The sequence below is a fragment of the Acinonyx jubatus genome, chromosome B2 (assembly GCF_027475565.1).
Source record: "Acinonyx jubatus isolate Ajub_Pintada_27869175 chromosome B2, VMU_Ajub_asm_v1.0, whole genome shotgun sequence".
NCBI classification, from domain to species: domain Eukaryota; kingdom Metazoa; phylum Chordata; class Mammalia; order Carnivora; family Felidae; genus Acinonyx; species Acinonyx jubatus.
In genome coordinates this window covers 115,074,198-115,193,698 of record NC_069385.1, presented here as the reverse complement: position 1 = coordinate 115,193,698, position 119,501 = coordinate 115,074,198, and the positions used below count along the sequence as shown (strand labels likewise).

The 119,501-nt window shown below is 41.0% G+C and overlaps 2 protein-coding genes and 1 pseudogene across 5 annotated transcripts; 2 read left to right on the top strand and 1 right to left on the bottom strand.

Moving 5' to 3' along the window:
- Positions 1-20,464: 20,464 nt before the first annotated feature.
- KCTD20 (potassium channel tetramerization domain containing 20) lies at positions 20,465-57,779 on the top strand. Of its 2 annotated transcripts, XM_027057878.2 has the most exons (8): positions 20,465-20,618; positions 42,509-42,714; positions 45,330-45,603; positions 48,407-48,509; positions 48,868-48,988; positions 50,492-50,689; positions 52,490-52,600; positions 53,899-57,779. In XM_027057878.2, exons 2-8 carry the CDS (start codon positions 42,555-42,557, stop codon positions 54,189-54,191), a joined length of 1,260 nt encoding a protein of 419 aa, XP_026913679.2. In that variant the 5' UTR covers positions 20,465-20,618; positions 42,509-42,554; the 3' UTR covers positions 54,192-57,779. The 2 variants fall into 2 exon arrangements, with proteins under 2 accessions (XP_026913679.2, XP_014925296.3); XM_015069810.3 differs by lacking the exon at positions 20,465-20,618 and having other exon boundaries at positions 42,574-42,714; positions 45,356-45,603; positions 53,899-55,389.
- Positions 57,780-61,412: 3,633 nt separating this feature from the next.
- STK38 (serine/threonine kinase 38) lies at positions 61,413-113,291 on the bottom strand. 3 transcript variants are annotated; one of them, XM_053222891.1, is made up of 14 exons: positions 113,045-113,291; positions 97,813-97,945; positions 87,268-87,319; positions 86,244-86,366; positions 84,353-84,436; positions 80,261-80,384; positions 77,912-78,066; positions 72,806-72,908; positions 71,934-71,995; positions 66,566-66,683; positions 65,153-65,276; positions 64,869-64,964; positions 63,710-63,804; positions 61,413-63,233 (listed from the first exon to the last, which is right to left on the bottom strand). In XM_053222891.1, the coding sequence occupies exons 2-14, from the start codon at positions 97,941-97,943 to the stop codon at positions 63,103-63,105; spliced, it is 1,398 nt and encodes a 465-aa protein (XP_053078866.1). In that variant the 5' UTR covers positions 97,944-97,945; positions 113,045-113,291; the 3' UTR covers positions 61,413-63,102. The 3 variants fall into 3 exon arrangements, with proteins under 3 accessions (XP_053078866.1, XP_026913678.1, XP_014925294.1); XM_027057877.2 differs by lacking the exon at positions 113,045-113,291 and adding an exon at positions 102,829-103,120 and having other exon boundaries at positions 97,813-97,948; XM_015069808.3 differs by lacking the exon at positions 113,045-113,291 and adding an exon at positions 102,829-103,120.
- On the top strand, positions 88,337-93,577 carry LOC128315680 (60S ribosomal protein L38-like; annotated as a pseudogene).
- Positions 113,292-119,501: the final 6,210 nt, after the last annotated feature.

Sequence of the window (119,501 nt, the reverse complement as noted above, 5' to 3'; positions counted from 1 at the left end):
AGATTAAAAACCTAGAGATGGGGAGGATTGGAGATGAAATACATTTTGTCCTACTACCTTGTATGTGTGTGATTTTGTATTCTCTTTAATTCTCCATATACATGTAGTCCATCCCTACAGACACTAATGAAGACCATTCTCCACCCCCGCCCCCTTTTTTCCAGTATTGTAGCACCAATACAATATATTGAAGAATTGAACTGAGATTTTCATTGTTTACCAGTACACTTAATTCTCTTGACTTAAAGGTTGGCCACAGAGTTTCACTTTCTAGTTTTTTTATTTTACCTTCCAAATCTAAGCAGTTACGGGAAAGGGAAGGAATGGTTAAGAGAAGCCAGACAATAAAGAACAACCAAAGAAAGTAACAGGAGAGGCCTTCAAGAGGCTTAGATCAGTGCTATCCAGTAAAAGATGTGAACCACATATGTAATTTTCTAGCAGCGACACTAAAGTAAAAAGAAACATGTGAAATTGATTTTAATGATATATTTTTTAACCAAATATATCCCCCAATAAATCCAAATGTTATCATTCCAACAGGTGATCAATGCACAAAATTATTTATTTTATTTTTTTTTTAATTTTTAAATTTTTTTTTCAACGTTTATTTATTTTTGGGACAGAGAGAGACAGAGCATGAACGGGGGAAGGACACAGAGAGAGGGAGACACAGAATCGGAAACAGGCTCCAGGCTCTGAGCCATCAGCCCAGAGCCTGACGCGGGGCTCGAACTCATGGACCGCGAGATCGTGACCTGGCTGAAGTCAGACGCTTAACCGACTGCGCCACCCAGGCGCCCCAAATACACAAAATTATTAAAGAAATATCTTACATTCTTGTTAATATACGTCTCCAAAATCCAGTATATATTTGACACTTACAATACATCTCAACTCAGACTAGCCACATTTCCGGTGCTCAGGAGCTACATGTGGCTAGTGGCTGCATTGCAGCTTTAGGCAAAAAATCAAGAACTAAAAAGAAATGACTGAAAGTAAAGCAATAGGCAGCTTTCTGAGCTATGCAAACCAAGAGCGGGTGGGAATCATCAAGAAGAATTCTGACTCAGTTTTCAAATGTACTACATTTTCCAGTGCAGAATGCTGCTTGAATATTTTGATTTTTGTAATTTGGGCCAGGTTACGGAAGAGGGAGCTATGGGTTGAAGGGTTGTAAGTGCCTGGGCATTTTTTGGTATCTTGGGCAGTTGGACAGTATTTTTTAAATCTCTGTGACTTATTTATTTTATAACTGAAAGTTTGTACGTCTTCATCCCCTTCACCTATTTGAACAGCTTGACATTTTAACTATATTCATCAGGCAAACTTCTGATCCTAATTTGACTTCTCAAGTAAACTTTACATTGGAAAAAGGACATGCTCTCCAGGTAATGCATCACGGCCAAATCAGCCCTGAATAAAATTATTAAATTAGTAATTAGTCGAAGTTGACAGTCAAGATACAGAGTGCGGTTCTTATCTGAAAAGATAGCCTTACCCATCAGTCCATTGCGACATTGTCATTTTGTACTATGTATTCGTATGACATTGCTAGAGAACTCAGAATAAAATATGTAATCGTGACCTTTTAAAATAAACAATCAGGGGCGCCTGGGTGGCTCAGTCGGTTAAGCGGCCGACTTCGGCTCAGGTCATGATCTCACGGTCTGTGAGTTCAAGCCCCGCGTCGGGCTCTGTGCTGACAGCTCAGAGCCTGGAGCCTGTTTCAGATTCTGTGTCTCCCTCTCTCTCTGCCCCTCCCCTGTTCAAGCTCTGTCTCTCTCTGTCTCAAAAATAAATAAATGTTAAAAAAAAAAATTCAAAAAAAAAATTCAAATAAAATAAACAATCAAAATAAAATAAAGTAAACAATCAAGAGTGTTGGAATTGAGGGGCGCCTGGGTGGTTCAGTCAGTTAAGCATCTGACTTCGGCTCAGGTCATGATCTCACAATCCACAGTCTGTGGGTTCGAGCCCTGCATCAGGCTCTGTGCTGACAGCTCAGAGCCTGGAGCCTACTTCAGATTCTGTGACTCCTACTTTCTGCCTCTCCCCTGCTTGTGCGCGTGCTCTCTCTCTCTCTCTCTCTCTCTCTCAAAAATAAACATTTAAAAAAAAAAGAATGTTGGAATTGATTTTCCCCAAATAGGTTTTCATTATCATTTTTCCCAAACAATTCTGCAGGATGTTGGGAGGTTACTTATTGAAAAATAATCCACAGTAATTATATTTTTCATCCAAAATATACTTTTAAATATATATAAAAAAAAGCACTATGCTCTTTTATAATTAGATAATTAGATAATTGCCTTTAGGAAATAGTGTACCTACCTGAAAACACCAGCAAATCCCATGACTCATGAAAGCATGAAAATGGATTTGCACATGGAAGCGAAGCAGCTACTGATCTGATGTATGTTGTCTATTTAATAATCATTGGTTTATGCTTGTCTTATTATTTCAATATGCATTTATGATATTTTTCACTCAATAAATTATTTTATCTACTTTGGAAATTGTTCTGACTTGAAGTTTAAAGTACATATGAGACTAGAATTTAAATTAAAAAATGGGGGTGCCTGGGTGGCTCAGTCAGTTAAGTGTCTGACTTCAGCTCAGGTCATGATCTCATGGTTCATGAGTTTGAGCCCCGCGCTCTGTGCTGACAGCTCAGAGCCTGGAGCCTGCCTTGGATTCTGTGTCTCCCTCTCTCTCTGCTTCTCCCCTGCTCACGCTGTCTCTCTCTCTCCTTCAAAAAGAAATAAACTTTTAAAAAATTAAAAATAAATGGGGGCGCCTGGGTGGCTTAGTCGGTTGAGCATCTATCTGACTTCGGCTCAGGTCACAATCTCGCGGTTCGTGGGTCTGTGCTGACAGCTCAGAGCCCGGAGCCTGCTTCTGATTCTGTGTCTCCCTCTCTCTCTGCCCTTCCCTTGCTTGTGTTCTCTCTCTCTCTCTGAAAAATAAGTAAACATTTTTTAAAAAATTAAAAATAAATACATAAATAAACATTTTAAAATTTTAATAAAAAATGAAAATAAATAAAATCCTAAAAAATAGGTATGAGTGAAGTTTTTATCATTTCTTACAGCAAGTAATTCATGTATGGATTTACTCATTTTTATTTTATTTTAGAGAGAGAGAGAGAGAGCATGAGCAGGGGAGAGGGGCAGAGGGGGAGAGAGAGAATCTTAAGCCCAAAGTGGGACTCTATCCCACGAGATCATGGGATCATGACCAGCCTGAGATCATGAACTGAGCTGAAATCAAGAGTCAGATGCTCCACCCAGCTGCCCCAGGATTTACATTTTGCTGCCTATGTATGGTAAGCTGAATAATGGTCTCCCAAAGATGTTCACATCATAATCCCCAGAACCTGTAGATATTTCACCTTATACAGCAAAATAGATTTTGCTGATGTGGTTAAATTAAAGCTGTTGAGAAATACCCAATTATCATGGATTATCTGGGTAAAACCTAATCCTATGGGTCCTTATAAGAGGGAATCAGAAAGGTCAGAGTCAGAGAAGGAGGTACGACGATGGAAGCAGAGGTCAGAATGATATGAGAAAGATTCTATGAACCTACGAATAGAGGAAGCCTCTGGAAACTAAAAAAGGCAAGAAAAATGATTCTCCCCTAGAGCCTCCAGAAGGAATGCAGCCTTGCCAACCCATTTTAGATTTCTGACCTCCAGCACTATAAGATAATAATAAATTTGTGTTTTGGTCACTCAGTCTCTGGTCATTTATAACAGCAGAAACTCATACACTATGCTGATCTGAGTGCACATTACTATCAGTACATTTTAATTTTACTTTTTTTATTGTTGTAATGTTTATTTATTTTCGAGAGAGAGAGGAATGGGCAGAGAGAGAGGGAGACAGAAGATTCTAAGCGGGCTCTTCGCTGACAACAGAGGGCCAAATGCGGGGCTCGAACTCACCAACCATGAGCTGAAGTCGGATGCTCAGCCAACTGAGCCACTCAGGCACCCCTAGTACATTATAATTTTAAAAGTGTTCATTGTAAAATAAGTTTGGAGATGGACAAGAGTCCATATTATAGTATTTCTGTAACAATAATTGAACAATCATAAAAACTAAGATCGTTAAACTCTAACTACTTCTTGGTTGGTAGTAACTGTGAATCCAGCTACAAATCTTTTTTTTTTTTTTTTTTTTAAGTAATCTCTACACCCAACTTGGGGCTTGAACTCACAACCTCAAGATCAAGAGTTGCATGCTCTACTGACTGAGCCAGCCACGTGCCCCTAGCCACAAATTTTTATAATGAGTAATGTATGTTGATTAACAATGAAAAATATATATATTAATCCCCTACTAAATGCTAAGTATTGCACTAGACACAGGGGATATAGCAGTCAGCAAGACAGAAGTGGTCCCTTCCCTTGTGGAGGTAACAATCTAGCAGGGGAGGCAGACATATATACTTAATTAGAATCAAGGTAGGTATTGTGAGAATATACTATAGGGAGTGGACCTAACCTAGTCTGGGGGGTCAGACAGGACTCATCTAAGAATGACGTTTAAGCCGGGATCTAAAAGATGACCTGGGGCGGGGGTGGGGCGCCTGGGTGGCTCAGTCAGTTGGGTGTCCGACTTCAGCTCAGGTCATGACCTTCCAACTTGTGGATTGGAGCCCCGTGTTGGGCTCTGTGCTCACAGCTCAGAGCCTAGAGCCTGCTTTGGATTCTGTCTCCCTCTCTCTCTGCCCCTCCCCTGTTCACACTCTGTCTCTCTCTCTCTCTCTCTCTCTCTCTCTCTCTCTCTCTCTCTCCTCTCACAAATAAATAATAAAACATTAAAAATAAATAAATACAAAATTACTTGGAATTGGCCAAGAGGGAAGAGGAGGGAGGGAAAAGGAATGTGTCAGAGAACCAGTACACCACATGCAAAAGCCCAAAGGCAGTCAAGAATTCAAGGCACTTGAAGAACTAAAAAACAGTGAAGGCTTTTCAATTCAAGATAGCAGAGATCTTCCCCTAACACTTCTCTCAAAAATAACAAGGAAGAAAAGGAAAAGACAGATTGCATTTTGATTGAACTGGTAGTCACCCCAAACTGCAATGCGTGAAAATAGAAAATGGAGGATTTAGCAGACGCAAAGAAGGTCAAGCCAAAGTGGATGGAGAAGGAGAAACCAAGGAGAAGCAAGGCAGGTCACCCTGAGAAACCCTGGGAAGACTCAAGAAGTTAGAGAAATGGAGATGGGAGGAATGTAGTGCTGAAAAGGGAGATTTGTTTGAAAATTTGTTTAATAAGTGGGCAGATCCCCACATCCCCACTCCACCTGATATCATCAGGCTACTCCTTTTACCTCCACAGGAAACAGGAAATGTCACCTCTGGAGAAAGTAAACCAAAGGAGTTCTAGATGTGGCAACACAAGACGTAGATCAGAGTAAGAGGGAGATATCGAGAGGAATGAAGTCTGAAACTGAAAATGAGACACCCAGTCTGTTTCTTCTGCTCAGACACGGACGTTTGCAGCCAAGTTCTACTGTCTAGCAAAGAATAAAGGATACATCTCAGCAAAAAATGAACCATGGCAGAAAAAAAGAGCCACAGATACTGACATTTGAGGGTTCCTAAAGAAACAGCCTTTAACTGACAAGACTCAAACACACACTTGGGGCCTCCAATCAGCTTTCAGGACTTCACTCTTAATATATGAATGGACAAAAATCAACAGATTTTCTCAACAGAGAAAAACCTTCAACACGAGAAAGTAAAAAAACCTCCAATATGTAAGAATCAGGAAAAGGAATCACAAAAAACAGAGACAACAGGGAGCATAAAAATACTTCCAAGAAATTATAGTATCATCAGAAAAATATTGTATCCAGGAAACAAGACCAGGATCCTAAAAGAGGAAATAGTCTAAGGGGAGGAAAGAACAACTGAAAATTACAAATATGAAAACAAATGAATATTCAGTAAAAATCATATATTGAAAGATAAAGACAAAGAAATCCTCTGAAATAGAATAATCTTGGAAATTGTTACAAGTCAGAAAAAGTCATGCGAACATTCTAAGAAATAACTGACTAATCTTTTTAAAAAATTAGTATTATAGACAGATAAAATGGTAGGCAGATGGGGAACATTGCTCTAGATTTAAAAAGGCTAAAGAAATAAAACAACCAAGCGCAATGTGTGAACTTTGGATTCTGGCTTTTTTTTAAAAAAAAGAAAGACTGCTATAAAAAAAAAAATGGTATTGAGGAACTAATGTTACTTTTCCTGGACACAATAAAGCTATTACAGGAATACAGAGATTGCCCTTATTTTTATTTATTTAATTTTTGCCCTTAATTTTATTTATTTAATTTTTGCCCTTATTTTTAGGAGTTACATTTTAAAATATTTGGGGGGTAAAATGTCAGGTTGTCTGCCACTTACTTTCAAATGAGTCAGTAAAATAGTTAAGTGAATAAAGCAAATATGAGGAAACGTTGACAATTTTTAATGTAAATAGTAGCTATACGCGTGTGAAATATACTACACCCTTAATTTTTCTTTATGTTTTAAATTTTTCAGAATAAAAACTTAGAGATAAAGTCATGAACAGATCTAAAATTTAGTAGACCTTTGTGTTAATTCACAAGAGTTGTGGCCTCTTTGGAAAAGAGTTCAAAATGGAATGAAACAGTAAATAAATTGGCTGAATCTAATCAAGTGAGGTAGCTATTATAAGTTCTAATCAGATTAGAAAATTAGTTCATGATATAACTGAAATCCTCCTTAGTTTTGGTAGAACAGTTTGGGTGTATAAAGGCCAAGTGAAACCAAACATATATTTGCGATATCCAAGAGAAACTGGCATACGAGAGAACTAACAATCACTCATATTTCTGAAGGAGTAGAACTGATTGATTAGAAAACAGGATGATAGGGAGATGCCCAGGTTTTTGTTGAAGCAGATAAGTCGATTATGGTGGCAGTTACTAAACCAGAGAACTCCAGCACAGAATTAGTAGTTGGCCTTGTTTAGTGGTAGATTTTATTTTGGGAGAGGGGTGTTGGTGACAGGAAATGGTAAATTGAATATATTCAATGCTGTCCCTGAATGAAAGTCATTCAAGTGAAGATATTAAGTGAGCATTTGCCAAAACAAATTTGGAGCTCAGAAGAGAGATCAGGGCTGGAAATTTAAATTTGTGAGTCATTATCCTAGCGAAGATGAAAAATGCTACATAAGTAAAAAGAACACCCTTGTGTTCAATCACTTAAGAGAATATTCCTTGAATTCCTACTATGTGCCAGGTTCTGTGCTAGATGCTAGGTTACAACAGTGACCAAAAACTTTATGGTACAGAATATATAGGTGGACTTCACTGTGGGCAGTACCAGTCCCCACGAGGTGTTGTTGAAAATGTTGTTGTGTATTTGTATAGTGATATTAGTAGAGGTTTATATTCAGATTTAACAGGGCCAATCAGGTACCCTAGACCTACTCCAATGCCTGTCAAGATTCTGCCCGCCCCCCCAAAATTGTACTGCAACCTGTATACTATATTTACGCTGTTCCTCTGGCTATTGACAAAAAGTAGGCAAAAAGTCCATGTATAATTATCTGAGTTTAGAACTTAAATCCGTTTCACACATAAACCCCAAAATTATTTGTGTGGGTTTTACATACACCGGATTTTCTAAGAATTCATCTACAGCATAAATACAGAGAAATCAAGAGAAACATACTTTCACTGTTATTGTTTTTCTGAACTTTACCAAAATGTGTTTGCTATATCCGAAAATCAGATCATAGACTACAGCGCCACACATGGTAATTGAGCTCCTAGTTTAACATACCTTTCCAGACTGTATTTGTGGCTGTCACATTCCCAGTGATTCTATATATAAGTGCAACCAAATGACTACTTAATTGAGTCTTCTCTTGTATTAAGCCTGAGTATTAGCATACTGAAATATGTACCATTTTATGATAACTGCTATTGTAAATTACTTTCCTCTCATTCTCCTCTATGAGAAGGGCGTTATATAGATTTTTTAAATTGGATTTGTACATAGTTCCTATGAACCATGCATGTCATTCCAGGAGAGAAGAGGAGGTGTGACAACATAGTTGTTTTAAAAAGTGACTTTCAAAGTGTTCTACGGTCCTTGCATTGTCCCAGAAGAGGTAAAAGTACAAACATAAATTTATGTTATATCTAGGAAGCTATACTTTTTATATGATATAAAGTTAGATAGACCCATACGATTATTGGCCCCATGTTGCTTCAATGGCTCCATGAGATGGGGCAGTAATGACAGTGTGCTAGTTCCAACCCGGGCCTGAAGGGGCCTAGTGTGCCTCTGCTTACACACTTGCCATCTCCAGGAGAAGAGTGTGCCCTGGGGAGCTGCTGCCCTTCAAACCGAGCACCAGAAAGAACATAAAACAAAGACAGTAACATATCAATAGGCTAGAGTTAGGGGTTCTTTTTCCCTCTTTTTCCCAGAGGAAGAGAATTAGAGACTCTTTATTCCACTCTCTATTTTCCAAATTTTCTAAATGAGCATAGATTACTTTTCATTCTCAGAAAAAGAAAAGGTGCTTAAAGAAATGAAATCATTAACTCTCTTCCAGTAGAGTGATACATAATTGGTTTCTCCCAGGACATGAATTTATCAGAGTGCACACAGTAGGCAATAAACGTTTGTTGACGAAAAAAGGAACACTCCTAACTCTTCTCTCCTGGCCTCCACTGCGAATCTTCTTTGTTCTTAGTCTTTCTCTCCTTTCTAAGACCGGATTCCTCCTTTCCTCCACTTCCAGTTTCTCTCTCCCTCTGACTCCTCCTCCTTTGCTAACTCTTTGTCATTCTTCTTTCTTTGCCTTCTCTCCACCTCTAACTTTTTCTTCCCATGTTTCTCTCCCTTTTTTCTCTTCTTCCTTTTTTCTTTTAATGTAGTATTGTCTCCCCCCTTCTTTCTTCTCCTTCCATCAGAATTCTACCTCTCAGCCATAATAATAATTACTTATAATGTTTATTGAAAGTTTATTATTTACAGAAATTTATCCTGTTTTCAGTGTTTGGATAATTTTTTTAAAATGTTTATTTTTCACACACACACACACACACACACACACACACACACACACAGTGTGAGTGGGGGAGGGGCAGGGAGAGAGGGAGACACAGAATCCAAAGCAGGCTCCAGGCTCTGAGCTGGCAGCAGAGTCCCAGTGAGATCATGACCTGAGCTGAAGTCGGAGGCTTAACCAACTGAGCCTCCCAGGCGCCCCTAGTGTTTGGATAATTTTAAAATGTAAAAATATCTCTATATTTGTGCTTACTTTTTAAGAATTATTTTAATGACACATTAAGATTAATTATTTTAATGACACATTAAATTGCTTTTTAATTATGTGTGACTCTTTCTTGACTTTTCAGTGGTCGGTGATTCTAGGCAAAAGTTTCACTACATCAATTTATACCTCTCCAAAGAAAAGGACCATCCTCCAGTGACCTTCAAGTCTTGGAAATTCTGCTTATTTGGACAGACAATATTTACACACATACCAAGGTCATTTTTAAGAAGCTTTTGGAGCCCAGGCCAAATTCCACTTTCTGAGATGCCTGGATGGTTCAGTCAGTCGGGCATCTGACTCTTAACTTTGGCTCAGGTCATGATCTCGTGATTCATGAGACAGAGCCCCGTGTTGGGCTCTCCCCTGATAGCACAGAGCCTGCTTGGGACTCTCTTTTTCTCTCTCTGCTTCTCCCATTCTCTCTCTCTTCCTCTCAAAATAAACATTTAAAAATTACTGAATTTCATATTAAAAAATAAAAACTCCATTTCCTGACACACCTTCCTATACATATTTCCACCCAGGTAGAATCAGGTTACAATGAGCATTACAGGTAAACTTGAAAGAGGAAATAAATCACAACCATGGGCTGGTCACTCATCCTCTTTGGACCTTAGATTCCTTCTTAACAATCGAAAACCCGACATTAATGATTTCTAAGGCCCTTTCCTTAGAACGAAAGGCATTTTGTGACTGAATCCCAAACAATGAAATTTCTAAAAGGGAAACATGAAACCAAAGGGATAGATTTTCTCAGTAAGCCTAGAATTTCTTTTCTTCCTTTCTTTCTTTCTTTCTTTTTTTTAAGTAGCTCCACGCCCAGTGTGGAGCTCAACAAGGGGCTTGAACTCGTGATCCTGAGATTAAGACCAGAGCAGAAATCAAGAGCCGGACGCCCAACCAGCTAAGCCACCCAAGTGCCCCAGTAATCCTAGAGTTTCAAAGCTAAAATGGCTCCATGGAGTTCACCTAATGCAACCTGAAATAACTTCATCTCTTTGAGCCTTGATTTCTATATCTTTATTGTGGGACTATGTCCTGCCAGGCTGCTAGGAGAATTAGAGTTAACATCTGCTTACTGTTAAAAAACAAGACAACAGACCCAAAATGGAATTGCTTATGCTATGCTCCACATCACCAAATGGAAACTTAATTACAGGTTTGGCTCTCTCAGAAATGGAATCTTAAACCAGTCAATCAGGAATCACTGATCAGCACCCATTAGGGAATTTGTCTAATAGACCCCCTGTGATCCCCTAAAGGAAGGTAACTTTGCAATAACCAACCTGCTTTTTTGCCTAGCAATAACTTCTTTGTTCCCACTCACTTCTGCCTATAAGTCTTTCCTTTTTACAACTCCTCAGAGCTCCTCTCTATCTACTGGATTGGATGATGCCTGGTTCCAATCAGTTTCTGCTCAAATAAGCTCTTAATGTTTTTAGTTTTATTTATATTTATTGAAGAATAATTGACATACAATATTGCTTTTCCAGTGTACAACACAGTGATTCAATATTTATAGATTTATGAAATGGTTACCACAGTAACTCTAGTTACCATCTGTCACCATACAAAGTTGTTATAATATTATTGACTACATTCCCTACCTTGTACATTACATCCCGGTGTCTTCTTTATTTTGTAACTGGAAGATTGTACCTCTTAATCCCTTTCACCTATTTCATGCATCCCCTCCTCCCCTGTGGCAAAAACCTTCAGTCTGTTCTCTGTATCTACGAGTATGTCTCTGTTTTATTTTGTTTGTCTGTTTCTTAGTTTCCACATATGAGTGAAATCATACAGTATTTCGCTTTCTCTCTCTGACTTGCTTCACTGAGCATAATACTCTCCAGGTCCATCCACGTTGTTGCAAATGGCAAGATTTCACTCTTTTTTATGACTATAAACTCTTAAAATTTTTAATATCTTTTATCAATTTAATATCTTTTAATATCAGTTTATCTCTTAACACTACCATATGGAAGGTAGTCAATAAATGGCAGCTATCATTTGATCTAAAACTTCTAACTTTTGGATAAAAAGAAAAAAAAAATCAGACATAGAGGTGATGATTGACCTACAAGTGACCAGGCTGATGCCAGATGCCTGATCTCGTTAATCCCTGTTCAGCCTTTTCTCATTTTACTCCTCCTCAAAGTCAATTTCTTTATTTTTTTTCTTATGTTTATTTATTATTGAGAGAGAGCGAGAGACAGAGCATAAGCAGAGGAGGGGCAGACAGAGAGGGAGACACAGAATCCAAAGCAGGCTCCAGGCTCTGAGCTGTCAGTACAGAGCCCAAGGCGGGGCTCAAACTCACAAACTGTAAGATCATGACCTGAGCTGAAGTGTGACGCTTAACCAACTAAGCTACCCAGGCACCTCTCTCAAAGTCAATTTCTAAGCACAGGTATCCCCCACTACCCGAAAGTAGAGCGTTCTTATGAAATAAAGATAAGAAGAAGAAATCTCCAGTAATTATATGGAAAAAATGTTGAGCATTCCCAGACCCAAGAAAATAACCTCTCTTAAGCCTCTCTGACACCTTAAGGATACATCTTGCTAATAAATACATGACATAAATGGAGATAAAGCCAGATGCTCTTAGACACAGTTCGAAGCTATGGCAGCTTGATGCTGAGATGCTGAGTGTGGTTCCGGAGGAAGAAACTTGTGCTGAGTGTATACACTGCCTCTATAACAGTTTGCTGCGAAACAAATGCTGAACGCGATTTCTGTTTTTTGCCTTTTTAAAAATAAAAACAAAATTCCTCTTTGGAGTTCTTTCAATTGGTGAAAACAGGTACTAATACAGGTTTTTTGCAAAAGCAGAGTAGTATCACTCAACCTTTCAAAAACCAAGGGATACTTGTATCTGATCTCGACCCCCAAGCCTGAACATCTAATTTTCAGCATCTTAGGGCCTACCTGCATTTACAATAAAGAACAAGAGGGAATAACCCAAATTGCTATTTAAAGTGCTTCAGAGACTCAGAGCAAGAAGAGAAACATTCTGAAATTGCTCTTTTCAACCTTGTTTTCATGTTGCTATCATGTTATTAAAATTCAGAGTGGTTGATGGGAATGCAAGCTGGTGCAGCCACTCTGGAAGTATGGAGGTTCCTCAAAAAACTATTTTAGTATATGTGCTGCCAAAACGATCACAATTCCTCAAAAAACTAAAAACAGAACTACCCTACGACCCAGCAATTGCACTACTAGGCATTTATCCAAGGGATACGGGTGTGCTGTTTCGAAAGGACACATGCACCCCAATGTTTATAGCAGCACTATCAACAATAGCCCAAGTATGGAAAGAGCCCAAATGTCCATCGATGGATGAATGGATAAAGAAGATGTGGTGTATACATATATATATATATAATTTTTTTTTTAACGTTTATTTTTGAGACAGAGAGAGACAGAGCATGAACGGGGGAGGGGCAGAGAGAGAGGGAGACACAGAATCGGAAGCAGGCTCCAGGCTCTGAGCCATCAGCACAGAGCCTGATGCGGGGCTCGAACTCACGGACCGCGAGATCGTGACCTGAGCTGAAGTCAGATGCTTAACCGACTGAGCCACCCAGGCGCCCCTATATACACACACACACACACACACACACACACACACACACACAATGGAGTATTACTCGGCAATCAAAAAGAATGAAATCTTGCCATTTGCAACTACGTGGATGGAACTGGAGAGTATTATGTTAAGTGAAATTAGTCAGTCAGAGAAAGACACAAATCATATGACTTCACTCATATGAAGACTTCAAGAGAAAAACAGATGAACATAAGGGAAGGGAAACAAAAATAATATAAAAACAGGGAGGGGGACAAATAGAGACTCATACATATGGAGAACAAACTGAGGGTTGCTGGAGGGGTGGTGGGAGGGGGGATGGGCTAAATGGGTAAGGGGCATTAAGGAATCTACTCCTGAAATCATTGTTTCACTATATGCTAACTAATTTGGATGTAAATTTAAAAAAATAAAAAATTTAATTAAAAAAAATTCAGAGTGCTTGGGGCACCTGCCTGGCTCAGTCTGTACATACAGCAAGCAACCCTTGATCTCAGGGTTGTGAGTTCAAGCCCCACTTTGGGCATAGAGCTAACATTAAAACAAAACAACACAACACAAAACAAAAGAACAAAGAGTGGCTAAGGAAGGACTGAGTTAGTAGTTTCCCATAATTTCTTCAGCCAGGTGTGTATGTGTATGTGTGTATTTGGCAACCCTTTAAAAATAAGAATATATGAGGACACTTACTGTACCATTAAAAAACTGCACTAAAGACACATCAGGTAGAGAACCAAATGCCCTCTTAAGAAAAGAACAAAAGAGGGGCGCCTGGGTGGCTCAGTCGGTTAAGCGTCCGACTAGGCTCGGGTCATGATCTCGCGGTTCGTGAGTTCAAGCCCCGCATCAGGCTCTGTGCTGATGGCTCAGAGCCTGGAGCCTGTTTCGGATTCTGTGTCTCCCTCTCTCTCTGACCCTCCCCCGTTCATGCTCTGTCTCTCTCTGTCTCAAAAATAAATAAAGGTTAAAAAAAAAATTTTTAAAAAAAAAAAAAAGAAGAAAAGAGGCACTTGGGTGGTTCAGTCAGTTAAGCAACCAAGTCCTGATTTTGGCTCAGGTCATGATCTCACAGTTCATGGGATCGAACCCTGCATGGGGCTGCATGCTGGCAGCAAGGAGCCTGCTTGGGATTCTCTTTCTTCCTCTCTCTCTGTCTCTAGTCCTCACGCATGCACACATGTGCATGCCCTCTCTCTCAAATTAAACTTTTTAAAAACTACAAAAATAAAAGTAAAATAAAATAGCAACTCGATTGTTACCAATGATTATGGATAAAAGGAGAAAATACTGAAACTATTTTGTCACTATAACATAGTTTTATTTTATTTTATTTTTGTTATTTTTAATTAAAAAAATTTTTATTTATCGCTAGGTAACATATAGTGCAATATTGGTTTCAGGAGTAGGATTCAGTGATTCATCACTTACATACAACACCCAGTGCTCATCACAAACATGGCTTTATTTTCATTCAAACTGCACAATGTTGAGGAAAGCAGTATATTTTGATATATAAACAACCTATGGTTGACATTAAGGAGGACAACTTTATCTCATTGGGTGTTCCTTTTAAAGATAATATTTATTTGGGGCGCCTGGGTGGCTCAGCCAGTTAAGCGTCTGACTTCGGCTTAGGTCACGATCTCCCGGGTCTGTGAGCTTGAGCCCCTCATCGGACTCTGTGCTGACAGCTCAGAGCCTGGAGCCTGCTTTGGATTCTGTGTCTCCCTCTCTCTCTGTCCCTCCCCGGTTCACACTCTGTCTGGCTCTCTCTCTCTCTCTCAAAAATAAATAAACATTAAAAAAAAGTATTTTAAAAAAAGATAATATTAGTTTGGATGGAACATGTGCATATGACATTAATAGTCAACTATACTTCAATAAAAAATTGTTTTAAATAAAAAAATAACAAATACTAAGAGTACCTCAAACTTCTCTAGTGCTTTCGATTATATACTCTTGCATATATTTTGATTATGTTTTCTTCCTTATAAAAACCTCAAGGAAAACATGTTATCATGTTACAAATTAGGAAACTGCAAGCTTGTGTGTGACTTCCTCAGCCAATAAGTGTTGGAAGAGCCTTAACCTGAGGTCATCTGGCTCTTTTTCCAATGTCTTTTTCACCATATCACACTGCCTTAGGAATCGGATACCACTTCATGTGTTTGTACTTCCTTTTTCATGGAGTTTGTACTGTCACAAGCATGGTGACGTACTTCCAAGTGGGCATTGCTACTCCGAATAAACAAGAACACTCTGTTTGGGCTCCTGGTTAACAAGCAGAAGAAACCTTCCTGAATTTCCCTACTTCCCATCATTTATCTTACTGTTCATCTGTTTTGTTTTTGTTTTTATTTTATTTTTTAATTTTATTTATTTTTGAGACAGAGAGAGACAGAGCATGAACGGGGGAGGGTCAGAGAGAGAGAGGCACAGAATCTGAAGCAGGCTCCAGGCTCTGAGCTGTCAGCACAGAGCCCAACGCGGGGCTCGAACTCACAGACTGTGAGATCATGACCTGAGCCAAAGTCGGTCGCTTAACCGACTGAGCCACCCAGGCGCCCCTGTTCATCTGTTTTTCATGATAAAGTTTCCTAAAGAGTGAAGGTAAGGGGCCAGGACACATACTTCAGTAAACAGATTCTGCCTTATCTCAGTTACTGAAATTTTGAGGGAAAGAGCAGGTATGGTTTGAGCAAGGTAAAAGAATCTCTTGGTTTTCTGTGGTGGGTCAGTGGGTAACTGGAGTCTCTTTTGCAAGCCTAAAGTTTACTGGTTCAAACCCTAGTTTGAAGAATATATATTTAAGGGCCTATTTGTTTTCTTTTTCAGATGCAGTTCATTTAAAACTCTTACAAAGTTGGGGCGTCTGGGTGGCTCAGTCGGTTGAGCGTCCGACTTCAGCTCAGGTCACGATCTCGTCGTCCGTGAGTTCGAGCCCCGCGTCAGGCTCTGGGCTGATGGCTCAGAGCCTGGAGCCTGCTTCCGATTCTGTCTCCCTCTCTCTCTGCCCCTCCCCCGTTCATGCTCTGTCTCTCTCTGTCTCAAAAATAAATAAATGTTAAAAAAAATAATAATAAATAAAAAAACTCTTACAAAGTTAAAAAAAAAAATTCCCAGCATTCTCAGTATTGGGTTCAAGTGAGACTTCTGTGTTCATAAACAGAGACAATGTGTGCTATCAGAGCTGGTGCATGGGATTTGGAAGGTCAGAGTCTATAAACTGTAACACAAGTAATGAGAGATAAACATATTATCAGTTTACACCCAGCGTCTGCCGTAGCCCCAGGCTAACGTATTTCTACATTTTCTGACTCTCCTATTCTGGCTCCCCATAGGACTTCTATTTACAGAGGTTTATTTGATTCTTGAGTCTCAAGCTAAGCATTCTATGCCCTTTTAAAAAGTTCAAGAATTCTGAGATGAATTGTCCTCACATGTGAGAGAGCGAGGGAGGGAGCTCTTGCCCCTATCAAAATCTCCATGGGAAATGTTATAGATTACTCTCCTGACCATTATAGGAATCTAACCATTAAGTTTCAGGGAACTGTTCCTTATCTTTCATCATTCCATTTACCTTTTCTCTAACACTCAAAATATACTCTACTACCTACTTATCCCTTACCTTCTAAAAAAAGACAATAACTCAAAACTGTATTACAATATAGACTGTCTTCCCAAGGATTTGGGTTGTTTTTTTTTTTAAGCATTTTTCTTCTTTAAATAATTTAGCCTTAATAGTGTTCCAGGAAACCAAATGGATACATTGGAAAATAGCTAGGTATGGAGAAAATACATTTCAGCTCTTGGGTAGGACTGGCCTGTCTCTCCAACCTTTTTTTCCTTTTAATCTTTTTATCATAAAATAAAACACAGAGGGGCGCCTGGGTGGCTCAGTCCATTAAATGTCCAATTCTGGATCTCAGCTCAGGTTATGATCTCATGTTTCGTGAGATCAAGCCCCACACTGGTCTCTGCGATGAGCGTGGAGCCTACTTGGGATTTTCTCACAATCTCTATGCTACTCCCCCCTCAAAATAAATACATTAAAATAGAATAAAATAAAATAAGATAAAATAAAATAAAATAAAATAAAATAAAATAAAATAAAATAAAGTAAAATAAAATAAAACACAGAAACAGAAGACACTATAAAGGAAATATTTACCTTAAGAAATTATTCTAAGGCAAACACCATCCCCAGGTGAAGAAACTTTGCTACCTACCCTTAGAAGCTCCTTCCAAGGGTCCCTTCTCAATCATTTGCTACCACCAGCGCCTTGTAAGTAACCATTATCCTAACTTTTATAGCATCACTTTTATTTCCTTTTTTCTTTAATGATTTTTCCACCCAAATGTTCACTCCTAGATAGTATAGTCTCTCCCTTAACACACAAAACACAGTTAAAAATTTTTTTTGATATATCTTTTAAGTCATTTTTTTTTTAACTTTATAATCTTGAAGAACGGAGGCTCTTTGACTTGTAGTTTCCCATAGTGAGGACTTTGCAGATTGCATGATCATGATACAGTTCAACATATTCTTGGGTTTCCCACAAACTGGCAGCTGGATCTCAAGTCTATATCAGATTCAGGTTTGATCTCTTTAGCAGCATTTTAAGTGGTGGTGTGGTCTTTCCTCAGGAGGTACATAATGTCTAATTCTCTTTTTACGATCCTAGCTGTTAAGGCCTAATGCCTATATTAATTCACAGGGAGTTACGAAACTGGGATATTCTATCATTTCTCTTTTACTTAATAGTGGAATACTCTTACCCGGATTCACTTTCCCTTATCTCTTACTTGGTTACCCAAATAACCAAATTTAACTTTTTAAAGTTGAAAGCCTGCTATCATCGGCTACATAATTCTCTTGAGATCCTACCTTTGAGTTGTGGCTACATGTTTTGTTGGATTTGTAGATGAGACATTGTAAGTGAGACTAAAAGGCTTACCAAAGTTGTATGTAAAGCAGATATATACTAATAAAGATCCAGTAGCAAATTCCAGCCACTAAAAACTTAAAATTCATGATTCTTTGGTTGATTATGTTTTCAAGGTCCACTCTTCGTTTCCTTTGTGACTTTCATGAAGAGATTGTTAACAAAGGTGAACGGATAGAAGTGAAGGAAAAACGATTCTTGTGAATATATTTTGGGTTAACTGCAGGGTTCCGGCCCCCCTCCAGAAAGTCAGAAATTAAATAGCTATTTACATCTACATTTGAGCACAATTTTGGACTTACAAATGAAAGTGATTAGTCTTTTAAAAAGTCTCCTTTTTTTTTGTACGTCCGCAGTGATCTAGAAATCATACAACCTAAATCATTTAGTTTTTAAAAATGCAAATATAATTACTTTGAGAGTGCAAAAATCTTGGGATTTTTGCATTGTTTTTACATTTACTACATATGATGTACTATGTAAAAAGGATAATTAGTTTCTTATACAATAACTGATAATAGTTATTGCTTTGAAAATATTTTCATTCTGAGATACAATCAACCTTAAACGGTTCGGTGTTAACAGCTGAAGGCATTTAAGGTGCTTCCTAGAGGCACTGAGGAGTTCAACTGGAGGCAATTATTAGAACTGGCATATGTTCAGTGGATGCTGAGCAAGAATTTGGGGGGCAAATGATCTAGATTCTCAGCCCACCAGCACCACTTCATAGTTTAATGACCTTAGATTCTTGTTTATGTCTTGTTTTCCTCATTTGTAATCTGAGTAGTAAAATCCATCTCCCAGAGTTGGTTGAGAATTTTAAGCAATGTAAAATAGTGGAAAAGGTGCTTTGTAAAATTTACTGGTAGTAGATATCATATTTAAGGAGACTCATCACAGTTGATCAGATAAACTGTATCACCTTCTGAATTAGCCATTACGGAAATGGAAAATTCCAGGTCTGCCAATGTGACATTAGAAAGGGTTTTCAGCTTCAGATATGAATGCTTCTGAGAGATTCATGTTTGGAGATACATTAACTTATAAATAAATGATAAAAATCAGCATAAACCAGTGCTTTCTGTGAATATACGTTTCTCATTTTTCATCTCCTTGGTGTCTACCCCAAAAAAGTGCTAGATCTGATATTCTATTCATTATATGAAATTATAGGCAAAAAGAGAACAATTTAGTCTTAACTATTAATTAAAAGATGCAGTCATTAGCCTGTAATGACTTGTCTAACTTTTGTGCCAGATTTTTGTATATTACAAGTCTGCAGAAAAAGTTTTCCAGAAAGGAAGCATAACATTGTACTTTATAGAAATGGAAATAAAGGCATTAGTTTGAACAATCCTCTATGTTACTTTGGTTGTAAAGTTTGGATCCTAAGATTGTCTAAGACCTCTAAGATCCAATTATAATGAAAAATGTATAGCTTCGGTTTTCAAAATTAAAGTTATTGACCCTGACAATGCAATTTTGCTATACAAGTATCCAGCAACCATTTGCAACCTATTGGAATGAGAATCAAAACAGTTTCCTCATATTCCTTCCACTTCAATTCTAATCCTAATCTTTAGCCCCAAATTAGTTTCCAGAGACTTTTGTAACAAAAAAAGTTGACTCAGAATTTAAGAAATCATGCTATTAACGTATATGGTTTTCAACAATTTTAAAATAAAGCAGTTTGCATAATCAATATAACTTTATAACTTTTAAAAACACAAAAGCCACTAGAAATGAGGACAATAGGGGCACCTTGGTGACTCGGTTGAGCATCGGACTCTTGGTTTCTGGAGGGGTCGTGATCCCAAGGTGCTGGGGCTCTACACTGAACATGGAGCCTGCTTGGGATTCTCTCTCCTCCTCTGGCCCTCTCCCCTGCTCTCTCTCCCTCTAAAAAAAAAAAGAAAAAAATTAAAGTCAAGACAATAAGGATTGATGCTATTTCTTTCCTTTATGTTTTCAGCACCCGTTTTATAGAACACGGACCATACATTGCTTTTCAGGTGTTGAAATATTTTACTAGCACAACCGGTTTTCCAATAATCTGCTTCTGTTGATTTAATGTTTATTTATTTTTGAGAGAGACAAGAGTGTAAACGGGGGAGGGCAGAGAGAGAGGGAGCCACAGAATCTGAAGCAGGCTCCCCACCCCCCCCCCTTCCTTTGGCCAGAACGTATATCCAGGATAGTTTTCAAGCAAAACGTGTTTAAGGACCTCCGTTACTCTTGCTACGTACCCCCTTCCCCCAAACGCTTGGAGAGATCGGGGCTCCACAATTCTCTTTAAGTATTGCTGTTCTGGGGCTTTGCGAAGATTATTTAACAACCCAGGTAACTAGTAACTTTCCGTTTTATACCTTTAATAATTGAGAGGGGGCATCCGCAGCTCAGAAATCGAATCCACCCCAGCTGCGCTGGAGTGAGAGCGTCCTCCCACGGACGGGGCGGGGGGGGGGGGGGGGGCGTGTCGGGAAAGAAAGAGGACACCTCTCCGCGGCCGCCCCGGCGGCGGGCCGGGAGCCCGGCCTTCCCGGCGTGCCCCGCGCGCCGTGGGGACTCTTAATGTGAAGCGCCGGGTGACTCAGCCGCGTGGCCGCGCCGGCCAGGGCGGGGGGCGCGCGCCGCTGCGGCACGGCCGGTCCCCGCGGCGGCTCCTCGCGGCGCGGTGTGCGCGCGCCTCCCGGGCGGGTTCGGGCCCCGAGCGCGAGAGCGCGGCGGGAGCGTCAGGTAAGTGGCGGCGCGGGCACCCGGTAGGACGAGTGTGGCGGCGGGCAGGGCCCGGACTCTGCCTTTGTGGCGGGGGGACGGGGGCATCTCCTCGGGCCGCCGCTCGGGCGGACGCCCGCCGAGTCGAACCCCAATTGAAAGGCCGCGGGGGACTGAAATCCCCGCGACGAAAAATGTCCGCAAGTGGGTTTCGGGCGCCGGTTTTCGTGCGGAGGATAAAGCCTTACAGTCCGCGGAAGGGGGTGGCACCTTCTCAGGAAATCGCGAGCGCAGCCGTGGCGACAGCTGAAGTGTAACTTGACTGTTTTCTGCAGGCCTGTGGTGCTTTCGTCCCGCCGGCAGAGAAATGACGATAAAGCCCCGAGTGTTTAGTGATAACGCGTTTGCAGACGCGTTTTTGTTGGTTGGTGGGTTGGTTTCTGGCAGTGAGTCGAACTCTTTACAAATCAGGTAGTTGGTCGCACTTATCAAACTCTGCCTGAAGCGGAGAGTGCGTTTTGCTCGCACTCCACCCCTGCTTCGGAGTCTTCTCTGCCGCTGGCTTTTCGTTAGTAGCTCTGAGTGCAGAAGCGCCGGGCAGAGCATCTGGGTGATCTTTTCTTTCAAGTGAAACCATGCTCTTTATAGCAGCGACTTCAGGTTTACAAGCCTCGTTCTGCACTAGCAACAAACCTCTTCGATTTTGGACTGTGTGATTCTTAATTGAAAAATTCCTGCGTTGAGCCGGTTTGTTTTTAAACACGAAGCCAGTGAACAAACAAAATGGGATAAACAAGGCCGTGGAGGAACTGGTTAACCAGTTCGTGAAAATGCATTTTCCAGGTCCTTACGTTGTGCCCCCGTTAGCTGTTGAGCAACTAGCTGCAGCTGCGTTAGTTAACCTGCGAAACGGAGGGGTTTTTTTTAATGGTCCCCCAAAACAAAGTGGTGTAGTCGAACGTAGAGAATCCGGAGTCCAAAGAACCTCACCCCAATCCCTCTCACCCCCTCATCCCCCAATTCTGGGGCAATAGTTCACTAGTGTAAGTTTGCTGATAAAAATGCCAGTACCACTCCCAGAATTTGGGTTCTAGAGATCTGTGATGGGTCCCTGAAACTGCACTTTAAGCAGGCACCCCCTTCCTTGGTCTGTTATACCACACTTTAAGAAACACCACCTTGGGGCTGCCCTGAGAATTTTTAGAACTGCCCAACTCCCTTACCCCTTTGTTGATTTACTCTCCCTTCCCCTCCCACCAGTCCTAAGCCAAGAAGCCGGCTTCTCCAGAGGGAAACTTAAGAAAAGGTAGTGCTTTCTTGGACTCTGACACCAGGGTAGGAAATGACTTCCATACATATTCTGATACTGCCTTGGTGGGTTAGAGATAGCCAGCGCCTATTAATCTGTGCTTTTTCCTTCTGGGGCTGCTTCGAGTATCATCAGAATTTAAGCAACACCATTAGGCCACATCTTCTCATCCCAGTCTGACCATTGGAACCAGGGCAGCCAGTGCCATGTAACTCCTGTGGCCTTGAGTCCTCAGAGGTCATGGTACCTAGCAGTACTGGTAGCATTTATGAGGGCTTTCAGGTCAGCTGACCTCTAATTAAGTCATCAGATACCCAGGTAATGCCTGTTTTGTGCAAAGCCCTGGAGGAGGCCACTTGAGCAACAACATTGCAAAGATGGCACACAGTTGCATTGCTCCCTGGAGACGAAAATGAGGACTGAGTAACCTGTGCTCCTGAAAGCTTCTTCTGTTTCTTAGATCCTCCTGAGATAGATACGAAGGGGTGAGGTTAGAGTTAGGTGGTTTGACATTTTTCTGGTTTTGGTGTCTTTTTTTTGGTCTCCTCTCATTAATCTCTTTCTGTTGGCTTACAGAATGTCAGTGTCTTTCCTTCTATAGCCCTGGGCTTCCTGATTACCATGCCTTCCCTCTGCCCCAGAATCTGACCGTGCCTGTCCCTACTTGGCTAACTGGAGTAAAAAGTCTAGGGAAGTTGTTGGAATGCTGAATGACCTCTTTCGGGAAGACCCAGAATCATGGAAATCAGAGGCTTTGAGATCTAAGGAAACCTATTACAAACTTACATAGTGGAGTCCTCTCATCTTTCAGGTAAATAATCTGAGCGATGAGGTGGCAGAGGAAGGGACTCCTGGCTCTTAGCTGAGTGTTCTTCCACTAAATCATCTCAAGACAAATGCTTCAAAAATGGAAAAGGTTGAGAGAAATTCAGTTATAAGTAGATGAAGAAAATGGAAAGACTTCCACATGACTACAAAAGTAGTGTTTTCTGGAAAAATGGAGATTGAACGAGAATGTGATCTAAACATACAAATCATGAAGAGTGGGAGTACTAAAATAAGGACTCTGAAGCTGGAAATAAGTAGTAAAAGTTCAAATAAAAGCAAAAAGTTACCTTGTACTCCCCAAAGACATTACAAACTTAGTATTTTTTTAAAAAATTCAGTTAAGCTTAAGATATTGGTGAATTTTTATTAAATAGTAGATGTTTGAGCAATGTCCAGAATGTTTTGAAGTTGTCACATAACTGTACTGTTGTCCTTATCAAAGTTACTAAGTATTCTGTGGGAGACAGAATATAAAACTGATATAATCTGGTTAAATATATTTTCATGAGGGAAATGAGGTTATTGGGGTAGTATATGCATTTCTGGAAGGTAGAAGGAAAGAGGTATGTATGCAAAAAGAGAACCTTTTGATATTTTTGCTTGCAGTCCCCAAGTTAAATATTATTGGATTGTTCTTGTATATTCATGAAAGAATTAGAAGAGTCATTGCTTAATAATTAGACATTATTATGTGCCAGACACTGTACTAAATGCTTTTACATCCGTTCTTGTATTATCTCCATTTTATAGTCAAGGAATCTAAGATATAAACAGCTTAAGTTTGCCCAGAGTCTGTTCAGACTTAAATCTGCCTGCCTCCAAAGGCATTAAGATTTATGCTCACTTCATTGGGTAGTAGTTAAGAATGTGGTAATTGAAGCCAGGCTTTCCTGGGTTCAAATCCTGGCGCCTTTATTTACTAACTTGTATAAAATACTCCTCAGTTTCTATGTCCCTGAAATAGAGATTGTCATAGGTACCTACCTCAGAGGGTTATTAGGGATGAATTAATTTATGTAAAGAGCTTAGAACTGTGCCTGACACATAGTAAATTCTCAGGAAATAAATGTTGGCTTTGGTTTTGTTTGTTTGTTTGTTTGTTTAATTTTATTTCAAGGTATTCTTTAGATTCAGATTGTGCTTTCTACTCAGGCTTTATGATAAGTATAGATGTAAACTTTATCTCTGTTCTTACTAAAACCGGGGGAACCTTGCTAAAATTTTGGAAAATACTGGGTACAAATAGTGCAAAGATCTGTGACTGGGACCAGAGGGTTTGGTTTCTATTTGTTTCATAGAGAAGGTTGTAAGGATCAGATGAAGTAACAAATACAAATAAAATTTAAATTGTATATGCTATGCAAATGAGAAATACTGTTATTAAAATTAGAGAGCAAAGTTGCAGTATATTATTGAGATTATTAAAAGAACATTTAATTAACTTCCTTAAAACAGGTAGTGATCTATAGCTCTATATGAAGATCACAGTCTGTACCATAAAAGCATCTAAGATTCCTTCCATGTGTTTGTTCTAAATCTCTTTTTTGGTGGTAGAGCATGAAATAGAATTTTTGCAGTTGTTTCTGTATATAAGTTTGCTAGGACTACCTAAAAAGTACCACAGACTAACTTAACCAACAGAAATTTTTTTCCTACAATTCTGGAGGCTGGAAGTCTGAGATCAAGATGTCTGCAGGATTGGTTTCTTCTGAGGCCTCCCTCCCTCCTTGGCTTATAAATGGTTGTTTCTTACTGTGTCTCCTGTGGGCTTCCCTCTGTGTATGTCTCTTCATGTCCTCTTCTTAAAAGTCATACTGAACTAATGACTTCATCCTAATGACTTCATTACCTCTTTAAAATCTTACTTTCCAAACACTCACATTCTGAGGATTTAGGAGTTGGGACTTCAACATCAGAATTTTGAGGGGAACACATTTTTTAGCTCATAACAGTCTGTTTAGAGAATTATATGCCAGGTAATCACAGTGCTCCATTGCCCTCATTGTTGAGCACCCAGTGCCCCGGGGCTGAAGCAACATCCTTTATCCTGTGCCTGCCTACCTATCCTACCTTCCACCCGTTACTTAGAACCATGCTTGCAGTTGAGTACCCTAAGAAACACATGCCTCTGCATGAAATCATTGCATTTGGATTTAAAGCAAATTGTCATCCTGTCAAATAATCTGCTTAAGAAACTATTCCACATATTTTAACCTAATAAATTCCTTATTTGTTTCGTAAGCATATTTGTTCTTTCATCTAAATTGAAAAATTTCAAAATCTCTTATGTAGTAATATTTTCTTTCTCTTGAACTGTCTTAAGCTTAAAAAAAAAAAGTTCTGGGGCACCTGGGTGGCTCAGTCAGTTAAGCGTCCGACTTCAACTCAGGTCACGATCTCGCGGTCCGTGAGTTCGAGCCCTGCGTTGGGCTCTGGGCTGATGGCTCAGAATCTGGAGCCTGCTTCTGATTCTGTGTCTCCCTCTCTCTCTGCCCCTCCCCCATTCATGCTCTGTCTCAAAAATAAATAAACGTTAAAAAAAAACATTTTCTTGAAGAGTTCCCTGTTTTTACAGAGAATGTTTTCCTTTTTTCCCATTTTAAAAGTAATAACACTTATCTTAGAGACTCAGGAGTATTCAATAAAATACAATTTAAAAACACATATGATGAGCCTACAATTAAGGGAGAATAATTAATATGTTCAGTCTTTTTTCCATGAATATATTTATTCTAACCTGCCTTTTTTAAACCTAATAAATCATACTGTTTACTGCTGTTTTAGTTATTAATCTAAAACATTTCTTATTAGTCTTTAATGTGGTAAATTATATTTTTATATTAATTTTAGAATGTTAAGCCAACCTTATAATGTATTATCCCTTTTTATGTATCTGGATTTGATTTTTTTTAATAATGTTCAGGATTTTTGTGCTTATGTTTATAAGAGAAAATAACCTCAGAAGATGAATTGGAAAATATTCTTCCTTTTTCTATTTTCAGGAAGAGTTTGTAGAAGATTAATGTAGTTTCTTCCTTAAAGATGTGGAAGAATTAGTCAGGCCATTTGGTCCTAGAGTTTTCTTTATGGAAAGGTTCTAGTTATGGATTATGGTTCTCTGTGTGTATACGTGACAATAATATATGTCATCTATATATAAATACATATATATGTTAAGATAGTTATCATGGAGTTGGCCTATAGGATTGTGGCCATCAGGAAGGGCAGGTTGGAATTCTGAACTGTTGAGGCTGCAATCCACAGTTGAATTTCTTCTTTCTCAGAGAACCTTAGTTCTGCTCTTACAGCCTTGCAATTGACTGGATCAGGCCCTCTCAGATTATCTAGGATAATCTTCCTTAATTGAAGTGATTATAGACTTTAATCCCATCTGCCACATACTTTCACAGTAATACCTAGATTAGTGTCTCATTGACCTAGGACTGTAGGCTAAGCAAGTTTACATATGAAACTGACCATCACAGCTTCTCTCCGGTCTAGTCTTGGCTCCCTTACTAGTTGTTTGATGCCTTCAAGCAGTTGTTTTTTCTGCTTTACCCATTTTTCTGAAGGGTGTATTATTCCAGGGGATAGGACTAAAACTAAGCATGGAAGACATGGTGGGTGTGGGGAGGAAAGCAGACTTTGGCTCAACCCAAGAAGAAGAAAAATGTTTCCCCAAGGATTGCTTTCCAGCTTTTGAGTGAGCAAACCAAGAGACTTTTTATTTTTGGGTATTTTTAGTTAGGTTACACTGAACTGATAGAAGTGTTTTTTAGTCCTAGGTGATTGGGATCCAGATTTTTTGAGATTCATGATTGGTAAAATTATGGGGGAAGAGATTGGAAGCCCATTTAAAAAGAAATCTGGCCATGATTTTCTGTCACCATTCTTTCATAAAAGAAAAAGCATTTAATATCAAAAAAGAATTACAGGTGTAACTTAGGTACAAAGGATAGTCCTTCTCAAGAAAACATAACACTAACATATACTGTAATCCTTCACATTTCAATATTTTTGAAATCCTGATGTATATTAAAATCACATATGTATCTAATATGCTAGTGTTTGTTTTTCCTAAAAAGCTATTAGCAGATTGATGATGTCTCGGTCAGTGTCAGGTGTCTTTGAACTGGAGTAATGTGTGTGTGTGTGTGTGTGTGTGTGTGTGTGTGTGTGTGCGCGCTGCACTGTTATAATTTCTGCTAAGTATTCAGTGAAAACTTTGACACTAATTGGTACTGGGCCTTGAACCATCTTCTCACACAATGATTTTGGATTGTCTCCAGAGTTTTCAACATGATCTATAGCTACAGTACTGATCCATGGGTCTGTCCCCAAGACCTTCATATACACACTTTCTTGCCATACACACACTTAGCTTTTTCCTGTAAAATGGCCTACTCTGTTGACTAATACATCTTTAAATTTTTTAATTGCACTGGCTTGTACTGTTCTTTTCAAGACCTTATTGCTAATAGCATATTGCTTTGCTATTTCCTGGAAGTTTGTATAAGTAATCTTTAACAGCTTGTGTATCTCTTCCTTTATAGGATTTTAGGTTTTTAGCAAGCAGAAGAGTGTCCTGGACATTAGGGAACTCACCCCAGAGATTCTATAATATGTTGACTGGCTTTTTCTTAGTAGTCATAGACTTTGCCTGATCTGTTATGTGCCATGGATTGTTCTTAGCATAAAGGTGTCACTAGCATGACCATAACTTGTTGAATCCAATCAAAAGATGGAAACACCGTGTGTAGAAATGACAGAATTTCATTTATCCAGTTTTTAGGTAATATAGAAGTCCTCTCCTAGCAACTATTTAAACAGAAAAGGTGCTAGATATGCCCATTATTGGCACAGAAAGGTTGTATGCGAAAGCCGTAGATCTTGGGCTTGGAATTACATTTCTAAACCTATACAGTTTACATAGAAATCGTGAAGTAAATCAGCCCTATAAGGAGAGGTAACATAACATGATGGTAACAGTAGACTGTGAAGCCAGAAGCCTGGGTTTGAAGCCTGGCTCCACTGTTTATTAGCTGTGTGACTGTGAGAACTTTCCTTAGCCTCTTTCTTCCTCAGTTTCCTCACCTATAAAATGAGGGTAATAATGGCACCTACTTCATAAAGTTCTGTGACTATTAAATAACATTTATAAAGGACTTAGAACCATATGTGATACGAGATATGTGTGAATAAAGTTTATGGCCATCTGTACTTAAGATGTAGGGCTTGTAGTAATTTGACATATTGAACAACCTCAGCTGATTAATTTGTGATCCTAATGTAAAATGTGTTCTTGAGTAATTAGGTTTTAGATTCAATTATTAATTTAAGAATGTAAGAAAACTTTGCTGTTTGAAAAGAGTGTTGAAATATTTAAGAACTTCTTGAGATACACTAGAATTCATCAGTTTCACTTTTTAGATTTACCAGTTTTTTCATTACTTGAAGATTTGCTTGGTAAGCAATCAAAGTGCTAGAACAAAAAAAGAAAATACGTTAAGATTGTAGGTATAGTTTGAAATCTTTGATGGAAACACAAAACTTAGGATAGTGGTTATAGGGGATTCAACTGTACTGTCATATTTTGTATTTTAAACTGGGTGGTAAGTATAGATTTTTTATTATATTGTTTAAATCTTTTTGTTTCCAGTATAGTAGTTTTTTTAACTTGATAAATTTGTAACAGAAAGTAAGGGCAGTGTTAGTTACAAGTTGAACACAAGGTCTTAAGTCTTAATTTAAATCCAAGTAACTATAATATAGCCTCTTTGTGCATAAAACCTGTTCTTGGACGTAAGGTATATTGACAAAAAGGTACTGAGGGCAGTAAATTGGGGGTGTCAAGTAGAAAAGACAGGAAAATCTGTCCAAGCAATTATGATCTTGTCACTACCGTCGTTGTGCTTTTATCTGCCTGCCTGTTAGCCTGGCCTCAGCAGTTCATAGGAGAGAAGGAAAGAAAAGGGAAGGAATCAGCTCCAGCCTTTCCATGGAATTGGCATGTCCTCTTCTCTCCTGCATCTCTTCTCTCATTGTGGCTTTCTTCCAAGATAGAAGAAATGAGGAACAGAAGTGGTTCTGCCAATAGACGTCTTTGAATTTTACGTCTTCTCCAACTTGTGCGGTTTTTTGCCTTAAATTCTATTTTGTAGGCTATTAATACAGCTTCACCAGCTCTCTTTTGGGTATGTCTCTCTTTCCATCCTTTGCCCATTTTTCTGTTGGGTTAGTTTCATGCATTTTTATAACCGCTCATTGAATATTGTGATAACTCTGTGTAGTATGTTGCAAATACAATTTTTCAAATCAATTTTTTATAGGATCTCTTGCCATACAAAAGTTTTTAGTTTTTGTTTTTGGGAGGGGGTTTGTAATCACATGTGTCTTTCTCTTCTTTTTTAGCTTTGGGGTTTTTGGTCCTGATTATAAAGGCCTCTCTACCCCAAGATTGTAAGTCTCCTAGAATATTCTTCAAAAAGAATATTGTTGTGCTTCAGTCTCTCGTCCATGAAATGACAGATTATACTAAATCATTTGCTCCCAAACATAGCTAGTCTACAGGATCACCTGAGGAGCTTGTTAAAAATTCATTCTCAGATCCTACCCTAGACTTACTGAATCAGAATCTCTGGGGAATGGGGCCCAAGAATATGTTTTTAACAGTTTCTTCTGTGTAACTCTGATTATCAGTTAGACCTGAGAACCACTGGACAATATAATCACTTAGGTCTCTTATTCCAAAAATGCCACTTTTCTGTATTGTATAACTCTCGTGTTTTGATTTTTCTCAACTAGATTGTAAGCTCTTTGTATGAAGGGAGGACTATGTCTTAAGTACTACCCTTCTTGACCATAACCTATTGAGATCCTGTTATTTCACACTTAGACAATTCCAATAGCCTCTTCTTTTAACTATTCCAGTCCATCTGTGGCTGTATTTATCTTGAAGCATTTATCTTCAAACATATTGAACATGAGCCTTCCATAAGTAAAAACTTTGGCTACAAGACAAAATTCTATTTTACTGTATAATTCAAGGCCCCCATAAGTTGGCTCCATCTTGTTTTTGAACTTCCCCAGGGCCAGTATGTATAGTCATCTAAGTTGTGCATTGTATAGCTTCTTAGATGATGGTATACATGGGGTTCCCTGGAGTTGTATGATATGATGGTGAACCTGATTTCCCCACCCTTTCACATTAACCCTTCACTCTAGCCTGATTAGTCTCCCACCCACCCCATTTTATGTAGTAATAAAGCCTTGTTCACTTTTACTTTCCTGCCTGTTCTGTGCCATCTGCACTATCTGGCCTGCCCTTTCCTCTTTTCTCTACCAAAGTTCTACATATTAACATCTGCAGAGTGGAGTGTTACATAGTAATAAAAAGAATGAGGATGGTTTGTAATCACTCCTTTAGAGTGAATTCCAGGATATATTGTTACGTAAAAATAGCAAAGGACAGGATTGGATATGGTGTTCCATCTTTTGTATAAGAAAAAGAGGAATTAAGAATTTATATGTATATACACATTTTATCCTAATTTCTTCAAAGAGAAACATGAAGGATAAACAGAAATTAATAAAACTGGTTATCTGTAGGGAATAGATGGGGAAAGATTGGAGGGAAAAGGGAAGGGAAAAACACTTCTCTCAGCATTCCTTTCTTGTAACACTGTAACTTAAACCATGTAAATGTTTTACATAGTAAGTGTAGAGAGAAATAAACCTAACCTATAGGACATACAGAGAAAAAATAACTTGAACATATCATACTGATAATACATCAGGCAAGAATCATCGGTAGATTGCCAAAAGGACAAAAAGAACTGCCCCCCCAGTAGACTTAAAACTTAGTATGTTTATCGTGAGTAATAATATTGATATTATAATTTTGAAACTAGTTTATGAACCAAGATTTTCATTGTAAGGGAAAAGATGCTAATATAAAGAAAAACTATAGTGTTGAATTTGAGTTGAAAGTATCAGTGTAAATTCTTGCTTGTTTAAAAAAAACAAAAAAGTCCCCAGCTTTATCTACTGAAATGGCCTAGAAGCAGTGACAACCCAGTAGCTGTGAGGACAGTTAGTGCTCAGATCCTGATTTATAAATGCCAGTGCCCACTAAAAGGAACAAAGGCTCCTGGCAGGGTGGCTGATTCCAGGTCTGGGGCAGAGACGGTAAAAGGTGCGCTTGGAGAAATCTTATGCCAGAAGTAGCCTCAAAAGCAAATAGAATTGTGTTAAAATGACAGACAGTGGCTTGAAGAGAACCGCATTAGCCATATTTGGGACACTTTAAACCAAAAATTGGGGACAATTTTAAAAAAATCATGGTAATGGATTATTATACTAGTTTAAAACAAATCTTTGAGTTCATAATGATACTTAAAAGGGAGAACTAAAGGAAAAGTGTAGAAATAGTTGTACTTCATGGAAGGCTGCTATACAGTAGATGTAGGAGGAACAACACAGTTAGCCCTCATTTTGTAGTCCCAAATATAATAACTGACTCAGGCAAGAATCATCAGTAGATTGCCAAAACCACTGGGTGAAAGGTTATTGGGAGATAGAGTATTACATCTCTCTTTACAGCGGGGAGAGATCTATAGTCACCATTTAACCAAGTGGCCAAGCTTTTCCCCATAGTAGGGTATGGTGGCATTATGTCTCTAATGTGATGGCATTTGGAAGGATACAGCTGCCATCTATGTAGTATTCTTGTTTAGACACATAGAAAATTTTTTACTTGTGTGGAAACAGTGAGATCCAGGATGTTGGAACTGACCTAGTCTCTTTTAAAATGTAAATTTCATTTTAAAAAAAGATGGAGGGAGGGACTATACGAGATTAAAAATTTTGGAACAACTAGGGGCACATGGGTGGCTCAGTTGGTTAAGCTTCTGCACGGCTCAGGTCATGATCTCACAGTCCATGGGTTTGAGCCCCGTGTTGGGCTCTGTGCTGACAGCTCAGAGCCTGGGGCCTGCTTAGGATTCTTGCTCTCTCTCTCTCTCTCTCTCCTCTCTCCTCCCTCCCTCCTTCCCTCCCCTCCTCCCCCCTCCCTCCCCCCTCCCCCACTCGTACTCTGTCTCTCTCTCTCTCTCTCTCTCAAAAATAAATAAAACATTTAAAAAAAATGCAAGAAACAAGCCTTAATTATGGATCCCCAGAAAAGTCTATAAAAGAAAATTTGAAACCAAATTAGTAAATTTGATTATGGATTATGTGTTGAGATTATGGAATTGTCCATTTTCTTAGATGTGAAAATGGTACTGTTGTGTTTTGTAGGGGAATGTTGTAATTCTTAGACTGTGCATACTGAAGTATTAGGGATGAAGTGTGATATCTGTAATTCTCAGGTGATTTGGAAAATCTGTGGAGGGGGAAGGAATGCAAAGTGCACCCCAATGAGGCAGGATGATCATTGGTAAATCTGAGGGGTATATACCTGTGTACTGATTGTAATGATTTTTCTATTTTCCTGAAGATTTGAAGTGTCCAAAAACTGGGGAAAAAATCTCTTCAGAGCCCTGTGTAGATTTTGTCGGATGAAGACTTCCTTTCCCCAAGCACACCAGCTAGAGGTGATTTTCTCATATGAATTTTTATGACTTTTATGTTTCTTCTATGATCCCCAAACCTAAATGCATATGAGAGCTGCCTAAGTTGACTTTTTAGAAAAAATTACAAACTGCTGGACCCCACAATGAGCCTATGTTAATATACTCTGGGAAGATAGGCCTGACAATCAAACCAAGGGTTAGAACCGCTTATTCTGTATGTATTAGTTAAATTTATTTATCTTTTTCACATATGCCCACCTAACCAGCATGGGAGCTTAGGATCAGCCCTGAAGGTGTCCCACAGTCCTTTGCCCCTTTTTGCTGGCACAGTGTTATGTGTGTTCCACACAGTAGATGTTTGGTAAATACATGCTGACTATATATGTTCGCTAATTTGTTGACAGTCTGAAGAGGTTACCAGAAACTTCTCTAAATTCTGAGAGATTAAAATAACCTAGCTTGGGGCACCTGGGTGGCGCAGTCGGTTAAGCGTCCGACTTCAGCCAGGTCACGATCTCGCGGTCCGTGAGTTCGAGCCCCGCGTCAGGCTCTGGGCTGATGGCTCGGAGCCTGGAGCCTGTTTCCGATTCTGTGTCTCCTCTCTCTCTGCCCCTCCCCCGTTCATGCTCTGTCTCTCTCTGTCCCAAAAATAAATAAACGTTGAAAAATAAATAAATAAATAAAATAAAATAAAATAGCCTAGCTGATGAAAGTGCTTAGTCAATTCAAAAGATTCATTTGAAAGCTGTCTAGGTTTTAGTTATAAAATTACAGGTTTGGTTTACAAAAATAACATGTCTGTTATCGGTAAATATTTGAAATTAAGAGTTACCAGTGGAATCATAAATGAATTTCATTACCTCTGCAAACAGACATATTCAGAATCCAGTACTTAACAAAAAAATACAGATACACAGATAAATAAAGGGGTTGTTAGTATTGGAATTGAGATGAGGGATAATGTGGTAGCTAGGTAATAATGCAAGAAAGGAGAAACAAGCAGAGATTAAAACTTTTATGAGTATGATTTTTATAAACTTGAAGCTAGGTTTGAATATATGAATAATAGTAACAGCTAACAATTTTTCAGTGTTTACCATATGCCACAGATCGTACTTGATCTGAAGTATTTGTGATCCCTAAACTAGCTCTTCCAAATAGATGGTATTATTAATTTACAGATGAGAAAATGGAATCTCAGAGAAGTTAGTCATGTGCCCAGATTCACGTAGCTAATAAGTGGTGGAATCACGAACCAAACTATTTAGTCTAGCTTCAAAGCACTTGCTGGCAAATACAGGAGAGGCAGGATAGGGTATGGTTAAATATAGCTTCCCTTAATTTGAGACTTTGTGAAGAAATGGTATGGTAAATGGGAAAACATTTTATAGCATCAGTTCTTTGAAAAGAAATCTAAACAAGGGGCGCCTGGGTGGCTCAGTCAGCTGAGCGTCTGACTTCGGCTCAGGTCATGATCTCGCAATCTGTGAGTTCGAGCCCCATGTCGGGCTCTGTGCTGACAGCTCAGAGCCTGGAGCCTGCTTCAGATTCTGTGTCTCCCTCCCCCTTTGCCCCTCCCCTGCTCATGCTCGCTCTCTCTCTGTCAAAAATAAACAAACATTAAAAAAAAAAAAAAATTAAAAAAAAAAAAGAAATCTAAACAAGATAAAGCAGTTAGGGGAGAAGGGTTGATGTTTACTAGGGGTTAAACAGTTGCATAGGCTCATAGGGAGAGTGTATAAGAAGGGCATGTACTGACCAGTATTCAAGAAGTACAGTATCTTAAGTTCTTTTTCTGCACAGAAGCAGTCTTCTGGTGTAGCTGCAATATTAACCTAGACTGCATAATCTATCTTTAATCCATATAATGTATTTGTATGTGTTAAAATAGCTGAAGTAAACTTAGGTTTTACTTTTAAATTAAAAATTTGATTAAACATTGTCTCAACAATAAACAAAAAAATTAGTATTAATAGTTTCAGTTACCCGTACATTTTTAATATTTCATTGGAATGAGTTATGGCAGTTATCTTTTTAGGTAAAGCAAATTTTTACTTCCTATAAAAAAAGAACAAACAGGGGCACCTGGCTGGCTCAGTTGGTGGAGCATGCAACTCGATCTCAGGGTTGTGGGTTCGAGTCCCACGTTGGGTGTAGAGATTGCTTAAAAAATGAAATCTTTAGGGGCACCTGGGTGGTTCAGTTGGCTAAGCATCTGACTCTTGATTTAGGCTCAGGTCATGATTTCATAGTTCGTGGGTTCGAGCCCCATTTCAGACTCTGCCCTGACAGTGCAGAACCTGCTTGGGATTCTCTCTCCCTCTCTGTCTGCCCCTCCCCTGCTTGCTCTTTCTCTCTCAAAAATAAATAAATAAACGTTTAAAAAATACTAAAATAAAATCTTTTAAAAAAAGGAACAAAGCTACATTCTGGGTAACAAACTAGTACAGAGAATCTGTGTACAACCTCTGTCCGTTAAATGTAATGTTCTAGGACTCTTATCACAGTAATTCTAAATTAATAAAATATATTACTCATTGAAGAAAAAACATAAATAGTTAAGACATAATTTTAAAAGTCAGAAGAAAACATTTCCCTGTTGACAACAGAAATATCATTTTAGAACTTCCAGATAAGTGACATAGAAAAATGATGGCAAGATTGTTAAACTGAAATTATACATGACATTGGCACAGAAATAGATGAATCAGTGGAACAGAGTGTAAAAACCAGGTCAAGCATTTATCATATGTCAGTATTTGATGAAGGTGACACCTCAAATCAGTATGGAAAAAATGGACTCTTCAGAATACATTAACGCAGTTAATTGGTTAACCATTTGAATTTCGGTAGATCCCTATCCCATGCTATATACAAAACAGATTCTATATGGGTTAAAGATTATAAAAAAAAAGAAACAATAAAACAAAATCAGTTGAGTGAAATTTGGTATAACCATGTAACAGAATAGTATGTACCATTGAAAATGATGTAAGAGTGTGATTATTGACCTACAGCCAAAATCATGTTATGTTGAGAAATGCAGCATAGTATTTACAGAATTTCAAATTGTGAAAAATAAAAAAATATTTATGTGTTTATGCTTAGGAAAGTCTGGAAGAAGAATTATGGGTGATTTTTGTCTTTTCGGTATTTTCTGCCAGGAACAATAAACCTGTACTACCTGCGTGCAGGATTATTCTTTGTTTTTTAAAATTCTGCAGGACTAAAAAAGCTAAAGAAAAGACAGTTTGACTATAGAAGAGGAGGATGTGGTATCTTCCTGAGGAGAAAAATGGAAAGACACAGAAGGTCAAGTGCAAATGAAGTTAGGCAACTGAGGCAAAAAATAGTTTGTAGAATTCCAGAAACAGTACACGGTGTGATTTCACTGAATCAAAATGACAAAGGTAACTGAAATCAGTAGAATCATACAATAAAACATAGTAAGTATATTCAAAAGTGGAGGATGAGCATGATGAGCTTAGAGAGCTAAATAAATGCTAACTAAGCAGTTGTTCAAGGGAGATTTACACCAATCTCCCGCGTTTATCACTTGTCTTTTGTATAGTGCTTCGTGATTTTTGAGAGCTTTTCCATGCATCCTATTTGAGAAAGGTTTGTCTAGCTTCGTAATGGCAGATAACATCCTCTGTTTTTATGGATGAAAACAGTGAAGCTTATAGAATGTTTTGGTGACATGGCTAGTTAATAATGAAGCCAAAGTCAGAACCTGCTTTGCTTATCTTGTGGGTGGTCTTGTACGATTATACCTTATTCTCTCACAGACGTCCAGGGAAATGAGAGCAAGTCATGGGAAATATCCAGCGATTCTAGTCAAGCCTGAAAAACTGGATGTGAATAGATCATGGCTATTACCTAATACCTACCCAGCAGGGTTGTCTTTCCCCACCCACTCAAAACTTTTAAGGCTTTCAAAGGTGAAATTTTAGAAGTATCGATGAAAGTTTTAAGTGAACTATGATAGCTCATTTTAATGTAATTTTATCAGATTAGCAAAGATGAAGAAAACTGAAACGCTGTTAGCAAGGGTTCTAGAGAATGGATGCTCCATGCTGCTGGAAAGAGTTTAAACTGGTATATTTATAGAGGACAGTCTGGCAGTACCTATCAAAACTTAAAAATTATTTACCTTTTTCCATATCTGTTTTACTTCTAGGAGTTTATTCCAAGAATATAGTGGGGAGATGCCCAGAGTTAACATGTGCAAAGAGTTCACAGCTTTGTTGATTTTTAAAGTATTGCTGTCTTTCTATATTGGCTGAAATTTTTTCAGTGAGTACTTAATGGCCTTTATAAGTAGTGAAGTACTAACAATGCTATTTCATGGAAGAATATAACCATTCTATTACAGGATTCTTACATTACTACCATAACTCCTACACGTTAAGAACAGCATCTATGACCCTGGATATTACTGACTTTCTCTTTCATTTGTGACAAACAATAGTTCTATAATCAGTAATGGATGAAAGGCAAGATGGTTTGGTTTGGGAAGCAGTGTGATTGGATGGAAAGAATATGGGAATCCAACAACCTAAGTTTAGAATCTACCTTTACCCCTTAGCTAGAGTTAGGATTTGGGGCAAATTGGCTAACCTCTCTAAAACTTGATTCCCATCCCCACCCCCAGTTTGAGTGAGGATAATTAAAGCATCTCTCCTGGGGTTGTTTCTGTACCAAATAAGATTAGGTTTGTAAAATTTCTTTGTAGACTCCCTGATTTGGGAATAAAACAATAATCAACATTTATTGAATGTTACGTGCCAGGCATTGTACTAAGTGCTGATTTACTCCTTATATCAACCCGGTGTGGTTAACAGTTACTTCCTTTTTGTCAAGTGAGGAAATTGAGACTCAGATTTAGGAACCTGCACAGGGCCACAGTTATAAAAAGTAGAGCATAATGGAAGATCACACTTGGAGAGAAATGTACCAAGAGATCTCTAAGAAGTTATTCATTCCTCACCAGTCTGCCAGAGTTCAAGGAGGTACATACATGTGAAGGGAGGACCCAGTGGAAATAATTTACTAACAGGGGTCTCTTTCTTTGCTCATGTAAACAGCTAAATTCTTATGGGTTGAGAAACAATGTAGGAAACTCTGATATTTAGAATGTTAAGAATAGAGTTTATATGGGCTTGAGACTGGAATGGTCTTATTCAGTATTCTTAGAAATAATCTGGAAAAAGGGAAACCAGAATTCCTTAAATAGAAGACTGAATTTCTTCTGAGATTGGAACATTAGGGTCATACTTGCAAAGGGGGTGAATAGAACATGACAGAAAAGCTTCAGTAGAAGTTGTTTAAAATATATATATACCCAGAGGGGCATCTGGGTGGCCCAGTCGGTTAAGCGTCCGACTCGTGATTTCAGCTCAGGTCATGATCTCGCAGTTTATGAGTTCAGGCCCGCATCCAGCTCGGCACTGACAGTGCAGAGCCTTCTTGGGATTCTCTCTCTCTCTTCCTCTCCTCTGTGCCCTTCTCCGTGTGCGTGCGCGCTCTCTCTCTCTCAAAATAAATACAAACTTTGGGGGAAAAAAACATACACCCAGAGTACATTCCGAAAATGGTAACCTCTTTGCTACCAGTTAATGATATCTTGGAAGGTGATCATGTAGATATTTCAGATTATCTTCTACCTCTCTTGTCTCCCACTGCCCTCACTGTTACCCTTCTGGCTATCACCCGAGAATATATGTGAAGCAAAATGGAAAATCTGTTCACCTTTAATAGAAAACATTAGCAGGGTTATTACTATGTGTAAGTAGAAAAACATAATGTAACTAGGCCAAAGTCAATGATAGGTGATTAAAATAGTTAAAGGAACATAGTGGTTTTTACATAAGAATGGACAGGGGGCCTCAGTCGGGTTAAGCCTCCAACTTCCACTTCGGCTCAGGTCATAATCACACGGTTTGTGAGTTCGAGCCCTGTGTCGGGCTCTGTGCTGACAGCTTGGAGCCTGGAGCCTGCTTCGGATTCTGTGTCTCCCCCTCTCTCTGCCCCTCCCATGCTCATGCTCTGTCTCTCAATGATAAATAAACATTAAAAAAAATTTTTTTTAAAGAACAGATGGAAAAGACTGGGATTTGTTTGAAATGAAGGTTTGGCACAAATGTGATTACTTTCTAAATCTGATTTCTAGAGTACAGATGAAGGGTAGATTGGTTTATGTAGCAAATTCTGTGGCATCCTACCTTATCACCACCCAGATTACTCTGAAGTTATTAAAAAAAAAAAAAAAAAGGATACTACCTTTTAAAAGATCATACCCTTGTGGGATGCCTGAGTGGCTCACTCAGTTAAGTGTCTCTTGATTTCAGCTCAGGTCGTGATCTCCTGGTTTATGACATTGAACCCCTGTTGGGCTTTGCACTGAAGGTGCAGAGCCTGCTTGGGATTCTCTCTCTCTCCTTCTCTCTTTGCCCCTGTCCTGCTTTGCACACGCGTGCTTGGATGCTCTCAAATTAAAAAAAAAAAAAAAAAAAAATCATACCTTTGTACCATTAACCGTCTGAAAGCATTATGCTTTTGAGATAGATCCATGTTAGGGTTGTTTGCCCCTGACCACTTTACAACTAGATTTTAAAATCTATTCAAAAAATGTTGAATAGTTCAGTGGCAAGATATTGAACTTAATGGCATAGTGATCCATGTAATTATCTTACATTCTTTAGAAATAATTGGTTAGAGGAAATTGCAAGTAAGAAAAAAATACATAGACATTATCTAGAGGTTATTTTGGATTAATACTCGAGATGATTATGTTCTAAGGAGAAACTGTGGTGTGTCCATTTTAAGGTGTAAGGAATATGTGGAGATAGTTCCACCATCAAAGATTGTATGTAAATTTTCCAAGATGGGAGATTATGATGCTGTTCCAGGTCAGCAAAATGAAGACTTAACAAAGAATGGGCCTTCATGCAAGATCTATGATATAAATAATAAATATATTTGCGTAGTTCTTTACAGTGTATAAAAATGCTCTCCCATACTGTGTAGAAGTGAAGCTTCAGCCAGCTTGTTGGATGTTAAGTTTTCTCTGCTTAATGGCTATATAGTCTGAATTCTGTTATTAATATATTTGACTCCTAGTTCTTTTCTGAAGCAGTCTCTTCATTTACTGTTAAGTGTGCCAGGGGGTGTCATGATCCTTTAGTTTTCGTAATTGTATGTTGCTGTGACTTTTAGGACTGTGTTTTGACCAAAGATAGTTTTGTAGCAATAGAGACTATATTATTGAAGTGCTTTGCTTATTTATTTTTTCCTTTTTCCTAGATCTGTTTTAAGGACCAAGATTCATTTGGGGGATGGTTACAGAATTGAACCATGATAGGCATTGAAAATATAAATTCAAAGTTGAATGAAACACCAATCCTGGAAGGGGAGTAGTAGTATGTTTAAAGTGGTTGCTCTGGTATATGTTGAAAACTTGGTGTTAGTTAACTTTTCAGGTTTCAAAGTTTTGTTCTGTCATTCTAGAATTACAGAGGAATTACTTCATAGGAGACTTTGGGTAAATGTTGCATTAAGTAATTTCTTAGTGTGTGCCACTAAGCTTTAATCCTGAGATGATTTCTTGCAAAAAGGAGTTCTGACGCCAAATACATTTGGGAGAAGTCTGTAATCTGGGTCCTTACTTGGAGTTTCATAGTATACTCTAATCTTGTTCGTTGAAGCATTGTTTGTAATAGTTAAGAAACAGCTTAAATATTCATGGATAGAAGAGTGGAATCAGACTATTTTACAGCAGTTAAGAAGGAATTGGGGCACCTGGGTGGCTTAGTCGGCTGAGCATCCGACTCTTGATTTCAGCTCAGGTCATGATCCCAGGGTTGTGGGATCGAGCCCTGCATCAGGCTCCATGGTCGATATTTTCTCTCTCTCTCTCTCTCTCTCTCTCTCTCTCTCTCTCTCTCTGTCTCTCTGTGCCTCTGCCCCTCCCCCCTCCCTCCCCCTCTCCTTCCCCTCTTTCCACTTCTCCATCTCCCCCTTTCTCCCCCCTCCCCCCTCCCCCTTCCTCCCTGCCTGTCCCTCTGCCCCTCACCCTCACTGGCTCTCTCCCTCTCTCTTTAAAAAAAAAAAAGAAGAAGACCAGATCTTGATCTTTCAACATGGATGCATCTCAAGAACAGTAATTTAGAAAAACATTACAGAATGAGAATGATGGATGTATAGTATATAGTTTGTGTGTTCTTTTGAAACCATATGCTTTTACCAGCATATCTGTAGAGTATGAATTCATTTTTGTAAAGTCAAAAGGATTCAAACCAGCAAGCTGTGATACGGAGAAGTGATTGGGATTGGGGATGATGATCAAAGCATCCTTTTTTTTTTTTTTTTAATTTTTTTTTAACGTTTATTTATTTTTGAGACAGAGAGACAGAGCATGAATGGGGGAGGGGCAGAGAGAGAGAGAGACACACACAGAATCGGAAGCAGGCTCCAGGCTCTGAGCCGTCAGCCCAGAGCCCGACGCGGGGCTCGAACTCACGGATGGCGAGATCGTGATCTGAGCTGAAGTCGGACGCTTAACTGACTGAGCCACCCAGGTGCCCCAAAGCATCCTTTTTAAGAAGGGAAATAGTCATGTATTATTTGCAATAAAAATTAAATGCAAGTAAAATGCCTGTTAAGTGCTCAGAGGGCTACTTTCTTTTACCTCATTGGAGATGCCTAACTTGCTAAGTTTCAATTCCATCCTGCTGTGTATTAATTCAGTTCATTATATACAAGTTAAACTTCATTTTGAGCCCCGATTCCACTAGGAATAAACTGTTTTCAAACTATTCCATTGTAATGTGACTGTTCTTCACACATTTTCAGGAATAAATGAAGTAATTGATACAGTGTAGTCTGTGCAGATTCTCAAGAGATGGATTTATTCAGGCTTACCATCTTTGGTCCAGGAGGTCTTTAGGAGAGCACCAAAGAGAAGTTTGAACTTGGTTCTTGAGCCGCTAGTGGAAGAGCTGAGAAGCAGTATCTGTACTGCTGAGTGGAAACATTGCCATTCAAAACCTGTTAAGCTTAAAGAAGCAAACCCCCCTTTTGGTCTTTCCATTGTTGGCAATAATGCTCTTCCCAGTTCCATATCCTTTTCTTATCCTGTTCAGTAGACCTGATTTTGACCTTTCTGAATGAAACTTGAGAGCAGTGGTGGTTTTATTTGAGTTTACCAGTCCCTGGGGATCTGTTTTAACCTCTACATGTTACTGCCTTTAGTGACCTAACTTCTTCCTGAACTGGTGTTAGCATGCAGTTCATTTGCATAAAAATTGGTAGTGATGTAAGAGGATTCTTCCACCAGAACACCAAGTGGAAATCAGTACAGTATAAACTAAAAATGCTAATAAGTAGGGTGAACTTCAGAAATGTTTCAAGTAGCTGGGCATCCCCCAAGGATGGAAGGGCTGCAGGGCTTGATTATCTGGAAGAAAGGTATGAAGCCTCCTGAACTGCCCTCCCCCCCCCCCCCTTCTGCCTGATCAGCAAATGCCTTGCACGTGGCCGTAGCTCATTATGTGTTCTTGGTCACGACTGTGCACTGCTTGGGAGAGAGTTAGCCTTATCGCCAGTGACCTCTTCATGTAATTTTGAGGTGGGGGCTAGGGTTGAAGATAAGGTGCAGAAAGAGAGAACTTACAAAGAAGAACTTGAGCACGATAAGTCAAATTTTGCTTGAGTACTCCCATAATACTCCATGAGTATTATGGTTGTTTTTGTTTACTAGTGCTTAATTGTTGCAGGAACATCTGTGTCTCAATTGTTTTTGAATAGAGGCAGGTTTTCTTTAATTGACCAGTTGGATTCTTCCCCTCTTTTGTGTCTGTGATATAAACATCATCAAATTATTGCACTACAATTTACTTTGTAGTATTGATCAAGATTGTGGCCAAAACTGTGGATTTGATACCTGTTTTCGGATACAGCTTAAAATTACTCCCAAGTAACAAGTTTATCAACAGGCTTATATTCTTAGTGATTTGATAAAGACCATTTAAATAAGCTCAATTCCTGTAAGTATAAAATTACAGAAATGTTTAAGATGTCATTTCTTCTCAGAACAAGACTGAGAGCTTTTGGTGAGTTCTCTAGTTTGGCTTTCTTGCCTTGGAAGTCCTTGGAAATCTGTTTTGAGAGCGTTCTAAATCCTGCATATTCCTGTCTTCTAGGATTTTTTTCTGGTCAAGCAGACAGTTCAGGATACAGAATCCAAGGATGAATGTTCACCGTGGCAGTGAGAGCGACAGGTTATTGCGGCAGGAGGCTGGCTGCCTAACGGATGAAAGCCCAGCTGCGGCACAAGAGAAAGAAACAAATAGCCCGGCTTCTTCTGGTCTTCAGAACCTTACTTATCCTCTAGGCCCCAGGAGCGATGGTATGACGCTTAGATCTTGACTTCATTTGGTGGGCTTTCCAACATCTGAGCATCCACTCTACCCAGAAGGCATGCATATTCTTTACCCAAATAAAATATCCAGCCAATTGGCTTAGCTTACATATCACAGCTCTATACAGCTGACCATCACAAAAAATCTCCACTTAATCAGCCCAGCATATCTAATGTGGCAATGATAGTATAAGAAAAATTGTCTTGGATTCCGAGTCAGAAGACACATTCAAATTCTAGCTCTGCTACTATCATCTGTAACCTTGGATGAGCTGCTCAATCTTTCTGAGCCCTGCTTTCTTAATCTGGAAGACAGGGATATTAATAATCTTCTTACTTCATGAGACCAAAAGACTTTTTAGTTATTGGACGTGCCGGCTCTTGATAAACTGTTAGGTTCTTCTTAATTTTTAATAAAGACAGTGGCAACGCTAATAATATCAGTTACGGTTTATTGAGCATTCACTGTGCTAGGAACTTTACATACATTTTTTTTTTTAATACAGGGTGGCAAATCTAGACCACTGCCTGTTTTTGCAAATAAAAATTTTAAATAACAGCCATCATGTTTATATGATGCCTATTTGTTCACATATGGTCTTTGGCTCCTTTCCTGCTACAGTGACAGAGACCATGACCCACAAAACCCAAAATATTTACCTTCTGGCCTTTACAGAAAGCTTGCTGATCTCTGCTTAATCCTTGTACAGATGAGAAAAGTGAGGCTTCAGAAGCTTAGAAAACTTGTTCCGGTTCACGCTGCTGGGAGTTAGGGGACTGGGATTTGAACTTGTGTCTTTCTGACCGGGGCCGTGCTCTTCTACATATTTTAGCTGCCAGAGGAGCAGAGTGTACCTGCCATCCTAGAGTGTACCGTCAGGGAGAATTTGTGCAGTGAGTTTCTTTTCCTACTCACCCGTTTATGCTGGGTGCAACTTGAGGTGTCCTTCAGGAATCAGCCCAAGTTAAATTGCTTCATTGCTGGGAGGGGGTGCAGGGGAGAGGGCAGCGGGCGGGGAGGGAATCAAGCATTCTAAAATCTGAATTTGTGGTGTAGGTACCTACTTTCAGTTTTTAGAACAGCGCTGTGAATGTGAAAGCCTGTCTTGGTGATTAAAGTGTTCCCTTGTTGTAAGCTTGCCTATGGATTTTGTGGAAGCTTGGCTCTTGGTATGCAAACACAGGGCCACATTGAAAATTTGTCAAAAGCTGTAGGACGTGAATCCTCAATAGGTTTTTGGTCTAGATTTTGGTTTCCTTTTCTCTAGAAGCAAATGGAGTGGGGGTGGGGGGAGTGAGTGTTCTCTAGGTCACAATTTATTTGGTTATCTAAGTGCCCAAAGTCAGACTCATTTCCCAGAGGTCATGGGCAGTAATCATGTTCATGAATTATTGTGTACAAACTTAAAGTACATGAGGAATGGGAGATTTGGGGGGAAAAAAAAGATTTGAAGAAAATGTAGAAAAGTGTTAATTAAGTTTGTCAAATCTAGGTGTCAGGATATGCATATTGTTAACTCTGTGCTTTGGTATGTTTGAATTTTTTCCTTAAAAAACTTTTTTTTAACTTAAAATATATTAGAACTGCCAATTTAAAAGAATCCTATGGTAATCCTTTATAAATACTTTCCCCTGATTGTCTTCTGTGTACATCCAGATTTCAGCTATAGCATTTAGTTTTAAGCCTTTTTTGCATGATACAGTATTAACACACTTTGAAGTGCTCTCACATACTTTATTTCAGTTGATAAAATAATCCTGTGAGGGAGGTGGCGTGAACATTATTTTCATTTTACAGAAATGAACAAGGTTTGGAAAATTAAATAAATTACTTAAAATGACTCTTTGGTGATACTAGGATAGAAAACTGAGGTTCTGCGAATGAATCCTAACCCAAGGCCACTTGCAGTGGAACCTTTCTGCTGAGGGCAAGACTTGCCTTTACAAAAAATGGTGTTGGCAGTGTTAGGATTCTTCTGTGCATAGTGAAAATGCATTTTTATGTGAATTTCTAGCAAAAGTAATGCATTAGACAATTAGAGACTATCATCCTTTCTGGGAAGTAAAATTTAGAAACATTTAGAAATTTTTGAATGTGGAAAATGAAATAGTTCCTGTACACAGAGGCAGCAGTTTCCTTAAAAAAAAAAGAAAAGAAAAAACAGGAAATATAAGAGTATTATTTAGAACTAGAAGTGGAAACGGAAGTAAAAAGTGATTGCCTCTGTGAAACAAGACAGGGGAGGGCACGGAGTGTGGTAGGGCCTTGCTGGTTGTCCACAGAAATTCTTGAGTGTTTAAATTTTTTAAAGCCATGCACATAGTTTACTTTAAAAATTTTTAACCATTTTATTATAAAATGGGCATTATTGCCTCATTCTCTCCTCCCCAACATACAAACCTGGAGAAAAGCTCAGGGTGATCCAATATGAGTTTCTAGTTTATTTTTCTTTGATTTGTTCGAGGCAAGAATTTTTTGCTTGTGAACACCTAAAAATGGGGGGTGGGGGGTAAATTGGTTTTTTAAAGAAGAGCAGTTTTATCCCCCCCCCCCAAGCCTTTTTGCTGTCATGTTATTTTGGTTTGTTTGTATGATCTTTTAGACCTTTCACTTGACTATGCCTCTCAGCCAGCAAATCTCCAGTTCCCTCACATAATGCCACTTCCCGAAGACATCAAAGGCTCCTGCTTCCAAAATGGGAATAAACGGAACCATGAACCCTTTATGGCTCCAGAACGATTTGGAAACAGCACTGTGGGCTTTGGCAGTAACGTTCATTCCCAGGCGCCAGAGAAAGTGACACTTCTTGTAGATGGCACACGTTTTGTTGTGAATCCACAAATTTTCACTGCTCATCCGGATACCATGTTGGGAAGGTAATTGATGATAATTTCCTTCCAAATCCACTCTGTTCTCTATGAATAGAAATACCTGCTGTTTATCTTGCACTAGAAAGAGGAAAAGAAGCACTGATTGCTTATTTTTCTACCTTCATACTTTTATGAGACAGGGAGGGCAAGCTTGTAAAACACCTTATATCTGTTGATGATTTGGGGGATGTACTTAATTTCCTTACAAAGCCAGTATAGTAAAATGAGCCCCCACAACTACCTGAGCAGTCAGAACTGTGGAAAATAATCTGCTGAGTAGCATTCCTTAGTCCTCAGTAAACTCACTCTAAAGCAGAAGTCAGAGACCTGATTTCTGTTACCCCATAGTTTGTATACCTCACAAAAGTAATAATCTTCTCTGAGTTCCACGTCAAAGATCTAGAGTTAAGGTGAGATCTAAGTTGTTGTTTTTTTTTTCTTTTGCCTTTTAATAAAAGATAGAATTAGACATGGGTTCCACATGACATAAGAACAAAGGCATTTTACTAAAGAGCATTTCACCTGCCATCCATTGCCCATTATGCTTGGCAGGAGGATTATGCTGTCATTTTCTAATGTCTCCATCACTATTCAAGTTTTCCAAAGCCAAATCTTTATATCTGGCTCTTTCGTTGTTTCGTGATTGAGCTCTCTTTTCTTCATGTTCCACCCTCTGTGCTACTTTTAGACTGTAGTCTTACCATCTCCTGCCTCCAGCATTTTAGGGTTAGAGTTTAGGAAATGGAAAGAGCCTGCCAAGGAGGAGCACTGTCCAGAAAGTATTCTTGGAGCCTGGGCTGGGAGTGAGGAGATTCTCTTTCTGGCCAACCACAGACCTTAACATGAGGAAGAGCAGATTGGGATAGGAGTAAAAACAATAACTTGTATGTGTACACACAAACACTTGGCTTTTGAGGGTTTTTATCTACTTCAAAGTAGATCTTATTTAAAGATCTAACCTCACTCAGGACTTTGATTTAGAAATCAAAATGGACCATACTCATTTGTTGAGTTTTAGGCTAAATGGAATCCAGCTATTCAAATATATTTATATTTGAACATATACATAGAGATTCATGATGAACCATTTTTAACCAGAATCAAACTTGTATATTTCTCAGACATCTGAATTAAGACTAAACTAGGACATTAAAACATTTTCCAAATTGGCCCTATAGTTTATCAGACTTGACTTCCTGTCCTCGGTCTTGGTATCACTACACTATTGCACCCCCCTCCCCCGCTTCAAAGTCAGCATTAGCCTCAACACAGGCTGCTCTTTGAGGTAGAGTGCCTCTGAAAACAGTGATCAAGAGAAGCAAGCAAGCATTTTCTGGGTAATAGATTAATGGACTCTTGGGTGACGCCCTTTGAATCTAGGAATGCGTTGTTCCATGACAAGAGAGTCTGATTCTTTATCTGGGTGGTTCATCAGCTGAGTCAGCTGAAGTTATCTGTTCTGAGAGTTACTTGGGTTTGCTCTGTCCTGAGGTTATATACAGTGTGCATAAGCCTAGGCAGTGAGCTTACAGGTGTGGGCCAGTAGTCACAAGGGGGACAAGCTGAGAGATTGCGAATGGATTAACATTAATCCATGTCACTACCAGATAGAGAACTCTGAGCTTAGGTTCCGCTGATGATACTTGGGGGGCGGGGAGGGGGGGGGTGGATTACATGGCATGTTGACTATTTTGATTCATAGCTGTCTTGGCTAAACTTCAGCCAGAATGTTCCAGAAAAATATCAGCATTCTTTGAAGACACTTATCAAGATGGATTTCTTCTGTATGGTATAGTGGTTTGAAAAGCATGTTATTTGGAGTCTTTTTCAGACCTTTGAAAAGCAGCCAATTTAGGGTGGCGGATAACAGTTTTGAACGTTGAACATAGGGGTTCCCAGCAGATTCAGGAAGGAAGTGGCAGTGAGGCCCAATTGGAAACTTAAATCGGGCTGGCTGAAGATCCTGACTGCCTGCCTTGTCCCTCACTCTGGTTTCCCATTCCATAACTCAGATGTACAGTGGGAGTGGTGGAAGTCATGAGTTCAGTTTTACTGGAGGGAGGAAGGATGGGAAAAGAATAAGAAAAAGGAAGATCCCCCTGTGCCCTCATGACTTCTGAGTTCATGCGCAGAGCAGACCCCTCTGAACTATGTCAAACCACTGATGGGCCTAGTATCTACCATCCCTGCCCAGTTGACCTGAAGTTCCCATCTTTAGAGCTACTCCTCGGATTGAAGAGGGGCATTTCCCCCAGAACTCCAGCATTAAAAAAATGTATCAGGAAAGGGAGAACGTTAACATCTACACCTAGTGCTCTGGATTCATCTATCACATTAGATGTCTGAACAGCAAAACTCAGAAATACTGAGGACTGGCATACTAGATAATGCTAATTGAGAGAGGAAAAGAACAGGAAGGGTCAGGAGCGTGAGACCCCCTGTCTTCTTGAGCTGCCAGTTTATAGGTGGGTTCCTCGGTGGTGGGGAGGGCTTGAGAGGCAACCCTCACACACTCCAGAGATTTTCCAACTTGATTTGCTGTCCCAGAAGCACCACAGGTGAACCTGGAGGACTTGCTGCTTCATTTCTCCTTTGCTCAAATGCTGAAAGCAATTGCTGCCACCTTTTCTGTCTGGAGGGAGCTTCTTAATAGGGGTTGGATCCCACCACTGTGTTTTTAATTTATGAGTTCTTAAACTATGGGAACATGGAATGGAGTCTTACTGAATGAGGTGTCAAGGGGTCAGCCTCATCTGTGAAGAATCCAGCTGGACTGCAGAAGGTAACATTGTTGCCTGGTATCTTTCAGAATGTTTGGACCAGGAAGAGAGTACAACTTCACTCGGCCCAATGAGAAGGGAGAGTATGAGATTGCTGAAGGAATCAGTGCAACCGTATTTCGAACCGTGCTGGTGTGTAGGAGCCTTTCTGTTACCTCCTCTTCCCCAGGGGCAGGCACAGACTCAAGTCAGAAGACTTGAGGTCTCCATCAGATTGTTAACTGACTTTCGGTCTGTAGTTCCGTTACTGCCCTTCCCTCTTTATTTTCTATTGTGGTAACGTTTAAGTACTTCTTGCCTGTCAGGTACCAAGTTGGGATTAAACATGCCAGGAGAGCCAGGAGCCACTTGGCCATCTGATAAGTCATCCAGCTTGGTGGTAGTTCTAGTATCCTATCCGTTTAACAGAACCAGGAATGAATAGGGGGTTGAGGAAGTAAGTTTTCGTCTTGTTCTTCGCCTTCATTTCTTATTTTTAATCTGTTTACAGGATTATTACAAAACTGGTATCATTAATTGTCCGGATGGCATCTCTATTCCAGACCTTAGAGATACATGTGATTATCTCTGCATAAACTTTGACTTCAACACTATCCGATGTCAAGATCTGAGTGAGTACAGGAGCACTCCCAGCTGCATTTGAGCCACTGAACTTTGAGTTTGCTTGAAATTGACTGGTAACTTTTTGTTACTAGAGTTTCAAGCCTAAATTGAAAATCATCTGGGGAGGCAGGTACTGTGATACTAACCCATTCCCTCTCTCATGCTTCTACGCACTGTGAGGAAGTAAACAAAAGAGAACATGTGTTCGGTTCTAAATCTAGCTTGTCAAGTGAGTCACCAAGCTAATTGCTTCCCCTCCAAGGACCTGGTGTCTCAGTTCTTTAATAAATAAGGATACTGATTCTTGGACATGAGTGAGCCTTCCCTCATAAAGTCAAACAGCATTAATTGGCTGGGTTCTTCTTAGAATTATTTTTATCATTATTTTTTTTTAATTTTTAAAATTTCTTTTAATGTTTTTTACTTACTTTTGAGAGAGAGAACATAAGCAGGGGGAGGAAGAGAAAGAGGGGGGAGACACAGAATCCAAAGCGGGTTCCAGGCTCTGACCTGTCAGCACAGAGCCCGATGAGGGGTTCGAACTCACAGACCGTGAGATCATGACCTTAGCCGAAGTCATATGCTTTAACCCGCTGAGCCATCCAGGTGCCCCTTAATGTTTGTTTATTTTGAGACAGAGAGCAAGTGAGGAAGCGGCAGAGAGAGGGGGAGAAAGAAAGAATCCCAAGCAGGGCTGGACTCAGGGCTTGATCTCATGGACCATGAGATCATGACCTGAGCTGAAATCAAGAGTCAGATGCTTAACCAACTGAGCCACCCAGGTGCCCTATTTTTATTATTGTTATTGTTTACTAATAGCTTTATAGCTGTGAACTTGCTTAATTCTTACAACAGTTAGCCCTGAAAGCCAGGTGATAACCCCATGTAACAAATGAGAAGACTGAGAAATTAGCATGTTCAAAGCTCTAAGCATTAAAGGTGGGATTAGAACTGATTGACTGCAAATGCCATTTTCTTATCATCTCCTAGCCTTCCTGAAGTTATTTTGAAAACTATTCTTTGAGGTTCATGATACATTTCCCTGCATACTCCATGAAGTTCTCTAGACTTGTGGTTTCCCTACTGAGTTTAGCACACAGTTAGAGCAAGTCCCTTGGTGTCATTAAACTTAGATTATTCCTCTTCTGTGGTACTGTAACTCCATGAAATTGGGGTCCAGAGCATCTGGTACTACAGTCATCCCCAGACAGCAGTTGTATCTCTTGTAGAATTAATGTTTATGGTTTGACCTTGTACCGCTAATAAAACCGCACTTGTTCAGAATGCTCAGGGACTATTAAGCATGAGAAAGTTAAAGAGTAATGGAATGTGAAACATTTAACAAAATCAGCTTAATTAGCACTTCAGAGCAAGAAACAATTTCTGCCTTTAAAATGGGCCACCTCTCCGGAACTTATCAGTGACAACAGCCATTACCTCATAGTCTTTTTCACTCCGGTAATCTCTGCGCTTGGGCAGATAGGACGTTCACCTGCATTTTCTCTCCCCAGGCGCTTTACTGCATGAACTGTCTAATGATGGTGCTCACAAGCAGTTTGACCACTACCTCGAAGAGTTGATCTTGCCCATCATGGTGGGCTGTGCCAAGAAAGGGGAGCGAGAGTGCCACATCGTCGTGCTGACGGATGAGGATTCTGTGGACTGGGATGAAGACCACCCCCCTCCCATGGGGGAGGAATATTCCCAAAGTAGGAGCATACACCTGCACGGTGTAGATGGTTTCAGCGGGAAACATGCTGCCAAGAGTAACAGCTGCATCCTGTAACCAGCATGACTGTCACTGTTAAGCTGGCAGTGAGCACACTCACCTGGTGCAGTCTAGTGATGCACATCTAACTTTTATGCGGCTTATATGACATTGTTATTCCTCCCACTCCTGCCCCCGATGTCTGATACTGTGGCAGTGTGGTGGCGATACCGAGGCCATTAATTGGTGGTGTCATTCTTCTCTCCATTTGTGTCATTTTTAAACCCTTAAAAAAAAATTTTTTTTTTTTAACGTTTGTTTTTGAGAGAGACAGAGCATGAGCAGGGGAGGGACAGAGAGATAAGGAGACACAGAATCTGAAGCAGGCTCCAGGCTCTGAGCTGTCAGCACAGAGCCCGACACGGGGGCTGAAACTCACAAACCACGAGATCATGACTTGAGCCAAAGTTGGATGCTTAACTGACTGAGCCACCCAGGCACCCAAATCCTTTTGAATTGGTAACAGTTCAGAAAGTACAAAAGGTTATACATTGAAAAGTCTTGATCCCATCCCTGCCTCATCTACCCAGTTTTCCTTCTCAGTTTCTTTTATATCTTCCCAGGTGTATTCATTGCACGACCAATTACATACATGATTTTTCCTTTTTTTTTTTTTTTTTTCCAAATAATACCCTATTCTACAGACTGTCCAGTACCATGTCTTAACATAAAAACCTTCCGTGATCTTTTTTTATGGCTGTATGGTATTCTACTGCATGGCTGTGCCATAATTGATTTAACTAGCTGTGTTGTTGATTTAAGCTAGAAATTATAAATGATGCTGCAATAAATATCCTTTTAAACATAGTCTTTTCACACACACATATCTCTATGGAATGATATTCCTAAAGGGGCACCCGGCTGGCTCAGTTAGTAGAGCCTGCAACCCCCTCATCTCAGAGTTGTGAGTTCAAGCCCCATGTTGGGGTATGGGGATTACTTAAAAAAATAAAATCTTTATTAAAAAAAGTTTCCTAGAAATGGAATTTCTGTGCCAAAGCTTTGTTCCTTTATAATTTTGGTAGACGCTGCCAAAGTTTCCTCCACAAAGGTTAAACCATCTCAAAACAACATATGACAGGTTTGTTTCCCACACCCTCAGCAAAACAGCGTTTTATTAAACTTTCATCTTTGCCACTCTGATAGGTAAAAAATAGCCTCTCATTTGAATGTTTCAATCTGCATTTCTCATTTCATGATCAAGACTCACCATCTTTTCGTTTTTAAGAGCCATTTTAATTTCCTCTTCTATAACTTTATTTGTGCCTTTTGCCCATTACAGAATGGATTGTTAGTCTTTTACTTAGTGATTTGTGAAAGCTCTGTGACCACTCTTTATATATTAAGGAAATCAGCCCTTTTGTAATAAGAGTTGCAGATAGTTTTCCCAGTTGGTTGTCTTTTTAGTTGTGTTAATGGTGATTTGGCTACGCAGCAATGTTTTGGGTTTTTTTATGTAGTTGAATATATCAGTTTTTATTTTGTGGCTTCTGGCTTTTATGCCGTACCCAGAAAGGTCTTCCACACCCTGAGACTATAAAAATTTCTCACGTGGTTTCTTTCTTATGTTTGATCTATTACTTAGCATTTAATCTGTGATTCAACTGGATTTTTTTTCTTTTTTTTTTTTTTTTGGCGTCAGTGTCAGATATATCTTTCATTAGTCTGATTCTCTTAGCTCATCTCCCTCCTCTTTTGGAAGTCTTCACTCCGTGACTAACCCAGTTTTTCTTTTTTCCAGTTCTTTATAGCTCCAAGCTCTATAGATTCTTCAAATATATTGAGAATCGTGATGTCGCTAAAACAGTGTTAAAGGAGCGGGGCCTGAAAAACATTCGCATTGGAATTGAAGGTAATAAACATCCCAGTTAGTATACAGCTTGCTTGGCTTATGGAGCAGGTTGTATCTATGGGCACAGCTTAGGTCCTTAAAACTCAGCTTCCAGAGGACCTAGAGAATAGGCACATATGAAAACCACATTCCTACCCCTTTGAAGGATTCCTGGTTTTTTGTTTGCCCTTACGTTTCCTTTTCATGTTGTATCTAGTTGTAAATGCTTTAAAACAGCTGCAGGAAGAAGTTCCAACTTAACTGTTTGGGACAAAGAGCAGTGAGGACTAAGGACACTGGTGGGCTCACCAAGTGCGAGGGCCATTCCTCCAGGTCTTGGTGAGGATCTTTTTGGGATCTGGAAGGGTCCTTCTGAAAACTATAGCTTGGAGACTCGAAATTTTAATTTTTTCCACCACATACCTTGGAGGAATGTCTGTATATGTTGATAGAACTGCTTTAAATGATCTTGAGCAATGACTCCCAACCGGTGGTCTCATGGAAGGGTCTTAGACACTGATTCTTAGAGAATGCTGAAGCTATTCTGGTCACACCTCCACGAGTGTGTTTTTAATCTCGCTGTCTCAGTCTTGCCCACAGAGCCCATCAGATCTTCACTGTGTCTGACTTAGGTTGGAATTTCAAGTTGGAAGAGATTTTTGAGATCTGTTAAATCTCTTTCCACTGTGTCATTCTTTGGTAACTGGAAACTCCCGGAATAAGGTGATAAGGATTACTCCATTTCCCAGAGAAGCCCATCCACTGTTCTACCATTAGAATATTTTTCTAGTAGATCTAGTAGATCACTTCCTCTGTCTTCTTCTTTCTAGTTCTAGCCTCTGAAGCTACTTTGAGTAAGATTTCTCCCATTTCCATGTGATAGCCTTTCAGATTTTTTAGGCAACATTCCTGTTTTTTTCTTGAGGCTACACATTACACACCTTCTTAACTGCTTCTCTTACAGCGTGTTCTCTACGCAGTAGAATTAGAGGACTGGAGTTAGCCATGGCCTAGAAAGACTTCTCTGGTATTGCTGCCAGGAACTAACAGCTTCTGAAATTATGCACCCTGCCATTAGAAGGGATAGAATTTTTGTTACTTCCTTTGTAAGGGATAAGACCTATTCACCCGGATAGATGGGAAGTGCACGTGTAGGTGACTGGGAGTGGCAGAGCATGGTCAGGGGTCATTTCCCCAGTAGTTTTCATGCACAGTCTTTGAATTTGGGAGACAATTGATGTGGTTAGGGAAGGGAAAGTATGGAAGCTGGAGTGAGCAATTTGCTGGAGTCATGGGAATGGCCTTTTGCTTTATTTCAGGTTATCCTACCTGTAAAGAAAAAATTAAGAGAAGACCTGGTGGCCGATCTGAAGTAATCTATAATTATGTGCAGCGCCCCTTTATCCAGATGTCATGGGAAAAGGAAGAAGGGAAGAGTCGCCACGTGGATTTCCAGTGTGTCCGAAGCAAATCCCTCACTAATCTGGTGGCTGCTGGAGAAGACGTCTTAGAGGACCAGGAGATATTAATGCACCACCCACCCCAAGTGGATGAACTTGACCGGCTGAATGCCCCACTTTCTCAGATGGCTTCTAATGACTTTCAAGATTAGGGCCAGCTGTGGACCTACCCCTCTTCGGAGCACTTCTCTGTCCAGAATGTCCACAGCCAGTCCTCCCATGGTTTGTCTCACCCTGAATAGGAGACATGCTTCTCCATCCTCTCCCTTTCTCCCACAAATAACCTGTGTCCTTTTCATTACTGAGAAATCTGTGCCTCCGGCAGGGGATGAAAGGCACTCACTGGTAAATAAGCTACCAGCTTGGCAGTGGCCCTGGTAACTTGAAAATTTGGGGTCTGGTGCTGTTTACTCAGTCTTTGCATAACTGCAAAAAGCAGGAAAGGAAGTCAAGACTCCTGTCGCCTCCTATTCATCAAAGCAGTCCTCATCCTTTACACTTTGTTCTTGGCTTTTGTTTTGTTTGTTTTATACCAGGCGAAATGAATTACTGAGCAGCAAAGGGACCAGACTTTAAAAAGAGACAATCTCTGGCTTCCACAACCAGGTACTAATGGGAGTCTTATTCAGGATTTAATGAAGATGCCATTCCTGGTGGCCTCTGTGCCCAGATTGCATCCGGAAGACCTAGGCTGTCATCAAAATGTCCAAAAGGAAATTTCTTAAAGAGTTTAAATTCAGCTTTGTTTTTCATTAATGCGACGAATAATTCAGAACCATACAGATTCTTTGACAGGAACTCTAGTAATAGCGGAACAGTGTTTATGAAACCTTTTTAGGCTCAAGGTTTTTGAGCCTACACAAATCAGTTACTTGGAATGATCATTTGGAATGAAATTCACAACTCAAGTACAAGAACCTCTCCAAATCAGGCCACTTTGATCATCCTGTCTCGGAATCTGGTGTGAAGCCTTTAGGTCTTCACCCTAGGGCAGCACATTGCTATGGGTGTGGCTGGGAAACCTCAGTCGATACGGTTTAAAGATTTTCAAGAGGTGAGCAGAAATTTCTCACAAGTGCTTGGTTTCTCAACAGAAAGACTTCTAAAAGCTCCAGGGAAGGGGACATTTGGGGTGAAACTGAGTGCGGAAACATCACCTCACAGGCTTTGTCCCAACGCAGGATTTTTCTTTGTATGTTCTTTTCATACTGTGGAATTCTTTTGGATACCAGGATATTTGTTTTTGAAGTAGCCAGTTACACAGCTCACACTGCGTAAAAAAAACGTACTACTGTCATCCCCAAAGGAAGGATGAGTTGAAGGGATATTACACCTAGTAATTTTGTTTGATCTGTCGACTCTTGTGTTAATAATGCATTGGTGTAGGACAACCGAGATCACTCCCCCCAAGTACTAAACCATTTTCCCTTATGTCCCCATGGCTATTAGCAGAGCTAAATTTCAAGTCTAGAGCCAGATGTTAAGTGTCTGGGGATAATTTGTCATTTTGTGGTAAAGGTGGTCTTCTTATCACCTACCCAGAACCTTTACTCATCACAAATTTCAAAGAGGTACATAGTTTCCTTAACATCTTTAAGATAATGTGACTAGTTTTCTTAAATTCCATTCCCATAAGATACCATAGGACAAGTTAGTCGATTTTTTTTTTTCTGTTTGTTTATTTTTTTTTGAGAGAGACAGAGACAGAATGCAAGTCGTTGGGGCAGAGAGAGAGGGAGACACAGAATCTGAAGCAGGCTCCAGGCTCTGAGCTGTCAGCACAGAGCCTGACGTGGGGCTCGAACTCACAAGCTGTGAGACCCAGGTGCCCCAGTGGATTCCATTTTATTACTGCTCTAGTCCTAGTCCTCCAAAAGTAAAGTCAGATGGATGTCAAAAGCTGCTCTTTCCAGGCTTGAAGAACAAGAATGTTCTTAAGAAGTGTGTTGTCTTGTGCATGTGACCAGCAGCACAGTGGAAATCAATGCTCTGTTCATTCCTCGTAAAGAAGTAGAAGTAAGGGGTCAAACTGAGCCATCTCCCACCTACAGAGTTCTTCTGACTACCACTGGCATCCAGTTTGTAAGGCTGATGGCAAGGGTTAAAGTTTAGGATTAGTGTTTTTTGTAGCCAGAGGTTACTTTTAGGTCTGTGAAACTCATGGACTCATTTGTCAGGTTTGGCTTTAACCTTACCAGCCCTATACTCACACCCACTAACTGACCAGCCCAGATAATTGTTTAATGGTGCTTTATGCTTATCAGTTGACTTCCGTGCCATCACAGAGGAAGTCAGAATTAACCGTGTGGTCTGGTAAGTATAACTTCTGTTGTACATCTTACGTATTAACATTTAAGTATAAACATGCCGCAGCTAATACTCTAAAACTCATTAGTTCTTGCTTAGGTAAAAAGCCAGGTATGAAAGTATGGCATGTACTTAATAACACTTTGTTCTATGTAAATGATTAGTTTCCTCAGGCTTTCAAGGAGTAGTTCTTTTTTCCTCCCCAGAGTGGGTTCCATGTGCATTTGGCCCCAACCCATAGGGTGAGTGAACTAGAAACCTGTATAGGCAAATCTGCCAGTGTCCCTAGATGATGGTGACAAAGGGAAAAGTGGGGCTCACAGGTCCCTTCTTGTGGAGAGGGAGGTTTCTTCTGCACCCCCACCCTCCCAGTCTGGAGCTCAGCATCACTGTAGTTTGGTGGCTCCCCTTAGCCATAGCTGCTTGTTCCTGGGGCCAGGACATTCCATAATGGCAGGACCATGCAGTCCCCCCGGGGACAGTGGCTGGGTTGCCGTCATTCCCTTCAGAGTCCGTTAATGGCCAGCTGGGTAAGAGGTATTTCTAATAAAGGTGGAACTCAGGTTTGGTGTTTTGTTTTGTTTTTTTCTTTTTCTAAGTGCCTAAATAAGTAAGCCAGGCTGTTTATACAGAACCATCTTCAGAATAAGATGGTTTTGCTCAGACTGTCTTACTCAGAGGTATCTCAGCAAGCCAAGATAAACCTGAATTTGAGGTTTAGAATCTGAGTTTGTTAATGCATCATTATCATGTATCGTTAACTAGGAAACATTTGGCATTGAGCTGGAGAGTGGGCAAAGAGTGTTAACATGTGTCTGGTGAGATTACTTAACGGTTTCTCCAAAGTGGAGGGAAAGTATCAGAAAAAAATGACAGCAAAAATGGTAAGGAAGCTAGAAAGTAGCTAGACTGACTGCACAATTTGTAACAGCCAATATTATTTTAAGCTAAATTCCAAGAAACCAATGTGATATCTAATGTATACAAGTCTATGAAAATGCTGTGGAATAAGCCCAGGAAGGATGGATGTATTTGCAGAAAACAATCAGAGCACAGGCTTTTTAACTCAAATTGTCAAAGTGTGATATGGAGTCTTTTTTTTTTTTCTATCAAGTCAATAGAAAGTTAAGAATCAAGGGATTTTAGTAATTTATTCAATGCCACTTCTTGCCATTATTTTGAGATTGTTAAAATGGGCATAAGAGTTCAGAAAGGGAACCTGATGCCTTCACTGGTAGAGACGGAGCCACGTTCGTGCTGTGGGTGGGATCACCTCTGCGGAAGAACAGTACGTTTTCTCTTAAAGGCAAGATGCTTATAGGTTTTACCTCTTTACTTTGTATTTACTTTGAAAGTTGCACTTGTTCACCTACCAGTGTTTACGAAATCCTGTATTTGGGATGCTTTTTCTATAATAAAATATTATCATTTGTGTTCATGTTGTTTTTTAGCAGAAAATAAAGTTGGAAGTCAAGATATTAAAGGGACTGAAAGAAGCAGCACCTTGACTGCCCAGAACAGAGCCTCTTCCTTTCCTGTGGGGCTGTAGGGTCACTTTGAGCCTGTGTGTGCCTTTCCCACCCTATTTCTTTGTAACTCCGAGGTTTCCAGAACCCTAATAGTCTGCCTTCTTGAGTCCCTGGTTAACTGGAATTCAAGACCTCCTGAATCCTCAAATCCAACCAAGTAGGACCCCCCACAAAGCCAAATGTAAGTTTGAAAGGCGAGAGAACTCACGGACTTTTCTGTTCTGGTTCTGGTTTAAAGCAAGTGAGGAACCATGGCAGGAATGAAAGGTCCCCTGGAAGCACTGCCGTAGAGCTTCTGGTTTCTCCTTTGGTCTCTGTGGTTTGGCCTTACTCTAGTCCGGTGTCTACTTAGAATTTCCTCAGCTCACTTAGCCTGGGAGCTTCCTGGTGGTAAAACTCAAAGTGGGGCTAAAGCCAGCACCTCCCTAGCAGGTCTGCCTTCATTGGCACAGAGGCTAAGAACATGCTCTGAAGACGTGGCCTGTTGGGTATATTCTGTGCCAAGCACTGCACGATGATCTGGAGACACTCTTCAAGGGGGTTTTATAATTGTGTGGGGAAAACCTCTATGAGCAGTCCAGGTCGCTCAGGAAACCCAGAAGGATGGAGTAGCCAGTATTTACCATGAGGAGACTTCACGAGAGGATTCTAGAAGTGACAACGTGAACCAAAGCGTGAAGAATGAAAATTGTCGTTTTGGATCCATGAATGTGCAGAGGGGAGGCAGTCCAGGCCAACTCAACCATATGAGCAAAGGTGAATTGATAATAGGGAAGATGGGGTGATGCAGAGATGAAGCCAGAGTAAGGCAGGACTCTTTCTGCCTCAAAGATGTCTGGTCTCATTTATAAGAACTATTAGGAGCCCTAAAGGGCTTTATGTAGGAGAATGACATGATCAGACTTGAAATTTGAAAGAATTTCTTTGGCAGCAGAGAGGGCAGTGGGCTTGAAAGGGGAAGGACCAGGGACAAAGGTCAGCTAAGAGGCCACTGCAGCACATTCAGTAAGAAATCATGAAGACACTGCTAGGATGGATGGCTGCATCCAGAGTTGTGCATGTTTCCTGATGGGCGCGGTGTAAGAAGTTTCCTGCAGAGGGGCGCCTGGGTGCCTCAGATGGATGGTTCAGGGTCTGGCTCCTGATTTTGGCCCAGATCCTGATTTCACAGTTTATGAGCTCAAAGCCCCCACGTCAGGCTCTGAGCTGACAGTGCAGAGCCTGCTTGGGATTCCCTCTCCCTCCTCTGGGCGGGTGCGCACACTCACTCTCAAAAATAAACAACACAACGGAGGTAAGAGGAGCTCCTCTGGATGGCTTTCGTTGGAGCGTGCGTGAGGCCTTCCAGATGGTGGTGTCTAGTGTCACCTGACTCCATGGTCTAGAGCTCCGGGGAGGAGTCCAGGAAGTCTTGCCCACTTTGAAGACCTCACCGCAGAAACGGCAGCTGGAGTCACAGGGTCGGGGAGATCACCGAGATCACACGAGTAAGAAGGCAAAGGCATTGCTCGGAGGAGCACCAGCATTTAAGTGGTAGCAGAAGAAATACCAAGAAGGAAGTCAGGTCGGAGCAGAGGTTTGTTTTTGTTTTAAGAGTATGTGTGCGGCAGGTTGGTCAAGACGAGGACTGAAGGGAAGTCAATGGATGTGGCTGTCAGAACACCAGTGACAGGAGAAATGACTAGAAAAATGAAGACTAGCAGGTTTCACGCACAGGGTAATTAATACACGTTTCACACGGGCAGAAGTGAGGGGAGTGAGTTGAAGCGGGAGAGGGAAATGGGGAAGCGACAAAGGCCACTGCAGTGTTCGCGAAGGAACACCGGCTCCACACCTCTGCCACACTACAAGCCCACACCTGCCGGCCTCCGAAATCCCAGACCGCTCACTCGCATCCGCCAAGTCACTGCGGCTTAACCTCATCGGGGAGCTTCGCTCAGCTCCCCAGCACCGCCAGGTCGGCCTAACAGGACTGTTACACCACCACTAACGTAGCGGCTTCACAGCTGACGCCGCTTGCTCTCAAGCCACTTGGTGGGAATTCTCAAACTGCTCTGCGGTTCAGAACCATGGCAGGCTCCCTGGCGCATTCCCAGAGGGTCCAGGACTGTGCTCTGTATATTATGGATGCTTAACTGTTACCTGGGCAAGATGTTTTTCTTTGCAAATATGCCCGAAAAAGCATCATGGAGGTGGTTAAGTCAGTGGTGGCTCTTATAGCTCATTCCAGGGAAGTGTGTGATACCTAGGAAGTGAAAATACCATTCACTGAATCCTTTCAGAGTTCCAGAAGAAACACCATTTGGGTTAGACACAGAGGGCCAGGAGTGACACAAACAGGAGAAAGTGAAACCTAAATATGCTTTCCAAGCAAACAATTCAGAGAAGAGGCATTGGCAGTTGATGGCAGAGGATTCCTACTATGCCAGATAGGGGAGCCTGAATATTAACCCCGGAGGAACTCCTCCGTAGCTAACTTTTCAAAGTAGTTCTAAAAGAAACAGCTCCTGGCTGGTCAGTCGTTAAGAGCACCCGACTCCCGATCTCAGGTTTGTAAGTCCAAGCCCCACACTGGGTGTGGAGCCTACTTTTAAAAAATGAAAACAGAAAAACCGGTACTGAAGAGAATCCTGATGCACTCCTGAATCAAGAGGAGACTGAATGCTGACAGTATTCAGTTTCATTTCAGTATGCCATACAGTTCAAGTCCTGTCTTCTAACTCCCCCTACGGGAGCAGGAAACGGAACTATCTGTGAACAGGACCAACATTGAGCCAATGGTTCCCAACATGTCTCTTGAAACCCGTAAGCTTTGCAAAGACAATACACATTGTGGCCGCAGTTCTGACGCCGGATGGCCTTTGCTTTCCCACCTCTTTCTGGGGCTCCTTTCCCTAAGCCAGAGGGGGACCCAACAGGACTCCTGCCCCGGTGGACCTGGAGGGCCGAGAAGCCCCATCCCAGGAGGCTGTGAGGTTCCCGGTCGACCCCAGGCGGGGTAAACAGCTGTACAAAGGGCCCACCAACTGACAGCACTTTTGTCAGCCGCTCTGCCCTCGGCCTAGCTGCAGGGGGAGAGCCCACCGTGCAGCCCTGCAGCCGGTGGGAAGAACAGACGCTCAGGGTCAACAGAAGAGCGGCTCTCACACAAACACCGATTCAGAAGACGCGTTCTCAGCGAACGCGAAAGTAGGTCCCAGCCTCCCCGAGACAGAAAAACACTCTGCCTGCATACGGGGAGGCGGTGTTCCAGTGGTCCGCAGACAAAGGGGCTGGAAGAAGCCACCAGCACTCTGCCCCTTAGAGTCACAAGCCACACTTGCTTTAAAACACATCAGGTTCACGGTGTTTTCTCACACAGTTTTATTCAGAAGTTTAAAATGTGGGCATTTTCCCCTAAAACAAACCATCCCCTGCCACTCCCCACACACCATCACCACTCCTGTTAACTTCTCTTGAGCGTGCTTACCACACATACTTGCAAAACACCTGGGGATCAAAACGTCAACTATTGGGTAATACAAAGGAACTACCAAGTTACACAAAAGAATCTCATTTACTTCCTTGTCACTAACAGACCATGAATGAAAGATTAAGGGGCAAACATTACCTTCATCCAAAGTTAATACTTCCCTATATTCCTTTTTTTTCTTCCTCTAAGACATTAAAACCCAAAGCAGTTTCATTTACTACTGTAACTCTGATATTACCCCATTTTTCTTTGCTGAATGGCTGAGCTAGGACACACTGTCAAGTTGATCCTAACCTCAAGCCTAGCAGAAAGCAGACTCCCAGTTGTAGCTTGGCCATGATGCTTTGCAACAGGCAAAATTACCACACAGGTGCAAATGATGCTTGAAGAGTTATCAAAAATTTTAAAATAATGCATTAAAATGGAGCCTCCACATTTTTCTGACGCAGCAAAATTCCTCTAAAGGTGGTGGCAGCTGTGAAAGAAAAGGCACTTTGTGCTAAAATTCAGAGGGTCTCTTGTGAGAATGCCACAGCGGAGAGGCCTGGTCAGCCAGAGCTGCAGGCTACCCTTTGGGTGGAGAGGCGCATCCCCCAGGAAGGCATCTGCAAAGGAAAAATTCGTAATCATGATTCCAAGGCAAAATGGTTACTTAAATCGGAGAGGAGAAATACCGGGAGAGAAGACAAAACACGGCTGCATCAAGGACTGAGGAGTGAACTTTACACGGATTCGTAGGCTGGCTCTGCACTTTCTAGGGGGCTGGTTCCTTCACTTCCAAGGAGGTTCCAGAGACCAAGCAGGAGCAGCACCTTAGCCAAGAGGGGTTCCAGGCTTCCTGCCTCTGCCCGGACTCTCCCTGCTGTGTTCCCAGGAAGGAACCGAGTTCCTGCTGGCAGCGCCTGCGGCTATCGCTGGTCCACGACAACGTCCGTCTTAGGGATTTTCTGATACGGCCATGAAGAGACACTGAAGGTTTTCCACGTGATCTGGGACTCCTTGGCAAGGCCCCGTGGCTTCTGGGCCTTCTGAAAGCACTGAGAGATGGAGCTAGTATCCCCCATCAACACTCAGAAAAGCAGCTTGAGTATTTTAGATGGGCAGGAGGAGAGAAATCACTGCATTGCGGGTCTTTATGCTAGTACCATAAATAAAGTGCACCGTGAATGGTGGCTATCCAAGCCACTCGCCCGAGGCCGAGGTATGGGGAGAAGCCCCCCACCACCCCCTCAAAGGACGGTGGGGCGTCTCCTTGAGCCAGAGTGCTGGCTGCTGAGGCTTTCGTTATTGCTTTATTTCCTTAGTACTATGGAGCTTTTAGCTGTAAAGGAAAAGAAATACTTGGTGGGCTTGGCAGAAAGCGTGTCTGTCACAAAAATCACAGAAATTGGCTGATATTCAGTAAGTACGTGTTACAATCTCAATAATGTTTGATGATGGCTGTTTTTTCTCCTCCATTCTGATGAACTTAGGAAAAGGAGTTTTTTAAAACCTCTATCAAATTGGCTCACGATGCTTCTGAAGAAGCAGCACAGCTGTTTATGGCCGATGCAGTAGAAATGGTCGTCTTTGTTCTACGGGTTTTCGGATGCATTATGGAAGAGACTCCACTTACTATCGCGTTTCAGGAGTTTACCATGACACACCGGTGGGTTCCGGAAACTTCTTGGAAACTCTTTCAAAAGAGCATGTGAGAGGAAAACCGCAATGTTGTACAAAGAACTCCGCTCCATTTAGGGTTCTAGTTCAAGGATACTATTTTGCTGCTTTCATGTAGGAAGGTATAGCCCCCCGAGCCGTCAGGCCCTCAAAGCGCTTGTATGTGTAATTGATGAAGACCCAGTCTTTGTTCTTGTAGTCAGTCTCAGGGTGATTACTTGTAGCCACTGGGAAAGAAATAGATGTGAGAATTGATTCACTGCCTTACCCGAATGGACTACTCAGTACTGAAGACATGACATTCTGAAGAAGATACCACAGTTTCTAGTTGGGAAACATTGTTTTTCACTCTGCGAACTGCCTGCGTTTGCTTGCCTATGTTCTTTGAACCTCCCATTTTTCACGGATACTTTAAAAGTTGTATTTTCCCACTCCCGTCATTTCAGGTCAGCTAACCTTTAATTTAACAAATAAAAACCAAAGAACAAACCTGTGTGATTTACCCATCCAGTTCAAACATGGGAGTTTGTATTCAGTCTCCATTCGACAAGGTGTCACTGCTGCCCAGCATTAGCACTGGAAAACTACTCGCAAAGAACCGAAAGAACTGATGTTCCTCTACCTGACTTGTAAACACAACCCCAAAATGGGAGCGGAAATGACGTCCCTATGAGGCAGCAGGAGGCAGTGTTGGGGATATTACCTGTTGGCTTAAGGATATCAGATTCCGGAAACTCATCGAAGTTTGAGGTATCATCGATGCTTTTGATTTCAATAGATATTGCAGCAGGTCTCTCTCTGCCAAGAACAGACATGTCGAAAACGACTGTGGTCAGTAATCACGCGGATCACTGCTAATTAAGTCTTTCTCCAAAAAAGCCCTCTGGTCGGGGCGCTGATAGCACAGAGCCTGCTTGGGATTCTCTCTCTTGCTCTCTCTCTGCCCCTCCCCGGCCTGTGCTCGCTCACTCGCTCGCTCTCAAAATAAATAAACTTAAAAAGCCCCCGGGTCTGACGTGGGAGGACTATCCGCTGGCAGGCAGCGTTGACTTTCTCTGAAAAGCTCGTGACACCGAGCGACCACGCCACCTGACCGCATCCAAACCAAATGAAAAAATACAAATAACAATTTTTCACAGCTGGGAAGAAAGACAAAAATAGTGAGAAAAATGAAACTCTAAACAATGCACTCCCCTCGAGGCCTGCCCTGTCTGTAAAAAGGGCAAGTAAACCTCTGGTGCTCCCTCACGAAAGGCTCTGCGCTTCCTTCTACCAGAGGCTGTCAACAGAGAGAGTGGCTGAGGCGGAGGTAAAACTTACAGGAATGTAAGTCAGAACACAATCACGAGAGATGACGTCTTCGCCTTCTGTCTGGCAACCAACCAACCTGAGTAAGAAGGTCGGACGGCAGCAGGCGGTGCAGGCTGTTGCTGCCACTGGCTGCGCTCCGCAACCGCCACCGTGGCCACGTCCACCTCCCTCCCCACCCCCATCCTTCTTCCTCTTTCTTCCCTACCTCCCTACGCGTGGGGACAGCCCTGCTGGTGGCCCCCTGGTATAGAGAAGCTGGTGTGTTCTAGGTAAAAGCAAGGGCAATGTGCTTCTTAGGTGCCCCCTTCACCACGGAACCCAAAGTTCACTTCACTCTGGAAATAACTGCTGGCTTCCCCATACCCCATGCCACACGGCTGACAGGAAGCCCCAACTCCCCATCCTCACCGCGAACAAAGACAAGAAAAGACCCTGAATCTCTGAGCAGCTCTCTTCCCTTGCGTGACTTACCAATAACAGTGTTTCTAAATTACTATTAAACAAATTACAGACTTTCTAAAATAATCCCGAAAACTTTTATATGGATATACCTGATATGTTCCCAGTCAACGCCTTCAAAAAAAGAGTTACTTTTGATTTCCTCAACTCCAGGGGCTCCAATTCTATGTTCCCACTCACAGCAGAATCTGGAAAACACAGAGGCCTTTCAGCATACCTCAAGTAATCACTTTGGAAAAAGAAAAAGAATGCCCCCCTCCCCCCTTTTTTAAACAAAGGGATGGGAGAGAGAGGGGGCAGACCAGGTAATAATTTAAGTTTAAAAATATGAATTCATTCATGTCAAAAAGCCTGGGTGGGAAGTGTTCTCTAATACCTCAAAATTAGATCCTTGGCTTTCTCAGAAATAGGAACTTCTGGAGGAAAAGTCAAAGTTTCTTTCCAGTTCATCACCTTCTTATATGTCTCTTGAGGGGTCTCAGAACAGAAAGGTGGGTAGCCTGTAATAAAAAAAGCACTTCAGAGCTTTTACATCCCAGAACTTTGAATCTGCCTGACAGTAGTCTCCTTAAGATGATTCTATATATCTTCAACCCTCCATGACACGCACAAGATTTCCACTCATTCCAGAAAACATCTGAACTAATTTTTCATTCTCCCCCAAACTCCTAAACCCAAAGTGAGTTTGTGCTTCTGGTACCACAAAAGGAGCCGGCTCAGAGCTGAAGTTGGGAAAAGAAGGGAGGACACACAGAGGCTGCACACATGGAAACCACTGCGCCAAAGAAGAGAGGAAAGGGTGGAACATCATTAAGAAATGACTCCGTTCTAGGAATATCCTTATGCGGGTAAAGTGCCAAACAAGTTGGTAAGAAAAAAACCAGGGAGGCGCCTGGATGGCTCAATCCGTTAAGCGTCCGACTTCGGCTCAGGTCACGATCTCGCAGTTGGTGGGTTCGAGCCCCACGTCGGGCTCTCAGCTGACGGCTCAGAGCCTGGAGCCTGCTTTGGATTCTGTATTTCCCTCTCTCTCTCCCCTCCCCCTCTTGTGCTCTGTCTCTGTCTCTCTCTGTCTCAGAAATAAACAAATATAAAAAAAAAAATCAAAAAACCACAGGCTTTAAAAGTGACCACCATGCCTCTTACTGAGAACTACGAGGCAAGAGGATAAATACTCTCATACCATATTACTCCGCATGCCCTCCACACAGATCACATCTGCCTCCACCGGCATCCATCCAGCGTCTCCAGAGACAACGCCGCCAGAGGCCACACTAGTCACCCACAGAATCACTCAGTACAGCCACGATACACTTACTCTTCTAGTGCTCTCGGGCATATGACCACCCCACCCCCCGCCGACCAGAGTGTCCCCCAAATACCCAGACACACCATCCAAACAAGAGGGAGAGAGATCAGAGGATTCCATGCTTTGAAGGCTTAGAGAAAGGAAGGGGACAGCAAATAAGTAAAGAGCATGTGAGGCAATGCCCAGTTAAAGTTCCCTGCATACAACGAATGTTTAACAAATGTCAGCGACTGAAAGAGCTGCCAGATGGAGAGGATGAAAATGCAGAATGGATAAATGATCAGCAAAGCAACCGCAGGATGCCAGCAGGCCAGAGAACATACTTGGCTATTTGACGGCCGAGCTTTCTGCCTAGGAAACTTCACGTTGAAAGACAAGAGGGGAGAAGTGCTTAGACCACCCCTAATCGAAACAGTCTATTATCAGTATGCGACTCAACCCTGGCTGCACAGAGAAAGCCCCTGAAAGCACGCAACTTACCGATAAGCATCTCGTACATGATCACGCCGAGCGACCACCAATCACAGAGCTTGTTGTAGCCGGTCTGCATGAACACCTCAGGAGCGATGTAGTCAGGAGTGCCTACTGTGGAGAAAGCCTGAAACAGGCAGCACGCATCAGGGGGGCTCAGCAGGCAGGAGGGTGCCCAGAGTTCTGCTCCAGAGACCAAAGGTTTCAAGCACCACCTATGGCTACCCCCAAACTAACTGCACAGGATGGCCCAGGAGCTTAATGGCAAGTCTGATTTGCCAGAGCACTTCCAAAATGAACAGTGAGGCGAGAGACCATTCCCAAATACAGCCAAAGCCCAGAGTCCACCAGGACACAGGATCCACGTTCACTAGTACCGTAAGTGACTGAGTACCCAGAGAATGCCAGGCTCTGCACTTAAATGCTTATGAGCCTATTTAGTCCCGACACAACTCGGTAAAGAGGACTTTAGTAGTCCAACTTTGCAGATACAAAAAATCTAACTCCCAAAGCAGCTTTGTTCACAGGCTCAGAACTAGTTAAGTGGCAGAGCTCAGTGTGCAAATTTAATACCTTGTCTAAATCCTCCCTCTTTCTACCACCAACATTCCTCGATTTGACAAAATCGTAAAGGGAAGCTTTATTATCGATCACCAGCTAGTCATATCCTATAGGTTAGAGATTTACATCAATTTACCAAATTTACTTATTTATGTAAATAGTTCTTAGGGGAAATTTTTCTAAATTCAAGTAATCTACTGTCATATACAAGGACTACAATACTAGGGGGAAGTACACTCAGAGCCCTCCACTGTGCTCAGAATTTGAGAGTTTACAACACAGAAGACTCAGATTTATCTAAGTGCTTCTGATATTATAGTGCTTTTTTTTTTTTTAACATTTATTTATTTTTGAGAGAGAGAGAGAGCACACGAGTGGAGGAAGGGCAGAGAGAGGAGGACACACAGAATCCGAAGAAGACTCCAGGCTCTGAGCTGTCAGCACAGGGCCCGACGCGGGGCCTGAACTCACAAACTGCGAGATCATGACCTGAGCTGAAGTCGGATAACTGAGCCACCTAGGCGCCCTTGTAGAACTTCTAGAATAAAAAAAAATTATACCTGTGTTGTCTTTGGAAAATATTTACTATGGAATACTGCAAACATACAGAAAAAAAAAAACAGGACAATACAACACATGTGTACCAACTGCCCATACTAACAAGATGAGTATTTGTCTCAGATCAATTTTTTTAAACACAAAACTACACAATTAAAACCAGATCCTCCCTCCTCTCCTACTGAAGTCAAAATCACCCTAAAGTTGCAGTGCTATGCTTGTATGAATATTTGCATAACTGGCATGATATTACTTCCCGAACATTTCAACTTTTAATAAAAGGTTTCGTCTGGTGCTTAATTATTCTATATAATGCTACAACTTGCTTATTTAACTTAACATTATGATTTTGAGATTTATTCACGGAGCTCTGGCTCACCCATTTCACTGCTGTACACCTGTCCATTATACAAATGTCATAATGTTTTTTTTATCCATTCTTCTGTTGCTTCTAATGTTTCACTATGACAACACCTGAGTAAACATTCCCGTGACACCTCCTGGGCACTACAGTGAGAATTTCTCTCGAGGATATACCAGAAACAGTGTCACTGGGTCTTGCATTATGAACATCTCCAAGTTAACCAGATGTCTTCCAACTAGCATCCAAAGTGGTTATACCCATTTAAACACCCCCAGCGGGGATGAGCTCCTGGTATTCCCTATCTCACCAACACTTGGTTTTGTCAGACTTTCTAATTTTTGCCAATCTGATGAACATGAAATGGGATCTTATGTTTTAATTTGCATTTCCTTTATTTCTAGTAAGCTTGAACATGTAGTTATATATTAATTAGCCACTCAGGTCTTTTTTCTGTGAATTCCCATTCAGATCCTTTGCCCATTTGTTTTTTTAGTTGCATTATCTTTTTTTTTTAATTGATTCATTGGAATTCTCTATGAATCACGGCATTAATCCTGGGATTCAGGAAATTAATCCTTTTTTAGTTTTAGAAATTGAAAATATCTTCTCCCAGTGTGAGGATTGTCATTTTTATTATCATTTTTAAGTGATGTGATAATTTATTATATACCCAAAAATGTGTAATTATCAAATTATGAAGCATAATAAAAATGAATAACTGTAAGTTCAACTAAAGAACTGAATTATTTCCGATGTCATTAGACCTAAATTTGCACTCCTCTCCCTTCTGTCAGCCCACCTCTCCTAACCTCCTAATCTGACCTTACAGGTCAATTTTGTTTATCATTCCTAAAGAAATTTAATTTTGCCCACGTCGCTCTCTAAATGAGATCTTAGTTTTATTTGGGGGCTTTGTAAAAATGATGTCATTCTACATGCAGTCTTCTGCTATTTTTCTTCTCAATGTCTTGTTCCTAAAGTTGGTCCATGATGTCACATGCAGCTGTAGTTCAACTATTTTCATGGTTGTAAAATATTCTATCCCACAGTGTAACCATTTTCCTGTCTATGGACACTGGGTTAGTTCCAGTTTTTTGCTATGACAAAAATGCAGTGAACATTCTTATCCATGGCTCCTGGTTCCCAAGCACAAGATGCCCCAGGCCATATGACTAGGGGCAGAAGTGCTGTTTGTAGGGCATGCACATGAATTATAAGATAATCCCAAAGGAGTGGGAGCATGTGGCTTATTTTTCATTTGTTTATGTCTTTCAATATACAGAAGGGTTTTTTTCCCTTTAAAGTAGTAAAATCAAGTTTTATGATCTGTACTTCTTTTATCTTCATATTTAAAAAAAAAAAAAAATCCTTCCTTACTCCAAGATCATGAATACACTGCCCTCTTCTTTCTTCTAAAAGTTTTCAAGTTTTATTCTCCCTCTACAATTTATTTTTGTGTATACTGTAAGACAGGAATCCATTTTTTCCATATAGAATTGTACATTGTTTTTTCTTTTTTACGTGGTTTTCTCTTAAATACAAATATTAAATAACATAAATGCCAGTTGTTTCAAAGTCTGAGACATGGGGGCACCTGACTGACTCAGCTGTTTAGGCATCTGACTCTCGATTTCAGCTCAGGTCACGATCTCACAGTTCATGGGATAGAGCCCCAGTCAGGCTCTGCACTGACTGCGTGGAGCCTGCTTGGGATTCTCTCTCTCCTTCTCCCTTCTCTCTGCCCCACCCCCTGCTCAAATGTGCACGCATGCTTGCTCTCTCTCAAAAAAAAATAAATAACTTTAAATAAAGAAGTAAGTAAAAATAAAGTCTGAGACACGGACTGGACCCTCCCCAAGAAGTATTTTCATTCTAATTATAAAGGCTAAGAAACTACAGCAACCCTTCAATTCAGAAAGTAGGTTTATTACAGCAAAGCCAAGCGCTAAGTAAATCTTATTTGTTAAAAGATTTGTATTATAAAACCAGGGATTGGGGTGCCTGGTGGCTCAGTTGGTAGAGCATGTAACTTCACCTCAAGGTTGCAAATTCGAGTCCCACGTTGGGCACAGATTACTTAAAAAAACAAATATAAATATTTTAGCCCAGTGGCCAAAAGTTAAACCCTGGCTTGCTTTAAAAAAAATAATAAAAAATCACAGAAGAGCCTTATCTTACGTTAGCTTCCAAAACACAGGTAAATATCAGTTTCCCAATAATGCAGGAGCTACTATTTAAGAAACAGTCTCTTTAGTGGAGGCCCTCAACCTTCACTATACAGTAAAATCACCCAGAGTCCTTTCAAAAAATCAAATACACAGATTATATGCCCCAAACCAACCGAATCAATCTCTGGGAGTGGGACCCAGACATCAATAGGTTCTGAAGTCCACAGGTGATTCTGATGTGCAGCCAAGGTTAAGATCTACTACTCTATGGAGAGACACAATAGAAGCATCTGATCAAATTTGTTCCTGGCATTTCCTAACCCTCAACAAGCTATGTAAACAGTTTTTCAACCACATATAGAATTCAAACACTTCAAGAGTATCAGAGTTCCTAAGGAAAGGAGACTATGATGTGACTGACTATACCAACTTTAAGTATCCCCAAGTTAATGTTAGAAAAAAGATATCAAAGATGAATTTCAGTTACCACATCTCCAGAAGTGTTTGGTTTAAGACCATGCCTCCTCCACGGCCCAGGTTTAACAAAAATATTCATTATGCTCATAGCATGGTCTGAGGCCTACCAGTGGGCCTCAAATCAAAAAATGCAAGCCTTTCTTTTGATGCTTTCTTAACCTTACGGGCATCCTTTTTCACCATGACAGCCAGCTACTACCAGCAACCTACTAAATGAGTTACTAAAGATACTACAGAGAACTCTGATTCAGCATTTCACTAAGAATAAGAAGTCTGACCGAACACACTATTTGACAAACCTGCCAAGTCACTACTGTATACACCGACTAGCAGAGGTGCCGCCATTTCTAGATGATACATGTGCGTGGCCATCATTCCGAGTTAGTCATCATTTTCCCCAGCCGCTACTCCTGCTTCCTACGACCAGTTGTTAGTTTAACTTTACCATCATTTACTTCATTTGCTATGGGTTTCTAACGAAGCCTAAGAATGTGGTGATACACATTTCTATGATGTCCGGTCAATAATTTTCCAAGAACTAGACACTGGACTGCACTTTAAATATAAATGAATGATTCAGAATAAAAGTTTGCCTAGACTGCAATATTTCACTGGTTAATCTGTACTTATTTAAATAACTTCCAACATACTATCAATAGGTAAATGCAATAATGTTACTTATTTTTAAGCTTGTAGGACATAATTTTATGTGTATATACTTAAATACTTATAAAGTAAATTATAAGCACTTCCCTTAAACTGCTCTCCAATTTTTATCACTAAGTCCTCTTTTCCACCACAAGGTAGGAAAGGGTGGGGCAGGTGAATTGAAGAGTGTGACTTGCCTAAGTGAATCAAATTGTAAAAGTTTGAGACCCACTGCCTTAAAGCTCTGGGTAGGTATTTGTAACTTAGTTTCATCTTGAGAGACGTCCAGCTTAAAGATAACCCCTTTACCACCATAAAAACAGGCAACAAGGGGAGTAGGAAGGAAAGGGCTTGTCACGAACGTAAGAACTCAAAATGAAGTCCTCCACTGAAAATGTCACAACCTGAACAATACTATCTTCCCTCCTTCAAAAGATTACCTTTCGCTCCACGGACACAATGACAGCGTTCTATTAAGATAATCTTAAAAGCAAGGAACAGATGTGCTGTAAACATTTACTGAATGCACATTTATGTACCTATTTTTAAAATTTGTTCATACTTGGTTTGTAGCATTTAAGAAGCCACAGATATCACTTACTAGCTGACGTCTATTTCTTTTCCAGGTTTCTGCTTTCCTTTTGGAATTCATGTTCTGGAAAGCTAAAAGTAGAGACAACAAGTTCTAATCAAAGTTCAAACAGGTATGTTTACTACTTTGTTGGGCTGGTTCAAGCCACATGAAGCCTTAAAGTTTTGCTTTTCTGCCCATACGTTAGTAATTCTGAATAACACTTCCCAGCAAGTCTGTAAATCCAAATCAAAGGCACTGAAGCATTAGCTCAAAGAATCATACAGTCACGTGGATCATGTGGCCAGGCCTTCATCAGAATTACGGGGAATACAGTTTCATCAGAAGCAAAGGTCCCAAAGTGGACCTAGACATTGATAATCTCTCAAAGCTACCATCAAGTTTCCAGGAACAGTACTTGGTACATAATCAGAGACTTCGGAATTTATAGTGCATTTCCGGCTTCAGTTCTCCAGGATAAACTGTAACTGTACCACACAGTTTCAATGGTTTGACAGGACTGGAGTGAAAGTAACACTCATAAAGATCAATGTCTTTCTGCCACAACAGAAAGAAGCACCTGGGATAAATCTAACCTGGAGCTGGTCCCAGGACATTTTCCTCTACTCCTTTTGCTTGCCTGCCCCACATTCATCCCCAGTAACCTTCTCAGTAGAGCTCCAAAGAAGGCTCTTTGCAACATCAGCCTTAGTACATCTGGTAGCACTCATCTTGCCTCACATACAATAAAAACCACAGGCACACCTGAGAAGATATTTTTATTCTCTAGATTCATGCCAGGAGAATCTCCTAATCTGTCCTGCATATTTTGGTTACCAGGGAAACAGCTCTTCTACGCCCAGGTAAGGGATAAAAAGGCTAACATCATTGTTTACACTTACTGAAATCACTGGGGAGGCTGTGGTTCAGATTCCTATAAAATTCAGTCCTATGTGCTTTTTTCAGTCCTGTGCAAAGGCCAAAGTCAGAAAGCTTCACGTGGCCCTATGGGGAAGAAGAAACAAGGTAATGGATGAACATTCATGGATGTGGAACAGACATTCTATTCTCTAGCTCCTTATAGTATCCAATACACCCCCACAAAGTATACTGTCTTTTTTTCTTTGATTATAGGGAAAAATAAATTAAAAATAAATGTTTAAAAGATCACCCCAAATCCTATTATTCGAATAAAAGTATTTCAATTCTTACATATTATCTGTTTGTCCAAACATAAACTTCCCAACATAGATGAACTCTCCATGGCATCTAAAAACACTTTTACTACTTCTTGGGGCTCCTGGGTGGCTTAGTCTGGCTTAGTTAAGCGTCTGACTCCTGGTTTCAGCTCAGGTTGTGATCTCGCAGTCTGTAAGTTTGAGCCCCAAGTCAGGCTCCACGCTGATATGCAGAGCCTGCTCGGGATTCTCGCTCTCTCCCTCTCTCTCCGCCCCTCGCTCTCTCAAAATAAACTTAAAAAAATAAAGATACTCTTACTACTTCTTAAACTAATGCACTCAAATATTCCTGTGCTTCTATATGGTCTTCAAAATCACCATTTTTAATGTGTACATAATATTCAAATGACTCAGTACATCATTGTTTACCTAACCATCCTCCTCATACTGGGTGTTTATTCCATTTCTAATTCCTCACTCCATGTAATGTGGATTATAAGCACCCTGTGATAGAGAGGGTCTGTGCCCCCAAATCTAACCATGCACAGTACAGAGGATGGTCTTAATAAACGATTGTTAATGAGTAAATAAATCTTTGTTCATATAACTTCTTCTCTGCTTGAACTATTTCATTAGGATACATTCCAAGGAATAAATTATTCCAAAGACAGAGAATAAACTTTATTACATAGTTCTTGACAAATGTTGCTATACTGTATTTCAGTCATAAGTGTCTGACTTTATCATACTCTTCAAGGAACACTCACACCTCCTCTGAGCCAGGCCCCACGCTTTAAATGTGTAATCTCATTTATAACTCTTAAGTCACATTTCACTGACTCAGACTCATTAAATGGCTTGCTGGTGAAATGGCAGAACCAAAGCCAAAAATCAATCCATGTTCCTTCTCCCAGACCAAGATTCCCTTACCCTCTCCAATCCCCTGATCCCACCTGGAAAATGGAGATAATGATATCTTCTTGGTAGGAATGATGACAATTAATGCATGTAAAGATCTTAACCTAGTGCCTGGCACTAGCTCTAAGTAAGAGACAGGTGTTCTTGGGGTAGTGAAATTTCAAGTAGATAAGGAGGTAAAACCAAAAATAGGGGAGGGAATCCTGATGCTCAGGGATTTACATTGCTCAAGGTCACACACTTAGAAGTGGTGTGGCCAGGGGGCACCGGGGTGGTTCAGTCAGTTGAGTCCAGCTCCTGGCTTCAGCTCGGGTCATGATCTCACGGTCTGTGAGTTCAAGCCCCACACCAGGCTCCGTGCTGGTAGTGTGGAGCCTGCCTGGGATTCTCTCTCTCCCTCTCTGTTCCACACCCCCACCCCCTGCTGCTGCTTTCTCTCTCAAAATAAATAAATAAACTTAAAAAAAAAAAAAAAGTGGTGTGGCCAAAGACTTCAACATCTGTGATCTATCCATACCACCTTCCTCCAGGACATCCTTGGGCCTTAATATACAAACTTCTCAGGATACATGAGGCTACAGAAGCCCTGCTCAGATGGGTCAGTTTTATTTTGTTTTGTTCTGAAGAAATCCCATTAGGTTTGGCCGTGTGTGTGTGTGTACCCATGCGTGTATGTATGCCCAACAAAGTAAACTACCAAACAAAGACAGATTTGAACCTGCTAACCTGGTATCATTTTTTTCAGATTTTTAAACAACTTGTTGTATAAGTCAAGGAACAGAGTTTAATTTAGAGTTCTCAAAATTACATTTCACCTGGACACCTCTAAGAAAAGAGAGTGTCTTAAAAAGCAGTACCTGGAACAAATGCTATTCAAGCCTAAATTTTCAGGGAATTCTGTAGGTATCCTAAGTATGTGGCAGGAACTCAAAACATCTACACTTTCACTTCTAGAATCTGTATGGTTGAACACCGAAATGAGCTCGCTTGTGAAAACATCTTTCTACAAGTCTGGGCTAGCATCTTGTAGAGAGCAAACCTGCACCTAAAAGGGTTCCCCACTCCTCCTCATTATATTGAGGCCCCAAGTTCTTGGCTTTCAATATGTCTGCTAGACCTGAACAGAGACTACAGGGTGCAACTAAACCTGCACTAAGGCACCTGGGGCACAGGATCAGGGCATCTGAACCCGACTACACAAAGTAGGGCCAGTGCTTTATTAAAATATATCTGAGGGGCGCCTGGGTGGCTCAGTTGGTTAAGGGTCCAACTTTTGGCTCAGGTCATGATCTCGTGGTTCATGGGTTTGAGCCCCACGTCGGGCTCTGTGCTGGCAGCTCAGAGCCTGGAGCCTGCTTTGGATTCTGTGTCTCCCTCTCTCTCTGCCCCTCCCCTGCTTGCGCTCTGTCTCCGTCTCTCAAAAATAAACATTAAAAAATTTTATATACATAGAATGACAGAAAAATACGTTTATATACATTAACATTTTTTTTAGGTTCAGAGAACCTTCAGAGAAGATTCTAAATCTTTCTTTTTTTTTTTTAAGTTTATTTATTTACTTTTGAGGGAGAAAGCAAGCAAGGGAGAGGCAGAGAGAGGGACAGAATCCTAAGCAGGCTCCATGCCCAGCGCAAAGCCTGATGCAGGGCTCCAACTCACAAACTGTGAGATCATGACCTGAGCCAAGATCAAGTTAGACACTTAATCGACTGAGCCACCCAGGTGCCCCAATATATACACTAACATTTTAAAAGCAGAATACCAAGCTACAAGCTACTTTTAGGATGTTAACTGTATATAAATTATAGACACAAATAGAGAAGGTATTGAAGCTATTGTACCAAAATAGTGGTTATCTTTGAATGATGAGATTATAGGTATGTTTCTTCTTTATAACTCTTTGTACTGTTCAAATTTTCTACTGTGCATACACATTATTCTTATGATCAAGAAAAAGAAATTATTTGATAAATCTCCAGCCTTCTTGAAATAGAAAGATAGTTTTTTTAAAGAACGTACACCAAAAGTTCAGGTTTTTCAAAGACAGCAAGAAAACTATTAAAAGACAACAAGAGGGACGCCTGGCTGGCTCAGTCGGTGGAGCATGTGACTCTTGATGTTGGAGTCGTGAGTCTGAGCCACATGTTGGTGTAGATTACTTAAATACATAAAACTTGAAAGAAAGAAAGAAAGAAAGAAAGAAAGAAAGAAAGAAAGAAAGAAAGAAAGAAAGAAAGAAAGAAAGAGAGAGAGAGAGAGAAAGAAAGAAAGAAAGAAAGGGAGGGAGGAAGAAGGAAGGAAGGAAGGAAGGAAGGAAGGAAGGAAGGAAGGAAGGAAGGAAGGAAGGAAGGAAGAAAAATACTCAAAGAATTAAATTCACTTTTCTCCTTAAAAGTCCAGACAACAATTCTGTGTAACAGAACAGAACATTCTAAAAATTTTTTTAATGTTTATTTTTATTTTTTCAGAGAGAGAGAGAGCACAAGCAGGGAAGGGTCAGAGAGAGAGGGAGACAGAGGATCCAAGGCAGGCTCCACACTGACAGCAGAGAGCCTGATGCAGGGCTCAAACCCATGAACTACGAGACTGCAACCTGAGCCATAAGCCAGACGTTTGACCAACTGAGCCACCCAGGCACCCCTAAAATGTTAAAGCTGGAAGGGACTGGGGCGCCTGGGTGGCGCAGTCGGTTAAGCGTCCGACTCGCGGTCCATGCGTCGAGCCCCGTCAGCTCTGGTGATGCTCAGAGCTGAGCTGTTCCGATCTGTGTCCCCTCTCTCTGCCCTCCCCGTCAGCCTGTCTCTCTCTCTGTCAAAATAATAACGTGAAAATAAAAAATAAAAAAAGCTGGAGGCTGTGAGCTCTCGGATCGATCCTCACTTTAGAAATGGGACTGGACAGTGGGAGCCTGCAAGAGCAGCCGAACCTAGCAACAGGGTTCTCTGATTGCTGTGAGTTAAACAAGCAACTGAGGGGCCTGGTGCTCAGTCGTGAGATCGCTCAGCTCAGTCTGATCGTGCTCGTCGTGGCATCCACTCACTCAGTCTGATCTCACTGGTGAGTCGAGCCCCGTCAGCTCTGTGCTGCAGCTCAGGCTGAGCCTGCTCCGATTCGTGCTCCTCTCTCTCTCTGCTCTCCCACTCATCATCTCTCTCTCTCTCTCTCTCTAAAATAAATAAACATTAAAAAAAAAACAAAACCAAGCAACTGAACTCGTTTGCATGGCTAAAGAATACATAGGCCAGTCCAGAGGTTGAGCAGGACTCTTCTTTAAGCAAAGGACAAAGGATCTGGAACCTGAACTCTGGCACAGACTGCTGTTTTTGTTTGCCTTACTTCCCAGTTCTTGACTGGGTTCAAGAATAAGGTTGCCCAACAAAGGGATTCCCAATAGGCGATGCATCAGTAGAGTTAATTATATGCTAATTATAGTTAATTATGGGCTAGGAAAAAACGGTACCTTTGGCTTTATTATAAAATAAGCTTCTAAATCAGTTTTCAGGGCGTCCAACTCTTGATTTCAGCTCAGGTCATGATACTACAGTTGGTGAGATCGAGCCCCACATCAGGCTCTGCACTGACAGTGCAGTGTCTGCTTGGGATTCTCTCTCTCCCCCTCTCTCTGCCCCTCCCTCGCTCTGTCTCTCAAAATAAATAAACTTTAAATCAATTTTCCTCTTAATCATTTTCAAAGATGTCCTTTATTTTTAAGAAGAGTGTTCAAATTATAGAATCATACACCTTTCAGAGAGGGGAAGTAGCAGCAAACTTACCTATAAAAAAAGAGAAAACTATACAAAGACTATACAAAACAATTCGTGGCTCCCTGTGATTACCAAAAGCATTGCAGGCGTTAAAGCAGACACTGCTCAGATGAGGAAATACACACTGGCTATTCCCCCACCACAGTACCTTGCTGTCCAGGAGAAGGTTGTCTGGCTTGATGTCTCTGTGGATGAATCCAAGTTGGTGAATGGAGTCTATTGCTAATACTGTTTCTGCTATATAAAACTGAGTCTCCTCTTCTGTCAGGGTATCTTTTTTCATTAACAGGGTCATCATGTCCCCTGGAAACAAGATACAAAGCCAACACACACACAAACACACACACAACAATGCATGAGTAAGTGCCAGTTTTCAGATAGGTCTTCCCTATCTGCCTACATAAGGCAGTGCTACACAGGACTCTTTTGTGTTCCAGAAACTGACCCACACTGCCGACATGGGTGGAAATGGTAAGTAGTTTCTAATACTTAAAGGTAAAACATTCACAGCCACAGAGAACAAAATGCTTTTAACCTAACCTGATGCTGACCACTAAGCAGTGATTCCCATTTTATTCTGGAGAGAAAAAGGAAAATTCTCTCACACTTTAAAAAAAAAAAAAAAAAATTCCTTAGGGTAAGTTTTTGGACTGGGGGAAAAATTTACTTTACTTTTTAATTTGTCTGCAAACTACCATTTCCACATAGGTTATACCACCATTGTTATCAGTATAGGCTGAAATGCCAAACAAAAACTAAATATATGAGGAGACTGAAAACAAGCTCTCCAATTTGTTTACAAAACACCTGAACATAAATAAAAAGGTGAGATTTAGGTAGCACAGTGTAAGTCAACAAAAGCTAAAAAGGAACTGAAAATGCTATGTACTGGGGTATGCAATGGCTGCCTCTCAGAAGTGCAAGGTGAACACGCCCCAAGATCAGCAGAGTGTTTTCTCCACTGTTATTATAGGTAAATATACACCAATATGCTTTATGCGACTTTTACAACACAGGATCAGTATTCTAGCAGTTAAAAGGTAAACTCCCTAGTTTTCTGCAAAGTCAAAATTTAATTACTTCTGCTTACTATCAGCAACATAAAATGGTGGGGAAAAAAAGATTCTGATCCTAACTCAATGGTTAGACAAAAGCAAAGCAAAGCAAATATTTAGAAGTAGTTTAAAGCTAAGAGAAACAGGAAAGATTCAGTTTAGATTCCATATAAAGCCAGTTATGGTCGGAAAACAGGGAAAAGAGAAAGAAACCTCTGATTTTAATAGAGCATCATGCTGCTTTTTGAATTTCACTTATAACTTTGGGGGAATTTTTTGTATTCTTAGAGAAAACTGGATATTTTACACTCAGGCAAAAATTAAACCATGTATGCTCTCCTTTTTGACCCAAGACTTGAAAAACAGGATTCCCTAATCATTCCTGGCAGCTACATATTCCATCTGGAGGCACACCAGAGATGTGGGGGTGGGGCACTCAGGCCAGCTCTAAGGTAGCTGTGTGGCCTCAGTGCTGTGGCTCAGGAGAGCAGAGTTCGCCCAGATCAGAGAGCTCAAGCCAGATGGTCTATGGCTCTGAGGCCAGCTCCACGGAGGGCAAAGGGCGGGGTCCAGGAGACATGAGAAGCTATGGAAGACGGGGCGTGTAAGGCTTGAGGAGACCCGTGTCAAGGGGCTGGTGACTGAGCTGCTTCTTATTCCTATTTAAGAACTAGCATCTAAATGTTAAAAAGTTTCTCCTCATTCTATCAGACTCTTCCCTAACGTTCATCAATTGTTCATAAAAAACTGGTGACCCTAGATCTAAATAAAAGTTGTCACAAGATCAAAATATTATGCCACAGTTACATTTGCTTTGCTATAGAACCAAAAAGAGAAAAAGTTTTCTTTTTTTCCCCCACCAGAGTGTGCTCACAGCTCATCTGTTCACTGGCAAACAGACTGTTCCCCAGGACAGATGGTATATTCTGTTACGGGTTTACTTTGGAGCTGTCTCAGGAGACACACGTGCTGAGTTATGTAAAACTTGAAATCTCAGAAATGAGAGACTGAGTCTGGCTACTAATATAGGTAATGAGAAATTCACTCCTTATTAATGTAAGTTATAGCAAAAGATAAACAGTTGAAGCAAATCACATAATAGCTTCAATCTGGTCATTTGGGTAACTGATTATACGTGATTCCCATTGACAGGAGAGCAGGCAGAGTCCCTAGTTTATTCCTATACATTTAAAAAGAAAAATAAAAGAAAGAAATGTCCATCTGAAATCATGAGAATGAGTGAGAAGGTTACTTTTATGGCACTAAGAATTGTAGAAAGGCACCCCAGCACAAGACAGGTTACTGACCTCCTTTACAGACCTAAAAAAGATTTAGAAAGCAACTTTGTGAACACGATTAAAAGCAGAAAGGAGGGTTAATTGATGTGAGAGAGAAACCACAGAACAAAAAGGAAAAATGACCTTTCATCGTCAAGTAATTACCTCCAGGCAGGAACTCCATGATTAGGTAGAGGTTTAGCTTATCCTGAAAACTATAGAACATTTTCACAACCCACAAACTGTCTGCCTCCACTAGAATGTCACGCTCCGCACGAATGTGGCCAACCTGGAGGTATACGCATTTGATTAATGACAAGCCTTGCTCTGCTTCATTAGACTGTATATTTGTTTAAACAAGTTAAGTACCGTTTGAGTATTCAATTGTGATGATGCAAAAGATCTAATTTATGCTTAGGCAAACCTATGAACTCAAAATTGACAACACTGGACTTGACGGTATTCAGTCATGAACACTTGAGTGATGAAAGGCTTACAAAAGGACAAAATGAATGGCTGTCATGCAAACGGCAACTTTAACAGTGCTGTCAATTGAACCTGTGATTAATTAAAAGTACCATTCTTTTGCACATCTTTTTGTTCTAATAACCTTTTATGACAAAAATTAGTCCCCAAGATGAAACTCTCTAAACAAGTCCTGCCTCAGGTCTGCAATGGTGTCCGCAATGACGGTGCCCTGGCTGACAATTCTAGAATACTATACCACAGTATTCAGTTCGCTGCTGTGCACAGAGTATGTGCTCAATTCTTACGGAATGGAAATACAAGAATACCTAAGAAGAGTTACTGATTCGAATTTATGGTATTTCCAGCTTTCTGCTCTTACTAAAATATCTAGCCAAGGGAGACCAAATTGCCAAAAGGTTTAGGAGAACTGGCAGAACTACATTATTTCATAATCATGTTTTATTATCAAATTTACCTTATCTACTTGAAATATGTAAGAGTAATCAAACCACAGCTGCGTATTATCAAATCCTGTCCCCTCTCCTCTTACGCTAAATGTCACAAGATGCAAAGGTGGGTTCAACCAGGTCTCCACTTATTAAGACCCAGTGCGATCCTTGAATAGAAGTTTTGTTCTTAACATATGCAGCAGGGCTTCAGTCCTACCCTACGTTCACAGGTAAAGATGTACCGAAGTTCATAAACTGGCACTTCCGGTTGGCAAACTCAGCGCATGATTGTTGTTTTGTTCAATACGATGTTCGACACAATGCTTTGTTTTACTGCAATGTCTTTAGCAAAGCCAGGCACTCTCTCTTCCAACTGGACACAGATCCCACCCTTCTCTCCTGTCTTACCCCTAACCTGCCTCATTCTTCCCTTCAGGCCCAAGGCAAGTATTGAGTTTACATATCTCAGTTTCCAGTCTCTACTAAAATTCTTTGGGAAATTTTTAAATAGCTTCAATGTTGCAGAAAACTTACATTTTTACATTTCTCCTTAGGGCATGAGGGTGGGAAAATGGTAGATAAGGGTGGTAAGGAACAGTGTTATGAAATCACAAAGAAGCTGAGTAAAGGCTAATGCTTTTACTCAGCTTTAATACAGAAGCAAAGCTTTTGGAAAACACTAACGCACTTGCTCAACCGCAGCTGTGGCTGTGCCCCAGTCATCACCGGACATAAAGACTGCGCAAGCCAGCCTCCAGCTGCCTCTGCTCTCCTGGCTCCCAACAAGGCCTCAACCTGCTGCAGGGAGCCAAAAAAAAAAAGGGGGGGGGGGGAGGCAGAACTATTACCGCTCGTCACTCACTTCGGAGGACAGAATGGTGATGGCAGCACTCTCTGTTTGTTAAGGGGAAAGCTACAGGCCACCTATGCACACCTTGCCCTCCTCTCCTGGGGCTGAAACAGCAACTAGGAACCTCAATATCTAAGAGTGGAGTGAGGTTAACATAGGGTAAGGGAAGGAAGAACCAAAGGTGCAACTCACATCAGAGGTTCCCTTTCTCTGTTCCATAAATATTTAATGGGGTGGAGTCACATGCTAGTTGCTATCCTGAGCACTAGGAAAGCAGAGATAAAAGTCCATCTTTTGTCCCCTCCTAATACTGTACTAGCATCACAATTGGAGGTTTTCCTTTAGCAATGTAAGAGAAACATGAAAAAGCTAGCTAAATGCTGGTCTCTTGTCCTTTAAAATTTATTTTCCAGACGGCAAAATTCCCACCCTATGGATCAGAATAACGACCTAAACTCTCAGTGGGTAGCTCTAACTCCTGTTCAGTTTAGTAAAAGCAAAGAAAAAACTTTTCCTAGGGGAAAGGAACCTGTACCTACAAAAAGTTAGGCTCTGAGTCTAAACTTGGTCAGCCCTACCCAAGTGATGGGTCTGCACTGGTCTACTTCCTCTCACGCCCTAGCACCAACCACGCTTCTTCAAGATGGCCGACTCAGGTAGAGTCTGTGACCAGAAACTTTAACTGGGTCACACTAAGATCAAATCTAGGGAGCACAGTCCAACAGCAAGGTGAGCTAACAAGTAAGCTAATACGTTGTTTAAAATCCTAATTCTCATGGAAAGCTCCTCTACTTTCATGTAGGAACACTTTAGAAAATGATTTTGAAGAAGGCACAGTATTTGAAAAAATGTTTTTACACTGTATATTTGAATTGTCCTCTGTTACCATGCTGGGCAACTGGCACATGTTATGAAGGATTAATAAGTGAAAATCATGATGCATACTTTTTACATTTTATTCTGAACACTAATTATTTGATAAAGAAAGGTTTTGAGACTTGGTGAAAACTATAGGAAGGGCACCTGGGTAGCTCAGTCGGTTAAGTGTCCAACTTCAGCTCAGGTCATGACCTCGGGGTTCGCGAATTCGAGCCCCACATTGGGCTCTGTGCTGACAGCTCAGAGCCTGGAGCCTGCTCTAGATTCTGTGTGTCTCTCTCTCTCTACCCCTCCCCCACTTGCACTCTGTCTCGCTCTCTTTCTCTCAAAAATAAACACTAAAAAAATTATTTTAAGTAATTTAAAAAAATAATAAAGTTATACGAAATAGGTCTTATAAAAATAAAACTTACTTGTGAAATACAAAATATACTGACTCATCACTACAGTTTTCCATTTTCCTTTTCAAGACTAGCTAAAACTCTTTCAGGGCCTATACCCATACCACACAATAATTTTTAAACACATAAATAGGGCTGTTGAGCATTCTGAGTAAGGTTGGTATCAGCATAAACTATCTGAATGTTTACTGCCAGGGTATTTGATACTCTCAACCGAAATTCCTGAGAGTCTAAGCTTATAGGTAACACATGAAAATTAAAGAGAAAATAAAAACTTCAAATTTTCACTGGCACTTAAAAGGACTGAGAAGCTTCAGTGATTACACCTCCCTTCAAGAGGCAAAAAGGACTAGGTGTGGGGCCAGTCTCCAACCCTGCTCTTTCACTCTGTGTCCAGGACTCTCCTTGCCACAGGCTCTCTCTTTGTCTTCCTGGAGCATCTGATCCTTTACAGGACATATGCAGGCATCACCCACTAAAATCTGTTCTTAAGCAAACAGCTAAATTAAATTAGATTTACAGAAAAGTTGCATTCTTGTTTTTAATATATTATCCAAAATTCAAAATTTTATTTTGCATAAAGTTACTTTTGCATCTTATAAATCTACTTGCAATGTAGGTTTAGGTTTTAGAAAGTGTTCTCACTCCTTAAAGGAGAAATTGTACTGCTCTGCCGTTTGCATTAGATTTTTTCAAATTCATTCAGAAAGAAGACTGGTCTGTCTTGGGTAGTCATGAGCTACTGAGAAGACCCAACTTTGGTTTGGGAATACAGAATGAAGCATATTAAGACACATTTTAGACTGCAAATTCCAAATTCTAATTCCTAAGGCTCAGTCCCAAAGTGTGTGTGTGTGTGTGTGTGTGTGTGTGTGTGTGTATCAGCATTCAATAGGAACGTGTCATCACAGCAAGTGTGACCCCAAAAATAGGCTCCTCATGACAAGCACAGCATGTGATCAATTGGGAGACACAAACAGCAGATGCTTCTAATAGGTTTTCAACTTTTAAAAGACTGCACATAACATAAGGCATTATTTGTACTTTTAAAATACATGTAACTGCTTCTTTGTTGGGGAAAGAAAAGTAATACATGTATATTTGTACATGACAGTGCTAAAGAAAACTGTAATAAGAAAATACATTTCACAGTTTTACGTAACAAAAAGCTGATAAGCAGCCTAAGATCACCGTTACAATTGTGGTTTACCTGCTCTTTTTCAAGCATATCTGCTTTACGGAGTATTTTCATCGCATACACATGCCCTGTATCTTTCTTCTGAACAAGCCGCACCTAAGAGTTATAAAAGAAATGCCAAGTCAAAAGTTCACAATGCCAAGGTAATTAATGCTTTCATGTGTTATAGGAAGTAATTTAAACTGGAAAAGTGTTACAATTTTAATATAAACAACCAGCAATAAAAAAAAAAAAAAAAAAAAACAGAAAAAAAGTGCTTTTTAACATTCCAAAATGAGTAGATTTATTATACACGGTGAAGTCAGTCCTGAAAACTTTCTCAGGTATCTCTAGATCTGAACAGTTTGGCTCCTTCGTTGAACAAGTCAATCCTATTTGAAAACCCTCCCTTTTGAACTTGAGGACTCATTATAACCATGGCACCTGTCATCCACAAGCTCAGACAACCTAAGGAAGTGACTGCAACAGTGCTTAAAACAAAAGCAAAAGCTCATGTGCAAGAAAAATGTCTAGAAGGAAAAAACCTAAAATGTGTCATCAGGGAAACAGGGTTTTGTGCAGTTTTCCTCTTTCTTATCCTCCAATGTTTTTAGAGCACATAATTTTATGATGAAAAGAAAATCAATAGTCCACAAACCCAAAGAAAAACTTCTTGGCAAGTCCCTGCACATCCTCCCTTGCAACCCCCCACCCCCACCAAGATACTTAGGCTATCTCCTCCCTGCACCTTTCTTCATGTTTTTCCTGACTGAGTCCCACGTCCCTTCCTCACTAAACAGAAAGTTCTTTTAGAGGTAGTACCATACCTTCCCCTGTCTCCAGGAGCCAACAGGGATTTTGAACACTGAGGGATCAATTTAATCTTTCACCTGTGCCTTTGAGTATGTATTCACATTTCCCCTAGGTACGGGTTTTTAATAATATGCTGCTCAATTTATACAAAGTTAATGAAACTATTGCATCATCCACTTTGGGTGAGTCGTCCACTTTGGGTGTTTTCCACTAATGAGGATGACCTTGCAGGGGCTCATTTAAACCCTCCCCAGAGACTGCTCTTATGACCGAGCAAGATGCATCGACAAGACCTGGTGGGACAAATGCTTTCAACTCTCTACCACTACCTGTATAACCCATTTCTATAATCTCTGTCTCCTGAGGCCACCTTTTTAGAGCAATACAAATCTAGTGGGAAGAAATAAAGGGTGGATATATGCTGTTGGTTTGCTCCTGAAGAGGCAGTGTGAGACTGGGAAAAGCAAGAGCTTTAAGATCAGGAACTCCTTTAAGAAACAAAACAAACAAGCAAAGGGAAAGAAAGAGAGACAGACAGAGAAACCAAGAAATAGACTCTTAACTATACAGAACAAACTCATGGCTACCAGAGGGGACATGGGGGGATGGGGGAAACGGGGTGAGGAATGAGGAGTACACTTGTCATCATGAGCACTAGGTGATTAAAATGAAAACTTTAAAAAAAAAAAAAGATTAGGAACTTCTGGACCCAACTTCTGGTACTGCTGCTCAATGGCTATGTGACTATGGAGCATTACATATCCTTTCTCGGAGTCTTAATTTCATCATCTATAAAATGAGTCATTGTCATGATTACAGGAGAGAAACACTCAGTAAATAGTAAATATTGATTTCCTTCTACCTTTCAACTCTCCCTCTAAATCAATACATAAAGCGTCAACATCATCTCTGGCAAAACAGAACAATCAGAGATCTGGGTCAGTGGAGGGGGAGGAAAGGACAGACAGCAGTTACAACGTGGGCCTGGCACGTCTGACCCACCTACCCCATATTTCAGTTCTATCAACAATCATGAGCTTATGATACGTTGGCAGCTTCAAAGTTCTGTGGTATTTTTGTATCTTATCTGGTAAGTAGCTGTGGTTTTTACCTCACCGAATGCTCCTCTGCCTATTACTTTTAAGGATTCAAAATCTTCCAATCCAAGTCTTGTTCTCTTCAAACGAAGAAACTCTGTTTCCTTCCGAGCATGTGCTGATCTCCTCAGTCGTTTCTAACGTTTAAATAAAGGGGGAGAGAGGAGGGAAGGGGAGGAGCTGAATTTCTGCAACTCCATAGCAGTCTTACTCGTGACTGGAAAGCAGGGCCATGCCGATTAATCATGACCTTCTCACAGGTGAGAGCCTCACAGAAGAACCCTGAAGAGGCCACTCCTCCCCTCCCCAGCTTCCGGATACAAAACCAAACCATACTGATCACCGGGGTGCCTCCGGTGGACTCTGACTAACCTACTTCAGCAGTCAATTATTCGACCTTTTCTAATGAAGGCAGAATAAACAATCAATATTTTCCTTTAAACTTTTTTATATAAAATCAAAGTGTGGGTTTTTTGGTTTTTTTAACACATTCGAGTTCATTTTATGCTCTATAATTCCAACAAGACTTTGGTATTTTTCACCATTTTCCTGGATTCTATGATTCATTCCTATTTTTGAAAGCATTTCCGCGGTCATTTCAGTTCCTTGCACAGTTTCTTAACTGTATTTTCTCCTACCAAGTCTGTAGACACTGGGGGGAAGGGCTGATTTGAGAAATATTTTGCCTTGATAATGATTTCAGGCATTTGCACCACTTCTGTGGAGATATTTCCATGATTTCTGTAAATATGCTATGGTTTCCTTTTAAAATTTTAATTTGATCTCATCTCTTTCTTTTCTTGGAATTCTAAATCTAATTAATTTATTACAACTGGGCCTAAATAAGACTTCCTCTCCTGGGTACTCAGTAATTAATTTCTCCATCTTCATGAATACCTAAATCCAGAAGTGCACCAGCCCTCCCTAAGTCCCTCTGCTACTAAGCCAAAACCCTTTCTCTATGCACCAAGGCTAACAACTTGCTGCACAAGACTCGCCACATTGGGTTTCAAGGAAAAACTTCCCAATATTAATTACCTCTTCGTCCTTTAGGCCTTCCTCTTCCATCACTTTTTCTAACTTCTTTTGTCTAAAAATAAATAAAAATATTTGAAATAACATTTGAATAACTTTCTGAAAAAGCCTATCCAAACACAGGGTTTTTTGTAATGATAAAAACAGGTAAATCTCAAAGTGCCTCATTAAAACAAATTACAGTTACTAAAGACAAGTGAAAAGATTCCCACCCTTTGTTAGTTCTACCTTTTGAAAAAGATTGTATAAGATGTTAATGCAACAAAGAATCTTATTTCAAAATGAAAAGTTCTCTTTCCTTTATTTTTAAGTTATTTCCTCCTTAACAAACCACAAAACAGCTGGTGTTTGATAACCTCTTCTATCAGGGTGTTTCTCTCTCTCCCAGACTGGTATCTACTTCCTTTATTTTTACATCTTCCTCCTCCTCCCTGCCACAAACAAAGAGCAATAAACACTAGTAAAGGCAGAATTTGGAGATTTGGGGTGGAGGGGAGAAAAGGGAATGGTCAAAATACGTGATTGGCACCACTATCAAAACTTAAGACTCTAAATCCTTGGAGTATTAAACTTTAAAAACTGCATCCAAGAATATTTTTGAGCTACAATCTCACAGTGAAACAAGTAAAACTTCCTTATAACCAATTCCACACAACCTTTATTTATTCAGCATAATAAATGAAAGCACATGGGCTGGGATCTCTATCACTTATCAGCATTCCTGATAGCAGGCAATGTGAGCAGGACAGGGAAGAATGAAAGTACAGAGTACACGAGTACACGCAGCAACAGCATGTAGTCAATGCGGGGGAGGCACACAGCACTTCAAATGCCACACTTCAAATGTCAGTCTGTAGACAACTAAAAGCTACAGAGGCCTGTGTATAAAGGAGTGAGGTGATGAGGTTCTATTTTAAAATGACAGCCACAGTAATAAGCTGACGGGCTGGCAGGGAAAGCAAATGACAACGACTGAGGCAGACTGAAAGCTTTAGTAACGATTCAGACGAGCAGTAAAGATCTGGAACTAAGGCTAGAAACCTAGAATGAAGTGAAGAGAGCTATTGCAAAGATGACCAACTGGCAGCAGGAGTCAAAGGAAAAATCTTACAATTTCTTGTGTGGGAGGATAATGACACCAGTAACCAAGAGAGGAAACACAGAGAAAGGACGAAGGGAAAGGTAATGGGTTTTATTTTGGTCAATAAATAATTATTGCAATAATAGTAATTAGTTTAAATCAGTATCATGTTAGAAATCATATTACACAGCCACAGGATCAGATGACATCAAGAATTCATATCCAAACTCTCAGGAAGTAAAAAGATCTACTCTGACCCTGATTTGGGGGGGGGGGGGGGGGAGGAGTCGGGGAAGCACTGGCATGGCTCCCAGTCTGCCCACTTCTCTTCTCTGAGTTCCCAGAATATTTTGGGATATGTATCTATGTGTGCACATTACTGGAAGGAGAAGGCTGTATTACTGGTACTTTCAGAAGTGTAAATTAATTCCATTTCAGTGGTTAAATAGTTGAAGTAGAGAAGAATAAAAAGAATCAAAGATAACATCACAGCAAGAACTATAATATCTCAACCATGGTTAGCTCTTTTTGTGCCTTCAGTATCAAACACCATAATTTCCGACTATGTTTTTTTGAATGACCACACCAGACTAGGCTAGAAGTCCAATGTGCTATCATATAATGTGTGTCCCAGAGATGGTTGCTTCTGTGTATATTTTTTTTTCTGAAAGAGAGAGAGAGGGAGAGAAAGGCAGAAGGAGAGAGAGAATCTTAAGCAGGCTCTGTGCTGGGCATGAAATCATGACCCAAGCCAAAATCAAGAGTCGGACCGTAACAGTCTGAGCCACCCAGGCACACCTGCTTCTGACTATATTTTAAATCTCAGTTCCAACTAAGAAGCTTTCCATAGCTTGACTGCAAGCATAATTAAATTGGTTTCTGTAGAATATCTACCTGAGAGTAAAGTTATCAGAATCAACTCCTTGAACACAATCAGATTCGTTCATCAGAAAAGTATCCAGAAAAAAGCCTATCCGTGGTAATGATACTGGGGCCAAGCCAATGAAGATCTTAAAGACACCAAAAATGGCAAGCATAGCCTGAAATGAGGCTTACAAATGATATCTTCTGTGAGATGATCCCAAGAAATTACCATTAACTTTGTTAGATTCATGATGACATTGTAATTACACAAGTAAATGGCCATATTTTACAAGATGTACCCTACAGTACGTAGGAAATGACAGATGTTTAAATTTTGTTTTGAAACACAACTGCAAGAAAAAATAAAATGGAATAGATGAAACAAATTTAACAAAATCTTGATGATTACTGAATCTGAGGAATGAGTATATGGGGGTTCATTGTAAGATACATAGATACATACATAGAAAGACATATAGTCTTTCTATATGTATGTTTAAAAGTGTTCATAATGAAAAAGAAAAGCAGGCCCCTCCACTGTGTGTCCCTGGTGGAAGAGCCAGTTTAGCTAACACTCCAGCCATTGGTGAAGCTACTCTTGCACTCAACTCCAAAGGTCCAGAGCAGAACCCCAGGAGAAAGACCGCCCACTTACACTTGGAGGCCACCCCCAACCTCACCCCATCAAGGGCTTTCTGTGAGCTCTACTTATCTGCATGAGAGCCCACTTCTCATAGGAGATGGTAAGGGCAGGTAGCTGAATCCTCCTTCTCCACTAAGAATAGCGTCTTGTACACAGCCAACTTCATAAAATGTGTGTTGCCAAATGGGGAGGAAAAGATCCAAGTGTGTATCAATGTGCAAACATACTTATGACTGCATGTAATTAGCCCCTTTTGCCAACCTTAAGTTCACCTCCCAGTACAGCTTGATTCAGAGGTTGCAGAAATGGGAGAAAAGAGCTAATCCACTCTACAAGACAGCTGACTAGACAATATTTCTAATTTCTGTTGATGAGACATTTTAAAACCAGGAAAAATAGCAAAGAAATAAACACTACTTGTTATTTCCATGATCAAAATTGAGAAAACTCTCAAGAAATATCCTAAAAATGAATATTACACATTTTTTAAAAATCTCGACAAATTACTTTGGTTTGACTGATATATCTAATCAGTGAATTAACAATCAAAGGTCAAGATTTACCCATTCCTGGGACTTAAATAAAACTGACACTTGCTGACTAATAGTAATCACAATATTACAACTCAGTATCAGATCAGACCAAATGCAGACAGGGGGAAATCTGGGTAAGACTATCTAACAGGAGTAGTAGAACTTGCTAATTCTCAAAGGGTAAAATATAGGAAAATTCTTATTTGATTTGGGGTAAGAGGGGAGGAAACACACCATTACTTCCTATTAAATTAGGTTTTTGTGGCTTTAATTAATCCACCAAGATAGTATTTATGAAGAACAGAAACAACACAATATTTAATAAGAAAACAATGCTGGGTGCTTGGGTGACTCAATGAGTTGAGCATCCAACTTCAGCTCAGGTCATGATCTCATAGCTCGTGGGTTTGAGCCCTGCATCAGGCTCTGTACTGATGTACAGCTTAGAGCCTGCTTCAGATCCTCTGTCTCCCTCTCTCTCTGTCCCTCCCCCACTCACACTCTGTCTCTCTCTCTCTCTCAAAAATAAACAAACATTAAAAATAATTTTTTTTAAGAAAAAAATGCCAGTTTCCTTGGTTTTGGTTTCAGGCTGCTATAAATTATTTTGTATGAATATCTAGGCAATAATCAATATCTACCACATAATTAGGATCACATAAGAGAAAGAATAGAAGTGGTGTTCCTAGAGAACCTTACCATCAGAGGCAAAACAAGGATTAAATAAAGAAGATGAGGGATGCCTGGGTGGCTCAGTCAGTTAAGCATCTGACTTCAGTCCAGGTCATGATCCTGTGCTTCATGGGTTCAAGCCCCGCATCGGGCTCTGTGCTGACAGCTCAGAGCCTGGAGCCTGCTTCGGATTCTGTGTCTCCCTCTCTCTCTGCCCCTCCACTGCTCTCTCTCTCTCTCTCTCTCTCTCTCAAAAATAAGTTAACATTAAAAAAAATCATTAAAAAATTTTACCAAAAACACACATCCTAATCCTCTTAAGTGTCTACCATTCCCTTTGCACAATCTCTTTTGGTTAATTTGATCTTTAAGAAAAGCAAAACCACCACCGCTTTTGAAAGGTATTTCCATCTTAAGAATCCAAAACAGGGGCACCTGGGTGGCTCAGTCGGTTAAGCGTCCGACTTCGGCTCAGGTCATGATCTCACAGTCCGTGAGTTCAAGCCCCGCGTCGGGCTCTGTGCTGACAGCTCAGAGCCTGGAGCCTGCTTCGGATTCTGTGTCTCCCTCTCTCTCTGCCCCTCCCCTGTTCATGCTCTGTCTCTCTCTGTCTCAAAAATAAATAAAACATTAAAAAAAAAAAAAAGAATCCAAAACAAAAAAAGCACTGATTTCAACCCATTTTGGGGTGTAATTTAGTGTAAATCACAATGTAACACTTATTAATAACATAACACCATTATCGTATAATTACTAGAGAACATGATACATATCAATAATGAACTTTAAGGCAGAGCCAGTAGGATTAAAAACCAAGTATTACAGGGTTGCCTGGGTGGCTTAGCTGCTGAATGTCAGACTCTTGATTTCAGCTCAGGTCATGGGATGGAGCCCAGTGTTGGGCTCTGCGCTAAGTGTGGAGTCCGCTTCAGATTCATTCTCTCTCTCTCTCTCTTGCTCTCGCTCTCCCTCCCTCCCTCTCTCTGACTCTCTCCCCCACTCTTCTACTCTCTCTCTGAAGTAAAAAAAAAACAAAAAACAAAAAAACCTATTATCAAATAAAACAAGTATCTTAATCAGAACTCGTAAGTATTTGTTTTCTTTCTATAATACCAGAAACTACAATTTCAAGAGAGTGGTTGTATTTGAAAATAACTATCTCCAACAGCATGCCTAGAGATATACTGTGCAAATTTATCCTTGAATTCCCCATGATCCCAACATAGGGCACTCTGCAGGCACTTCTCTGTTTCAGTGAACAGCAGCTAGCCACCGCCAGCTATAAAATATTTTGCTATTTCACTTTCAGATCTGCATATTTAAAGTTCAATCATGATTTATACCTTCATGAAGAGTGTGGCTGCAAAAGCTCTTATGAAAATATTAGTATATCAAATCCAGCAACATACAAAAATAATACATTATATTATAATCAAGAGGGCTTTACCCCAGGAAGGCAAGGTTAATTTAACCTGCAAAAAATCAGCCCATGTAATTCATCATGTTAAAAGAATAAACAGCGATGCAAAGATGCAGAAAAAGGATTTGACAAAATTCAACACACACTCATGTTAAAAACTCAGCCAAACAGGAACATAAGAAAATTTCCCCAATCTACAAAGGACATCTCTGAAAAACCTACAGGTGACATCACAACTAATAGTGAAATAGTGAGTGCTTTTACCTTCAAATCAGGAACAAAACAAAAATGTCTACTCTCACCACATATAGCCAACGTTGTACCTGATATCCCAGCCAATCCAATAAGGCAAGAAAAAGAAGGTGATAGATTGGAAAAGAAGCAAAACTCTCTATTTGAATATGCATAATTGTTTACACAGAAAATCCTAAGGAATCTACCAAAAAAGCTACTAGAATAAGTAAATTAGCAAGTTGCAGGGTATAAGGTCAATATACAAACTTCAGGTATATTTCTATATGCCAGCAGCAACAACTGGAAAAAAAAATTAAATATCCACTTACAACAACATCAAAACAACCCCAAAGTACTGGCAATAGATGAACAAAATAACATATAACAACCCCATATTAAACACTACAAAACACTTCTGAGAAAAATTAAAGACCTAAGAGAATGGGAAGATATACCACGTTCATGTATCAGAAGATTCAATACTGTTAAGATGTCAATGCTCCCCCAAAGTGATCTTCAGATTCAGTACAATTATATTCATAATTCCATTAAGCTTTCCTCTAGAAATTGACAACCTGATTCTGAAATTTATATGAAAATAAAATTGCCACTTGCCATGCTGGCTGCATGCTTGCCTGCACCCTTCGTAGCCATGTCTTAACAAAATTGAAGAAATCAAGGATTTTCTGCTCACAGCCAGGTGAAAGGATGCCAAGTCCATCAAGATCAAGAACAATAAGGATAATGTGAAGTTTAAAGTCTGATGCAGCAGATACCTTTACACTTTGGTCATCACAGACAGAGAGAAGGCAGGGAAACTGAAGCAGTCCCTGCCCTCAGATTTGGCAGTAAAGGAGCTGAAATGAACCCAGCAAACTAATTTGAACTGTATTAAAATTTTTAAAATTCTTGAAAGAAAGAGGGAAGGGGAGGGGAGGGGAGGGGAGGAGAGGAGAGGGGAGGAGAGGGGAGGAGAGGGGAGGAGAGGGGAGGAGAGGGGAGGAGAGGGGAGGAGAGGGGAGGAGAGGGGAGGAGAGGGGAGGAGAGGGGAGGAGAGGGGAGGAGAGGAGAGGAGAGGAGAGGAGAGGAGAGGAGAGGAGAGGAGAGGAGAGGAGAGGAGAGGAGAGGAAAGGAAAGGAAAGGAAAGGAAAGGAAAGGAAAGGAAAGGAAAGGAAAGGAAAATGCAAAGAAACTAGACTATCCAAAACAATCTTAGGGGAAAAAAAACCAACAACGAAGTTGAAGACTTAATTTACATGACTTCAAAACTTAGCACAAAGCTAACAGTAACCACGTCAGTGTGATACTGACATAGGGACAAACAGATCAATGAAAGAGAATAAAAAATCCACAAATGGGGGCACCTGGCTGGCTCAATCAGTAAAGCATGCAACTCAATCTCAGGGTTGTAAGTGTGAACCCCATGTTGGGTGTGGAGATTACTTAAAAATAAAATCTTTAAAAAAATAAAATCTTGGGTGTCTGGGTGGCTCAGTTGGTTAGAGCACCCAACTTCAGCACAGGTCATGATCTCACGGTTTATGGGTTCAAGTGCCACATCGGACTCTCTGCTGTCAGTGTAGTGTGTACTTCAGATCCTCTGTCTCCCTCTCTTTCTGGCTCTCCCTCACTGATGAAAGAAAGAAAGAAAAGAAAGAAAAGAAAGAAAAGAAAGAAAAGAAAGAAAGAGAGAAAGAGAGAAAGAGAAAGAAAGAAAGAAAGAATGAATAAAAGACAGAAAAGAAAAAACCTTCTAAAAAGAAAAAAAAAAAACAGATACACGCTACATGGTATTTGGTTTTTGATAAAAATGCCAAAGAATCTAATGGGGAAAAGGAAATCTTTGCAACAAATGGTGCTAAAACAACTGAATATCCATAACAAAAAAAATAAATCTCAATCCCCACCTCATACACTTATTAATTCAAGATGGATCATAGAACTAAATGTAAATACTAAATTATAAAACTTCCAGAAGAAAATGTAAAAGAATAGCTTTATGCCTTGGGAGGAGTGAAGATTTCTTAGAGATCACAGAATTCAATAGCTATAAAAGAGAAAAATGCCAAATTAGATTTCATCAAAACTATTTTTTTTATTAGCATTACTTTTATTTTAGAAAGAGAGAGCATGAGCAGTAGAGAGGGGCAGAAGGAGAGGGAGGAAGGGAGAGGGAGAGGGAGAGGGAGAGGGAGAGGGAGAGGGAGAGAGAGAGAGAGAGAGAGAGAGAGAGACAGAGACAGAGAATCCCAAACAGGCTCCACACTCAGCACAGAGCCCAATGTGGGGCTCGATCCCACAACCCTGGAATCATGACCTGAGCCAAAATCAAGAGTTGGATGCTCAACCGACTGAGCCACCCAGGCACTCCAGATTTCATCAAAATTTAAAACTTCTGGGGCACTTGGGTGGCTCAGTCGGTTGAGCATCCAACTTCAGCTCAGGTCATGATCTCATGGTTTGTGGCTTCAAGCCCAGCGTCGGGCTCTCTGCTGTCAGCACAGACCCTGCTTCAGATCTTCTGTATCCCTTTCTCTCTGCCCCTTTCCTACTCACGCTCTTTCTCAAAAATAAACATTAAAAAAAAAAATTTAGGGGGGCGCCTGGGTGGCACAGTCGGTTAAGCGTCCGACTTCAGCCAGGTCACGATCTCGCGGCCCGTGAGTTCGAGCCCCGCGTCGGGCTCTGGGCTGATGGCTCAGAGCCTGGAACCTGTTTCCGATTCTGTGTCTCCCTCTCTCTCTGCCCCTCCCCTGTTCATGCTCTGTCTCTCTCTGTCCCAAAAATAAATAAACGCTGAAGAAAAAAATAAATAAATAAATTTAAAAAAAAAATAAAAATAAAAATAAAAATAAATTTAAAAAAATTTAGGGTGCCTAGGTGGCTCAGTCAGTTAAGCTTCCAACTCTTGGTTTCGGCTCAGGTCATGATCTCACGGTTCATGAGTTCAAGCCCTGCACCAGGCTGTGCGTTGACAGTGTGGAGCCTGCTTGGGATTCTCACTCTCTTTTTCTGCCCCTCTGCCACTGGTGCTGACTCTGTCTCGCTCAAAAAAAAAAAAAAAAGGCTTAAAAATTTTTTTAACTTTTCCTTATCTAAAGACACTGTTAAGAAAATGAACAGGAAAGCCAGAGACTGAAAGAAACTATTTGCAGAACATTTATGTGACAAAAGACTGGTAACTAGGACTTATAAAGAACTCCTACAACTCAATGGTCAAAAAATTTGAAGAAACACTTCACACACACACAAAAAAAATACAAATGACCAAAAGGCCCATAAAAAAATGTTCACCACCATTAATCATCATGGCAATGCAAATTAAACAGTAAGATACCACTAACCATCTATAAGAATAACTGAAGTTAAAAGACTGACAGACGTTTTGTTCGCAAAAATGTAAAGCAACTCGAACTCTCATACGTTATTGATAATATTTTAGAAAAAGGTCTAGCAGTTTCTTATAAAATGAAACATACTTATGTATATTTATGAACCAGCAATCCCACTCCTAAATATTTACCCAAGAATTGAAAGCAAATGTTCACAAAAAGATCTGTACACAAATGTTCATAGAAACACATCCAAAACAGTCAAAAAGTAGAAAAAAGCCCAGATGTTTATCAACAGAAGAATGTAAAAACAGAGGTATAGGTATAGTCAGAAAATAGAATGGTACTCAGCAATATAAAGGAACAAACTATTGATACAACAGCAACATGGATGAACCTTGAAACATTAGGCTAAGTGAAAAAAGCCTTACTGAAATGAGTGCTTACTATATATAAATCCATTTACAACCTCCATTTGTATAGAATAAGCAAGAGTAATCTAAAATTACAATAGTGGTTGCCTGGGGTTGAAGGAACATCTCCAAGAATCAAAGAACTTTCTAGGATGATGATAATGTTCTATGTCTTGGTAGGAGTTTCAGTTCTACAGGTACATACACTTGTGGGGCACCTGGGTAGCTCAGTCAGTTAGGCGTCCGACTCTTGATTTCAGCTCAGGTCATGACCTCACAGTTCGTGGGATCAAGCCCCACATCAGGTTCTGATCTGACAGTAAGGAGCCTGCTTGGGATTCTCTCCCTCTCTCTCTCTGCCCCTCCCCTGTTCACACGTGCTCTCTCGCTCTCAAAATGAATAAATGTTTAAACTGTTTAAACTAAAATATTTAAAAAAATATATATGTATATATATACACACATTGAACTCATTTGCTATACAAGAAGTAAAACATACTGACATCTGCAACATACTTTGAAGTACAGCAAAAAATTAAGATGGTTTAATGAATGGATAGAGATGGATAGATGGATATGTGATAAAACAATGAATGGTAATTGAAGAATCTAGATGTATATACAGGTATTCACTGTATAATTCCTTCAACTTTTCTGTACTTCTGAACATTTTCATAATAAAATGTTGGGAACAAAATTTTAATTACGAGCTACTATATAAATAATATATACCAGGTGCTAAGTGACTGAGTGATTGCTATGTGAGAAGCACTATGGTGGATACTCACATGTGTTATATCTAATCCCCACAACAATCCTGCGAGGCAAGTATTATCCCCATTTTCCAGATTGGGAACTGATACACAGAAAGTCTAAGAAACTGGTCCTGGCCTCAGACAGCTACTAAATGGTAAAGGCAGGATTCTAAGCCCAGGTCTGATTCCATAAGGGCTGCTCTTTCTACTACATTGCACTACTTTAACAATAAATCTAAGAATTTGGCCAATGTTTTCATACTACTATGGAATTCTGTGTTATTTTTTTTCTAAGAATTTATTTTTAAGTAATCTCTATACCCAACATGGGGCCCAAACTCACAACCCTAAGATCAAGAGTGGCATGTTCCACTGATTGAGCCAGCCAGGCACCCCTGTGTTATTGGCTAGTAGTAGAAATAAGTGGGTTAATAGCAAGGACTTTGGAAATCAATGGCACTGTCCTTCCATTCTAATGGGATAGGATATAATATGGATGCTGCTATTCTTATCTCCTTTCAACAGTATTATGAATGTGTTTTGTGACACTAGACACGAATGCCAAAACCATGACACAATTTTCTCAAACAAAATTCTTTACCTCATTTCTCGTTCTTCATGTTGAGCGATAAGGTTGCTATAAAAATTCTCCAGTGTCACTTTGGTCATTGTCACCCTTTCCTTTGTGTGATTACTCATGGATGAGCAAGGTGTTGAGCCTGTCATTGCCATGGCTGCTAGAAACAAAAAAAGAAGAGGTATTAGTTTTGGAGTTAGAATCCATCAACTATCACTCTCTTACCACCCTGGTAGGAAAGTAAACTGGTACAAGTTTTCTGGAAGACAAACATGTAAATATATAACAAAAGCCACATAAACAGAATACTTGGTGAAAATAAGTATGTATCAATGTCCTATGACCCAGAAATACCATCTCTAGGTACAAGGCCTAAAGAAATTGTCACACATGCTCTTAAGGAGATATGCACAATGATGTGCATTAGAGGGGATGTTTATTATGCCATCATTTGTGACATAGGAAGTTGAAGCCAATTCAGTAAGGAAATAAATAAAATGCTGTGGGTGCACATAAAGAAATAACATGCAGTAGTCAGAAGCAAATCTATCTGTACCTAAAAGTGACATGAATATCTTTAAAACATCTTGTTAATTTTAAAAAAAGGAAGACAACAAGATCGTAACACCATAAGCGTAAATTAAGAAGATATAATATAGACACGATATAATTCTTTGCCATCCAAGAATCTACCTAAAAAAATCAAAGACGCATAGGGATTCATACACAAGGAGACTCAATGTAGCAGTGTAATGGCAAAGGAAAACTTGAAATAACTTGAATATCCAACAACAGAACTGATTAAATTATTGATTTATGTGTTTACCAGATGTGCACAGAATTATTTGAAATACATATCAAAATGTTACCACCGGCTTAACTCTAGGCAGTAAGAATGCAATACATCATTTTATTCGTTTGTGCTTTTCCATAATTTCCATATTTTCTTCAATGAATATGTACTATTACTATTAAACTACAAATAACTTTTTTTTTAATTTACATTTATTTATTTTTGACAGAGAGAGACAGAGCACAAGTGGAGGAGGGGCAGAGAGAGAAGGAGACACAGAATCCGAAGCAGGCTCCAGGCTCCAAGCCGTCAGCACAGAGCCTGACATGGGGCTGGAATTCACAAACTGTGAGATCATGACCTGAGCCAAAGTCGGACGCTCAACCAACTGAGCCACCCAGGCGCCCCTAACTACAAATAACTTTTAAATCTGGCATTCCTATAGTTAAAAAAAACCTATGACTAAAATGCCCATTTATAGGTATTCATGTACTGACATGTCTTATGATATTCGATAAATGCTTGCTGTCTATTTGGATTTACAAATTAAAACAAATAACTGTGATAAAAAAAACATCGTTACAAAGAAATAACCTGAATCATAATTTTAGTGATGGAAGAGATCTGAAAAACAAGGGACCCTAACCTCCTAGTTTTACATATGAGAAAACTGATACCAACAAGGTTTAAATAGTTTATAGAACATTTTTTCCTAAATTTAAATTTCATCCTCCACCCCCACCCCAGATATTTTTGCCAGCCCATATTGTCACACTTGGCCACACCATTCACCAATCTGGACCTGCTCCAGCATTGGCAATAATGTTCAGTATTTTATCCTTATCATGCCTTCCTCCAACATGACTGCCTGCCTTTAAGTCTGTCCTTTCATCACAATATAAAGTGGAGTAAAAGTAGGAGGGGCCAAGGGCCATTTTCAAAGATAGTACATTCTATGAAAAGTTTCCTTCAGGTTCCCTTTAATACTTAGCAGCTTTTTATTTTTTTAATGTTTATTTTATTTTTGAAGGAGAGACAGAGTGTGACCGGGGGAGGGGCAGAGAGAGAGAGAGAGAGAGAGAGAGAGAGAGAGAGAGAGACACAGAATCTGAAGCAGGCTCCAGGCTCTGAGCTGTCCGCACAGAGCCCGACGTGGGGCTCGAACTCACGGACCGCGAGATCATGACCTGAGCTAAGTCGGACGCTCAATGGACTGAGCCACCCAGGCGCCCCATACTTAGCAGCTTTTTAAACTGTCTCGTAGATTAAAGCTATTAAGGAATGTGCAAATACTTACTATTACTAAGACAAAAGGCTTAACATTAAGCAACTTTATTAAAAAAATATTCAGGGAAAATCATATAAAAGAATAATTCTTTGAGAGCAAAGAAATTCAAAATCAAGGCTCTACTTCAAATGTTTTTATTGATGATGTGCCAAAATGATCAGTAATCACAAATTCAAGTGAACTCAGCTCTACCTTATGTTATTTGTTATTATGTTATATTTTTTATGGGGAAGTTTCTGCTAATACCAAACAAAGAAAACGCAAATGTTTTTAGGATATCAGTAGATTTTTCAAAAACCTCTGGTTTATGAAGCTTGGGTGTGGTTCCTTATTTGTCAGCCTATACCCCCTCCACCCACAATGAAAACCACATGCACTCTAAGTCTGGTGAAGAAATTTTGAAACCAGATTTAAAAACAAGTCTGAAGTAAGGGAGTGCTTTGTACTCCTCCCTGGTCTGAACATTTCTGGAGACATTTTTATAAACACACAGATGTGGTTACATTTTAACAACTGAAATTATTTTAACATAGATATGCAACTAGAAGAGTGTTTATACCTAAGACAAAGAGCACCTTCCATATAATAAGTGGTTAATAAACATAAGTTGAGCAAGTTAATGATTTGTCAGTTGTCAACAAAATTAAAGAACAAAATTCCATTTACATTGATAGGTATATAAATACTGGGGTGGAGAAAGTTTTGACTCATTTAAGTCACTGGCATGGCTTCCTAAGCTTTTAAAAAGATCAACAGGATATGAAGCGTACTCAAAGATGATCATATAATAGGCTAACAAATTTTCTAGCAGAATGATTTTCAACCTTCACATACAGTCTCTAATAGCAAAGATTGCACTTCCTTCCCTTTGACCTTTCTCCAAAACCTCCTCCTCCCCTTCCTTCACTCATAAAAGGATGAGCCTATTCTAATAACCTTTCATCAAAAGATACAATTACTATTGCCCTATAGCAATTTATAGGTTTACTGGGTCAACCAAGTACCTTTTATAAGACAGAGCTTTCCCTTATGCTTTTGACAATTCAAGCCTTCATGCCCTGACCTACAGACTACGGGAGGTCCCTTCCCTGTTTGTTTCATTCTTCAACTCTGCAGAATTAGGGAATAGGTAGGTGAGAAATTCTTAAAAGTTTTTTTTATTTATTATTTTTTTTTATTTATTTTTTTTTTTTTTTGAGAGACAGAGAGAGACAAAACGTGCGTGGGAAGGGGCAGAGAGAGAAGGAGACACAGAATCCAAAGCAGGCTCCAGGCTCTGAGCTGTCAGCACAGAGCCTGATGCAGGGCTTGAACCCACGAACCTTGAGATCAGGACCTGAGCTGAAGTCCGACGCTTAACCAACTGAGCCACCCAGGAGCCCCTTAAAAGTTTTAAAAATTTAATAAGAGAACTGGATCTTTGTAAGGCAGGGGTAGGTACTGCAAACATAAAAGCAGATCACATGAAAACCACTGTTTTATTCAACCCAGATGGCTATGCCTGGCTGACTGACTTTACAATGGTACTGTTACCTCTATGAACACCCCTTCTCTCACTAATTCTTTCTTTGTGACTGACAATCCAGAACCTTCCATCTGGGCAAATGAACACGGAGGCTAAGACTACTCCTTAACAGTCATCCATCTTTGGGGCATCTGGGTGGCTCAGTCAGTCAAGCCTCCGACTCTCCATCTCAGCTCCAGTCTTGATCTCAGTTTGCAGGGGATCGAGCCCCACGTCGGGCTCTGTGCTGACAAGCCTGCTTGGGATTCTCTCTCTCCCTCTCTCCCTCTCAAAAGTAAACAAAAAATAACTTTAAAAAGAAGAAGAAGAAGAAGAAGCAGCAGCAGCACGCATCCTAATTTCTCCTCCTGAACTGTAAGCCAATGGGAAGCAAGTACTTTTAATATCCTTCTCCAGTCTCATGCACAATGCTACGCACTTAGTAAGCACCTTATAAAGATTTACGAAGAAGGCACTCATCTTTTACGACCATTACTAGGAGCTGGGGCTACGTATGTTTGGTAGGGATGGAGTTGGCACGTGAAGTGGTTTTCTCTACAAAGTTGGAGGATAGTGCTCTGGTCCCCTTGTGAGCAAGCCGCTCTCGCTCTCGAATGTCTGGGGTAGACAGTGGAGCCCATTATCGTGGTCATGTTTTACGTTTAGGGAAACCACATCTGCTGCCTGGCTAATCCGAATTCAGAGCCAAGGTGAGCTGAAAGGGGGAGGAAGCACAAGGTCTACCTCGCGCCAACCTTCCTCTGTACGTTTCAAAAACAACAAGTGTCTCTTTGTGTCTTTCCGTCAATTCGAAGTGCAGCCGGGAGATCTGGTCTCTCTACTAGCTGTTCCACACACTTTCTGACACAGACTTTCCTCCCGTCCTTATCGACTTTTCTTTTCTACTCTTAAAAAAAAAAAAAAAATCTCCACTCAATTTTCCTGTGATTTTAAGATGATCTGAAGCCCAGTACCCTAAGACTAGCCACCGGAAAGGGAGCAGACTCAAAGGAACCACACCCCAAGGTGGGCTTTCCACACCTCTGCCTCACACAACAGCTCTTAGGTTCTCAGACCCCAGAAAAAAAGCAAAAGAAGTGAAAACTGGCAATGACTGAGGTCCCAGAGGAGACTGAGCTGTTGCAACGAGTAGACAAAGCTGGCAACATGGAAAAGAGAGACAGCCTGGCTCCCCGCCCCAGCTGCACAAAAAGAAAGAAAGAAAGAATGGGGTGGGGAGCCTGGGACTGGGAAAACGTGGAGAGGACTGACAGGGGACCCTGGGGAAACCCAGAGGAGGGGGACTGTCAGGAGGCTGAGGAGGGCGGCCGAGGGGCCGACAGGACAGGGCTGGAAAGAGGGCGTCGGCGGGAAGGGAGAAGCCCAAAAAGAGTCGGGAGGAGACGAGGGGAAAAGCCTGGGATGGCCTGAAGACAGTGGCAGCGAGACACTCACCAGAGCCCCGGGGGAAGAAGGGCTGGGGGCGGCGACCAGCCGCGGACGCCGGCGCGGCCAGCGATGTCTCTCGACGGGCGGACAGGCGAAGCCCCAGCGGCAGCACCCGGCGGACCAGAAGAGACGAGGGGACGCCTGAGGGACTCTGGAGTCCGGGCCGCGGGGCGGTTGCGGGTGAGGACAACAGGAAGCGCTCCAACTGCCGGAAAAGACGGCAGCGCGAAGGGGCCAAGGCGGCCGAGTACCCCGCCGCGTAGTGGGGCAGGCGCGGCGGGCAAGGGCCAAGACTGCGCAAGCGTGACTTCCTAGAGACGCGGCGGGCGATTTCAGGACTGCGCGTGCGCGGCCCTGCAGCTCCCGCTCCCCCCGCCTTACCTGAGCAGGAGAGGGGGTACGGAGGGCGAAGTGTGAGGTGTGGGGCGCTGTCGGGGTGGGCGAGGCTGGGCTCGAGAGGGAGGCTCTATTTGTTTCTGGTTTCTTTGCTTTATTTTGAAATAATTTTAGACTTCCAAAAAGCTGTAAAATTAATACAAGGAAGTCTCGATATACCCATCACCCACCCAGCTTCCCTCACCGGCTTACGTAACTATGCTACATTGTCAAAACCAGGAAATTGACATTGGCACAATGCAACTGACCACGCCAATACAATTGACTAGATTGCAGACCTTACTCAGATTTAACCAGTTTCCCGTGCACTCATTTGTGCGTCTGTGTGTGCTTGCGTGTTCACACTCATCTGTAGTTCTATTAAATGTTAACACGTGTAGTCGTCATCCCCCCACCTTCCCTTGATTTTCAGTCATCGTAGCAATAAGACGGCTAGAGCCCTTGGCCCCATCTTACTCTTCCTTAAGAGTGCCGTCCTTACCTAGGATCTGGTGAGCTCTCTTAACACCAGGCTATCAGGAGAGCATCCCAGCGTGCACAGAAGAACCTGCTTTTCAAAGCTACCCAACCACTTAATCTGTACCACCCCTTGGGGTAGAGGTCCCAAGCCTTTGGACGGACACTCATTCATTCCTTGAGAACGGAGCACAGTGCACTTGGCCAGAAAGTGTCAGGCTTCTGGAAACAAAGATAAGTAAGACATAGTGCCTGCCTGCCTTCAAAAAGACCATCTAGGAAGCAAAATGTGAGAGTAAGGTGTCTCACTCTTGAGTACTTGTGAGACCACAGAGCTTGGTTTTACCCTTCAAGCTTGGGGTCCTGGGCTTTGTTTCCTTAATGGTCTTTAAACACAGGCATTCCTTGACTGCTTTCATCTTCCTAGTCTTCAAAGCCCAGTTTCCTTTTGTCTAGCCTCGTACAAAAACCACTTCACCTTTCATTCTCTCTGCCCAAAGGCCCTTCTCCCTCAATGCCTTTTGTCAAAATCCTGTCCCTCCTTATGGACTTAATAACAGTCCAAGATGTTTGCATAGTGCTTTTCAGTTTAGAAACCCCATTCACTCATTTAATCTCAGTTCATCCTCACAAGTCTTTGGCACGTCACATAGGATGAGTTTTTACATATAAAGTGTAAACACATAAAGAGTTACGCTCAGAGAAACAAAGTGACTTGCCTGAATTGTCACAGCTAGTAAAGCAAGCAGCAAAGAAAGGAACCCCATTTTCTGATTGCAAATCCAATATTCTTTCTGCTTTCCCTTTTCCCCAGCTCCAACCTTATCTTTTCTTTGGAGCCTCCCCAGTTTCACGAGAGGTATTTTGTCCTCTATTCTCTATAGTTCTATAGTGATTTATCTCTACCCTAACTCTAATAAATACTAAGGTTTTCCTCAGAATAGCTTAGCCAGAATATGCTGCTCTTCCAGACTCACTTGTGGCCAGGAAGTAGGCACAAAACCTAAGTGCCACCAGTCGCTTAATACCCACCCTAGACTGAGTGTGGTCTGACCCTACAACCCATAGAATTTGGCCTTACTTGCCTCGCTCTAATACTGGTGTTGTTGGATCCTGTCTTTATTTTAAATGCTGATATTTTATTCATCATGCATTTTTTTACATTAATTGTTATTTTTTAAATATTGCATTAAAGTATTATCTTGGGGCACTTGGGTGGCTTAGTCAATTAAACGTCTGACTTCAGCTCAGGTCATGATCTCACGGTTTGTGGGTTCGAGCCCCACGTTGGGCTTCACGCTTGCAGCTCAGAGCCTGGAGCCTGCTTTAGAGTCTGTGTTTGTGTGTGTCTCTCTCTGCCCCTCCCCAGCTTGTGTACTCTCTCTTTCCCTGCCTCTCCCAAAAATAATAAACCTTAAAAAAAAAAAAGAAATGTAAAATCTCAGTTTTGCCCAGACTTTCTAAATCAGAATATGTATTTTAATTGAATCCTACAGGATTTGTATACATGTTAAAGTTGGAGCAGCTCTGGGCTAGCAGGAGCTGAGGATGGTTCCTATCTTCTCATGGAAGGAATATTCAGAGGCAACTGATGTCATTGCTTCCAGTGGGTGAGACACACACTGTCAGGGGTAAGATGCCTGTTGAGAGGTAGAGAGAGACATAGTGTGAGCAGGAGAGGGGTAGAGAGAGGGAGACACAGAACTCGAAGCAGGTTCCAGGCTCTGAGCTGTCAGCACAGAGCCTGATGCGGGGCTCGAACCCACAAACAGTGAGATCGTGACCTGAGCCGAAGTCAGACGCTTAACCAGCTGAGCCCCCCAGGTGCCCCATGTGGTCTTTGACAAAAGGATGAGCTTCAGCCAGTGAAGCTATGGCAGGTCAGCCTGATGGATTAGAAACAGGTGATTTCCCTGGGACAAAGAACAATTTGGGGCAGTGTTTAGAGAAGGAAAAGGCTAGTGGGTCTGGAACTGGGGAAAAGAGTAAGACATAAAGTGTTAATATTTGAGGCATCTGGCTACCTCAGTTGGCAGAGTGTGCAACTCTTGATCTCAGGGTTGTAATCTCCAGCCCCCGCTTTGGGCTTTGGGCGTAGAGCTTACTTACAAAAAAGTGCTAATCATATCATGTAACTCAAGTCCCATGGGGTTGAAGAATAATTTGGTATACTAACAGGTTATTGGCTTTCCAAGAGTTTTTAAATAAACCTGTTATAAAACTGGGAATCTTGGGGCCTCTTGGCTGGCTCAGTTCATGGAGCATGCAACTCTTGACCTTGGGGTTGTAAGTTCAAACCTCCCCTTTGGGTGTAGGGATTTCTTAAAAATAAAATCTTAAAAAGAAAACTAAGGTGGTTTGCTTAGGCAGAAATCCTGAAAACCTCAAAGTAAAAAAGGAACTAAGTGAAAAAGTAGCTTTTCGTATTGTTTCTTGGTTTCAGACTTACAGGTACGCCAATGCATAGTATGTTTTTGCCTGCTTCGAGATTTGTATTTTCTTTAAACTGCTTAATGATGGGGCCAAAATAATTGAGAAGTCTTCAGAAATACAGATTTTATGCTCAACATCACTCAGCATCAGCATCACTCAGCATACAAATCAAAACCACAATAAGGTACCACCTCACACCTGTCAGAGTAGCTAACATTAACAACTCAGGCAACAACAGATGTTGGTGAGGATGCGGAGAAAGAGGATCCCTTTTGCATTGTTGGTGGGAATGCAAATTCGTGCAGTCACTCTGGAAAACAGTATGGATGTTCCTCAAAAAATTAGAAATAGAACTACCCTACGACCCAGCAATTGCACTACTAGGTATTTATCCAAGGGATATAGGTGTGCTGTTTCGAAGGGACACATGTACCCCCATGTTTGTAGCAGCACTATCAACAATAGGCAAAGTATGGAGACAGCCCAAATGTCCATCGATAGATGAATGGATAAAGAAGATGTAGTATATATATGTATGCATGTGTGTGTGTATGTGTGTGTGTGTGTATATATGTATATATATATAATATATATTATATGTATGGTATGTATATGTATGTTTGTGTATGTATACACACACACACACAATGGAGCCATCAAAAAGAATGAAATCTTACCATTTGCAACTACGTGGATGGAACTAGAAGGTATTATGCTAAGTGAAATTAGAGAAAGACAAATGTCATATGACTTCACTCATATGAGGACTTTAAGATACAAAACAGGGGGCGCCTGGGTGGCTCAGTCGGTTAAGTGTCCGACTTCGGCTCAGGTCATGATCTTGCGGTTCGTGAGTTCAAGGCCCACATCAGGCTCTGTGCTGACAGCTTGGAGCCTGGAGCCTGCTTCAGATTCTGTGTCTCCCTTTCTCTCTGCTCCTCCCCTGCTCACGCTCTGTCTCTCTCTCAAAAATAAATAATAAAAACATTAAAAAAAAAGACACAAAACAGATGAACATAAGGGAAGGGAAGCAAAAATAATATAAAAACAGGGAGGGGGACAAAAACATAAGAGACTCTTAAATATGGAGAACAAACAGAGGGTTACGGGAGGGATTGTGGGAGGGGGGATGGGCTAAATGGGTAAGGGGCACTAAGGAATCTACTCCTGAAATCATTGTTGTACTATATGCTAACTAACTTGGATATAAATTAAAAAATAAACTATTTTAAAAAAAGAAATACAGATTAATTTTTTCCAAATGACTATGCACATGCATGTGTGTGTGTGCGTGTGTGTGTGTGTGTGTGTGTGTGTGTCCTGATGAGTCAGGAATTGAGGGAATTGAGACTGAAAACTCTCAAAAACAAATGAAGGATGTGAAGCACCGGCAGGCTCAGTACCCAAATGATGCATGAACCTTTCCCACCTACCCGTTTGGTAATGAAAATATTAGGAGGGAGGAAATTATACAAACCTTATGGAGCTAGGAAAGAAAGAGAACAGTAATTGTTGAACAAAAAGAGTGAGGAAAACAAGTTCCCCAAAGCAAAAATAAATCAAAACCAGCAGTGAAAGGGATGTCACCGACCTCCTTGCTTAGATGGGAACTTCCCTGCAAAACAAAGGAGGTCCTGAGGCTCCCACTGTTGAAAGATTTTCTTTTAACTGGTGGGGTGGAGAGCTGTGAGAATCACAAGACTCCCAAGCTCCCTGAGGAATGTACTAGATATTCCCATATTTGCAGAGGTCCCAGAACTGTCCTAACTGCCAACTGATAGCTGATCTCATAAATTCCCTAAAAATGTAGGCGTGTGAATCTCATTTGTTCCAAACAGAGGATAGGATATGCCAAAGTGTTCTATTTCCGTATGTTTGAAACATGCTGGGTTAAGTAAAATTATGTGAGTTTCCTTATGGCAGGCCTTCTCAGGACGTTTAATAGCATTGTGACTCTCCATCAGGAACGTTTATTATACAAGATGCCATAAATGTATTTGATGTCTCATAGAACATTAGTTAGCATTTCCCTAAACAGACGCTCTGAGGAACACATCTAGATACTTGCCATCAGGGTGTGGGTGTGTGGTTATAGGAGAGAGAGGCCAAGATCACTCACTAGTTCTTCTGTAGCTTCTGATCAAAGGAGCAAAAGAGCCAACAGACTGTTACTACTTCCTGGCTTTGAAATATGATCTCATAAATTCCCCTTTAGTTCTAAATTGTGAATAAAGCTTTCAAAACCCAATATCCAAGCTAAAAAGAAACCTAGAGATCACTTCAACTAATCCTTCCATTTTACAAATGTGATATAGGTCTATGGATTGGAATTAAGTTGCCCACAGTCACAGGTACATTAAATTGCAAAGTTCCATTAGAGGCAGGTTTCTTGACTTCCTGTCCACTGATCTTTCTCCTCCCCTCTGGTGACTTTCCATACGACTGAATCCACAAACTAGCAATGGGCTATTATTACATGATTTTGACAAATCTGCCTAATATCAAAAATGAGATCTAAGCCAGCTGATGGCCCATACTATCTCAAACAAATCTCAATATGATAAAATAATTCAGACAGTCACAGTCATTGGCATTTGAAGCAGCAGGATTTGACCTGTGGTTTCAACATCACATTCTTTATCTCTGAGACCACAGCTTCATGATACCTTCCTTGAAAACTGAAAACATTTTAATTTATTTATTTTTAATTTTTATTCATTTTTTTTTTTTTTGAGAAAGAGAAATAGAGAAAGCATGCATGATTGGGGGAAGAGCAGAGAGAGAGGGAGAGAGAGAATCCCAAGCAGGCTCTGCATTGCCAGCACAGAGCCCAACACGGGGCTCAAACCCACCAACAGTGAGATCACGACCCGAGCCAAAATCAACAGGCGCTTAATTGATGGTGCCACCCAGGTGCCCCTGAAAACTGAATTTTTAAGTCATGTAGATGTCATGGCCCATCTCTCCTTATAAAGTGTTTTTTTTTAACATTTATTTATTTGAGAGAGAGAGGGGCAGAGAGGCAGAAAGAGAGGGAGAGAGAGAATCCTAAACAGATCATGCTGTCAGCAAAGGACCTTACACAGTTCATCAAACTGATGAACCTGATCATGACCTGAGCCGAAATCAAGAGTCGGCCGCTTAACTGACTAAGCCACCCAGGTGCCTCTCTCCTTATAAAGTTTTAAAACAGGGTTCTATTCAAAAAAATAGATCAAGGATTCTTTCAAGTTCAAAATGAAAATCTCATTCCTTCCTCTGTCTCCCTCCCTCCCACTTCTCACCTTCCATTTCCACATAATTAGCCATTGATATTATTAGTGTTTTGTGTTTCCTCCCAGAGTTCTTTTTAAAAATTTTGTTTGTTTGTTTGTTTGTTTGTTTGTTTGTTTTTGGTAATCTCTATACCCAACATGAGGCTCAAGCTCACCCTCCTGAGGTTAAGAGCAGATGCCCCTCCAGCTGAGCCATCCAGGTGCCCCTCCTTCCAGAGTTCTTTACGCACATACGCATATAGAGTCATTTTCTCCCTTATTGACACAAATGGCATGATCTCTTTATTAGGCACGTGTCTTCCCCTTCAGGCTTTAGTTTCCCCATTTAAATGTTTATGTATTTGGGGCGCCTGGGTGGCTCAGTCGGTTAAGAGTCCGACTTCAGCTCAGGTCGCGATCTCGCGGTCCGTGAGTTCGAGCCCCGCGTCGGGCTCTGGGCTGATGGCTCAGAGCCTGGAGCCTGCTTCCGATTCTGTGTCTCCCTCTCTCTCTGCCTCTCCCCGGTTCATGCTCTGTCTTTCTCTGTCTCAAAAATAAATAAAAACATTAAAATAAATAAATGTTTATGTATTTATTTTTAAGAGAGAGAGAGAGAGTGCACAGGCAGAGGAAGGGCAGAGACGGGGAGGGGGGGGAGACATAGGATCGGAAGCAGGCTCCAGGCTCTGAGCTGTCCGCACAGAGCCTGATGTGGGGCTGGTACTTTCAAATCGCAAGATCACGACCTGAGCCGAAGTCGGACGTTTTACCGACTGAGCCACCCAGGTGCCTCCAGGTTCCCCATTTATAAAGAAAGGATATTGTCCTACTTCCACCCACTCCTCTGAACTTGTCAGATGCTGGGCATGCATTAAGCCCCCTGCTACTCACTCTGCTTCTCTTGACAATGTTTGGCCTTTTGGAAAGTCACACTTGCATGGCTGGTTTTGTCAGTGACCTCAAATTTAGAACACTCAGGGTGTGGTTTGTAGACTCTGGTATTTCATGCTTTAAGAAAATCCAGGACAGAAATGTCAACATTTCCAAAGCAAATGAGGGAGTGGTTGTTTGCACTACAAATGAACCTTGCAAAATGATTCACCAAAGGCAACTTTCATGTATTTACATATATTTTGTTTATTAAATAAATAATACTTATACTTGGTACAAAATGCGAAAGAGTATACAATGCAAATGTCCCACTTTCATCCCTGGTGACCAAGCTCTCCGCCCTGTGGGCCGGTTTTCTCCTTAGTTTCTTGTTTCCATAGTTTTTGCATACGCAAACATATCCATATATATCCTTTTTTGAAAACAGCATTCTATTTTGTGTGTGTGTGTGTGAGCTCTACATTCAAAGTGGGGTTTGAACTCACGACCCCAAGATCAAGAGTCACATGCTCTACCGACTGAGGCAGCCAGGTGCCCTGAAAATAGCATTCTAAACACGGTTTGGCACCTTGTACTTTTCACTAAAGAAAACCATCTTGGTGCGGCATCTGGGTGGCTCAGTCAGTTAAGTGTCCGGCTTCAGCTCAGGTCATGATCTCACAGTTTGTGGGTGGGTTTGAACCCCATGTCCAGCTCTGTGCTGACAGCTCAGAGTCTGGAGTTTCCTCCAGATTGTGTCTCGCTCCTTCTGCCCCTGCCCCCCCGCCCCCCACACGCTCTGTCTTTCTCTCAAAAATAAATAAACAGGGCACCTGGGTGGCTCAGTCGGTTAAGCATCTGACTTCGGCTCAGGTCATAATCTCACAGTTCATGGGTTTGAGCCCTGCATCAGGCTCTGTGCCGACAGCTCAGAGCCTGGAGACCGCTTTAGATTCTGTGTCTCCTTCTCTCTCAGCCCCTCCCCTGCTCACACTCTGTCTCTCTCTCAAAAATAAACATAAAAAATTCTAAAAAAATAAATAAACGTTAAAAATTAAATAAAAGAAAATCATCTCGGGAATCCTTTTTTTTCCTTTTTAAAAATGTTTTTCTTTCTTTTTTTTTTTTTCTAAAGGCCTAGACCAGCTGTGCTAAGGAGTTTATTTTTTTATTTTTTTTTTAACGTTTATTTATTTTTGAGACAGAGAGAGACAGAGCATGAATGGGGGAGGGGCAGAGAGAGAGGGAGACACAGAATCGGAAGCAGGCTCCAGGCTCAGAGCCATCAGCCCAGAGCCCAATGCGGGGCTCGAACTCGTGGACCGCGAGATCGTGACCTGAGCTGAAGTCGGACGCTTAACCGACTGAGCCACCCAGGCGCCCCTAAAATGTTCTTCTTTAAGAGATAGAGCACGCACACGTGCACATTAGCGGGGGAAGGGCAGAGGGCGAGGGAGAGAGAATCCCAAGCAAGTTCTGCACTGACAGTGCAGAGCCTGACACAGGGCTCAAACCCATGACCCTGGGATCACGAGCTGAGCTGAAATCAACAGTCGGATGCTTAACCTACTGGGCACCCAGGTGCCCCAGAAATCCTTTCATGTCAAGGCAAATAAAACTGCCTCATTTGTTTAGGGTTATATAATGGTTCAGTGACAGATATACCAAAACGAATTCATCTAAAAGGGGTTCTTTTCAATAGTGAACTCTATTATTCCACTGACAGTCTGATTTCATCCCTGAAGTCCTATTTTCAGCTGCACTCTATTGTAGGAGGAAGATTCTCTCTCAAGGTGCTTCCCTTTGTGCACAATGCACAATCAGAGAAGGTATCAGCACCTACAGGCCAACTTGTGCCAGACAGAAACTCGCAAGTATTTTCACCTCCTAACTCTTAAGGTTGAAGCTCAGATTGCATCAAGACCCTCAAAGCTTAGTCTTCCTAATTTTTATTTTTATTTTTTTTAGAAGGGGGAGGAGGGAGGGACAGAGGAAGAGAGAGAGAGAATCTTAAGCAGGAGTAACCCCGAGATCATCACCTGAACCGAATTCAAGAGTTGGACACTCAACCTACTGAGCCACCCAGGTGCCCTCTTCCGAATTTTTAGAATAAGTTTTTGCCTCTGTCTAATTTTTAGAATAAGTTTTTCTCCCTGTCTCTCCCACTCTCTCTCTCTCCCTACTCCTTTCTCATTACCGAAAGCTGAACAATCTAATGTAGCTTTTTTTTTTTTTAAGCACCTAACTTTTAAAACCTCCCTCATTCTCCGAAGCTCTGACTACCCCCCTAATGACCACGGGCAGCTCTTCCTCTGGGTGGTTCCCAGCTCTGCCCTCACAACAATAAAGCTCCTCTGCCATCATACTTATTAAAAGAATAGGAAAAACCTTGACCAGAGGCAGGGAATACCTCATCTCCCAGCCCTCAGTGTAGCCAAAGGGGCCCAGGCAGCCTCGGGAGCCTCATCCACCATTCACCACAGGGGATGTAGAAATATTGTCATGTTTTATTGTGTGATCATTGGAATGATTGAGGGTCCCTGATGAGCCCCTGGGGAGGAAACACTGTCCATAGCAGAGTTTGGCACATGGTGTGTTCTCGTGAACGTGACTGATCGATTAGCTGGTTGAATAATATAATCAGGCACTGGGAACTTGATCAAAAGTAGTCATTATGGGTACTATTATGTCTTCTCACTGTTTTGTTGTCGTTGTTCCCCCAACCCAAAGAAAGAAGATCTGACTCCCACAGATATTTTATAATCCTAATCTTAGTCGACCTCCTATTTCACTTGCTTAAAATATTCACTTGCCTTAGTTCTGTGATATGACATTCTCGGGCTTTTCTTCCTGTCTCTGCATCTCCTCGGCTGCTTCTTCCTCTTCTGGACCTTTAGATGTTGGAGCTTTTCCAAGCTTAGCTCTGTGTCCTCCTCTCTCCCCCTGAGCCACGTCAGTGACTCCTGGGCAAACTGTGTTCTGATGCCTCCCAGATTGGTGTTTTCAGCCCACAGCCCTCCTCTGAGCCCCACACTCATGAATCAGACTGCCTCTCCATCGGCTCTCCTGGAACCGACCCAGATGAAGCGTCTGCCACCTAGAGGAGTGAGGACTCGAAATCGGAATAAAAACACTGAAATAGAAGGGGGTTTAGTGTGCGTCTGGAATTTGTACCCGCGCTACTAGCTATTTCAAATCTTTTTCACCTTCTTCAATTCTTTGATTTTACCAACCTCCCCACCCACCAACACACCCCAATTAGCAGATTCTATCACTTCCCGCTTCCCAGAGACCATCAGACAGTTCCCTCGCCTTCTGCCACCAAATCTACAGACATCTGCACTCTCAGGCTTTTCTCCTCCTGGTTAGGCCGAGTTCCTACATGGGCTTCAGTTTGTGTCACTTCTAGTCCCTCAGGGGTCCTTTGCAACTGGGTGTCCACCCTCCCTATCCGCTCTCCTTTACCCACTCTTGCTGCTTCCTAGCAATGTTAATGCATGTTCAAAGAACCTCCGACTTAAAAGCCTCTTTGGGGGGCGCCTGGGTGGCGCCGTCGGTTAAGCGTCCGACTTCAGCCAGGTCACGATCTCGCGGTCTGTGAGTTCGAGCCCCGCGTCAGGCTCTGGGCTGATGGCTCAAAGCCTGGAGCCTGTTTCCGATTCTGTGTCTCCCTCTCTCTCTGCCCCTCCCCCGTTCATGCTCTGTCTCTCTCTGTCCCAAAAATAAATAAACGTTGAAAAAAAAATTAAAAAAAAAAAAAAGCCTCTTTGGGGCGCCTGGGTGACTCAGTCGGCTCAGTTAAGCCGCTGACTTGGTTTAGGCTCAGGTCATAGGGTCGTGGTTCCTGAGTCCGAGCTGCACGTCAGGCTCTGCGCTGGTATTCTCTCTCCTTCTCTTTCTGCTCCTCCCCCTCTCGTGTTCTCTCTCAAAATAAACTAAAAAAATTTAAAAATTAAAAAAAAAAAAAGCTTTAAAATCCTCTTCCTTTGACCCCATATTGGACTCCTACCTACTACGCTTTACCATTCCCTTCCCAGCCACGTTTCATGAGGTGTCTCTGTTTACCATCTTGATTTCTATACCTCCCACATGTCTCCCAATGCAATTCTGCCTTCATCCCGCAGTCTGCTGAGACCAGCCTTGACAAAGCCAACACCAGTGTCTTCTGTATTCTTTAAATCCAATGGTCTTCACGTTGCTGGACCTCTCTGCAGCATTCATCAGTATTGGCCTGTCCCTTCTCCTCGTTCCATTGTTCTTTTCCTTATGACAACATTTCATAAACGGTTCGGGGTGGCTCACCTGGTAAATGCCAGCCCCAGGACCATGTTTGCTTTCTACCTTCACCAACACCTAGTTTTCTCTAACTCACCCTTCAGGTCTCCGCACAAGGCAACCTTCCCCGTTCCCCCAGACCTGTCTGCACAGTTCCCTGTTTTGCCTGAGTAGCAATTATCACAGATTGCAATTAGATGTGTTAGGCTCATTCTGCACCCCCCAGATTTTCCCTCTGAGTTGTATCTAATTTCCAGGGACTGCTGTGGTGGCAAGGCACAGGGGAGGGTGGCTCTTTGCTCCTGTATATCACCTAATGTGCTGCCCGGGTGAAAAGTACCAACAGCTCACAGTCCTCATGAATGCTAGTTTGAAAGTATCTGAATACTTTCCTTCATTGTCCTCACACATTTAATTTTTTCCCCTATGTTTTTCCAGACCTTGTTCAAAGCAACCATTGGAAATGATTGAAGCATCAGTCCCCAAGTGACCTGATGGTGGCCACACGACCTCCTTGTATGAAATTTCGCCTAACGACAACCACTGAAGCCACCAAAACAATTATAGAAGCTCCCTCCCCTCATCCTCGTTCCTGACCCCTACCCCAGAAGGCCTGGCCCAGTTGTAGGGAACACAAAACAGGGCCTGGAGTACACAAGCTTCTGAATTCTCCACTCACCATCTCCTCAGTCAGGGGACCCTGATCTCATGTAGAGGTCAAGTAGATTCTTCCAAACCTTGGGTGTTGTCTTTTCACCTGAGTCTTTTCTGTTTCCCTCAGGGTCCTGGCTGCAAAGTCACGAAAAGACTCCTCTTTTAGCTGGGCCCACCCTTGCCTGAATTGAGACCACAAAGATTTAGTTCACCCAATGGGGGAAAAGGTCATGCAGGGGACAAAATCCTGGGGACAAGAGCCATCAGTTGATATTCCAAAGTAGCCTCCTGACACAATGGTAGGGATATTGAGAATCTGGGGAAATATGGATTTGGAGATAATAGATGAATCCAGAACTTCCTGATGTCTTTAGTAGATAAACAGATACGGCAGAAGGGGAAAAAAAATCGTTTTTCCAGAGAGTTAGAAAAAGAAGGGTTGTTTGATCTTCAGCGTTACACAGAGAAATTTCTGGAGCAAAATGTGAAGATTTTGTGATTGTTGAATTGCAGAGGGTATGAGTCATTTATAAATATTAGGGAAAATGAAACATGTGCTTGTGCCCAAATGTAGCTAGCAAGAAAGTTAATGATCACCCACATATCTCCCCTTAATTACCTAATTAATCTAAATACCTCCTACCATTCTGACCTTGGTCTTCCCACATGTCCCCATTTATTGTGTATGACCTAAATGAAACAGCATGATCACCCCAAACAAAAAAACCCACAGATAACCAGGAGAAGCCACATGTTTGAGAAAGACTCCCATTATATTTTCAAGTAACTCTGTATTAACACACACTTTTTTTCTTTTTTTCTTTTTTTTTTTTTTTTTTTTTTTAGAATCTCAAACCCTGGGAGGAGGATTTAAGATGCAAGTCAAAGGCAAAGTGACCTCATGCTTTTTCTTCAAATACTGCTGGTTCTCAAGGGGCAGGAAGCCAACTCCAGAGGCCTCTTGCTTTGTGATAATCCTTTAGGACACAACAGAACAACAAAGCACCAAATGTTTGCCTGTAGGTGGCTAAAACTTGACACAGACCAGGATGGGGTCTGTCCAGCTGCCTCTCTCTCAACACCAAAATGCACCTTGAGATCTGGCTCTCTTTGGCCGATTAATATCTTTTCTTCTTGTTGACATCCGCGCAATGGAAATCTGGCCTTTGGGGGCCCCTGCAGATGACTTTCTCCCATGATACTCTCTCTATCTGCCTTTGTTTTTGGAAGCTGTTTTTATGCTCACTTAGACTTCTCTTTGGAGAGAGAGCATTGGAGAAAACTGAAATAATTGGACTCTGGGGAGAGCTGAGTTGCAGAGCTGAGGCTTAAATGAACTGACAACATAATTTTCTCCGTGTCATGTTTTTAATTTCAAAATCCTGCTCAAAAACTGGCTCCTAATTGAGAAATTCTATTTTTTTCATCATCATCATTATTATTGTATTATTACTATTAGCAATCAGTTATTGCATACCTACTCAATAGACATCGTGCTGGGCCCTCGAGCTCATTTTCTGGCATCTGTAAGAAACAAGAATTGGGTTTTTTTTTTTACCATTTATTTATTTATTTTGAGAGAGAGAGAGAGAGAGAGAGAGAGCATGAGTGGGGCAGGGGCAGAGAGAGAGGGAGAGAGAATCCCAAGCAGGCTCAGTATGGAGCCTGACCTGAGGTTCGATCCCACACACTTTGAGATCATGACCTGAGCCAAAATCAAGAGTCAGACGCCCAACCAAATGAGCCACCCAGGTGCCCCAGAAACAAGTATTGTTAATCCTATCTCAGAGATTTGAAAACTGAATGTCAGAAATAAAAGGCTAATAAAGGGCAGACAGAGGCAAATTAAATGGGAAGCTAATGAAACTAAGGACATTCAAGGTACCCTGTCTTACATGGAACTCTTTCAAGGACCTGCACCTAATATTGCATGCATAAGCTTTAGTCTTCTCCTTAAGAGGAGCTTTCAATATTGTATAGAATTCAGTCCTCACCAAATCTGGATCTGTTCCTGATGTGGAGCCTAGAATTATCTGACTTTGAAGCCTATGCTCTTCACACAGAACTATTGTTCATCATGAAATGCAAAAGTCAGAAATTATGCTCCCTAAATCTGCATAATGTCAAATATGCCAATACCCTGTTCAAATACTATGTGAGTCACTTGTTTGTGGAATCAGAAACACATATCAGCCGAGACTCATCTGTCACCATGTGGCTGGTGGGATGAGAGGCATATGAGAGAGTGGTTCAAAGGACAGGCTTTGGCACTGACTCCCTGGGTTAGAATTCTGGTTCTCCCACTTCATCTTTAGCTGTGTGTTTAGGCAAGTTACTTAACCTCTCTGTGCCAGAGTTTCCTCTTCTGAAAAATAGGTACAATAATGGTTCCTACTGCATAGGAATTTATGCATGTCTGTGTGTATTAAACGAGTTAAAACGGTTTTTCAAACTGTAGGTCAAGAACCATTAGTGAATCATGAAATCAATTTAATGAGTTAACCAGCATTTAAAAAAAAATTTTTTTGTTTGTTTATTTTTGAGAGAGAGAGGCAAAGCTTGAGCAGGGGAGGGGCAGAGAGAGGGAGACACAGAATCGAAGCAGCCTCCAGGCTCCGAGCTGTCAGCACAGAGCCCGATGAGGGTCTTGAACTCACGGACAGTGAAATCATGACCTGAGCTGAAGTCGGACGCTCAACCGACTGAGCCACCCAGTAGCCCCCAGCATTTTTGTTTTTTTAAATAGAAGATATCAGATTGCATTGCACATAGGGTAAGTGATTGGTCTTTTTTTTCATGTTTATTTATTTTTGAAAGAGAGCACAAGCACGAGCAGGGGAGGAGCAGAGAGAGAAAGGGAGGTGGAGGCTCTGAAGTGGACTGCAGGCTATCAGTGCAAAGCCCAATGTGGGGTTTGAACCCATGAATCGTGAGATCATGACCCGAGCCAAAGTCGTATGCTCAATTGACTGAGCCACCCAGCACCACTCCCATAATTGTTTTCTGAAAGTTTCGTTTCCGTTTCCGTTGTATATAGTATGAAACTATGTATATATGTATGAGTGTGCTGTATTACTCTGTAAAATGTTGCTGTGAGTCACCATCCAAAAGTTTTGAAAACCTGTGAATGAATACAACCAAAGCCATTAGAAGCATACTGGGCACCTTGTGAGCACACGGTAAATGTTAGTTATTACCATGGTGGTAGACCTACGAAAGTAATCATAGGTGTGCTTAATGTAGTCCAGATGTTTTGTTTGTATTATTTGTGCCCTTTAAAACAAGTTGCTCTGGAGACCACAAAATCAATTTTGTGGTTTGGGACAGAACCAATGTTTACTGTTAGGTAGACAAAACAGTATTAATGGAATGTTTTACACCTGCCCACTGGTTGTTTCGATATTGTTTGCTTCAAATGTATATTTCGGATGGAATCATTTGAAAAGCTCATCTTTCTAAGCTCCTGCCCCCTACAAAGGGAAATGTCACAAGAATGTATAAAAAATAAAAATCTGTGGGGCCCCTGGGTGGCTTAGTCGGTTAAGGGTCTGACTTCGGCTCAGGCCATGATCTCACAGTTTATGAGTTCGAGCCCCACGTTTGGTTCTGTGCTGACAGCTCAGAGCCTGAAGCCTGCTTCAGATCCTGTGCCTCCTTCTCTCTCTATTCCTCTCTTACTCCCACTCTGTCTTTCCCTCTCAAAAACAAATAAATAAAGACTTTTTAAAAATTTAAATAAAAATCTAAGAAAAAAATTATATGTCTCATGTAATCCTAATGTTCCTTTAAAAATAATGTTTTATTATTATAAAATCATGCATGTCCAGGGTAAGGGTAGAAAGCTAGAAAATCCAACTAAGCAAAAACATAATAGCATCATCCCATTACCAGAGATTACCGCTGTTAAGATCTTAGTTAACATCAATTTGTATCTTTTTTTTATATACATAGTTTTTAATTCAATAAAATTATATCCTACATATTATTTTGTGAACCTTTTTTTCAGTCAACAATCTCTTTCTCTTCACTCCTGTAGACTTTCGTTTGATTTGATATCCCAACTATATTCAAATTTCTGGGGCGCCTGGGTGGCTCAGTCGGTTGAGCGGCCGCCTTCGGCTCAGGTCACGATCTCGCGGTCCGTGAGTTCGAGCCCCGCGTCGGGCTCTGTGCTGACAGCTCAGAGCCTGGAGCCTGTTTCGGATTCTGTGTCTTCCTCTCTCTGACCCTCCCCCATTCATGCTCTGTCTCTCTCTGTCTCAAAAATAAATAAACGTTAAAAAAAATTTCAAACTTCCCCCCAAATATCCTTCTTAGCAAGTTTGCTGAAAGCAGTATTGG

What these genes read in the sequence shown, in the direction of transcription:
- STK38 (XM_053222891.1), bottom strand. Translation starts at nt 97,943, where the DNA reads ATGGCAATGACAGGCTCAACACCTTGCTCATCCATGAGTAATCACACA. An exon ending in GCAGAGGAGCATTCGGTGAG is followed by an intron (nt 84,437 to 86,243) that starts GTAAAAACCACA and finishes TATAACTCTTAG; the next exon opens with GTGCGGCTTGTTCAGAAGAA. An exon ending in GTTGACTGGGAACATATCAG is followed by an intron (nt 63,805 to 64,868) that starts GTATATCCATAT and finishes TGTTCTTGGCAG; the next exon opens with AGAGAGACCTGCTGCAATAT.
- KCTD20 (XM_027057878.2), top strand. Translation starts at nt 42,555, where the DNA reads ATGAATGTTCACCGTGGCAGTGAGAGCGACAGGTTATTGCGGCAGGAG. An exon ending in TCTAGGCCCCAGGAGCGATG is followed by an intron (nt 42,715 to 45,329) that starts GTATGACGCTTA and finishes ATGATCTTTTAG; the next exon opens with ACCTTTCACTTGACTATGCC. An exon ending in CCGGATACCATGTTGGGAAG is followed by an intron (nt 45,604 to 48,406) that starts GTAATTGATGAT and finishes GGTATCTTTCAG; the next exon opens with AATGTTTGGACCAGGAAGAG.